We start from the raw sequence: 144,179 nt of genomic DNA, 5'->3' as shown, positions 1-144,179 counted from the left end.
GAATGGAAATTTCAGAAATAAACCCAATCATGTAACAGATGACTGATTTTCAACAAAAATTTAAAAGCAGTTCAGTGGAGAAATAAATATCTTTTTAACCAATGGTTCTGGAATAATTTGACAACTATATGCAAAGAAAACAAAAAAGAAAACAAAAAAGGACAAGAACACAAAACTCTGATCCGTTCCTAATACTACATACAAAAATAAATGGAACATATATCATAAACCTAAATATGAAAAGAAAAACTAAAAATCTACTGGAAGAAAACATGAATCTAATACAGATCTCTTAATGATTACACCAAAGTCTAATCCAAATTTGAATTCATCAAAATTAAAAATCTCTTCTCTTTGAAAGACATTATTGAGATAATAATAACACAGTTAAAGATGGTGAAAATATGGAAGTCAGAACTGTTACTCTTCAAACAAAATGTAAAATGGTACAAACACTTTGAAGAAGGGTTTGGCAAATGTTCATAACCATTTTCTTTTTAGGCATTTTCTCAAAAGAAATGAAAGTATGTGCACAAGACTTCTAGAAAATTAATAGTAGCTTTATTCACTATAGGCCAAATCATGAACAATCCAAGTGTTTGTCAACAGGAGAACAAGTAAATACATTGTGATATTTCCTATTCACTAAATGAAAACTAACCAGCAAGAAAAGCTGTTAGCAACTGATACAAATAAAACAGGAGTGTAAAAGACACAGAGAGTGAAGAGCATCATACACGTAAGAGCTCATATTGTATAATAATTCAATTTAAATGAGCTTCTAAAGGAAACAAAACTAACCAGTAGTGGAAGAAATAGCCATGCCAGGAATGAGAGAGACAAATTATATGCTTGAGAGTAATATAAACTATTTTGATTATTGTTTTAGGTGATATTTCTATGGACATAGGCTACTATAAAAATTCCTCACTATAATGCTTATGAATATTAATTTATGATATGTAAATTATACCTTAATTCCAAAAATATTTTGAGAACAAAAGAGTTTCTGATGAAGTAAAATTATTTCTCATCATCACTTGGTAAAGGATACAATTGAGAAGTGCTCTTTATGCCTCAATAAAACATGAACAATAAATTAACCCTTGTTTTTGGTTACTGAGGCATGAAGGAAGCAAGAAATGATTAATTAGCATATCAAGTTTTACTCGTTCCAGGCAAATCACCTGCTATTTTTGCTAACTAAAAAAAAAAAAATCGTACATTTTTCATGTTTAGATTGATATATTTTATATCAATTCTTTATAATATTTTGGGTTTTTGGGGGGGTGTTTTATTCTTTCTGGGAAGAACATAAAATTCTACACAGCAGAGGCCTTATCGATGAGAGCTATGAAATTGATATTAGAAAATTCTGGTAGTTCGTGACTTGTGCATTTTTAAAATAATAACCTATGGTGATGAGCAGTGGTGCAAATGACAATTATTTTGATACTGGGGAAGGATAAAATCCATTTTTATTTTCTGGAATATTAAGTGTGAAAGAAAGAAAGAAAGCTTTTTCCAATCTCCATCCTGTCTCCAAATATCAGTGATTCCCAGGAAAATATTGAGTATTAAGGTTAAATGAAGGCAGGAGATTTGAAATTAACATATATTGACTGAATATTATGTACTTGGCATTTTTCAAGATGCTTTATTTACAGTGTCGTTTAATCTTCACTAGTCTTCAGTTAACCACAGAAATTATTTATCATTCCCATATTAGAGATGAAGAATCTAGGGCCCCTTATCTAAGTAACTTGCCTATTTTGCGTCATGTTATTAGATTGAAAACCTATGTGAGAAGGGAGGTGAAGAGAGTTTGCCATGCTGCCTGTCTTATTTGCCCCAGGACCATTCCAAAGGACTCCTGTTCCTGAATTAAAATATCTATCTGATCTCCAAACCACAGTCCAAGGAACAGGAAGAAAAAGTGTTATTTGATTTGTGGTAAAGACAACGTATCAGATTTGTTTAATTACTTTTTCATTATTTAGCTCTCAGAAACACCACCTATTAATCACATGAAAAACAGAAGTCATTAGTCAGATAGCCAAGAGCAAAGACAGCATATAGGAGATGCAATCATCACCTTGGACGTGTGCCAACATTTACCCAGCTGCTTGTTGGCTGATGACACAGAATAGAACACATTGGAGGAAGATGGCTGGAAGAACCACAAGTTTTATTTGTTTTCCAAGGAAAACAAAGAATAAAAAGGAAAAATAGCACTTTGATGAAATTCTAAAATATATTCTTTTGGAATCTGTAATCACCACTGAGTTTGTCATGGCCCACTAAAGATTAAAAATGCATCAGATGTAGTTTGCAAGCTATAAACAGATGTGTTATCATGAAGCAGAGACTGAGGAATGAAGACCATGCAACTCTTTAGCTAAAAGTCAACCCAGGTGTCATTTTATTCACAGGCAATATGGAGGCAATAATTATGCTTCTAAGAGAACTTATGTGAATCTTTAAAAAAAAATTTATCAAACACTATATGATACATGAGTCAAACCTACCTTTTTCCCTTCCTTCCACCATCTAAATAATTTGGAAGGAATTGAGTACTTCTTTAGAATGATGTTAATTAGTATATTTAGGCAATTCTGAAATGCAGCCCTGACTGGGCATAGTGGTGTATGGTTGTAAACCCACTATTTGGGAAGTTGAGCAGAAGGATTACCTTGAGTTCAAGACCAGCCTGGGCTACACAGTGAGTTCAAGACCAGCTTGTACTACATAGCAGGATTCTGCCTAAAAAAATAAGTATAAATAAATAAATGAAATGTAGCCCTAAACACAAATTAGCAAATGTCATTCAAGCTTCCTGTATTACCTAGTGACAATCTGTGATATTGTGTGCGGGTATCCAGAACATCTTTTATGTACAGAAATTCATTTCCATAATGTGTACCCAAACCATGAGATTTTGTCACTTCAATAACAAGCTTTATATGTGGGCCACTTTCTTACTGTTACTCCTGAAAAAATATGGAAGGTCCAGGTGTGTCAAAGTACATTGAGACTGAACCCACTGAACCCTAAATTTGGGGAGAATAGAATCAATGGATTTTAAAATTGTTTTGGTGCTTTTCAGCTGCCTTATACTGGGCAATTTAGAAACAGGAGAACTTACTGCTTATCTTTCTGGAGATTGGACAGTCTGATCAAGGTGCCAGCAGATTCAGTGACTGGGAACAGCAATTCTGCCTAAAGAACTCCCTCTGTGGGTGTCTTCTGATACTGCCTCTTACATGAAAACAAACACCATCAGGCCTCAGTAGTAGTAGTAGTAGTAGTATTTATTAGTACATGTTTGCAGTACATGCACTGTACAATTATCTTGGGGAGTTGGTACTTATACATAGAACAGGTTGTTTGTTTTTAAAAATCCCCTTCTCTCTCTCCTCCCTCTCTCCTCATCTAATTTGCCTTTGCCCCTTTTCATTCCTCTTGACATTATTACTCTTAGTTCATGGTATGGCCTATAATGTCTACATTTATTGAGATGATTAGGATCCTGTACATGGTATCTCCTCACTTTACCCATTTACACATCTCTTCCCCTTGGTCCCCTGGACCCTTTCCCATCTGCAAGAGATCTGGCCCCTTGTCTCATTCTACCCTTCATTCTTGTCTTAGCTTGTATTTTGCCTCACTCAAATGTGAGATATTATGCAGTATTCAAGCTTGTGTATCTGATTTATTTCACTCAACATTACATTTTTCAGGTGTATTAATTTTCCTACAAATGTCTCAAATTCTTCCTTGTCTGTAGCTGAGTGGATAAAGGCCTCTTCCATAAGGGCGCTAATTGCTTACGGGTAGAGTTCTCAGGAGCAAATCACTTCCCAGAGGACCTAGCTACTCATTACACTGCCTTGTTGGTTAGGGTTCCACACATGAATTCAGTGGGAACACACTCACACCAAATCAAATGTTTAAAATCAAAGCAAGTTTCACAGATCCTTCACAAGTATGATAATGACAGAAAACTACTTATTTATTTGACATCTTCATTTTTATCAATCTTATTCAGCTTAGCCTATGTGACTTTTTGAAATGCTTTTCTAAAAATTCTCTAAATGATAATTTCAAAAAAATTAAAATCAGACAGAGCCCAGTACAGGGAAAAAGGTAACTGTAAGTCATTTTTATCAATATTTCAACATTTACTATTTATTCCAATGCTTCGTAATGAAAAAAAAAAAAAGGTGTTGTGATTTGAAGTTATACCCAGGTATATAAGGAAAGAGTGTGAAAATTTAGAATGGTAAATGTCTGTTGAATGCTGTGTAATGTGTAAGAAGGTTACACGTTATTTTACTTCATCTTATCCATGATTGTGTATGTCTTCTTTGTCTATCATCTACATCTACACCTAAAAGCTACATCATCTAGGTTACATATTTGACTTAAATTCATAGAGGACTTTAGTTTGGCCTTTTTTGCTTTAAAAAGATTTTGACTCAATTACTAAACCCTCATTTCTTTGTTGGCATAGTTTGTCATTACTTTATAAAGATAAAAGCTTTGCCCCTAAGAAGGTTTTCAGAATAGCTAAACACTGGAAACATCTTCATATATTCCCTTTAACAGATGCGCCAAAGTAAAACTTCCTATCAACTTCCTGGGGCTGGCCATTTAGAATTATGGTGCTGCATCCGGGCGTATGGTGATTCCATATTACAGTAAGACACACAGAGAGAATGGTGAGTAAATGTGGTACAGTTGCCTTGCTTCTTCTCATAAATCCCATGGTTACTTGCCCTTGGGGCATGGAAATCAAGACAGATCAATGTTGGTCCTACTATTCAGAGTTCATTGCTGTTATCTAAAAAAATGAGACTATAATATAACACCTACCAGACATGGTGGCATATACCTATAATCCCAGCACTCTGGAGGCTGAGGCAGGAGGATTCCTGTGAGTTCAAGGCCAGCCTGGGCTGCATAGTGAGTTTAAGGCCAGGATGAACTACATAGTGAGACATTGTCTCACAAAATCAAGAAGAAAAGAATATGAATATATATATATATATATATATATATATATAAAATCTATCTTTCCTACATAGGTGCTGTGTTTGATAATAGCTTCTATGTTGTTTTTCACCATGTACCACTCCTTTCCATTCTTAAGGTTTTCTATTGAAGAATAGATATTTTAATCTTTTTCTGGTCTCATGGAAAAAGCCCTTGACTTTTCTTAAACACCCAAGAGTCTTCATAGAGCCTAACAATATCATCCTTCTATGACAAAACAAAAAGCACTTATGTGTACAAAGATACTTTTGGAGCAAGTTTGTGACTCATTTATAGTTGAATCCATATGCGTAGCATAGTCTGGAATTTAATAAGTGTTATGATATTTTTTCAAACATGCAACAGATTTTTTAATGCCTTCATATCAGGAGCTATGATGGCACAGGGGTCACAGAGATGAATAACACCTTAGGACCAATGGGACAACATGAAATTTAGGTGAGCAGATAAAAGATCAACTGGTAGTCAGGCAATGTGGCACATGCCTAGAATTCTAGCACTCTTGAGAGGCTGAGGCAGGAGGATTGCAAGTTCCAATCCAGACCAGTCAACTTAGTGACTTAGCAAGACCTTGTTTCAAAAAACTAACAAAAGTTTTAACATGACATAAAAAACAAGGACTAGCAATGTAGAATACTGTAAAGATGCTGGGTTCAACCTCCAGTACTAGAAAAATTTTAAACAAATGAAAGAATTGACTTATCAAATGTGAAATGCTCATTATCAGACCCACTTTTTTAGACTCTTCTTTGGAATAGCCTGCACTAGGCAATTAAGAAAAGTCTTGTATCAGGGAAGGCAGAATCTTGAAGATTAACTAGAAGTTTTTTGAGTTGAAAAGGGGACATAAAAAGACTGCTGGAAGCAATTTTCCCTTAATCAGGCAATTGCTCAGATATATTTTCCTTCCTGGCCTTTCAATTCATGAAACATTCATCCTTTACATAGGAAGTACAATCAGACTCTGGCCTTGACTCTGGTCTGGATCTTGACAAACTTTGACAACTCTGGCAGTCACCCCGTCTCTAGCCCAGTTAGCTCAGCTCTGACTTCTTTCTGAGCTCTGGCTGGATAACCCTGAAACTTCAAGTGAAATGTGTTTTCTTTGAGATCTACTCAACATGCTAATGCTGATCTCCTATAAGAGAGATGACAGGACAGTTTGGAAAAGAACAACAAAGAAAGCAAACGGTCACAGGTTTATCCCAAAAGCTAGCTGGAATTAGAGCTAGCTAGGTTTCTCCCTGCTAATGGAGCCCTGAGAGTCATGTATCAGAAAAATCCAGAGAATTGCATCACATCTATGGCCCTGAGGAGTAGAATGCTAAGAACCTGAAGATGGAAGGCAACATGAGCAAGGAAGAAAATAGCTCTTTAGTGTGTTTTTGATGTGGGACCATTTAAAACTATTTTCTTCTATTTTAAAACAAAATTGAGGGGAGGGGGTTTGGGGGGATGGGAAAAAATAAAATAAAATTTATTTTAAAAATTAACTTAAGCTAGTCCTAGTGACATACACTGTATGCAGGAAACTTAAGCTAGTCCCAGTGACTTACACTGTATGCAGGAGGGTTACTTGAGGCCAGGAGTTTAGGACCAGTTTGGTAACATAGTAAGACCCTGTCACAAAAAATTCATACAATAAAGAATAAAAATAAAATGAACTATATATGTATGTCAAGCCACCTTTAAAAACAAGACCCATATAAAGTTCAGAGCGTATTTTCATCAAAAATTTTTCTTAAGTGGGGTTCTCCAAAACAAAACATATTTTCTACCAAATGATTTCAAATAACCTGCAAGCGCATGTGTTTGAAATGATAGCTCCAGGAGAATAATTATGATATAAACTAACTCTTTCCTGCACCTGCATAGTGAAGCCAATCCCCTTACAGACATGTCCCCATCTTCTTGGAGACAGTTGTGCTCAAATTCAGGTAAAGGCAATCTCTCAGAGGTGGAATTTAATTTTGGAGTGCAGGCATGTAATCAATAACTTCACCAAGAATTCAGTAAACAAATGTATGAGTATATCTTTCTCTCATGTTTTCCCCTAGACCTAACATTTTGTTCTCTCAGATGGCAAACTCCTGTTTTCAGCTATATAAAGACAAGGGTACAATTTCACAAGTATGTCAAAGATTATAGCCCCGGTTCTTCTAATTTAAGTTCAGTTTCTGTTGCCTTATCAACTTACAGACATGATCCATCTCTGTTCAAATTTTGTGTTGTGTTTTAAATACCCTCATCTTTGACTCTCACTCCAAGAAGGATTAGAAAAAGTGCCAGAAATGAGCGAGAAGCAATAAAAATAAACATTTTACTTTGATCTGTCCATTTTGAATATTTTGTGGTTCAAACAGAGAGCAGCAGAGGAGGAAGTGGGTTTTCTTCAAAGCACATCTAAATAGTGTATGACAGCCAATTACTGGCCCTAGCTGGGGCTTTCACACTTCCTACTTCAATTGAAAATGAAAAGAAAGCACTGTTCCTCTCCATGGATAACTCCTTTGATAAGAATATTTACAAATCGGGACAGGAAGAATGGAATTATAATAGAATTACACAAAATGCAGTACCTGCCTTTACTGAAACCATTTTCTCTAGGTGTTATTAAGTATTCACACTGTGCCAATGCATGTTAAACCATTTAATTTAAATAAAATGTAAGTCGTTGGTTGGATATATTAAAGATGATGTGAGAAACACCTAAGTGAACACCGGAAGGAATCATTTATTTTGAAGTAGAAGTAAAATAAATACTAGTTGCACCAAAAATCCACATTAAGTCTTTCTTTAAGAAAACACCTGATATCACAAACTGTGCTGCTATGAACATGGGTGCACATATATCACTGTGGTATGATTCTTTTAATTCTTTGGGGAAGATCCCCAAATGCCCATCAACTGGAGACCGGAACAAGAAAATGTGATTTTTTTAATAAAATGGAGTACTACTCAGCCATCAAAAATGAGAAATTAGAGACATTTATTGATAAATGGATGCACATTGAGGCCATACTCTTAAGTGAAATAAATAGGACACACATGTCAATACCGAATAGTTTCTCTAGTGTGAGTAACTGAAAGTGTAAATAAGGACTAAAAGGTATAATAGATAATGTGAAATAGGAAGAAAAGGGGCAAAGAGGAAAGGGAAGTGGGAGGGGTAGGGGAAAGGAAACAAGGGAATGGAATTAATATGAGAAAATGGAAAAAAGGAATGGAGTGGTTGAAGTTAGGGCAGGAGAAGGGGGCAAAATAAGAACCTAGAGAGAGTATGTAAAGGTCCATATCTCCCATAATGAATGTCATTATATTGTACACCTAAAATGTACCGATAAAAGGATATACCAAAAAAAAAAAAAAGAAAACACTTGATAATTACCTTGCAGTAGTAGCTAAAACCTTCAAAACAACAGCCAAAAGAACACAGAAGATGGAAAAGTGTTACTGCCTGATTAAGTAAGTGGACTAAAATGAGAAAAGAAGGAAAAATTCTGAAAGAAGAATAGAGAGACAGTAGCCATCCATATGTTTTGTGGCTTGTGATGAGGTGGAATACAAAAAGGTCTTACAGTGAGGAGAGAAAATCTATCAAGCATTTAGGAAGGTTTTTGGAATCCCCCTTCTACCTTCATTACTTACGACATCTTTAATGAAAGGAACAAAGATAAAAATGTTCCCTGTCCTATGATGGAGTTGCATCTCAACAAACCCATTGCAAGTTCAAAGTGCACTGAGTATGCTTAACCCATCAACATCATACCTGTAAACACAGCAAACTATAGAGTGTCCAGTGTCTCCCCTTGTGATCATTGGCTGACTGGGAGCTGCGGCTGCCACCTCTGCACAACACCATCAGAGAGCAATACACCACACACTGCTACCTGGGAAGATTCTGATTTCAAAATGTTGCTCTTTGATTGTTGCTTACACTGCTATGGAGTCAAAGAGGCATAAGTTGAAGTCTCCTAAGTGGCAGACCATCTGTACAAATGTTTATGTTGAGGTCTTTCTCATAAGTATTAAAGATAAGACTGAATTTCATATCTGTATTTTCTACCACATAATTAAGAAAAGCTAAAGTAAAAGAAAAATACCAACAACAACAAATTCAACAAATAGGCAGAAACCAAATTCTTTTTTTTAAATTAATTTTATTGGTACATTTTAGGTATACAATATAATGACATTCATCATTGGAAATTTGCACCTTTACATAATCTCTCTTGGTTCTTATTTTTTTCCCTTCTCCTGCCCTCCCTTCAACCACTCCATTCCTCCCTATTTACAAAGACTTTGTTTCCATTTTTTTCATTTTCTCATATTAATTCCATTCCCTTGTTTCCTTTCCCCTACCCCTCCCACTACCCTTTTGCCTATTTTCTTCCTATTTCACATTATCTATTATACTTTTTAGTCCTTATTATACTTTTAGTTTCTCACACTAGAGAAACTATTCAGTATTTACACGTGTGTCCTATTTAGAGAGTATGTGGTCTGTTTTGGAAAACGACCCATGAGCAGCTGAAAAAATGTATATTCTGATTTTGTGGGGTGGAACACTCTGTAAACATCTGTTACATTCATTTGTTCATGAGTTTGATTGAGTTCTAGTATTTTGTTGCTTAATTTTTGTCTAGTTGATCTATTTGTGAAAGTGGGGTATTGAGTTCCCCCAGTACTATTGTATTAGTGCTTATTTGATTTTTCATGTCGGTTAGTATTTGTTTTATATGGTTGTGTGCACTAGTATTTGGTGAATATATATTTATGATTGTCATCTCTTCCTCTTGGATTGTTCCCTTTACAAGGATGTAGTGTTTTTCTTTGTCTCTCTTAATCACTGTTGGTTTGAAATCCACTTGATCTGCAAAGAAGATAGCTACTAGCTACTTCTGCTTTTTTTTTTTTTTTTTTTTTTGGATTCCTGTGGCATGGAGTATTGTTTTCTACCCTTTAACTTTCAGTCTACGAGTTTTTTTAATTAAGTGTGTTTCTTGTATGCAGCTTATTGTTGGATTTTGCTTCTTGACCCATTATGCCAGTCTATTTCTTTTGATTGGTGAATTGAGACCATTAACATTGATGGTTATAACTGATATGTATTGAATTATTCTTGTCACAACTTTTTCTTTTTGTTGGATTCTCCCCCTTTCTGTTTGATTTCTTGTCATGCCTGATGGATTCATTCTGCTGGGCTTCCTGGCATTATGATCCTCATTGTCTTTTCCTACAATATTGTCTATAATGTTTTGGAGTGCTGGTTTAGTATTCATGAAGTTCCTTAGGTGCTCTTTTTCATGAAAGTATCTTATTTCTCCATCAATTTTGAAAGATGGTTTTGCAGGGTACATCAATCTGGGTTGGAGGCTGTTTTCCTTTAGGGCTTGAAATACATCACTCCAAGCTCTTCTTGCCTTGAGGGTTTGCACTGAGAAGTCTGCCATGATTCTGATGGGATTTCCTTTGTATGTGATTTGTTTGTTTTCACTAACTGCTTGTAGAATTTTATTCTTCTGTTGGGCTTCTGAAATCTTAACTATTATATGCCTATGTGTAGATTTTTTTTTATCAAGGCTAGTTGGAGTCCTATATGCCTCACTTATCTGTATGTCAAGTTCTTTTCCCCTGCTTGGGAAGTTTTCTCCCATCACTTTTGTGAACAGTTTTTTTATGTTGTCTGCACTCTCTCCTGTTTCTTCATTGACTCTGATCAGTCTTATGTTTTTCTTCTTTGCATCATCTAGCAGCTGCTGCATTGATTTCTTGTGGTCCCTCACTATTTTATAGAAATTTTTCTTTTCCTGTTCACTAATTGCAATCTTATCTTCTATATCTGAAATTCTGTCCTCACATTGACTCATTCTGCTGCATAAACTTTCTATGGAGTTTTTAATCTCCTGGAAATCTGTTTGCATCTGTTTTCTGGATTCCATTTGTTTTCTATGTTGGGATTCCATCATATTCTTCAGCTCCTCTATTTTTTTGTCTGTGTCCTCTCTAGATTTATTAATCATGTCTTGCAGTATGGGCACAATCTCTACTGTTATGTGAGAAATTATTTCTGATTTCATTTTCTCCAGATCCTCTTTTGTTGCCAGTTCAGGGAGTCCAGGTGGTTGAGTATCAGATTGCTGTATTTCATTTCTCTTTGGGGTTGCTTTAGGTGATGTGGAAGTCTGGTTTTGAGACTTGTTTACATGCCTTCTCATTTTAATTGGGGGGGCAGGGATGTGTGCTGCTGGCGCCAGTGTGGCTCACCTCACCTCCTCGGTGCCAGGGGGGCAGTGGTACAGAGGCCCAGAAGGTTCCTTGGCAGAAGCCAAATTCTGACACAAATGATGAAAACATATGAGTGTGTCTCTTCATTCCATCATTCTCCAAACGCTTCTGTGACTAGTGAACATTATCAACTAAGCAAACAAAACACAAGAAGATAACCATTGGATATTGAATGTCAAAATATGTTGTTGTTATTCTTTAGGGTGGGGAAGTTCCAATTAATTTCTGGGTTATACTGTGTTGAAGTTTAACCAGGAAAGTAAAATTTCAACTGTTTCTGTACTAAAAGCATTGGATTTAGGGAGCTAAGGTTCCTGCCAGGTCCTCATATATTAAGAAGAAACATCTAGAATGGATCAACTTATGTCTTATCTGGTAAGATATTTGACTTGACATAAGCCTTAAATGATTTCTCAAATGAAAAGATATTTGTTGGCCCTAAATATATCACACATAATCTTGACTTTGAGGTAAATATGGTGAAGATTGATAAAAATACACATATTATGTTTATAGATATAAAATTAATTTCCTCAGGGAAGCATTTGTTCCATGTTTGTTTATTTCTACCCATCCAACAATGAGTCCGGTTCATGAATTTGTATGTTTTAAAGACCATGATTGTTTTAAATGAATAGCAATTTAATGAAAAAGTGGAATTAGTGTTATCTCTTTTTTAAAAAGTGTTTAAATTATATGCCCAGAATTTGAGTGTTAAAACTCTGGTAATATCTCTCCAATCAAAAACAAAAATAACAAAAACAAAAAAACTATCTTTTAAATGATTCTATGTTTGCCAATTTTCACACCTGCAGTAGTGCATATGGTATGTTCAATGATTGGTCAATAATCTAATTTCTGTCTCAAGTCAAACTGTGATGTGTGTCTGTAATCTATGCTAATCCATAAAATGACTCATATGAAATAATTTTTATTTTATTGCAGAATAAGGCAATGGATGCTTTAATGTTTTAAGAGACCACATGACAAATGATAAAAATGTGGTCTTTCAATTCTGTCAGACTTAGATTTGTTTATATTCTGCTACTTCATGAGGGCTTGTTGTGCTCAAAAATGTCACTGGAATTCTCTGCATCCCAGTGTCCTCTTATCTTATGAGATTTAAATGTTTATTCTTCACTGTAAGTAGACACTTGCAATGAATATATAATAATTTGTTACCAACACTGTGACAGAGCTGTTTTGATAGGAAAAAGTTTAATGCAGCTGAAACAAACAAATCCATTTTTAAAAATGGAACAAAGTACCGGTTGCTTTTGGCCATTTTCTCAGTTCTCAGCTTGGTCGTGTCCTTTAACTTCTGGCTCACTAGATTATAACTGTATCTTTTTCTTTCTTCCTGCCTCCTCCTGATGCCTTTGTCAGTATAAACCTGAAGTAGCAGCTAGATTTCTCCTGCTATTCTCTATCTCTTGGTCTTGCTGCTTCCTATTCTCCCACAGGACATCATTTGTGGTCCAACCACATTCAGGCTACCTAGGATTTCTTGAAGCTGAATTATAATGCAAGTTAACTTACATCTACTTAGACTTTATTTTTCAGAAACATTTCCAAAGTATTGAAATTCAAAATCTTGCCCCATTTCATGTATGTGGAAAAATCAATTTTATGTTCATTAATTAATAGCCCCATACTTCATCTCACGGATATTTCCATGTGTAAAAATAAGAAAATAATAGTCAGTTCAGAAATGACATCTACTCATTTATGTGTCAATCACTCTGGCCAATTATCCTCTGGGAATATTTATTCTATGTTTCCATATTTTCTTTAAAAAAGCTTTTCAACAAGCAAAGTTCTAATATAGTCTCTAATCATTGGTTAATTCATTCTCGCCAATCAACTATATTAGAAATGTTATTTTATTTATGGAAGAATTTAAATATTCTTGATTAACATCTGACATGTAAAGATTTTTTTGGTCTAACACAGTATCAAACATCTGGAGGAAAATGTAACATTTAAGTAATTCAGCTATATGTTTTCCATTATCCTTATGTTTGACGTCTTATGAACCAGACATTCAGATCTATCATGGAAGCTTTCACTTTCTAATCAGATGTTTTAGCATCTTCTAGACATTTTTCAAGGGACAAAAAGATTATTTTTTATTTTTCTTAATAAAGCAACATTTTTACAGCCTTTTAGTTTGAAACTACTGGATAGAAAATTCAATTTCTTTGAGGCCAAATTTTTAAAAACTCATCCTTTTCTGTCTGTAGCTCTTCATTTCTGATCATGATAAAGATTGTTACCAACTGATATGATAGGATAACCCCTCTTTTGCATGTTACAAAGAAACTGCCCTAGAGAAGGGGCAGCTGCGTAAAACTGTGGCCTATATCATTTCATAACACATTTCCCTTCAATATTAAAGACTCAAATCAAATACTTATTGATAATCTACTCAGTTCAAGTTCTATAACAAAGATGGAATTATGTGGCACATTTTCCCACTCTTCCTGAATTTAAATGACAGCTATATTTAATTGACCAACAAAAAAATAGGACCTTCTCTTTGCGTCCAAAACTGATTCAGACTGACCTAAATATAAGGCATCATTGAAGAGACTCACTAAAGTCCAATAGAACAAAGAATGGATTTTTCAGCACATCTTTACCTCTTGGTCATGATATATTCCTTGTTAATGTGTATTCAACCTTTCTCTGAAGATAGAAGATTCCTTTTGACTTGCACATCTCTTGGCAAATCTCCAAATTCAATTATTCAGAAAGACTCTTCATTCATCTCTAAACTATCTTCCCATAACCTTTGATTTCACTCATGTTTCTTCTGACTATATTTCATTTATTTGTATATGATAATGTAACCCGATGAATAAATCCCACTTAAGTTTTCTAGAAAGTTTGTCAGAAAGGGTCAGTCCCTGGAATGAGTTTCTTCCACTCTTTGTCAGGTTTCCATCCTAAGACAATCAGTCATGAACAGAAGCTGGTGTTTATGTGGTACAAATGGAACAGGTCTCCAAAAAATATGTGAGGTGGAAGAAATTTCTGAAAAAGGGGATGGTTAAACAGTCAAATATAGATAGTTGTCACCTCCTCAAAGGCAGATTCCCAAAATATTTTTAACCAAAAGTCACAAATTTTAAAGTAATCCTAGACACAAAATTGCTCATAAAACCCTTTTATGTGTAGGAAAAAAAAGGATCCATGGGAGCAAATAACTGATACAAAGTCATAAGGATATCATATATGTCATACTAAATCCCCAGCCTATTCAAATTAGGAGGATTTATTCCATTTCTATTAATTTAGGAAGTGTTTATTCTGTGGCTCAAATTATGTAAAGGAAACAGATTTTACAAACAGATTTTATGGCTACTTTTACATATTATGTATGACTTAAAGATTAAATAACGCACCAGATGTATTAAATGTAATACATGTTAAAATATTGTGTAGGATATGATATAATTTTAGACATTACTGTACTTATACACTTTGTTTTCTGACTTGTTGTAATATTCTATTTTGGAAAGATAACTTTTCTTTTTATCTAATGGAAAGAACTAGACCACTCAATGAAAAACAATATTCTCTAAAATTTTGTGCTATTTTTTGACAAAACCAGCAGTAATCGTGCCTTAGCTCAAGAGATAGGAAATATGAGCTTGGCAGACCAAGAGTTTGACCTCACATCTGGCTGACTAGTGGGTAACCTTGAGCAAGTCCAGGACCTCTCAAAGAAGTTTCACTTTCTCATTCATCAAGGATAATCTTTAATGGCTTGTTTATTTCACCTACATTAAAATGTCTCCCATCCATTCAGTGCATTCAAAATGGTGATAACAGTTTGGAGAATGTTAAAGTCTTGTTCTTTGGTTTCTTTGATTATTTTGTGTGTAGTCACATGTGCAAATCCTGATGACCCATTAACTTTCTCAGACTTACTATCTGAAAACCACATAAAGTCAACCTCCATATTTGGCTTATGAAGGCAAGCTGTGAACTTTAATAGGGTCTTCCTGTGCCAAGGATGTGTACACAAAGTAAAGCCTCACAAAGCTAAATAAAAAAACAAACAAAAAACAAAACAAAACAAAACAAAATGGTGATAACAAAACATGACATAACCCTTATAAGTATGTTTTCAATCATACATTTGAAAGTATGTTCCAAATGATTCCATATCTTATAAACGCTTTAGAATGGTCACTTAGCAATCAATGTCTTTTGAAGGTAGTTATCATTACCCTTATTTGAATAACAGGAAACTGAGACTTAGAGATCCAGTAACGTGTTCAAGAAGAGTACTCAATAATGAAGTGATAAGATAGGAACCCAAATGCAGATTTGACAATTTCAAGGAGCATAATATTTCACCAGCCTTGCTACCTCTTAGAAAATCTTAAGAATGTCTTATCTGCATTAATCCACATCAAGACAGTCGTTACCCAGTCTTAGCTATGAGACAATACACCAACTATTTGCTAGGTCAGTGGGTAAAAGTAATCCTAAAGAAATGAATGAAGTAGTGGTTTTTTTGCAAGTATTGATTAGATTCATTTCAATGGTTAATATAAGAAATCTTCCTTGTGCCAAAGGAATCACATTATGCTTTAATTAAATGCCTTTTTAAAATTTATAAGATTTTTCTAAAAAAATAAAAAAGTAAATTCAGGCATAAAATAATGTTCTCTTCAGTAGGCCAAACTGAAAAAGCAATAATCAAAGGATACACTCAAGAGTTATCCAAGTCTAATCATTTTGATTTGGAATTTCAACCATAAATGACTGATTAGGTGATGAATTGCTCTATGCATGCTGATGCTCATTCCTAAAAAAATAACTGAAAAAGAGAAAGAAATGTAGAAAAGTCACTTATATTAAAGATAACAGGATAACCATTTCTAAATCTGAGAAATAAATAGCATTGCCAAGCAAATCTGTTTTTCTAATTCTTCTCTTATGGTTTAATTATGATACAAATGAATGTATTTACTGTTCATCCCATTAATCTTGGAAGATTTATGTTGACTCCTATGTTTACATGTTCAGGATTCATGTGGGAAGCTTCCCAGCATAATCACAAAGTAATAAAAAGTAGTAAGCAAACTTTTCAGTGTAGGTGCTGAGCTTATAATATTTTCTTGACAATGTATATTAACGATTTGGTACATGTAAATATACAGAAAAATATTTAGAAACATTTACTTCTGGAAAGCCTGAACAGGACTGACAGATTGCCTTGTTGTAAAGAATTGAATGTTTGACCTAAGTCAGACTAAGATTGCCAAAAAATACGTATGATGAGTATAGAAAAGTAATGGTTTATGCTGGAAATCAGTGCCAACAATGGAGGTAAGCCAAGGTCTGAAATTTGAGAATCACTAATGATTGGATAAATTGGATGCAGTAGCACTATAGAAGGGGGGTGTGAGGTGTTGAGACATACAGTGCAGATCAGTAACTGTAAATGGAAAGGTAGGAGTACAGGTTTTCTTTAACATCACATAAATTGTGTGGCATCTTTGGGCAAGGTTACCTTACAGGAACACTATAAACTATGTAATTTACTAAACAAATACATGTCATGAATGTTGGGAAATAAACAAAATCCCATTTCATTGCTCATGTGGATCCTTAAAGCTTGGAGGTATGGGGAGTAACATTTACTGATTGCTGTTACTAGCATTGGATTCCAGTACTTTTCAGCATTTTTGTATTATTATTCCCTTTGCCAAAGAAAAAAATTAGATTCAGACAATAATTGATTTAATGTTAAAACTTCAATTATTATACTACAAGCATAAAATATTGTATTAGCCCTGATAAACACCTTTAATTACTTTATGTTAAAACCTTCATTTATCTCTGAGTAGTAGGTTCCTCTCTCAAAATTTCATCCTGCATTCATAAAGTTCAGACTTTTCTGATTACTGTAAGAGCTGTTGCTTCTCACTGTTACCTACTTACAAGCTCCAACTTTGTTTCTAGCTCAAAATTCCCAGACAAGACAAGCCTTGCGAGTAGCTTGGCATGGAAGAGAGGCAGGGTCTGTTTTTCTGCACTTCCCTTTCCCCTTCAAATATCCCTAGTGTGGGGCAGAAACATGGAAACAGGACAGATCCTTGTCTCATGGACCATAGAAAGATGAACTATTTCCCTTTTTGAATTAGCACTGACCACCTCCTGGGACAAATGTGTTTGTGTTTATCATCCTTTCCACACATAGTCTCTTACCAAAGAAGATACAGTTCTGAGTCAATTCCTCTCTGTGCAAGCCTCTCTTCTACTGCTAGTATCACATAGTAACTGATACTACAGACACCAACAAAAGAGTGCAGCTTCAAGCCTCTCTCTTCCCCATAGGTTCCAAAGACCATATCAAGTAAAAGGAGACCCAAGTTGCCTTCTGAGTCTCCAGATTCTGTCTCACAGCCTCACCTGCTCTCCGCATTTCAGACCCAGGTGATTTAATGGTTCAGTGATTCAGATTATTCCAATAAGACACTAACTAGTGACCGTAACAATGACAATCGTGTCATATGTCCACTTTTGGGTGCTAATTTCAAGAATCACTAAGAAGGTTCATCAAAGAAGAAATCAGCAGCAATTAAATATCTGTGTTCTTAAAATGGTTGTTTACAAATGATTTTCTCTAAGTATAAGGCAATCATGTGTGAAAATGTTAACTTACATATAAAATATGACATTGAAGTGTATGAAAGCAGTGTGGGATGAAAGTAGCATTACTGAACGTAGGAAAAGGGACTGTATGCTAACCCAGAAAAACAAGGTGATAAATAGGCAGTGACAGTAAAGGAGAAAGGATCTGGTTTTTAGGAGCTGAGCATCATGGCAAAGATAGCAGAATAAATGTTCACTGTGAGCTTATTGATGAAAAAATAGACAATGCTAACCAGAGAATATTTTGGAATTTACTTTTAAGTCCAGGTCTTTATTTAAGAACTTATGAAAAAGATAAAATTAATTAATACATTTCAAGAATTTGTTCCCATTTTTTTCCATTAAAGACTTTAAAACTGTCAGGTATTTAAGTGTAGCATTTGACCTGACCAAGGACAATTGTTAGCTATTACTTCAGAAGAGTTAATTAAAAAATAAAATTGACCTATTTTCCATTTTCATTTTAATGACATGCTATTGGTTAGAATTAACTTGAAATGCACTTTCCATGAATTATTTATTTCTAGGATCCTTTTACCATGACTTTTAAAATTAAAGTACAGCCAAAGTCAACGTGGACATAATTCTAGTTGATATGATACAGTGATTTGGTTTTTAGTAGGACATATAAAAAAATAAACAGTATTTTATTTTAGTAGTGGCAATGATTTCATAAATCTCAATATTACACTATAGGAAGAGAGATCTCCAGATTTCCCGCATGTATCTCCAACTGCACTTATTGAAGATGCCTTTCCAGAACCAAATCAAAACTATGGGAATTGTTCATATTCTCCCCCCATCTAACCATCATAAATCTCATCATCTTCACCTTCAAAATATATCCAGAGCCTCCTACCTTCTCACCACCATGGACCAAGTTTTCAGCAGTCCATGCAGGGCATATGATAAAAATGTTACTTGGCCTGCTCACTTCCACTTGTGTCTCTGTGCATTTACCTTCAGTACAAACATCAATTACATTGTTTCCACTTAAGTCAAATCACATCCCTCTTCTGCTCAGAGCACAGACTGAGATCTTCATAGTGTCCTACAATTATCTCCTCCAGCCCCCTGATAAACTTCTGCTTCCCCAGTAGATCTGCACTTGATCTCTACTTCACCTGGTCAGACACCGCTCCAGCTGCACTGCCTCTCAAGGAAACTCCTACCCCAGGTAGTGTGTGTGTGTGTGTGTGTGTGTGTGTGTGTGTGTGTTATTCTCCTTCCAAGTTTTTACCCAGTTCACTGCCTCAAAGTCACTAGTCCTATGACCTCTGTTGTTAGGTAAGTGTTTCTCAAACCACTGTGGACAAAATGCTCTGCTACTTCACCTGACTCCTTGTCATCCTTCCTCTGTGCACCTGATTGCATTGTGGTCTTCAGTTCTTTTCTTCTTCCTTTCATGAGATAGTACCTATGTGCGTTTGCCACATGATATTTCAGTGCCATCTACTGTGGACTTTCCAGGCTGCCTCAATGATGGCTCTCCTTGGAAAGGCCTGCCTTCAGGGTCTACCAGCTTCCCCAACAGAACACACCTGTGACATCCCTTTTCTATGCTTCCTTAGGCCAGATTCCCCAGCTCTCAACCTAATCACTCAGCCAATATCCAGTACGCGTTACCTCCCAGCTGATCTTGGGTTTGTTCACTTGGCTTAATTTGTCCAAAAGACCATATGTTCAAGCTAGAATATGGGATTTCCTTGTTGAAGCCTTAAGAAGCATCATGAATGTCCATCTTGTGCACTTAATCATTCTCCATGAAGAAAGTATGTTCTGGTGGTTGTTAATACAAGATGAGTGCTCACAGTAGGAGCATATCTGAGCCTAAAAGCAGCCTGAAATGACACATTCCATCCAATCTAGGCCTATAAGCAAGAAAAATCAGTATTTGTTGTTGTAAGCAACTGAAATATGATATTTTACAGCATTATCATAGCAGGAATAGCTTTTGCCTTGGTTTATTTTTTCCAGAATACTTAATCACCTGTGATGTGATATAGTTACATCATTTTTGTTTATTTTCTTTTTCAACTGCTTATTTCTTGCTTTATTTCCAACTACTAAATAACTACTCAATTATAATAGACAAAAAAATATTTTTTTTGGATAGATTAACAATTAAATGGATAGATGGAGAATAAGAATGGGCCCTTTTGAAGGAATTCAGGGAAATTTCAACAAACTCACCACTTTGGAACTCTGAAAACTGTTATTACACATTTGACTATTTGTCAAATCATATGTGCAGCCAGCATCCTAACTACCATGTCCCTGAGTTATTTCCATTCCTCATGGCCACCTCCGTCAAGGGAAAATCTAATTGTCCTACAATCTAGGGACTAAATCCTTGGAAACACTTTTTTTCTCCTGTTTACTGTATCCAAAACACAATCTCTTGAAATCTTTGAAATTCATGTGGGCTAAGAGTACAACACAGCTCCAGTGGGGATGGAGATGATGGGGGGTCAGATGTGATAGTGACTGGGGATGGGAGGCAGACAAATAAAACAGAGCTGGTAAGTTTTCCAGACCATAGATTCAACAGTAGATAGGCAATTTTTGTTTAAATTAATCAGATGAAAATTTTACTAGTTCAGAATAGCCCAAAAACAAATAACCTTGGTCTAGGAGAAATTGAGGAAGCCCAGAGGAAAAAAGTAGCAAATCAGTGGCCTCACACACACACAGACTCCCAGTAGCAAATCAAAGCTGAAATCTCTCCTCCTGGTATCTGTTGCAGTCTTCTCACATGAAAGAATTATCATTTGGAGCCACTGTCTACTGGATTCCCATTTCTCCCAGCCATGAAATAGCTGCTTTAGGGTCCTCCCAGGGTTGTGGCTGTAACCCTCCATGATCATTTTTATTGCTGCCATGGTAGATCAATAACATCATTTGAATATGCTCAATGTGGCAGGAGTTATGCATATATTATTCTTTATACTTGTGACAGTCCTGGAACACTACATATCATCACTCCATTTTGCAAATGAAGAAAGAATACTGGTCAGGTAGGTTAAGTAAATTGGCTACAGTAATATAGGCAATGAATGCAGAATCTGAAATCAATCCCAATATGCTCTAGATCTTATCTCATGATTATTTTACTTATCCAGACTGCCACTCTGATGGTACCACTTGGAACACCCTGCCTTGGGTGTCCACTGGCGTTTCCCATAGAATGTCCACTGGCATTCCTGTCCTGTGCCCAATGCAGGACTCTCTCTCCAGCTCTTAACCTGAACACTCAGCCAAACTCTAGTTAAATTAGCCCCAGAGCCTGTGTGAGGAGGATTTTCAGTTATCCTCACTCCCTCTGGGCCATTTATAAGTACCCCTTCTGCTTACTTTTTCCTATCAAAGTGGATGCCTCAGCTTCTGGACCATAGAGCACCTCAGATATTTTCAATTCCATACTATATTCAGTCGCAGATTCTTTTCAATATTGTGGAGGACTGCCCTACTAATTACACCCAAAGCAGGCTATGAGCAGTGCAGGCTGTAAAGAGTTAACCGTGCAATTAGGTTGCTCATTGAAGTGAGTCTGGCCAAACCCTATGTGCTAAGGTCAAAGTGACTAGCATTCAAATTCTGTTCCCAGAGTAAAAACTAAAAACCTTCTTTACTAAAAAGACAAGGTTAATTATTAACCACAACCTATATTTTGTCTGTTCTGTTCCTAATTCAAGAATGTTTTGTGTTTTCCTTTACAAGCCTTGCCTGCATCAGTAATGTGTCCATAGCAGCTACATGTTCTCTCACGTAGCCCCTTTACTTCAATTTAACTATGACACCACCAATAAATATCAACAGCTCTGGGCATTCAGGGCCTTTGCTTGTTCATCCTTGCTTGCATAAGGATTGTTCATCCTGGATCCCCATTTCTCTGTCTCTTTAATTCTGCCCTTGAGTTTTTATTTTAACCTTGTGTAGTAGCACTGAGCAGGAGATCTGAACTTGCTGAAGGGGTCTCAGATAACATACAGTCTTCTAGATTTTCCAAGGAAGCTTAGGTTTGATTTTTGGTCAACTTAAACATGTGCCATGTGCACTTAGCATCTTTGCTTAATTTCTTCCAAGGCATTTTATAGGAAAATGTCTTTTATCCAACATCTTCTAGATTGGGGCAACAGAACAGTAGCAGTAGACTACAGGGTAAAATGGTTGCAGGGAATAATGGTGAAGTATCTGTATGGTATTATAAACAACAATAATGCTGACTTAAATTTAGCTTGCTTCTTATTGTTGTCATGTTTCACCAATTATACTCAATGTCATAAATAGAATAAACCTTCTGAAAAAGAAGTCCTTTTTGGTCTAAATTCCAAGCATTTGTTACAGTTGCTGTTGAATTTTTATATCAAAAAATTTTTATTAATTATCTTTTACAAAACTATGGTATTCTTCACAGAAATTAAGAACTCTTAATCAGTCTATTGGCCCTTGAGAGACATGAATTCAGCTATAGGGATTTGTTAAGAGTAATTGGGTAAGAGTTTGGAATCTTTTCAGTTCATTTAGAGAGCAATTCATTAGAGTGTGATTTCTATCCCCAGAACTTGTAGGAATGTATATTGTGTTTAAACAGAAGAATCAAAATAAACTCAACAGTGGACTGGGGGTGTAGCACAGTGGTAGAGTGGTTGCCTAGCATGCATGAAATGTGGGGTTCAATCCCCAGCACAATAAACAAATAAACAAACATACTCAATAGTAAAGAAATTTTAAAGGGAAATAAAGAGAACAAGAATGACTTTCACTCTATTATTCCTCTTGACCATTTCCATTTAACTTTCTGTGTAAAGGTCCCTATAAGATGTAATACATTAGCTATGTATGTGGAAACTTTAATTATTCCTGAATTACTTTTATTTATCTTTAAATGAATACTTATTAGTTAATTGTTTTTTAAATGAAATAATGAATTTTTAAAAAATGATTCTTACTATGCTGGCCGTGATGGTCCGTGCTTATAATCCCAGTACTCTGGAAGGCTTAGGTAGAAGGATCATAAATTCAAGCCCAGCCCAGACAATCTACTGATTTAGCAAAACCATAGCTCAAAATCAAATTAATTAAATATAAAAGACTGTGAGTGTAACTTAATGCAAAGGCCCTGGGTTCAGTCCCCAGTAATAAGTCATCAAAAATAAGGAAAGAATGACAAGAAGGAAGAAAGAAAGGTGAAAGAAAGAAAGAAGAAAGAAAGAAGAAGGAAAGAAAGAAAGAAAGAAAGAAAGAAAGAAAGAAAGAAAGAAAGAAAGAAAGAAAGAAAGAAAGAAAGAAAGAGAGAGAGAGAGAAAGGAAGAAAAGAGCATTACTGGTAACTTAATGATTATTACTGAAAGAATAATGTTATGATAGGAAAGTTTTTAAAAGTGATCTTCATTGGCATCAAATACATTAGATATCCATCCAGCCAAAGGCACAACATTTTCCAGTGTGGCTTTTCTCACAGAGAGACCTACATTGGCCAGTGCTTTCCCTCTCCTCTGCCAAGCAGTACTCATTTTACTTTCATCCATTCTACCTCAAAGAGCCCAACTTTGTTCAACAAGGAAGCATTTCCCATCAAGGTCCTCTGGAAAGAAGCCAAAGTGCACATAAATCCAATGAGCACCATCGCTGTGGCAGGCTGGAGGGAAAAAGGTAAAAAGCAAAAAGAGACTGTGAGACATAAACGCCTGCTGGTGATTATGGTGATTTCATCCATAGCATCTTTGCCAATGTTAATTAAGCCATAATATTCTTGGGAAGGGAGTAGAAATAATTATTATCTATTTCATACAGAAGCAATGTGATCCTCTGAGGTCAGAGATACATTCTCATTGCTTATGGCTATGTCATCACGGTCCCTTTGGCAGGGTGGGTAGTAGAAAGAATGATGTGAGGGCCACGTGCTCTGACCGAAACCAAGATTCAAACCAGACTCAAGTTGTACCCATTCAGCCAATACAAGTCTGAACTTCAGCTTACTGATTTCAATATCTTCATTTTAAAATAGAAATATCTGCAAAATTCATATACTACTTAAAAGGGATTAAATTTCAGAAGGTAGCATGCCTATTATATGATACACGAACCCATCAGATATTGCTTTACTTTAAAATTTCCTGAAAAATTGTCTCTTTGGAGGAGTTTTCCCTATTATTGATATGTCTGAAGATAAGATCAGAAGGAAATGAAGTTTTTAATCCATATTTGGAAATCTACAGGGTACTTTACTTTTTACCTTATTAATTTAGCCTGGCATATTTCTTCTGTGTTTGCTCAGTGAAAACAGACACATATCTAGAAAATTGCTCACAAAGGCCTGGAGTTATTTGGGAGAACTATATTCATGCACAAGAAAAGGAAAAGAAAAAGTAAGTCTAAACTACTATGTTTGCATCAATCCTTTGCCATTGGGTGGCAGAATTTTGTGATATAACACAAAGATTTAGACAGATGTGCTCATGATTCATTTATTTGGAAACTAATTAACTGTAACTCCAAATACAATTCTCACTGTATTGTGCAAGGCTAGAGAGGATGCTTCTATGGGCATTTAAAGAGGCCCTGTTGTCTGCATAGCATGCTCATTCTAGACTTATTTATTGGACCATCTATTAGAGTCATATTTCCATCACTATAACAAATACCCAAGATAAATCTATTTAAAAAGAGGAGAGCTGTAAATTGATGCACGGTTTTGGAGGTTTCAGTCCAGAACTGATTGATCCCACTGGTTTGGGCCTGTGGCAGTACATCATTGCAGCAATGTGTAGCTTAGAGGGTTCCCAAAGCCTGCTCTGAGTGGATGCCCTGACCACCTCCCAGCTTACCTCTTGCTGTTGCCATCACCTCAAAGTAATGTCTCCCTGGGGATCAAACCTGTCACATACAGACCATGGGACATGTTTAAAATGCAGACTACAGCATCTGTTACATTTACAGAAAATATTGAAAACTTTGTCAAATTTCTGGCCTACTAGAATTATGAGCTCTGGTCCTTGGATACAAATATTATGTTTGTATTCTCAAAGTACACAAGTTCTAGTACTATTAGCCTAATCAGAGAAACACGGATGGTAATGAGATAACACCACACCTTCTTCCTCCCATTTTAAATTTTACATATGCCTTACTTCACTCCAACATAGTCTGAGACAACGTTAAAAAAACATGCAAAAATGAAACAGAAGTTCAATATATAATTACTGTTAAATGAGAAACTTTTTCAGGGCTTCCTAGAACTTACATAAAATATTTCTGAAATTGATTTGTAAGTATAATCTGTAGCTCAAGCTGCTGTTGAACTCTCAGCGATCCTCTTGCCTTCAGCTGGGATTACAATGCTGTGCCCCAGCACTCTCCTGGACAAGAAATTTGAACACATACCTTACAGGTGAAAATGTCTAAATGGCCAAAAAACATACAAACAGATAATCAGCTTCACTAGCAACTAGAAAAATTTAAATTGAAACTACACACACCCAATCAAAAGGGCACAAAAATTTAAGGTGTGAAACATCATATGTTGGAGAGTATGTAAAATATAAAGAACTTCAGCATGCTAATCCTGGAACTGCAAAATAATACAATCATTTTGGGAAACTTTTCATATTATCTCATATCATTGAAGGTGTATGTTTCAAAATTGCAATTCCTGATGCATATGTTCATTTATGGAGGCATATAGGTGTCTGATCCAAGAAAATCATGGATACCTGTGCATAAAGCATTACTTGAAGTAGCAAAATTAATACTAAATTGAATCTCTATTAATAGATAAAATATTGAAATGTAGTCATATAATAAAGAAGCCACAGACTGTAAAGGATAGATAATAAACACTTTCAGCTTTCTGCTTCATCCCTATCACAAGTATTTAACTCCAGTTTTAGCACAAAATCAACTCTAAGGAATTTATGTGAGGAATTATTGTTCTCCAACAAAAAGCTATCTACAAAAGCGAATGATGAGCTAGACTTGACCCACCAGCCATAGTTTGCCAATGCTTAACATAATAGAATATTTTATAGCAAAAAAATAAAATTATAACTTCTCATAAAAACAAATGGGACATGAAAAGAACTTTTTAGTGTTGTCAGTGATTTACCTCTTGATTCTGTTAATTTGCTGTTTATATAACAATAATAAATATATACCAATAAGAACAAAGAATATCAAAGGTACCAAAACAAGGCAAGGACAGAAAAACTGTAACATTTCTTACATAAAAGACAGTCTAATTATCAGTGAATGACATCAGTGAATTACAATGTCTTACCATCAAGACAATTAGATTATGATTAGGGTAAAGAAATGATAAATCCAAATAAAGGTCAGCAGAAATGCAAAAAATAGAATCAAAGTACTTAGGAAAATTAACTATCAACCTATAATTCTCTGTCAAGGCAATCATTCAATTGAAAGGCCAGAATAAAAACAATTTTAGATATAAAACACTAAGTTAAATCTATAGACACTTTTGCTGAATTAATAATTATCAAATGAACACTAGGAAGAAGTACATTTAGTCCAGTTAATGGGTTATTTAAAAAGAGAGAGAATTTACATAAACAAAAAGAATTATAAGAAAGTACAATGAATAATTATACAGAAACTAATTGGATAATCTAGATGAATCAATTTCCTACAAAAACACAGCCTTCCATGTTAGAATCATAAGAAATAGAAAATCTGAATACATCTTAATTAATAAAATTTATGATTAATCATGAACTTAGCAAAGAAAAGCCCTAGACTTGATGACTTTGCAAAAACACAAAAAAATTCTGCCACTTATTTAAAGAATTAATGCCAGTTATTTTGAAAGTGTTCTAAAAATCTTTAAAAAAGGAACACTTTCTAACTCATTCTATGCATCAAATAGTACCCTGTTTACCAAACCAAAGATACTACAAGATAAAAAAGCAACAGACCAATATCCCTTATGCATATTGGTGCAGAAATCTCATAAAATACAACCAAACCATACTTAACAATATATTAAAAGTTAAATATAGCATGATCCAGTGGAATTTATTCCTGAAATGTCAAGATTGTTTAAAATATGCAAATCAACTAATGTGATATGCTGCATTAACATATGTCTAATAAGGACACGAGAAGAAACACAATATGACCAATCATTACTGAAATGAAGTAAAAATCACATAAAGGGTGTTAGATTTTGTCAAAAGCTCTTTTGGCATCTATTGAGCAGAACATGTGATTTTTATTCTTGATCCTATTTATGAAATCTATTACATTTATCAGTTCATGTATGTTCTAACATCCTTGCATCCCTGGGATGAAGTAGACTTGGTCATGATTTGTGATTTTTTTAACGATTTATTGAATTATCTTTGCAAGTATCATATTAAGGATTTTTTCATCTATGTTCACCAAGAATATTTGCCCACAGTTTTCTTTTTTATTGACTCTTTTTCCAGTTTGGGTATCAAGGTAATGCTGGCTTCATAAAAAATTCCATTTGACCCATTTATATGTCTCCTATGCATATTTCTGAGATTTGAAAACATCAAACTATAGTGGTATATGCATATCTATGCTTATAACAGCACAATTAACATTAGATAAGCTCTGGAAATAGGCTAGAAACTCATCAACAGATGAATGAGTAAAGAAAATGTGGTCTAATGTGCAATAGGATATTATTCAGGTCTAAAGAAGAATGAAATCATGTCATTTGCAGGAAAAATGAATGACTTTTGAGATTGTAATGTTAAGCAAAATAAGTTAGATGCAGAAAGTTAAATATTTCATGGTTTCTTTTATATCAGAAACCCAAAATATAAATAAACAAAAGAGTAATCCAAAACAATTGATAGAAGTGGTTTAAACAGATATTTGTATAATAATTGTCATAGCAATCTTATTCAGAACAAAATAAAATGTAGAAACAAACCAAACTCCATTGATGAAAATATGAATAAACAAATGTGTGGTACACATATTTTACTTATGTACATAATATAAATATATTTAATATTTATATATGTTACATATGAACATGGTATATGCAATGTTATAGTCAGCCTTAAAAGGAGCTGAAGCACTGACACATACTACAGCTGGATAAACCTTGAAGAAACTATGCTCAATAAAATAAGCCAGGCACACAAGAAAAAAATAATGTTATAAATTTGTCTATATAAAGTATATGGTTTATGTATTTTAGTTCAGAGAAACAGGAAAGAGAATGGTAATTGGCATATGGAGAGAATGGAGAATAATTTACTCATTTGGTGATCCTATTTTTAATATCTTAAAATGTTTCCTATATGGATATTCCATAGTCTGCCTTTAGTAATACCAGTCTCTGATATTTTGAGGACTTATCTATAAAGTTTGTTTCTTCTAGTAACTCTTATTCCTAGTAGAAACTGTGAGGCTATAAATGATTGATCTTGATCTGTGTTACCCTTGCTGTAACTGAGGATTCTATTACCCAGAAAGAAATGTTCTTGTTTATGCCAGGATCTGTATTTAGTGGGAAGGAGAGAGCATTAGTTCCTTTTAAGGATCTTGGCTAACATTCTCAGTAGAGGTTTTGTTCCTCAACATAGAGAGCCTGTTTCTCATTTCTTGATCCATGTAGCAGTGTCATTATTTGCCCATTAGGACAACCTCAGGTATACAATTAACTTTCTGCTTATTGCTTTCTAGTAAAATTTCAATGCTAGGGTTTTAAAAAATGTAATAGGTAATAGCTCTTCCTGAAGGCCGGTGATGTTCTTTAAGATTATGTTTTATCAAAGATCTTGTTGTTCTCTTGCCAAGCAAATTCTTCACTGTATTCAGGTAGACAAAGCAATAAAGGGAAAATTTTAATTTTTTTAATTAAAAAATTTTCCTTGAATATAGACTTTTATCTCCAAAGGGCATTTATAACAATTGGACATCATGGGTACTAGTATTCAAACTATAATGAATACTACTTATACTATGACATATATATGTACAACACTTTTATTACTGGCATCATCAACAACTGCGTTTCATCTTATCTTCCCATTGAGCACAACATTAATACATCAATGGCCTAATCACCACTTTCACTTGGGAGTCTTATAACTCAATTTTAATCTTTTTTTTTTTTTTTTTTTTTTGGTACTGGGGATCGAACTTGGGTCCTTGCGCTTGCGCAGCAGGCGACGAAACCACTGAGCTAAATCCCCGACCCAACTCAATTTTAATCTTAATGTAGCCATAAAAGAATACCAGGCTTCCTTGCTCATATGTACTTCATATACTTTATCATCTCAATTGATGATAAAAACATTCAGTAGATTCGACTGGATAAACCTTCAGTTTCATCTCTGATGCTTTTTTTTCCATAACTCTCATTCATATCTGTAAGTGTGAACATTCACTTTATAGATGAATCTCATTAATTTTATTTCCAAAATATGTTTTCATTTTCTCAATTACTAACCATTTCTGGGGCTAAAACCTTAATTTCAGCCATCAATGTCTCTTATCTAAACCACAGGAATTGGTTATAAATGAGCTGAACTTCCTGGCAGGGTGTTGAGAAACCCATGTGACTGTTTTTGAAGAGTGAGTTTGGAGATTAGAGGTCTTCTTTGCTTATTATTCATCTGGACATCTTAGAATCCAGTAGTGACAGATAAGTTTTCACACTTTGTTTAAAAGGTGTGGCACATTGCTTCAAAATAATAAAAGACAGGGAGAATCTCCCAGGAGAGCACTAAACTGATTTGCCACTGATGAGGAAAAGTCTGAAATGGAAGCACTACAAAAAATGGGAATACAATTTTGAGCCATCCCCTGGGGAGCTTGGCTGCAATTGCACAGCTTGCCTTGTCTAGATCCCAAACTTATTCAAAGTCTATCACTTTTCAAATCTAGCAAAGTTCTTCAAGTTTAGGATGGAAGAAAATAGCCAGTCAAGACCAAAAAAAGGCTCACAGATGATAACCAATAATGAAATGGCACAAGCAAGGACTCCACTCAGAGTACATTAAAAATAAATTCTGGAGAAAAACACAGAACTATATGTCCCTCTTGAATGTGCTTGGTCATGACAAAGCAATATTATAGAAGGCCACGTAAGCCAAATGACAGAGAACACACTGGCTTGCACAAATGGTTTAAAAGAAGGGGCTGTGGTTTTGAATTCAAGACACTCTGATTCTAATCTTGACTCTACCACTGATTAGCTGCATTGGCTTGAGAAGCTTATGAAATCTCTTTGAACCTCAGCTATATTATCTGTAAAATTAAAAAGTAATGGAAATTTTATTATATAATTGCTAGCTTTGCTGTAACAAATAAATGAAAAAAACAAAATTAAAGTATATTCCACATCATCTGGCATTGTAAGTACAGTACCATATAAATATGTATTCTCTATCCCCCTCTTCCTCTGAATGTAGCTCGTGGTACACACACACACATACACACACACACATACACACACGTATGTCTCTATACATCTGAGGATTGGTGATTTGTCATATTTAGAAAATAGATAAAAAGAAAGAACTGTGTCACAGAAAGATGTGTTTTTGTTGTCTACTTTTAGAAATGTAAATGGTACTAGTTTTATCTTTCAAACTTTCTACTTCCTGAACTTGATTTGTAGGTGAATTTCCTCCAGGCTATATGCATGATTATTAGACTCCTAAAATTTCTGAAGAGTTTGTTAATAAGAAGGAAGAAAAAATGTCTCAGAGTTACAACAAAATGTTACTAAATTTAATACCTAGCAAGCCCCACCCTCTTTTTAACTTTACAAGATTTATGGATGACACTAAATTAGCTTAAAAATTGGAAGTCTCTTACACTGGCTCTTCTGAAGGCATCTGACCTTGACACTCAGCTTCCTGTGATTAAATGTCTGGTCTGAATAATGAACCTTCCAAGAATCTGGCCTCCTTAAGGATGGGACAAGAATATCGCACCATTCTTTCTTTCCAGGCCCCTCTGACTCTCAAGGTGACATTTTCAGAGCAGCATAACTCATTGATACTAAAGAGTTACCAAAAGGTATCCCTATAAAACCTGTTGCCTGATCTCAGAGTAGAGTCAGGAAGACTGTACCATTCTCAGCATAGTCGTGATGTAGTTAGAGACCACTATGGGAACAAAGAAAAGATGCCTGTGCCCTTAACCTATTACTCATAGAAAGTATGGTTTGTGTTTTCTTCTAAGATAAAAAAGAACTTAAAATCAGTTTTTGCTAAAGCCTGTTATTCTTCCCTTGAGCCTACAAATGCCCAATAAGTAACTAAAAATAGAAAAACTTGATCTTAATTTATTTATCCTTCATTATATTAAAACTTTGGATATAGGTATTTTAATCATTTAGGAAAAGTTGGCAAAACAAGTTTGTTAGCCCTAAATTTACCTAACCTATCCTATCCACTTTCAAGAGTGTGTAAGCCAAGAGACTTACAGGGACACTCAGTTGTACCCCAGATCCTCCACTGCCCTAAATTTAGGGTCACTGAGGATTCCAGCAGCCCCTCACATAGACGAAAGTGCTTTAAGCAGAAGAAATAATATTAGGGAACTGAATTTTCCCTCATGCCAAAAGGATACTCCAGAGCTTCGGAAACCAGACCTGAGCTAATGGTAGACCAGGCCCTTGCCCACGTCAACATTAATCCTTGAAAGTTGGCTTGTTCTTTTGGGAGAAGCTGGTCTAATCCTCTCCATCAGAGTGAGAATCATTCTGCTGAGTGTCTGACCTATTTTTCCATGTTGTCTGATGGGGGCGTGGTTCGGTCAGTGGCTGCTGTATCCCTCCCCTTGGCTCCCCCCACACACAATGTCCTGGAACAACTTGCCTCCTGCCCTCCCTGCTTGTTTAGCAGCCACTGTCCTCCAGGCTGCTCCAACAGGAGTGAAGCTCAACCATCATCTATGTTGCTTCTCTGCTGCTCCCCACTTCAGTGGTTGCTGAAGTTTCTTGGGGGGCAATCTATGGGATTAAAATCAGGAAGGAAAGGCTCTGCATCCATTATCATTATTAACGTCCTCAAACTCCCAAAAGCCCAATTATCTGTAATGATCATATGTAGTCTTCCCAAACATTTCCTAGTTTACCCTCACTGTTTGTCCCAGAGATACAACATCCATCAAAGTTTTCAAGGCCTGCCCCCTCACTGAATTGTCTGCTAGGACAGCTGTGACTGATGTGGAGCCCTGGCCTCACAGGGCTGCAATTTCGATATAGGCAGCACTCTCCTTACTCTTCTGGGGTAAGTGTAGGAGGGCTCCATCTGGTGTACTGACTCCCCTGTGCTGCAGCACTGGTTCTGTTAAATTAAAGACTCACTTTGGTGGTCCATGAATCTGCTTGTGATTTATTTCTCAAATAATGTGAGCTCTGAAGTTTCTATAAACTTTCTCAGTATTCTTATTCTGAATAGTGAGAACAGAGAGATAATTTCAAAATAAAGAACAATGAATACTAGAGGCTGATAGCCCTGAAGACCTCTATAGATCAGTAGTCAATGATGATCAGCATCAGAGACCAGTACCCAGCAGAGTGGACCTACAGAGCCAGATACAAGCCAATACTGGATGGCTGCATCCAGCAATTAGTGACCAGCAGTTGGTTGCATCAACTGTTGGGATCCAGCATTATCCAGTATTATCTGGTGGCATCAGGGCTGGTAGCAGAGCTGCTCTTCGCTGATTCAGGATTTCTATCTGAACTGAGCGGAGGACCCCTCCACACCTATTGGCAACACAGCTACTCAAGATGGTACACTTTCACTATTTTTTTTTACTTTCTTTGTTAAGGGATCAGCTTGATCTTTGTCAGAATTTTGCATTCTTCTACTTTCTCTTACTTTTAATAGAAGCTTTTTCTTGGAAGTTTGTGCTTTAGTTTTAATTTACATGATCAGTAAAGCAAGAACCCCAGTTGACCAGTGACATTCTCAGTACTCAACAGCCTAGCAGCTTTGCTGTTGCTGCCTGTTTTTCACTGAAGGCTTCTTACCCAGCATAAGAAATATATATTTATTTTACTAAAACTCGGTTTCTAGTTCACTCTGGCCAGGCTCAGCCAATTTAATATCTCTTTGGGATGTGCTTCATTGGCTGTGACCCTAAGAAAGAGAGACAATGTAGTCAACAGATTTGGAAGCCAGATGCAAGGGGCTATGTCTTTGAGTGTCAGGGTCTGATGTCCAGGGTTGGGAGCAGCACAATTCTCTTCTCAGCTGTGGTGTTTCTCTGCTGGGTCTGTGGCATTAACTGGCCATTGTTCTTTTTTTTCTGCTTTGTCTCTAAGCTTGGTTCCTTATCTATTATTTGATGAACTATGTTATAATTTCTCAGTAATATGTTTGCTGTTCAAACAAACTAAAGTCAGTTTCTGTTGTTGCTTCCAATTTCTGCTATTTCTTGCTATTAAAAACTCTATCAAAAAAATCCTCTCTCTGGTCATGGTGGTCATTGCTTTAATGCTAGCACTCTGGCAAGCTGATGCAGGAGCATCACAACTTCAAGCACATCTTGAGTAATTTAGCAAATTGAAAGACTCCATTTCAAAATACAAAGGGCTAGTGATATAGCTCAATGTGAAGACCTTGGGTTCTGTCCCCAGTACCACACACACGAAACAAGAGTCCTATCTAATGGAAACAGGGTGTGTGTATGCATGTGTGCATGCATATGTACATATGTAGGTCCCAAACTCCACATAAAATGGTAAAATTATAAAAATGCCAAAATGGAGAATCTACTTAAAATAGAAAATTCTTGAAAGCAAGGACTGCATGGATTGATTTTTTTCTATTGTACCAGGCATTCAATAAATATATTCACAGTAGACAAATGAATGAGTGGGTGTTGGTTATTTGAATATCTAGATGTATAGAGCTTATGTTAAACTTTTCACCAATTTTTGGTGAATTTTTTTTCATATAATTTTTTACTCATATTTTAAATAAACCCATGGCTATTTTCTTGTAAATCTCTCCCAAATATTCAAATAATTGACATTACTAAGTCTTAGTTGCAGAGTAGTAATGATGGTTTATAAGGCCTGTAGGAAATGCTAATTCTCTCTAGCCTGGCTCACCCCAGTCTTCTAAGAAATGTGTGGCAAATTTGAACCTCCAGGCAAAATCTTAAAGATGTCTCCTGCATTCTGAGACAGGGTGCTGTGAATTTAACAGCAAGGGAGAAAGGAACAGGTCTTTTCTTAATAATTTGTCATGCCCTTAATGTAGTCGTTTTGTTCCTTACATATCTAATGTGGGGTTCAGGAACACCCAGCCTGGACACTGATTCAGCAGTTGCTTTTGTTTTGTACATATTATGCTGGAAAGGCAGGTAAACAGAAGCTAAACTGGCTCTGCAGTGTGCTTGCATACAGGATGACAGCATCCATCAAGGCTGTCACAATTCCAAGCACCAGATGTTAAGTGAGCCTTGCCGACATCCCCACCAATAAGAAGACATCTATCAACTCACTTCCTGGTTGGTTGGCATCAGCCAAGGAGGACTTTATGCCTCTCCTGAATACTAACATTAGGACAAGCTGACAAACCTGAACTTTCAAGAGAAAGTCAATAGATTTCTTTAAAAAGAAAGCTGGCCTATTATTTTAGTAAAAATAACAATAATAGTACAACTGGAGATGATACTTTGGTACAAACCCATTCTATTGATAAAACAACTGAAATACATCTCTCTTTCTGATTGCTCATTTCTTTAGCACTGGGAAATGTCCTTTCATTTCTATATTTTCACCTAAAGTTGAATACATTTGAGGAAGAACTCTTCAATAGTAAGTAGAGAAACTCATTCTGCAGAAATAATTTCCTAAAGTCTTTTATCCTAAAAAGGGTAATTTAGATACACATATACATATACACACTCTGCCCTATTTATTTCACCCTGTAATTATATTTGTAGATGATTGCTTGTGTATTTTCTCACTTTAAAATGGAAATTAAAGGTCTAATGACTTGGGTTGATTTAATTTGCCAAGAAGAAACTCCCACCCAGAGCTGTGACAGGGAGTTTGCTGCTGTTTTATTACTCAATTCATGGAATTATGGGATGCTAGGATAATCTGTGTTTGCTCATGGTTTATTTCAGCTTTAAAGCACCCACTAGGTAGTTATTTAAATCATCACAGTAATAAATGATATCCCGAGTTACTACTTTGGCCAGGTCATGCACTTTCTTTAATGTATTTTAGCAAATGTGAATAAAAGGCAGAAACAAACTTATGACTACTCAGTGCCAGAAGACGTTGAGATATCATGAAGCCCAATATTGTGGTTGTTTGTTTGTTTTAGTATGGGGATCCAACTCAAAACCTTGAGCTTTCCAGGCAGACACAGTGCCACTAAGCTAAATCCTTGGCCCTCAATATTGTTTTTAACATATGGAGAAGTTGAGAGTCAGAAGAGAAGCAAACCGTCCGAATCACACATCATTCAACCGTGGAAAAATCCAGTTGGTGCCAGAGTTTGCTACTTGGTCCAGGAATCTTCCTACTTAGTAACTTTCAGTTCTATGGGGAGTGTTATATTATGATCTTTATGAATGAAACAGATAATTAGTGTAAATAAATCAATTGCATCTACTGCTCCTCTCACTTGGTAATGAAGTACTAATATCTCACCAGCAGAATCTTCTCTATTCTCCCACACAGGGGTCCTAACATTTTAAAAGATATATCTATTGATTTCTGATATAAATGTCTATCCCTGAATTTTTCAATATCTAGATTCCTCTCCTATACTTATTACATCTTTCAAGATAAAATTATATTCATCTTTCAAGCTAAAATTAATTCCTTTTCAATGGTATCCTATTTTGTCTTCTCTTCTTCTCTAAATATTCATAGTCTAGTTAAAATTATACAGCATTTATCTTACCTCTTAGCCCTCAAGGCATCTAGCATTTATTTAGCAAACCTATATTGAGTACCAGCACAGTTCGCTTACTATAATCACAAATTAATAAACATGCAACAGTGTTTCATTAATGAATGAATAAATGGATGGCATCTATAAGCCCATGCAGAGCCATTCAATGGAAAGCAAATTCTACAATTTTGACTTTTGTCAATTTTGACTTTTTGTGGACTGCTATGTTTGGTGTCCTGCCCTGGTTCCCAAGTCATCTGGAGCAGTGGAGGCAACGTCTGCCTTAGGTTAACACCATGTAAACATTTGCCTCTGGAACCTTCAGATCATTCTGTCTCCAAACTGAACTATATAGCCCAGTTTGCCTTATGTTTAATTTTTTACATGTTTTTAATTTCTTTGATTTTCAATATTGCTTCTGTATTATCCCATTTATGTCCTTTTCTCTATCTTTAGACTTAATATTTAATTTTCTGTGCTCAATCATGCATACAATCTCCCTTCCTGGACTGAATTGTGACTTTGATTTTTTTATATCTCTCCCAGACACCAAATATCTCTTGACATGAATCATGTGATTACATAGACTCAACTTCCTCTCAGAAAAATTACCATTCTTTCTACTTCCACTTTTTGATCAGCTCTTATGCAAGTGATAATATCATTTTCTACACAAAGTCACTAACAACACTTGCTATCAAAAGCATGATTCTTCCCATACTTTAAGCCAACACACATTGATGTTGATTTTTCTTCCGTTGTAGAAGCACTGCACTACTTTTCCAGGAGTACTGAAATGAGTGAGTCTTTAGTGTCTGCCTCAAATACTTCATGGTTTAAACTAGATGATATATGTGTAAAGGTACCATTATAACAATGTGAACAGAACTTGACTTTGTAAACAACCAACATGGAGCCTGAGCCTCAGTCCCAAAGTGGCATGGTGTGGTGGTGCATGCCTATAATCCCAGTGGGAGGATGAGGCAAAAGGATCACATATTTGATCCCAGCCTATGCAACTTAGCAACTTGGAAATAGCTTGTCTCAAAATAAAAATATAAAAAGGACTGGATGATCACCAGATTAGTACGAAGGCCCTGGGTTCAATTTGCAGTACTATAACAAAATAACATGGTATGGAGAAGCCAGTAAGTCATGGCTGCATCAATCTTATACAAAAGTTGCAACTAGTTGTGAAAAGTGTGATGGTTTGAGAAAGCAGAAGTTTTCTGAGGAACTTTTGTATCTTCTCAAAACATCCAATAAAAATATGCAATCAAAATATAATGACTTGAATAAAGAATTCACATGTACTCTTAATCTCTACTTCTAAATTATTAGTTCAGATGTGAAGTGAGACTTCACATTCCTATAATATTTCTAGAATAGTGCTTCTGTACTATTTCTGAACTACTCTAACCTCTGTTAGATTGGACTTGCAGATGCCCAATGGGTAACTAAATCATGACCGAGGTTGGTATCACTGTCTTCATTTTTTTATATGTTATCTTATTGTTACCTGTATTGTTTATTTTCTTAGTGCTGAGACAAAATAACCAACATCTAAAATTAAAGAAATAAAGGTCTATTTCAGCTCACAGTTTGTAGAAGTTTAGTCCATAGTTGGCTAACTCTAAGGCAAGGTCACAGGGCAGAGGGGCATGGCAGAGCAATCAGAAGGCAACCATCAAACAGGATGGGAGAAAGCCTCCATTTACCTTGCATTCTACCCATGCTCTAAGCCCTTTGAGTGGTGCCACCCATCCTTGGGTTGGACTTTCTCATTATCCATACACAGAACTATGCCAAACACATTATTGGACTAATTTAGTACCACATAACCCTAATCCCAGTATCACACACCCTAGATCCAGCCAGCTCTGTAAAAGCTCTACCTATTAGTGCACAATGCTTCTGGAGAATATCTAGATACCTGAAAAGTTTGAATCATATCTCTGCTCAGCTCTGCATGCAGGTATACTAATCACATGAAAAATATTTGTAATACAACTTTATTAGCCTTAAATTTGCATAAAATATATCATCCTTCTTCAAGACTGAGGACACCAAGCTAAGAGAAAGCCGAAGTAATTTTCAAGATTTGAAGGGACATCCAACTGCCAACTTCTTTTTTTTTTTTAATGGATCCAGAGGGTCTCTAGTCCATATATATATATATATATATTTTTTTTTTTTTTTTTAAACCGGGGATCGTACTCGGGACCTTGTACTTGTAAGGCAGGCACCAGAACCACTGAGCTAAATCATCTCAGGTCCCCAATTGCCAACTTCTATTATCTCCAGTTCCAGATGCCCTGGAGCAATGTCTAGAAGTCTTCAGCGATTGTTTTAAACCAGCTGTCACCTCAGATTTCAGGAAAAGCAAAACCTAGCTTACCTCCCCATGATATCATCCCCTACGTGGGAGAAATCACCCCAACATAGTAATAGAGGATCCCCTCCTAAGCAAGATCCACCAATTCATGATAGAAACCAAACAAAATTACCCCCCCCATAGTGGTTATGGCTCTCCTAGGACCTTGCAGAACCAATCTTGAAATAAAGATCAATCAAACCACGATCTGACAAGGATTACCTGTGCTGCCAGCTAGGCAACTCTTTTTCCTCCAGCCATTCATACTTCCAACTCTTGCTTTGTTAAAAAAACCTAAAGCTTCTGTCAGCCCTTAGAAGACAGGTCTTGAATCTCTATCTGTGCTTCCCAGCATGACCATCGTGATTAAAGCTCCTTTCCTGCCCTTCACCACTGCCATCTTCTTGGTTGGTGTTTTGGGATGAGTGGCCAAGCCTGGTTTCTTGAGGTATCAAGACCCTGGGCCTTCACCCTAAAACTTCAGTAACAGCATTATATAATATTTCTGTAATGTATATTTTTGTAATACTTTGTCTTCAGCATTTTCTCCTATTCCCATCCAACATTTGTCCTTTATTTTACATTTAATTAATCTCAACAAAGCATTGCCTTTTCCATATAGAGCCCTAACATATCTTCAATAAGCTCTGAACTCCCCACCCAAACATTTCTGGCTTTTATACTGAGACCCCAATCTACATCTCCAAACATCTTAAACTGCAGCTTTTGATTTAGTCTACACCTCTCCCCTGAGGTCACCATCAGTCCTTCAGAGAGTTCAAAGCTCCCTGAAGAAGTTGATAAGGCAGAGTAATTGAATACTAATAAGAAGAAGCACTGAATTCCGGGGAAGACCAGCAAGGAATGCAAGGAGAAGGGTGTGACTGGAACCAAACAGTGAAAGAGGAACTACAAATGCCCGGAGAAAGGTGCTGTTTACTCAAATTATGGGGAATGATTGAGTTTGCAAAAACTAATCAAGGACACAATTTTTATAAAATTTTCAGAAATTGTCACTTCTTAGTTTTTTTTTTCCCAAAATACAGCAAAAAGGCATTTTTCCTTTATATATTTGTAGCTCTACTCCCTACATCTGAAAGAGAAAAAGCAGCATAAAAACACAAATGTAATAGTGGAACAATATATCAACTACTTTCAACCATGGCAGAAATCATTGGAATTGAAAGTACAGTCTTCAAGTGTTATCATCTTTGACGATTCCTTCTTAGCTTCTGCTTTGCTGCCTTGTTCCTAAAAATATCTCCATTTCATTTCCTGTGTGTTCACCTTCATGGCCATTGGTATCTGAAAAGTCTTAATTTTTCTGCAGGTTGCACCAACTCATTTGCAGATGGAGAACTTCAAACTTCAATAATTCCGTTCTTTTCTGTCACCCTATAATTCTTATACCATAGTCTGCAATCTATCTCTTCATTCTCTGACTTTCAGTATATGTAATCATATTAAAATCACTGGGTAAGAGTTGATTAGATATTTTATAGATAAGTGAACTCAGTAAAGGCTTAAAAAATGCATATGCATGTTCATACACACACACACACACACACACACACACACACACACAAGCACGCACACAAAGCAAATCTTCCTAGCAAAATTTTGCAGCTGTTATGGAGTACTGGGTTTCTGGATATGCAGCATCAAAATTTAAAGGTAGGAGAATAGAATTTGTGACTAGCCAAATACACCTCTTTAGAATTAGGAATATTTTGGGCTAATTCTTATGGGAAACAGCAGCCATGGGAGTAGCTCTAAAGATGGAATAGGCTATACTTTTGCAAGAGAAAATTGCACCATAAAGGAAATCTCCATTTGGAAGATGTTTCAATCTCACCACCAGGAAGAGTGGTGACTAAATCGCCAGAGACTGTTGTCAATGGTGATGCCTTACAAAATCAGACCAAATTTTGCCCTCGCTTTCATTCCTGGATCACCTTCCTATTACTTTCCCCTCCACACCCATATTCTTCTTTCTTTGCTTACTTTGAGAAAAAGGTATGTAAGCCTAAACTCAGACAACTTTTAGATTTTTTTATTTTACCTTCATGGCTTCCACATACACATTAGAAATATATGTTATCTGTTTCCTTTTTTCTTGTGAATCTCTACTTACAACTAAGAATAATAAAAGGCAGAGGGTAAATATTTTTCTTTCCTGTAGGAGAAAATAATCCAGGAATACACCCTTAAAACTCCCCTAACCTGGGTCCTTATTGATCTCAAAATTTACAGAATTCAGGCACTGCATTATACTTATCTCTACTTGGCATCACTTATTCCTCCTGACACTGAACTCCTAGAAGGTAGGAGATATCACTGTTATTTCTTTACTATCATATCGGTCTAGTTGTGGGTTGTCTCAGGAGGGGTGAAAGGAACTTCTCCTTTGCCCTCTGAAATTTCTATAATTGAGTTTGCTAAAATAAGTGGACAATAGACTGATTAACTGGGACATAACCCTAACTTAACCCTAACCCTTAATGGATATAACCTGAGCCCTGAAACTTAATGGACATTAAAAACTAATACAATTATAATGGGGGACCCCAATACCCCACTGCCACAAATAGATTAACTAAAACAAGCAAAAAAATAAAAGCCAAAATAAAGAAATATCAGAACTGAACCAAATCTGAGAACAAATGGACTTAGTAGATATTTACAGAACGTTCCACCACACAATAGCAGAATACACATTCTTCTCAACTGTGCATGGGATGTTCTCCCAAATAAACTACATACTAGCTCATAGAACATGCTTAAGTAAATGTAAAGAAATTGAAAGTATCACATGCATATTACCAGACCTAAGTGCAATGAAATTGGAAATCAATGGCAAAAGAAACCATAAACACATAGAAATTAAATAACACACTCCTGAACAGCCAATGAGTCACAGATTAAATTAAAGAAGAAATTAAACAGTTTCTACAATTAAATGACAGTGCAAATACAATATTCAGGCACATGTGGGATGCAATTAAAGTAGTCCTATGAGGAAAAGTGAATTCCCACATCAGAAAAACAGAACGGCTCAAATAAACAACTTAATGTTGAACCTCAAGCCTCTAGAAAAAGGTCAAGTCAAACTCAAAGTTCTCAAAAACGAAGAAATTATAAAGATAAGAGCAGAAATTAATCCAATGGACACTAAGAAAACAATACAAAAATCAATGAATCAAAAAGTTGGTTCTTTGAAAGATTAAATAAAATTGACACAACTATCCAAACTTATCAAAAGCAATGAAAGAAATGATTCAAATCCATACAATTAAGAATAAACAGGATAGGGCCGGGGATTTAGCTCAGTGATTTCACAGCCTGCTGTGCAGGAGCAAGGACCCAAGTTCGATACCCGGTACCAAAAAAAAAAAAAGAAGAAGAAACAGGATAAAATCACAACAGATCCTGCAGAAATCCAGGTGATCATAAATATCTACCTCCAGGTCCTCTATTCTAATGAGCTAGAAAACATAGAAGATATGGAAAGATTCCTAGATACATTACCAAAGTTGAATCAAGAAGACATAAAAATTTTAAATAACCCAGAATCCGTTAATGAAATTGAAGAAGTAATTAAAAACCTACCAACAAAAAAAGCACAGGTCCTGATGGAGTCACTGCTGAATATTACAGGAAATTTAGAGATCTAATGCCACTACTCCTCAAACTCTTCAATAAAATTGAAAGGGAAGCAATACTCCCAAACTCATTCCTAGAAGCAAGTATTACCCTGATACCAAAACCAGAGAAACATCCAACCAAAAAAGAGAACTACAGACTGATCTCCCTAGTGAACATAAATGAAAAAATCCTCAATGAGATACTGGCAAACAAAATGCAGCAAATCATCAAGAAGATTATACACCATGACAAAGTAGGATTCATCTCAGGGATGCAGGGATAGTTCAATATACTCAAATCAATGAATGCAATAAACCACATCAACAGAACCAAGGACAAAAATCACATGATCATTTCAATGACAAAGTCCAAAACCTATTCAGGGTAAAAACTCTACAGAAAATGGGAATACATGGTCTTTAGCTCAATATAATAAAAGCCATCTATGGCAAATAACCAGCCAACATCATACTAAATGGACAAAAATTGAAAGCATTCCCTGTAAAATCAGGAACAAGACAAGAATGTCCACCCTCACCACTTCTATTCAATATAGCTCTGGAAATATTAGAGCAATTACACAAGAAAAATAAATAACTAAAAGGAATAAGGAGAGGAAGGCAACAAATTAAATCATCACTATTTGTAGATGACACGATACTCTATGTAGAAGACCCCATAAAACTTCAACAAAAGACTTGTAGATTAAGTAATCAAATTCAGTAGTGTAGCTGGACACAAAGTCAGTCCTCAAAGATCAATAGCATTTCTGTACACAAATAACAAACTCACAGAGAGAAATTAATGAAACTATACTTTTCACCATAGCATCAAAAAATGAAATACTTAGGAAATAAAAGACCTTCACATTGAAAACTACAATAATCTGAAAAAATAGATTAAAGAGGATATCAGAAAATGGAAAGATACTCTTTGTTCTTGTATAGAAGCAATCAATATAGTGAAAATGGCCATGCTTCCAAAATTGCTACACAGATTTAATGCAATACCAATCAAAATACCAATAGTATACCTCACACAATTAGAGAAAACAATCCTAAAATTCATTTGGAACCAGAAGAGACCTAGAATAGCAAAAGCAATTCTGGACAAGAAAGGCAAAGCATAGGGCATCACAATGCCTGACTTGAAACTGTACTACAAAGCTACAGTGATAAAAACAGCATGATACTGGCAATAAAGCAGACCTAAAGATCAATGGAACAGATTAGAAGATACAGAAACAATTCCAAATACACTCAGCCACCTTATCTTTGACAAAAAAGCTGAATACCTTCACTGGAAGAAAGATAGTCTCTTTAACAAATGGTGCTGGAAAAATTGGCTTTCTACATACCGAATATTAAACCTAGACCATACCTCTGACCATGTATTAAACTGAAATCAAAATAGACTAAAGACCTAAATATTAAAACAGATGTCTTAAATCTTCTCAGGTGTTGGCAAAAACTTTTTGAAAAAGCCCCGATGACACAGGAAAAATACAAAGAATCAACAAATGGGATCTCATCATATTAAAGAGCTTTTGCACAACAAGAGAACCACCAATAGAGTGAAAAGACCATCCATAAAGTGGGAAAATATTTTTTCCACCTGTTTCTCATACAAAAGGGTAACATCTAAAATATATAAAGAATGCAAACAAATCAGACCCCTCAATTTTAAAGATCCAATCCAAAAATGAGCATCTGAAATGAATAGACACTTCTCAGATGAAGAAGTGGAAACACCAAATGAATATATGAAACAATGTTCAACATCAGTGGTCATCTGAGAGATGCAAATTAAAACAACACTGAGATTTCATTTCACTCCAGAAAGAATGGCTATTATCAAAAACCCCAGCAAAAAGTAATGCTGGAAGGGCAGTGGGGAAAAAGAAACCCTTCTCCACTGTTAATGGGAGTGTAGACTGGTGCAACCACTGTAGAAGTCAGTGTGAAAATTTCTCAAAAAACTAAAAATAGATGTTCCATTTGACCCAACTATAACACTTCTTTGTATCTTCCTGAAAGAATTAAAACCATCATACCACAAGGATATATGCACACCCATGTTTATAGTAGCACAATTTGTAAGAGCTAAATCTTGGAATCAGTCCATATGCCCATCAACAGATTAATGGATAAAGAAGATGTGGTATTTTTATACAATGGAGTACTACTCTGATATGAGAAGGATAAACTTGAGGCATTTCTAGTTAAATGGATGCACCTTGATGCCATACTCTTACATGAAATAAATTGCATACATATATTTAAATATCACATTGTTTCTCTGGTGTGAGAAACTGAAAGTATAAATAAGGACCAAAATGTATAATAAATATTGAGAAATGGGAAGAAAATGTTTAAATGGGAAAAGCAACAAAGGAGGCCAGAAGAGGAAAAGAAGAAAGTGAAAAGAAAAAAAGAGAACAGAAGGAAAAATGTAAACAAAGCTTTTGTAAATAAGGAGTAGAAGAGGGATTGAAGAGAGGGGAGAGGATTGAGGGAAAAAAGAAAAATCAAGATGTATTGTATACAGACACAAATTCCTTATAATGAATGATCACTATGTATATCTGAGACGTACCAATAAAATTATTTTAATTTAAAAAATAATATGAGATATCATTTTGACTTTTTAGACTGAGAATTTTAAAAAACAAAACCCAGAGCTGATAAGATGAGAGTACACTGGCACTTTTGATGTAGGATATTATGGCCATGGCAGCAGGCTGGCTGGAAGACAGGGTGTAACTTGTCAATTACAAAGATCCCAACTGGAGGCTAGGAACAAGATGTGCCTATGTAATCTGGTCCAGAACAGATGTGATCCGTCAATTATGGCCATGAAATGTGGCTAGAACAACCTCCTACATACCAGATATGAACAGATATAAAGGCAGCAACCATTGACTTCACCTCCACTGCTCCAATCTTGCTGCTCTGCAGTCTGCATATTTCTGCAGTGACCCATCCTGTTTGTAGAATATAGCTCTTCCTTTCTTCTCTTTTCCTTTGCTCTTTCCTTTTATTTTATACTTCACTTCTCTTCACTCTTTCCTTTTCTTTCTTTACATTGAGTCTTCTTTTGCTTTGAAGAAAAATGGGTTTAACTGCTCACTGGTTGTTCCAGTCAGTTCTTTAGGTGGGACAGAAAGAATCCGGAATCTTCAGACACATGACATCCAGCAACACTTTCACATACTCTGTGTGGGAATGTGTGTTGGGAGATAATTTGTACACACCTTTTAACTAGCAATCACTTTTAGCATTCTTTCTCACACAATGATGCAAATGCGTAAAAATGTATCTACCTGAAGATCAATTGCAGTATAGACAGACTTGGCCAAAATAACAAACAACAATGAATTTAAATGTGCATCAGTAAAATCAAGTTTAAATAATTCATAATGCATCTGTCTTAATCTGCTTTGTGTTGTTTTAACAAAATTCCACAACCGTGGGAATTTATAAAGAGCAGAAATTTATTTTTGAGCAGTCCTAAAAGTTGGGAAGACCAAGACTTAGGCACTGGCATCCAGTTTTTGGTGAGGGTCTTCTTGCTTTTCTCTTATGTGGCAGAGGGCAGAAAGGTAAAGGAAAGGAAGAAGCAAAAGACAGACAGACAATTCCCACAGTCCTTTTGGTAAGGACATCAATCCTCCCAATAGTGGTACACTGGGAATCTGGTTTCCAAAAAATGAATTTTGGGGAACACATTGAAACTACAGTAGCATCCACTATAAAGAATAAAGGAAATGACCTGTATCATTAAGAATGCTAAGTAATTTATCAATATTTCTAAACTCTCTCATTTTCTTTCTTTTTCTATTTCTTTCTTTTGTTCATTTTTCTTTCTTTTTTTGTGATACTGGAAATTGAACCCAGAGCCTTCACACTAATTCCCCAGCCCTACCACCCTTTTGAAAATTTTTCTTTTATTTTTGAAACACATTCTTGTTAAGATGCTAAATAGTTGCTCAGACTGGATTCAAACTTGAAATCATCCTGCTTCAGTGTTTTGAGCCATTAGAGTTACAGACAACCACCACCACACTCAGTTTGCTCATATTCTTTATCTGAAATGTGAGGGAAAAGAAGTGTTTCATATTTAGAATTTATGTTCATATTGTGGAATATTCACAGATACATAATGAGATATCTTTGGGATAGCACCCAAGTCTAAACATGAAATTCATTTAGGTTTCATATATATTTTATAAACATAGCTTGAAGATAGTTTTATACAAGATTTTAAATGTGCCTGAATTTTTATTGTATCCTGTCACATGAAATCAGGTGTGGACTTTTAATTTGTGTTATGTGCTTTATGCTTTTAAAGTTTTGGATTATGAATTTTTTGCATTAGGGATGCACAACTTGTATATATTATTTCTGCATACAAATATCTGGAAGGGTACACATCCCACTTTTTACAATTATTAATTGTAGGTATTATTGCAATCTAGATTTGAAATAGAGGAAGATGATGCAGTTACTTGTATGTATTTGCTTATATGCTTTAAACCAATGAAAATGTGGAGGAAAACATATGGCAATTTATATATGCATAACTATATTGCTTTCTGAATGAAAAATTCATAGTAAATTGAGGTGCTTCAACTTTAGTAAATGTATTCAAATAACAATTGTTTAGGGCTTTGGCAAATTGTGTGCACATTTCTTAGTCCACATAGGGTTTAAAGCAGTTCTCCAGGGCCACCTTCTTCTGGAGCAGAATAGTGAAAACCTGTGCTGGGCTGCAGGTGTCTCTTCTCAGTTTGTCAGGCTGCTGGGTGCTTTTCTGGTTTTATGTTTCTATACCTGCGATTTAGGCTCCCTTATAACTTCAAAGCATGAAGAAATCATACCTGTTCAGGATTCTCCCCATGGGCTGATTAGCTGATTCTAAGTGCAACAGGATGGAGATATATACACCTCTTCATCTCTTAGTCCTAACAACTACCATGGTTAATGCAAGCCACACTTGGGTTGTACATGACTCCTCTAAATAAATTGTATTTAGTTTAGTGTGAAGTTCAATTGACTATAATCTCAAATGTTGATAAATCTGTAAGTTTAACTAAGAGTTTGGATAGAGTGTGCAAGTAAAAAAAGAAAGAGTTTAGAGACAAAAATCTATGGTCTAGTTACTTCCCATTTATTATTTTCATTCCTTAGCTCAATTTCAGAAATTGGGTTTCTATCTGATTTTATATAGAGGAAAGTTGAAGCTGAAAAGTGTCAAGTAGTTGTCCCAGAATCATAAATATTTGTATCCAGGCTGGAATCTATGCTTATCTGACTCCAAAACTTGTTTAGTTTCCCCTGGAACATGTATCTTTCTAAATCACTCAGCTCCAATGAAGAAGATCGTCAGCTTACTTGTATTTTCACTCTACAGTCATTTCTGTTAGACCCACCAGCTTTAATCTCAGTCATTTTGTGTATAAGTAGTAACACCTATAAATGCCTCAGTGATAGTAACCTGGACTTGTTACCAGAGTTTTAGAACAAAGACTCCAGCTCCAGGGATCCTAACAGAGCAGGTCTGACCACCTGTCCCAAGAGGCCAATTGAAGAGAAAAACAGTGATAGAAGCAAGAAAGGAACTTAGTTAAGAAGGCCACACTGGGAAGGAGATTGAAGATCAATCTTTTTTTCTTTTGTATTAAATTCTTTTATTGGTACATTGTAGGTATACAACACAATTACATTTCTCATTGGGAATTGTACCTTTATATAATGCATCTTGGTTCTTATTTTTTCCCCATTCCTAGCCCTCCCTTCACGTCCTCCACCCTTCCTTATTTACAAAGACTTTATTTCCATTTTTTCCATTTCTCATCATTTTTTCCTTTCCCTTCTTTCCTTTCCCCTGTGCCTCCCACTACCCCTAGCCCTTTGGACCTTTTATTCCTATTTTACATTATTGACTATTCATTCTAATCATTGGTACATTTTAGGATCAATCTTGAAGGGTCTGACAAGGACTTTGAGATTTTATAGAAAGGAGAATGAAGGCAAAAGGTGAGGTCTTGCATAGCTGGGGATTTAGACAACTGGCAAAGAAGGTAATCCAAGTCAAGCTGTGGTCTGGTCAATCATTACTTCAGGAGCAGCCGGGGAGGAGGGATTTGTAATAAGAAAGTTGCTATTGTCTTGGCATAGTTTGAAATCTTGTGTACAGATGTTTATCCATCAGGTCTGCTCTTCTTAGAATCCTAGGTAACCGGAAGAGCATAGTTCAGGACAGCTTAGAAAGAAAAAGAGGAAGGAACTGGAGGAGCAGACATGGAAAGAGAAGAGGAGAAGGAGGGTAAGGTACAAGAGGAAGAAAGTGAGGAAGAAGAAAGAAGGAGGAGGAGGGAAGGAGGAAGTGAGAGGGAAGGGGAGAATAAGCAGAAGTGAGGAGGAGGGGTGGAAAAGGGGATGAGGAAGACAAGGAGGAGGAGTAAGATGAGAAGGAGAAGAGGAAGGAAAGAAGAGAAAGAGAAAGAAGGAGGATGAAAGGAAGGAAAAAAGGAAGAGGAAGAAGAAGGAGAAAGAAGAACAGAGAAAGGAGACAAGGAAGAAGAAAATGGAAGAAGAGGGAAGTAGGAAGAGGCAGAGGACATGGAGGAGAGTAAGAAGAAAATGCACATCAAAGAGGAAAGGCAGATGGAGTCTGAGAGACAAAATGGAGTTAGTGGCATCAGTGACTGGGCCTTCCTTCTGACTGACCCACAAAGTTAATGTCACCATGTAAGTCCTAATGTAAAGCATCTACAGAATCCTAATGTCAAGAGTTTTTATTGTAGAAGAAACACTAATTAATGAGAGTGAAATTAATTATACCCTCAACTCACCAAAAATATCTCTCAAAAATGTTTAGAAACACACAAAGAAGTATAGTTTAGACACACACACACCTTTCAGAGACTGATCCTACCCCATGGAATCCCTTCTACCCTCTGGAGTTCCCTACAATTCAGGCCATCAGCTTATATGGCAACTTTCCTCTGTAGTACACTTGGAGCACTAGAAACAAATTGGTTGAGACCTTGACACCTGGCTTGGAACTCAGTATCCTCATTTTATGTTTGGGCTTTGAAGACTAGATGACTTAGAGTCCTCAAGTCTCAGTTGCTCTCCTATAAAATGGGATGATAGTAAAGACATACTAAAATAACGGGGGTCTCAAACCTGTGGGTAAGCCTGTCAGACATGGTTGTGGGACCCCAGTCATGTTATTCTAGGTCTCAAAGTTTCATGCTGTGGTTACTTTAACAGCTAAACCTACTGATTTAGATCCTTACTGATGTACTAATGCCCCAGAGTAATAACATGGAGAATGCTTCATTCCTGCTTATTTCATTTCTTACTTGGAATGTATAAGTGAACAATGACCAATCAATATATTATGCTATTATTTTTGACCAATATAATTGTACAACTATTTCACTGTAACCTATTTCTCCTTCCTTCCTTTCATCCTTCTTTTCTTCCTTTTTATTTTCTTCTTTTCTTGCTCTCTCTCATTCCTTCTCACCTTCCCTTCCATTCTCTCTCTCTCTCTCTCTTTGTTTCTCTCTCTCTGCCCCCCTCTACAAAACCAAACTCCTCAAATGCCATTTAGGAACACTTGCTCAACTAGAATTCTTTTGTATCCTTGGTCATATCCTTAATTTGACTCATATAAACTCCATGTTCACAGACTTACTACACTAACCCTGCCTTTCAGGTTGAAAAAAATCCTGCCACAGAATATGAAGATGACTAGAGATATCTGTTATAAAAAATTTATGCAATCTATTCATTCACAAACTCACAGAATTCATTTAAACCAGTTCATAGTGTCACCTAGTTGCTTCACATATGCCTGGAGAAGTTCATTCCTGGTTAACTATTTAAAGAGTGAAGGGAAAAAGTATTAAGGAGGGACACAAGAAAGAAGGCAACTGCAGGTATGTTTAGCCTATACTAACCATGACACCCTTAGACAATAACTTTCATCATGATTTCCTTTATATCACACAAAATCTCTAGTGTGACAAATAATCTAATTATAATGTTATAATTAGTATAATTATAGTGTTACATTTACATGTGAGGTTGGAGCAGGAACAATAAGGACTTGACTCAAACATTTTAATAACATTTTCAAAGCAGACTTTTTTTCTGAAAACTTTACCTAAGAAATTTAGCTGACTTTTATTCATATTCACCAAGATAGGACCAGAGTACTTTTTTCTAATTTTGGTTAAAAGATAACTGAAGAAAAATTGATCTCAATAAAGCAAGCAAGGCCACTATTCTTGAGTGAAAATTAAATCCAATATCTATCCTACACAAAATACATGCAATGTTTGCAATATTCTTTTATCTATGGTGAATTTATATAAAAAGTAAACAAGATATTTTACAATCTATACTTAATGATGTGCTTATACAATTAGGGACTTTTATGAATCATCTTCATTATGCATTTACACAGTTCATAAAAGTTATGAGTCCAATGCGTTTACTCCCTTTCCTTGTTGTAAACTTTTAAGTACAATGGCAGCGAGAACAAAGAAACCAAAATGTGCATATTCTGGAGGCTTCACACCAACCCTGCTTCAATTATGCATGAATTAACAGAAATGAATTTGCAGCACTTTATTTCTTTGTGTAATGGAGCTCAAGTATTTCATAAAGTGGAACCATACAGCAAATTCCAAGCTCATTTTAGAATAATTAGCACATTGGTGTTACTTGTGTAGTTAAAGGGAAATGTTAAAATTCCCCCATTGTAAGCACTTTTTGAAGCCTCACTGTGTTCTCTAAACTATGCAATCGTTCACTCCAAAGAAAGCTGGAAGCTCTGTCTTCCCTTCATTTCATCTTCCTCCTCGTATACCTCGATTAAAATACTAGTGCTTATTCAGACAAGTCTTAATTACAGGCCCGGAGCAAGCAAAAGAGCCTCTGTAGATTAAGCAGGTAATTTTTTAAAATGATGCATTTACCTCAAGTTACTCTTGCTCACTCTTTTGAATAATTAAGGCCCTGCTAAGGGAGACCTAAAATCCGTACTTTCAAATGTCTTCATTTAACATTCTCACCAAAATTTGACATTCTCGTATCTCCTCCAACCCATTGAATAAAAGGAAAGCCCCATTCCCCCCACCACCACTGCCTTGGGAGAAGGAAGGAACTAACATTTACAAAGTTAGTTCCTGTATGTCAGCCAGACTGCTCTGTGAGGTATTTTACATTCCTATTTCTTCATACACATAATTCTGAGGTCATCAGTAGTCATTCTTGTTTTGTGGATGCTGAGAGTGATTCTAAATTTAGGCAAGTTCCCCAAAGTCACACAATCCATCCAGCACAAAGGGAGGAGTTAATTCAAATTTGTCACTCAGGATTCTGTGCCCAGGCCAAGGTTATAGGCAACTTACAGTGAAGAGCCTTCTTGGTTATGCTTAAAAAACTCTACATTAAATTCATTTACTGTTATTCCATTTACTAAATTATACATAGTGTGGAAAGGTGATGGAAAAACTAACAAAGCTGCAATATCCTGACTGTAGGAAATACTGTATTAGTCTTGTGATTTGGAGGATTTTGCTGCCAAAATTCAGAGCTGGGCAAGGGCAATTTGGCAAATCCCCAGGGGTGGTTCTCTTTGTTCCTGATATCCAACAAAGAGATTTGCACAATAAATTATTTTGACCTGTTAGATACAGTTTCACAAGGAGTATTTAGCCATATGAATCTATAGCAAACAAACAATGAATATGAAATTATGTGATTGTTTTTAATTTCCATCAACAAGCACCTGCTGAATGACTATAGCATGCCTAAAACTATCTGGGGCCTTGGGAATAAAACACCGAAATAATGGGATGGATCCTATTTTAACAGATCTGGAGTAAATGAGAGCTAGAAAGAAAAGTAGGTAATGCCTTGACCACCTTATGGGACTCATGTAACACTGTAGCAAGGCAGATGCTAAGGCCAGAAATTCTGCTGTGCTCACTGCTGTAGCCCAGAATCTGAAACAAAATGGGTGCTCGGTGACCACTACATATTGAACATAAGAGTAGGGGAACATCTAGGAAGAAGACCTCATTCAGACTTGGCGGGGGAGTGGAGTGTGTGACATTTCCAGGAGACAGTGATGTCTAAAGAAAACCAGGAAGAGGAGCAGGCTGATGATGACTAGAAGACAGTGTATGCAAAGCAGGCAGGAGATAAGAGGTTTGGATATTTTCTTTTCTGGAAAGAAAAGGCACTGTTGATCTGTAGCATGCAGGCACCAAGTTCATGGCTAGACAGAGGTAGAAACTGCTGTGAACCCTGTTTGTTTTACAAGATGGAACCCTCCTGGGTCAGATTGCTGGCTCTCTGATGCCCAGGTCAGTCTACTGAATCAAAGCATGATTGTCATATTACATAGCGAGGATTTCTTTCTTAGGTAAATTTAGAAAATTCTGGATTTAATATTGTGATATGATAAGAAATATGTATTTGTATTTGTCCCCATTTCCTAGTACAGAGCTTCTAAAATATTTAGAATTCTATGAGAACCCAAGGAGTGGGTGCTGGGAACCCCCAATTTATAGCCAGTTGGTTAAAATTATGGGAGAACCAGGGCTTTAAATTGGCATCTGAAATGAAAGCAGTCTTGTAGGAATGAGCCCTTAACCTTTGGGGTCTAAAACTAATTTGGGGTAAGTAATATCAGAATTAAATTGTTGGATACTCACTGTCTGGACTGTTGGTGAATTGGTTGTTAGGGTCCAAACACCCACACATTTGGTGTCAGAAATGTTCTATGAGGAAAAAAAAAATAGCTAGTGTGGGAGATAAGCAAAATTTTTAAATTTATGCAGGATATGATTTATAAGTACATACATGTGTTAATATTACCTGCACCATTTTTAAGCTTATTTGACCAAGGGAAGTAACAGGAAACCAATTTGGGAAACTGAACTGATGACGTTGGACAAGATCAGCTACAACTCTCAGATACAGTTATATGTGTATGGTTCAGCCCCAAAATTTGCTAGATGGCTATGGAGAAGACTGAGTGTCTGTAAAGGTTGGCTACACTCTGGACATGTGTATTTCACCTACATTATAGTCTTTTCATTATATTACTTTGCTCCATTGGCCAACTCTGTATATACCTTGCTTTAAGCTTTAGACTTGCATTTATCCACTTACATTGGTTTCAGATTCTTACTGGGGATGGACATTTAGCCAATCCTACCTTATATGACTAAAATATCGTCACTGTACTTAAGCCTAAGAAAGTACCCTTTGTTGTTTCCATATGGTCTTAGAAATTACTTATCACCAGAAATCCCACCCCTGACTTACATGAAATATTGCTCTAGTAGTATTAAATTTGTACTGGGTCTCCTACAGAATGGAAGCTCTTACATATTAAATATTTGAAAATCACAACTAAACTTACCACTTTCATTTGAGTGATACTATTCATGAAACCACTCATGGAAGTTGGCACATTAGTTAAATCCGAAACTTCAGCACTGAATTTCCTGTTCTGAGCATATTCTTTTCCACCCTCATTTCCCACCATGTTGTCATAAGTTACCATATTTTTAAACTAAAATGTACTGAACAATGGAAGTGAAAAATCAGAAACAAATAGTTGCTAACACAGTGTCTACCTTTGCACATTTATCCTTCCATATCATTCCTTCTAGGTGGCTAACTTTTATATAAGGCAATGAAAACCCATTGTTTTGGTATGCAAGTTGCCTTTCTCAGTATCTGACTTTGCTTTCTTGGATCACAGATGATGATCTTCATCTCTTATCTTTTCAATTGAAAGCTCTTTATACTCCTTATTCATCAGATTTTTTTTAGCAAGTTTAAATAAGCCTCAAGGCCATATTCTGGGCATCTGATAAAACTGTCATCAATGGCTGTTGCTGTTTGTTAAATTCTCATTAAGTGTCATAAATATTGAGGTTGCTTCTGATGTTGATTTCTGTAGCCAAATTTTTAAAATTCACAGAGACATACTCATCATACACATATTCACCTAATTCCTCATTATTAAGATTCTCAGTGTTGGTCAAGACTATTTGTTTTTGTTTTCAAACTTTCTGAGGCCAAAATTGGTAACAGCAACTTGTAGAATATTCCAACTATAAATCAAAAACCCCTCTATTAGTGCAACATTGCTGTGGTGGTACATTCACAAAACCAATTTCCTCCAATCAACCTATAAACTATCTATATATTCTTCTTAAAGTTTGGAGAAAGTTTTTAAATGAAATAATATCAAATCATTCAGTAAAATATTAATATTTGTAGAGCACTATGTAGAATACCAAAACACTGAAATGGTGTGCTTATATTCAAGGCCAAAAAGTACTGTTACTCTCTCTTTGTGTTTTCCAGAGAAACCCAACTAGTCCAAAGCCATGTTAGGTGACAATTCAAAGAAATCCTGCTCTTCATTTGCTAATTTTTCCATGTGAATATAAAATGAGCCAGAGAGTTTATATTGCTTAGTCATTAAAATTCAGGGATCTCTCCCACTCTTAATTATTTACTCTTTCTTTTTTTTTTTTTTTTTTTTTTTGGTACTGGGGATCAAACTCAGGTCCTTGTGCTTGCAAGGCAGGTGGTATAACCACTGAGCTAAATCCCCGGCCCTAATTACTCTCAATCTCTTAAAATATCAATCAGATTAACAATGCCTACTTTGAGATAGGCTGTAGAAGTAGGAATACAGTGACATAGGTGCAAGCCAGTGTGTACTAAATATCTCACAGGGTAGAAAACTGTGTAGATATCAATCAAGTTACCATGGCTATTTTGAAAGATATTACTTTGGTAGTTTGAGTTATCTGGCCATAAGTAGTGTTAGTATCAAAGAGAATTGGCCTGGAGATAAGAAAAGTTCTATTTATGACATTAAATAAAGCAAGCTGTAACTCATTCTTAGTTTAAATAGAAAATTTGAGGAGAGATAAAAGAAATTCTTTTTGATACTAAAACTTCCAAAATCAGCCTTTCATCTCTTACAGAGTTCTACATAAAGAAGTCAAAGCTGGAGTTCAGCAAAAAAAGGCAGTGGTATTATATCTTAAGCTTTTTAAGGCAGAAACTTAGAAAAGGGATATCTGGGTCATGTGGAATTTCTAATTTTAGTTCTCTGAGAAATCTCCATACTGATTTCTATAGTGGTTGTACTGATTTACATTCCTACCAAAATTGTAGGACAGTTCCTTTTTACCACAGCCTTGCCAGCATTTGTTATTACTATATTTGATCTCTCGATGATGGCCATTCTTTTTGGTGAAATCCAGAATCTTAGTATTGTTTTAATTTGCATTTATCTAATGGCCAGAGATTTTGAACATTTTTTCATATATTTGTTGGCCATTTGTACTTCTTCCTCTGTGAAGTGACTACTCGTTTCACTTGCTCATTTGCTGCTCTTTTTTTTTTTAGTTCCTTATATAGTCTAGATATTACTGCTCTGTCTGAGGAATGGCTGGCAAAAATTGTTTCCCATTCTGTAGGTAGTCTCTTCACTCTACTGATTCTTTCGCTATATAGAGCTTTTTAATTTGATGTAATCTCATTTGTCGATTCTTGCTGTTACTTCTTGTGCAATTGTGGTTCTGCTTAGAAAATTCTTTCCTACACTTATGACTTCAAGTGTTTTTCTATTTTTCTTTCAGTAGATTCAATGTTTCTGTTTTAATATTTAGATCTTTGATCATTTCAATTTTAATTTAGTACATGGTGAGAGATGTGGGTCCAGTTTCAGTCTTCTGTAAACAGGTATCCAGTTTTCCCAGAACTACTTGTTGAATAGGATATTGTAGGGAAAGTTAGAGGGAAATAGAGGTAGGGATAATATAGGACATGACCTGGCTGGCTGATGGTTGTGTATTTACCACAAGCTTGTCATACACTTTGTACTTGAGGAGGTTGGCTCTTTTGAAATTATTATATGTATTTACTGTGTGCCCCTGTCCCCTGTGACCTCTATCTCACCCAAGAAGCAAAGGATAAGACTCTTAATTGGCTTAGATTACAAGAATCAATGAAACAATTATTTTTAGAAACCAGTTTACCTTTATAAGTATGAGTAGATTTTGGGCCCCACCTGGGGAAATTTGGTCAAGTTCCTCCCGCCTTAACCTTGCTTTGCATTAGTTTCATTCTGACTTTCTCTTTCTGCACAGGACCTGAGTTCCTCATTCTCTGCTGGGAGCCCTCAACTCAGCCAGCCTTGCCTCACTTCCCTATTCTTCACTAGAGTAGAGGTGAGGGACCCAGAGACACAGGGTGAGGAGGCAGGAGGTCATTGAAGAGCCCTGCCTGAAGTAACAGTATCTTTCCTCCAACATATGGTTTTGGCCCCTTTGTCAAAGACCAAGTAGCTGAATGTCTCTGTGGATGTTTCTGTAACCCGTATTCTGTTCCATTTGATTGGTGGACTTTTGGTCATTTCCACTTTTCAATTATTGTGAATAGTGCTTCTACAAACATATGTGCATTTCTACTTGAGCACCTTTTTCAATTCTTTTTAGTATGTACGCAAGTGGGGATTCAAATTTTGAATTGTGTTGTCATGTGAAAGCTCTATATTAACTTTTTGAGGAACTGCTACTGTTTTCCACAATGACTATAAAAGTTTGTATTCTGACCAGCAATGAGCAAGGGCTCTAATTTTAGTCATGACAATATGTATTATTTTCCACTGTTTTGATTCTGACCAACTTAGTGGGTGAGAAGTTGTAGGGAACAGGGAAAGGGGACAATACTAGAACCTCTGCAGTAAGTCCTAGTCTCCTGCGAGCCACAGCAGCACAAAACGAATTAACTTATACAAGAAAGGTAGAAAAATGAGACTTTGAGAAGAAGCTGAGCTTTGCGTCTGATCAGTGCTGCTCTGGGCAGCAAAGAGGAAAGACCCGGAGCTTCCCACACCTTTTATTCAGTACATCGGGAGAAACAAATGTAACAGATGACTGAGGACAGAGAGTTCAGAACATCCATCAGGAGAAACAAATGTTAACAGATGACTGGAGAGCAAGCAGAATTCCTAGATCAATGAGGAGCTTCGCAGATGAAGATTTTGTTCTTCCCAGGATGTCTTCAGCTGCTGTAATCTTGTCCTGGAGCATCACAGCATCACCATATCATTGAGGTCTCAGTTGAGACCGAAGGCCAAAATGGAATTATGTCAAGAAATGCCATAGCTGGCCTGTAGGTAAGAGAGTTAGGCCTAATCAAATGACTTTTCCCCAAAATTATGTAGAATTGCTCCCAACAAGAAGTTGTATTTCATTTTTATTTAGATTTGTCTTCCCCTAAAAACCAAGAATGCTGAATATTTGTTGGACATTAACACATCTTTGTTGGTAAAATATCTATCCTAGATCATTGTCAATTTAAAAATTTGACTATTTGTCTTTTTTGCTGAATAGTAAGAGATTTTTATATATTCTAAACACTAATCCTTTACCAAATAAATTATTTATATGGTCTCATATGTTTGAATTATCTTTATGCTGTAATTTTAATAACTTTGAATGCACAAAAATTCCAAATCTTTGTGGTAGTTTATCTGTTTTTTTGTTCCTTGTATTTTAGATATTGTATTTAAGAAAATGTTCAAATTTAAATTATAAAATATTTTATCTTCTTCTAAGGCTTTTGTAGCTTTAAATTTTATATAGAGACTTTTTAGTCAATTTTGTTTATTTTTGTATATTAAATGAGGTAAAGATCCAACTTTGTTCCTTTGTAGGTAGTTATCCAGTTGTCCAAGCATCATTTGCTGGAAAAACTATCTTGTCCTCATTGAAAGATTTTAGCACCTTTGTGAAAAATCAATTAGCAATTGATAAGTAAATTGGCACCTTAATGCCTTTTTTGTACCAACATTCTCTTTATTATAGGGAAGAGGTCAGCAGCACCCACCAGAAGCACCGTTAGTGATAGCTACTGTGGCCAGCACCAGCTGTTAGTAAGGCATATCATCCCTATGACTGAGCATCAGTATAATCTCCTACACATTTGTAAATATTATTTTAGCAGAAGACAGACTTTGCTGATTTCATTGCTATTAGTGAACTGATATTTTCAGTAAACTGTTTTGGGGCAGCAAGAAATGAGGATGCTTTTCAGAAACCTTAGAACTGGATATAAAGGATATCAGTAGATACAATCAATAAATATTATACACTTATCCATATGAATGAACTCCTTTTATAAAGATATTTAAACACCCTGGTCTAAGGGATATCTCCACCATAAATTCCTCATTTTAGTTTGTTGGCCTACCTCGTACACCAGTACTATGCTGTTTTTTTGGGGGGGGGGGGCTTGGTACCTGGGATCAAACTCAGGACCTTGAGCTTGCAAGGCGAAACCACTGAGTTAAATCCCCAGCCCTATGCTGTTTTGATTACTATATCTTTGTAATTTTTGAATTTTGATAGTGTTATTCTTTGAACTCTGTTCCTTTTCAAGATTAATTCTACAATTCAGAGTCCTGTGAAATTCCACATAAATGCTAGGACTGACTTTTGCAGTTTTGAAAATAATCACTGGAATTTTGATAGAATTTGCATTAAATCTTTTTATTGTCATATATTTGTGATACACGATAATTATATTTGTTTTGGGGAAGTGATCAATTTTGTATATTGATCATTTTATATTCCCTCCCCCCACTTAGATCATTCTGAAAAGTATTCCCTCACAACAATGTTACATCTATCATCCTCCAAAATGTGTATTAGATAATGAGAAATTGGAAGAAAAGGTCCAAAGTGGAAAGGGATGGGAATGTGGTGGGGGGCAAAGAGAGGAAAGAAAAAAATATGAGAAAAAGAAAAAACAGAAACAAAGTCTTTATAAGTAGAAATGGGTGGAGGGGTTGAAGGGAGATCAGGGGAATGGGGAAAAAGTAAGAACCAAGATATATACAGGTACAAATTTCTAATGATGAACCTCATCATACTGTGATACCTAAAATGTACCATTAAACTTAATCATTTAAAAAAATATTCATCTTCCCATATATGATTGTGTGATGTCTTTTTACTTAGGTATTCATCAATTTCTTTAGGCAATGTCTGTAGTGTTTAGCATGTAATTCTTACATATTTTACTTGAATTTATTGCTATTTTATTATTCATGATTCTATACCTAGAATTGTTTTGCTTTGTTAATTTTTTGTTGGAATATTTACTTCTAGTATATAGAAAGATAACTGATTTTTGACTGCTGATCATGTACTTTAAAACTTTATTGAATTAACCTATTGGAGCAAATGTTTTTTATCATCTCTATTATTTTCCATATAAAAGACTATATCTTCTTCAGATAGATACTTTTTCTTCATTTATAACATACACGAATTTTATTTCTTTTCATATCTACTTTTTCTAACTAGAATTTACAGTATAGTGTTAAATAGAATAGCCAGAACAGGGGTACTTGTCCTGTTCCAGACCTTAGAGGGAACACTTTCAGTCTCTCACAGCTAAGCATTATGTTAGCTCAGTTATTCAAAATTCCTATTATCACCTTGAGAAACATACGCACCCATCATAGTGATGGGTTCCTGAAGTGGTTTTTTTGTCATGAAAAAGTGAGGACTTGTGTCAAATACATTGTTTTCATTAGATGATTATCCATTAGGTTTTTCATTCTATTTAGTATATTATATTAATTTATTCCTGTATATCAAAGCATGCTTGTATTCCTGGAATAAATTCACCTGAATTGTGGGATATTTTCAATATGCTGCTGGATTCTGTTTTCTAGTACAATGTCTTGATAAGTACTTCTACATTTACCTACTTAAGAAACATTGGTCTGTAGTTTTCTTTTCTTGTGATATATCTGTCTAGTTATGGTATCAGGATTATGTTGAAGAATTAAGTGGTACCACCTATTTTGTTCTATATTTTAGAGAATTGATTAATTCTTAAAGGTTCAATAAATGGTCCTTGTCTTTCTTTGTTGGAAATTCTTGATCACTAATTCAATCTTTTAGCTTTAGGTTGATTTTCTTATGTGGCATAAAGAACCAAACCTTTTTTTTTTGCATGTAGATATCCTGTTGTCCCATAAACAATTATAGAAGATACATATTCTTTCAAATTGAAATTCCTTTGCAGTCTTGTTGAATAACTGTCAATCATAAACATATAGATTATTTCTGGAAGCTCAATTCTGTATTATTTATCTGTGTGTCCTTTCTTATACCAAGTGCTACATGGAATCAACTACTACTATAGATTTGAAGTAAATTTTGAAATTTGGAAATTCATTCTTAACTTTTAATACTGTTCTGGCTTTTGTGTCTTGTACAATTTTCTGTGAACTGCAGTTTGCACTTATTAATTTCTGCCAGGGGCTGGATGGCAATAGTTTATAATTTATCTGAAAATCAACAGAGAGTGACTCACCTTAACACATTAAGTCTTCTAATGCAGGAATGTAAGAATTCCTTCCATATTTTAGATCACAACAAGCTTCTCTCATAAGAAGTTAATGGACAGCCTCCAACCCAGAGTGATGTACCCTGCAAAACTATCTTTCAAAATTGATGGAGAAATAAGATAGTTTCGTGACAAAGAGCACCCGAGGAACTTCATAAATACCAAACCAGCACTGCAAAACATTACAGACAATATGCTAGGAAAAGAAAACAAGGATCATAATGCCAGAAAGCCCAACAGAATGAATCCATCAGGCACGATAAGAAATCAAAGCAAATGGGGAGAATCCAACAAAAAGACAAAGTCATGACAAGGATAGGTCAATACATATCAGTTATAACCATCACTGTTAATGGTCTCACTTCAACAATCAAAAGAAATAGACTGGCAGAATGGGTCAAGAAGAAGGATCCAACAGTATGCTGCATGCAAGAAACACACTTAATTCAAAAAGAAACTCATAGACTGAAAGTTAAAGGATGGAAAACAATACTCCATGCCACAGAAACCCCCCAAAAAAGCAGGAGTAGCTATTCTCTCTTCACATTAAGTGGATTTTAAACCAACACTGATAAAGAGAGACAAAGAATGACACTATATCCTTGTAAAGGAAACAATCCAAGAGGAAGAGATGACAATCATGAATGTATATGTACCAAATACTAGTGCACCCAACTATATAAAACAAATACTAACATACATGAAAAATCAAATAAGCACTAATACAATAGAAGTGGGGGACCTCAATACCCCGCTGTCACAAATAGATAGATCACTTAGACAAAAAACAGCAACAAAATACTAAAACTCTTGAAGAAATGAATTTAACAGAGGTTTACAGAGTGTTCCATGGCACAAAATCAGAATATACATTATTTTCAACTGCACACAGGTCGTTCTCCAAAATAGACCAGATAGTCACTCACAGAACATGTTTAAGTAAGTACAGAAGAATTGAAGTTATCCCCTGTATATTATCAGACCATAATGCATTGAAATTGGAGATTAATAACAAAAGAAACTGCAAGAATTTCAGAAACACACGTAAATTGAACAACACACTTCTGAATAACCAGGGTCACAGGAGAAATTAAAGAAGAAATCAGACAGTTCCTAAAATTAAATGACAATGACAATACAACATATCAGAATCTATGGGTCACAATGAAAGCAGTCTTATGAGGGAAATTCATAGCAGTGAATACTCACATTAGGAAAACAGAGTGAGTCTAATTAAACAACCTGATGCTGAACCTCAAGCTTCTAGAAAAAGAACAGGACAAACTGAAAACTCATACAAGGGAGGAAATTATAAAGATCAGAGCAGAAATCAATGCAATGGAGACTAAGAGAATGATACAAAAAAATTAATAAAGCCAAGAGTTTGTTCTTCGAAAGAATCAACAAAATCAACAAACCCTTAGCCAAACTTATCAGAAAAAGGAAAGAAAAGGCAGAAATCCATTCAATTAGAAAGGAAAAGGGTGAAATTAAAACAGACCCAACAGAAATCCAGAGGATCATCAAAACCTACTTCCAGAACCTATATGCCAATAAGATGGAAAACACAGAAGTGGACAGATTCCAAGATAATTATGAATTACCAAAGTTGAATGAAGAAGACATAAAAATTCTAAACAGCCCAATATCAATGAAATTTAAAACATAATTAAAAACTTGCCAACTAAGAAAAGCCCTGGTCCTGATAGCTTCACTGCCAAATTCTACAAGACATTTAGAAGCCAACTATTGCCACTGCTGTTTAAACTCTTCAATGAAATTGAAAGGCAAGCGAGACTCCCAAATTCTTTCCTGTAAGCAAGCATCACCTTGATCCCCAAAGCAGAGAAAGACCCAACCGAAAAGGAGAATCATAGGCCAATCTCGCTAATGAAAATAGATGCAGAAATCCTTAATAAGATACTGGCAAATAGAATGCAGAAGATCATCAAGAAGATCATACACCCTGACCAAGTGGGATTCATCCCAGGGATGTAGGGATGGTCCAACATATACAAATAAATAAATGTAATACACTATATAAATAGAGGCAAGGACAAAGCTGTATCATCTCAATAGATGCAGAAAAAGCATTTGACAAAATCCAGCATGCTTTTATGATAAAATCCCTTCAAAAAATTGGAATAGATGGTCTCTACCTCAATCTGATAAGAACCATCTATGAAAAACCAACAGCCAATATCATACTAAATGGTCAAAAACTGAAATCCTTCACAGATCAGGAACAAAATGAGGATTTCCACTATCACCACTCCTGTTCAATAAAGTTAGGGAAACATTAGCTACAGCAACTAGACAAGAGAAAGAAATAAAAGGAATAAAAATAGGAAATGAAGAAGTCAAATTCTCATTATTGGTAGATGACATGATAGTCTATATAGAAGACCCCAAGAACTCCACTAAAAGTCTTCTAGACTTAATAAACAAATTCAGTAAAGTAGCTGGATACAAGGTCAACACACAAAAATCAATAGCTGTCCCGTACACGAAGAACAGACTCACTGAGAGAGAAATAGGGCAAATAATTCCTTTCACAATAGCATCCAAAAAACTGAAATAGCTAGGAATCAACCTAACAAAGGGAATCAAAGACCTCTTCTCTGAAAACTATAGGACTCTGAAAAGAGAGATTGAAGATGATATCAGAAAATGCAAAGACATTTCTTGCTTCTGAGTAGGAAGAATCAACAGTTAAAATGGCCATACTTCCAAAACTGCTATATAGATTCAATGTAATCCCAATTGAAATCTCAGCAGCATACTTCACAGAAATTGAGAAAATAATCCAAAAATTCATTTTGCACAAGAAGAGACCTAGAATAGCAAAAGCAATTCTAGGTAACAGAGACATGGCAGGGGGTATCACAACCCCCAACTTGAAACCATACTACAAAGCTACTGTGATAAAAACAGCATGGTACTGGCAAAGAAATAGACATGAGGACCTGTGGAACAGATTAGAAGATACAAAAACAACTCCACAGACACTCAGCCACCTCATCTTTGACAAAGGAGACAAACACCCTCACTGGAGAAAAGATAACCTCTTTAATAAATGGTACTAGAAAAATTGGGATTCAACTTGCCAAAAATTAAAACTAGACCTAGATCCCTCACCATGAACTAAACTAAAATTGAAATGGATTATAGATCTAAATACTAAAACAGAAACACTGAACCGGATTAAACAGAGGTTAGGTAGAACTCTTGAAGACATTGGTGTAGGAAAAGACTTTATTCACACAACTTCAGTTGCTTGTGCACTAGCACAAACAATCAACAAGTGGGATCTGTTTTTATTAAAAAGCTTCTGCACAGCAAGAGAAATCACCAACAATAGGAAGAGACAACCTACAATGAGGGAAAAAATTTTCACCTGTTATTCCTCAGACAAAGATCTACTATCTAGAGTTTATAAAGAACTTTAAAATATTAGACCTCCCAAATTTAAAGAGCCAATCCAAAAATGGACATTTGACATGGACAGACATTTCTCAGACAAAGAAGTAGAAATAGCAAATAAATATATGAAAAAATATTCAACATCACTGTTTTTTGGAGAGATGCAAATGAAAACTATGCTGAGATTTCATCTCACCCCAGAAAGAATGGCTGCTATCATGAAATCAACCAGTAAAGAATGCTGGTGGGGCTTTAGGGAAAGAGGAACACTGCTCCACTGATGGTGGGAGTGTAGACTGGTGCCACCATTGTGGAAGTCAGTATGGAGGTACCTCAAGGAACTAGGACTGGAAGTCCCATTTGACCCAGCTATTCCCTTGCTGGGTATCTTCCCTAAAGAATTAAAAGAATCATACCACAGTGATATATGTGCACCCATGTTCATAGCAGCACAATTTGTAATAGCTAAAACTTGGAATCAGCCTGATTGTCCATCAACTGGAGGCTGGATAAAGAAAGTGTGGGTTTTTTTTAATATGAAATGGAGCACTACTCACCCATCAAAATGAAAAATTAGAGACATTTGTAGCTAAATGGATGCACATTGAGGCGATACTCTTAAGTGAAATAAATAGGACACACGTGTAAATACCGAATAGTTCTCTGGTGTGAGAAACTGAAAGTGTAAATAAGGACTAAAAGGTATAATAGATAATGTGAAATAGGAAGAAAAGGGCCAAGGGGAAGTTGAATTGTGAGGGGAAGGGGAAAGGAAAGAAGGGAATCAAATTAATATGAGAAAATGAAAAAATTGAAACAAAATCTTTGTAAATGGGGAGGATGTAGTGGTTGAAAGGAGATCAGGGGAAGGGGGAAAAAATAAGAACCAAGAGAGATTACATAAAGGTGCCAATTTCTGATGATGAATGTCATTAGTTTGTATACCTAAAATGTACCAATAAAATTCATTTTAAAAAAAGTTAATGGACAAGACTTAAACCTTTTTATTATTTTTTCTAAGAATGTTATTCTTTTATTTCTACTGCAAATGCAGTTTTGTAATTATTTGCTTAAATCTTCAAGTATTCTATGATAGTGTTGAAAAAACACAATTGAGACTTTATGTTGATATTCTATTTTCAACCTGGCTAAATTAATTTATTAAACATTATGGACTTTTGTGGATTATTTCATGTTTTTTTATACTAATCATATCGACTACAATTAGATTGCTTCAAGTCTTCCTTTTAGCTGAATGCTCTTTTTTTCCTTTTCTAATTGCTATGGTCTGAACACATTGTACAATGTTGAATAGAAAGGCCAGGAACAGACATGTTTTCCTTCATTTTGCTATTAAGAGGGATAACTTTCTTTTATCCCTATACCTCATTTCCCTCTCTCCTATCCCCTCCCTTTCAATTTGAAGGAAACAGTAGAAACAATGTTTTGTAAAGGGAGAGGGGAAGAAAGATTGAAAGGAAAGAAAAACTTAAGATATAATATGTACAGGTACAATTTCTGTATGAAAAATATGATCATTATGAATGTCAAAATTAATTTTAAAATAAACAAACAAATATATAAACAATGAAGGATAACTTTCAGTTAAGATGAAATCTGAAGTTTGGCATGGGTTTTTATTACAAATACCCTTTAATGTGTTAGAAAATGTTCCTTCTACCCTTTATCATAAAAGAGTGCTTTAATTTGTTGGACAGTTTTTTTTTTCATTAATAAAATAATCATTTTCCCTTAATCTAGTCATATGGAATGAAAGATTTGTCTATCTGTTAAACCATACTTGCTTTTCTAGGGTAAATTCTGCTTGTTCAAAGTGTATAACCCTTTTATATTTTGCTGGATTCAATTTGCCAGGTCAGACATTCCTCTTTAATGACTGAGTTAAGTTCTTGTGATTAGGTTGTTAAGTGAATTGGTCACTAAATGAGGAATTGTATATTGTATTAACATTACAATATTCAGAACAAAGGAAAGGAAATTCCAACTTAGTGACTTTGCTTTTATTTGTTTAACTCTTACATGCAGTACTGTAATAGATAACAAAAAATAAAAGTGCAGTACTGTAATGTCCTGTGCAGTACAATCAGCAAACATTACAGTACTGTAGTGTAGAAGAAGCCACCATAAGGCTGTACTGCTGCACACGTTCCTGAGCCTTAAGTCTAAATGCGATTGTAAGTCCAAAGAGCACTGCTCCATCATTAACTCCCAGCTATCATTAACCATGTACATCATGAAATGAGGAACACCTATACTCTGTCAGTATTCTGTTGAGTATGATTGTGTCTGTGTCACAGAGAATATTGGTATGTTGTGGGGTTTTTTGTGGTGATTTTGCTCGGTTTTGGTGTCAAGGTAGTACTCGCCTGATGGAATAAACTGAAAATACTTTCTTTTCTATATTTTAATGGAGTTTAAGAATGATTGGTGTTTATTATTTAGATAACTGATCCCTTGAGAAGTCCATGTGAACTGGGCTTTGTTGGAAATTTTTGATTACTGTTTCAATATAATTTCTTATTAAAGATCTATTTGGATTTTTTCACTTCTTCAGTTAATTATGATAGATACTTTCCTTTGAATTTGTGCAGCTCATTCACATTATCTAATTAGTAGAAACAGTTGTTTATAGTATGTCGTATTAGTAATTTTTCCTTAATTAGTAGTAATATCTCTTCTTTCATTCCTGATTTTAATAACTTCAATCTTTTCTCTTTTCCTCCCTTGGCTTCCATAGACAAATATTGATCAATTGTCTTCATACTTTCAAAAAACAACTAGTTAAAATGATTTATCTCTATTCCTTTTCTAGTCTGTATTTCATTTATTTTTTATCTAATACTTATTATTTCCTTCCTTTACTGGTGTTACATTGCCCTTCCATTTCAGCTTTTTGAACTGGATGATTATGCTATTCAGTTATTTTTAAATATAAATATTTAGAGTTAAATTTTCTCTATGTATTTCATTATCTGTTTCATGAGGACTGTGTTGTAATGTTTCTATAAATGATTTTAATTTCCACATATTTATGAATTTAGCAGTTTTATATCTATTATTAATTTTTAATTTGTTCTATTGTGGTTGTTGAAGATATTTTGTGCAGTATAAATGTTTTAAAATTCATTATGATGTTTTTGTGCCCTAACATGTTATTATGAAGAATACACAATGTGCACATGAGAATAAATCATATTCTGTTATTGTTGGTTAGAAGGTTTAGCAGTTGTCTGTTCGATTCAGTCACTTTGAGGTGTTTATTAAATGTTCTCTTTCCTTGTTGATCTTCTATCTTATTGTCTAGCCATTATGGAAAGTGAGGATTAACATGTGAAAGTATTAGTTTTGAATGTCTATTTCTTCCTTCAATGATTTAGCTAATGTATTCAGAATCTGCTATTATGAACATATTTATAATTGTTCTTATCTTATTGTTGGACTGACCATTTTATATAATGTTTATATTTGGCAAAATTCTTGTTCTAAAATTTATTTTATTTGAGATTTATACAGCCTTTCCAGGCCCAGCTTTACTACTTACTACTTTAGCTGGTATATGTTTTTCTATATTTTTACTTTCAAATTATTTGTATCTTTGAATCTAACATAAATTTCTTATATATGGCATATTGTAGGTCATGGCTTTAATTTTGATTTTGTCATAATATTATACTTATTTGACTGTCTTTTAGTTGGAGTTTTTAGTCCCTGATATTTAATGTAATTATTAGTTAATTTTCATTTGTTTTCCACTTTGCTATTCATTTTTCAAACACTTCATGTCATTTTCATTCATCTATTCCTTCATTATATCCTTTTTTGTGTTAAATGTATATTGTACTTTACGTTATTTAAGTACCTTTGTAATTGTTTTTAGTATTTATTTTTATTACTTTTTCTGAATGGTTTCTCTAGGGATTCCAATTGGCATATTTGTAACAGTTTAGTTTACATCAATACTGACTTGATTTCAATAGTATGGGAAAATTTTGTCTTTATGTAATTCTAGTTCATTTTCTTCTTTGTGCTTTGTGATGCAAGTTATATCTATCATTATATGCTTATAAACACAATGTCTAGCAATAGCTTTATCTGATTTTCTTTACAATAGTAGGAAAATTAGTTGTAAACATATACACTCTTAATATTGTCTTTTAAATTTACTGATGTACTTACCTACATTGGTGTTATTTATTCTGTAATGTGGATTCAAGTCACTGTTCAATGTTCTTTTATTTCACTCCTAAGGACTTCCTTTAAGTGTTTTCTAGAACACATTTTCTAACAATTTATCTCAAGTTTTGCTTCTCTGAGATTGCATTACTTTCTTTTCTTTTTTTGAAAGTTTTGCTGGATTACAGAACACTGGATTGACATTAATTTTCTTTTAGCTCCATGAACATGTCATTTTAATCTTTTATTGCCTCTGAGAATTTTAAGAAGTAATCCATTAATATTATTGATGATTCCTTATGTGTAATTAAAAGCTTTCGCTTTTAAAAATTGTTTCTATTAGTGCATGGGTATTCTATATTTGATGAGTTATTATTCTTAAACTTTCCTTGACTCACTTGAGAATGGTTTCTTTTAGTTTTCTGAACATATTGAAAGCACCTAATTTAAAACCCTTATCTAATATGTCTAATTTCTGAGCTTCCTCTGGGATAATTTCTATTGGTTGTTTTTGTCTTTTTATGGACCATAATTTCATATAAATATCTCTCTCTCTCTCTATATATATATAGATATATTTCTCTTTTTGAAAACTGGACACTTTAAATAATGTAATATGAAAACTCTGACAGCCAGATTCTATTCCTCACACAATTTAGTGTTGCTGATAGGTGTTATTATTTGGTTGTTGTGAAAGAATTATTCATAAAATTCTATAAAGTCCATTTGTTGTATGGCTAGTGGAGTCTCTCTACAACTATCTGAATGGTCTGATAATGACTAGGCAGAAATTTCTTTAAATTCTTGAAATTAATCAGCCTCCTTAATTTGATATAAATTCTATGTCTGCTTGGTGGTGTGCCTGAAGTACTGAAACACGCATTTACAACCATATCTTACAAGGGTATTCATTTTACAGGCTTCTGAGTTAGTTCAATTGGGCTAATGTAACAAAATAAAATAAAAATACAATACAATGGACAGTTTAAGCAGACGTTTATTTTGTCCTCACTTTGGAGACTGGAAGCACAAGATGAAGTTATCAAGGTTGGTGTCTGCTAAGTCCTTTCTACTTGTCTTGTAGGTGACTTCTCTGCTGATTCCTCAGATAATACTTTCCTCTGTGTGCACAGCTTACTAGGGAATATTTTTATAATGTGATATGATAAAATGGACAATTATGCCTAGCTGACTTACGTAAATTGAGACTCTAGGGACCATAAGATTGAATAAACTTTGGCTTCAGAATGAGACTGTCATTACTGCATTTCTAATTTAACCATTCTGATGACTGTGACTATAAAATTCAGTGAGGTAATATATCAAAATCTGTTCTTTTCTCTTCTATCAATGAATTAGCAACTCAATTGGGAGGAAAAATTATTCAATGATATTATCTCATTTAATTCATGCAACAATACCTTGAAATGGTAACAGAATTCTCAGTATCTGAAGTTCAGGTAATTTAAATGATTTCTCCAAGGTTGAATAACTAGTAAGTGTCCAGGAATCAAAGCTCCATTGATGTGTCCTTTCTGGGAAAATCATACTGCCACCCATAAATTTTGTTGAGTAGTGTGGAAAGGATTAGCATACTGCTAAATCCTCACCTTCACCTTTGTTCAGATCTGCCTGTGTCTTCTCTCCCTGAGAGGAGGGAGCTAAATGGAAGTATAGGTAATTGACATGGGAGGGCCTGATATCCTCTGGGCCCTGGGAAGTAGAAGTGTGCACAGGATTTCTGTGTAAGGAATGTATTACTCCACCTCTTCTCTTGCTTGTCACATGGATAAGTGGAATTGCATGGAACTCCTCAGCAACTGGCCTATGAATATGCATAGTGAGGGACCTGTGCTTTCCAGCCCTGCTTTATCACTGCCTCCTCTTGGGACCTGATTTTCTCAATAGAGAGGGATTAGTAGCAGTGTGAACCTCAATTCAGGACCTAGGTTCTGCAGTCATTTTTACCTCAGTAAAGCAGTTGATATTACTCTCCTTCAGCCAACAGATTTTTTTCAGGTATCCTCTAATTCTTTGTACCCTGGAGCAAAAAATAGGTGTGTCTTGGGATCCCAAATTCTAACAGATCAGAGATGTATCCCAGAACCTCAAAATGCTTCTGCTTGTATACTGTCTGTAACTTTAAAATTCTAAGTACAAATCTGCCTATACTTGTGATGGAAATATTTAGATTGCTGGAATTCCAAATTCCCTTCAATTCCTCATTCTTGAAGCACTAAGACCAGTCTCTGGCACATAATAGACACAAAAAAATATATCCACAAAGTGAAAGAATGAAGAAGCAATCTGAAAAGCAGACCAAGAGTTATGCATAAAAATGCTTACCAGAACATTCTATACTGATCTAAAAATGATTAAAAATAAATGTCTTAAAAATAGAGCTTTAGTCATGTAAGATTATGATCAATATTGGTCTGTACAATAAAATATGCAGCCAAAACTTTGCATTTATTGAAATTTCATGACAAGAGAAAATAGAATTGTTACAATACAACCAAAGAAAGTAGATAGACTACAAAATTACTTTATTTGCATGTTAATCCTTTATAAATTAGTTATCTATTAAAATATAAATATACTGGAGACAGTTGTGAAAAGATGGAAATTTGAATTCACATCTATTCTGGCTCTTTCTCAACTACCTCTTGACAAAAGCACAATAGTCAGAGGAGCCAGAAGTTGGGAGCCAGCTGCAGCCAATGGTCAGATAGGTGTTCACTATGATTAATGAGCCAAGCCCATCGTAGGCTCTTTGCACCCTGAACAATGCTACATACACACAGAACATTTTTACTATTGGATGCAAAGATGCTCTGTGTGCCAGCCTTATCCTACAGCTCCTCAGGTGGACTAAAAAGACCACATTTGTAAGTTCTTCATTTTTCACATCACCCATGGAGGGCTGATGGACCATGATGGAGGAGATTTGCTTCTCCTAAGATATGTGGGTCAAACGAGAAACCATAATTTGTCTCTCCTTGATGGAAAAGGACTTGATTGCCTGGAAAAATAAAGATATATCAGGAAGGAATATGTTCCTTTTCCATCACTTGAGGTAGAATTTGCTTCAATAGCCATTAGTAGGATCCATTTTGCACTTCTATTTGGAGTAAAGTTGAGGGAGTGAAGCAGCATTGCTTGAGGTTCCAAAGGTTCTTGGCCTCTATTAGAAAACCTCCAGTGCCTAAATAGCTCTCAGTACATTAGCTAATTTATATGTTTTAGTCATTTTAGCATGTGACATGATGCCAATTAGTTTGCTGAAAAGACTCTCATACTTGTCCTTTGGTCAACTCAATAGTCAGTAGGACTCTGATCCAAGAATATTTTTATTGTTAATTTTTCAGTTCTGGGGATTGATCCCAGGTGTTTACCACGTGTGCTAGGCAAGTCCTATACCACTGAGGTACATCTCCAGGCCCCCCACCCTTTTACCAGCTCCCTGAGTGTGTTTGAAGGCAAAGCATTGCTTTGGTACTTATGCATTCTTTTTTTTTTTTTTTTTTTTTTTGGTACTGGGGATCAAACTCAGGTCTTTGTGCTTGCACAGCAAGCGGTGAAACCACTGAGCTAAATCTTCGGCCCATGGTACTTATGCATTCTTGCAGAATATCATACATATGCATATGACTTGTATGTAGCAAATATTCATCGATACAGTCATGTAGCAAACTCCTATCCCTTATTTTTTTGTACCAGGAAAACAAAGATCAGCAATTATGAACAGTGAAAGAACTTTAGAGGATGCTGTGAATTGAGGAGCTCTACCCAAAAGACAGGAATAGACCAAGGATGACAGAGAACACAGCACCCTTTTCATGTGCAGAATGTGACTTGTCACTTGCCAGGCTCTAAATGATGATCTAGAAGCCAAGAAGCAGGCAATCTGATGAATACATAAAATACAATATCTGTCCTACCTGGCACTTAAAGAACACACTTAGTTTTGAGAGCATTAGGGCAGTAGCTCATACATTTTAAGATGTGCATACCTTACAGCCCAGTATCACAGCTACTAGGTAGCTACCTTAGAGAAAGTCTCAAACACTTGGACAAGAAGACAAGTTCTTTTAAGAATTTTGTAATAGAAATAATCACCAAAATTGTATTCTAATGAAAGAAAAAAATAAGTTGCTGTTATTTTTTCAATCCTCCAGTTTAAATAGTAAATTAAATTTAAAAGCAGAAGTGAATTAATTATATCTATATGTAATTATATCATATATATCTATATGTATCTATATGTATATCTATACTGATATATCACAGTCAACACTGAAAATTCCCAAAGGATGTATTATATGATATCAATTATAAATATTTAGAGAACACAAAAAAATAGTATTACATATTTTTTAGATACATAAACATGTGTTCTAAAGAATAAAGTAGTAACAGGAGCTACACACACAGCAACTTTAGCAAAATGGTTATTTCTGGGAGAAAAGGACCAGGAACAAAATGAGACAATGCTTCAATCATACCAGAAACTTCTAATCCTATAGACAAAAATAATATCAAGCAAACATAACAAAATACTGTCTTCTGATAAGTCATGGTGGTGAATAGTTGGATTATGTATATGTTATTGTATATCTTTATATAATTAAAATGATTCACAATTAAAATAACTCTGAATGTCATAAAAGTTAGCCCACTGTACATTTATCTTCAATAAGGTACCACTGGTCTCTCAACATTGGAGCCATACAAAATACTTGCTTTGATACTTTTGTATTCCTCAAAATGTAGATGTATTCAATTCGTGCATTGCTCAACATCTTGGAAGTTAGTGTGATGGAGGTAATATGTGTTTCAGTGCCAGAGAGACTTCATGGCTCTAATTCTGTAGATTATTTTAAATTATGAAAAAACAAATGTTGCACAAGATATGAGGTCTTTCTCCTATAGGGTGTTAATTTCTAATGTGTTCTAACATGTACTTTCTTGACAGGGCAAAAGTATCTTGGTTGAGAGCATTTCTTTTATCTGTGGTTCAACCATTTGAATGGTGTCTTATATTTTTCTCAGTTATGAAAATCTAAATGCTATGAAATATTCAATAGCCTTTAAACAATTCAAATCCATTCCATTTCTGCCTTTTTACTAGTGTTACCTACAGCACTTATTTTTACTACACCATTTATTTAATTCCTTACTCCCCCATTATTACTATGTAAATATTTCGTACTATGCCTCATTATGTGACCTAGAGAAGTCAACATTCCTCTATAACCTTTAGTTTCATGTTCTTTGCATTGAAGTGTGGTAAAAGATCATTCAGTTCCTAAAGGATTTTTGACACATATTTTTCAACTCTGAGATCTTGTGAGAATATGACTTGTTCTCTGAAATATATCACAAAGAAAGCTTACAATGTTTCTCTCATATTCTAGGAACTTAAGGCTTATCAGTAGTGGCCAGAGGAAGAATAGTGAGGTACCAGCCCAGTCCTTTAAGAAAACTCATCAAAATTTGTGTGATGGAGAAGGTTGTTTTCAGTTGACAAAAGCCTATTCTATATTGCAATGCAGATTTGTTTGGGAATAGCCAAAATATGCTTCTGTAAAATATAAACATCACTTGAAGAACAAATATCATAAAGATGTGCTTGATAGTAAAGAAAATGAAAAAATAAGTAGGGACTCGTTCCAGGCAAGACCTACTATTTCTACCTTAATGGGGGGCCCAACATGTTCACTAACTCTAGCAATGGATTTCGTGCATTACGGTTGAATATAAGAACATTCCTCTCATATATTATAAATGTAAATAAGTTTTCCATTTTCAATTGTGACTAAGTTTAAAAACAAAATGTTTTGTGTATTGGATTTAGAAGCTATATTAGACTTCAAGTAAAGGAGGTTATTTTTATTACAACTTCCATCTTTTAAATTACCTTCTTGAAATCTCTGGCCTACAATATATGATTTTATCAGATTAAGAACATTTTTATCTGCCTTTGGACACCTTGAAATTGAGTAAAGAGTTAGATGACAGATCCAGGTTGTAAAATGTGAAAAAATGTTTGATTCTTGGCCCATACACATGAGAACTGCAGATAGCCAAGTCACTTCTCCAAAAGATAAATTAAACAAACTCATTAGTACTCCTCATATTTACATTTTATACAATGAATGCCTATTTTGACCAGATGTCAAAAAAGCTTAGCTTTCCAAACTAGCAGAATGCTGAGACTAACACTGATCATCACTGTTATAGAATTAGCTTCTGAGATCACAAATAAATATCCAGCAGTGAAGTCAGCAAACCAGTGAGGGAGGCTCCTCCATATGCTCCTCCCTCAACAGAAACACCCAAAATCAAGCAGACTTGGTACACTTAGCTGTCAGAGCCCCGGAAAACAGTGAAAAGTTTATAGCAACTAAGTGTATCCTGGATAAAGGGAAAGGAAACAAAAATGGAAGGGAAACTTTGTGGTATTTTTAATTTGGCATTGACCAACTTTCCCTGTTCCACAGCAGTCCTTCCTTTTCAATTAATTTTATTGGTGCATTTTAGATATACATGATGATAATATTCATCATCAGGAATTTCTACCTCTACATGATACACATCAATTCTTCTTTTGTTCCCATTCCCCTCCCCTCCCATCAACCCCTCTTCCCCTCCTTATTTACAAAACTTTGTTTTCATTTTTCCCTTTTATTCTTTTTTCTTTTCTCTCCTTTCCTTTCTTCCTACCCCCTTCATAGTTCCCCTTCCCATTTCAACATCTTCTTCCTATTTCACAATATCTATTATATATTTTGGTCATAATTTACTCTTTCAGTTTCTCTCATCAAAGAAACAAGGTAATATTTAAATATGTGTGCCTGTTTTACTACACTTAAGAGTATGGTCTCAAGGTGCATACATTTACCTAAAACTGCCTCAAGATTATCCTTCTTTAGGACAGAGTAGTATTCTATTGTATTAAAAAAACATGCATTTTTTTCTCCATTCATGTATTGATGGGCATGTGGGCTGTTTCCAAGTGCTGTTATAAATATGGTTGTGCATATATTGTTGTGGTATGATGCTTTTAATTCTTTCAGGAAGATACCAAGAAGAGGAATAGCTAGGTTAAATGAAACCTCTAGTTTTAGTATGATGAGGAATTTCCATACTGATATCCATATTAGTTGCACCAGTCTACACTCCCACCAACAGTAGAGAAGGGTTCCTTTTCTAACACAGTCCCTCCAGCATTTGTTTTTGCTTGATTTCTTGATAATAGCCATTATTTCTGGAATAAGATGAAAACTCAGTGTTGTTTTAATTTGCATCTCTTGGATGACCAGTGATGTTGAACACTTTTTCATATATTTATTTGCTCTTTCTACATCTTCATCTGAGAAGCATCTATTCATTTTAGATGTCCGTTTTTAGATTGGGTCTTTAATTGGGGGGGTCTGATTTTTTTGAGTTCTTTACATATTCTAGATATTAATTCTCTGTCTGAGGATCAGCTGGCAAAAAATTTTCCCACTTTGTAAGTTGTCTCTTCATTCTGTTGTTGGTTTCCTTTTCTATGCAGAAGCTTTTTTAAAAAAGATGAGGTCATAGTTGATTCTTTGTGCTATTTCCTTTGTAATCAAGGTTTTGCTTATAGTCTCTGCCTACATCTATGTTTTCAAGAGTTCTATTTGTTCTATCTTCCAGCAGATGTAGTGTTTCTGTTTTAATATTTATATTTTTGATCCATTTTGATTTTAGTTTAGTGTATGGTGAGAGATATGGGTCTACCTTTGAGCTTTGGCATGTAGAATGTTAGTTTTTCCAGCAACATTTATTAAAGAGGCTATCTTTCTTCCAGTAAAGATGTTTGGCCCCTTTGTCAAAAGTAAGGTGGCTGAGTGTGTTTTGAGTTGTTTCTGTCTCTTATAAGATGTTCCATTGATCCTCAGGTCTGGGTGTTGTTTTTTTTTTATTACATTTATTGATATATCAAAAGAAATTCTAGACAACAACAACACTGTAGGGGTATCACAATCCCCAACTTGAAACTATACTGCAAAGCTATTGATAGAAACAGCTTGGTACTGGCAAAGAAACAGACCTGAGGATCAGTGGAACAGATTAGAAGATGCAGAAACAACTCCAGACACACTGAGCCACCTCATCTTTGAGAAAGGAGCTAAAAATCCTCACTGGAGAAAAGATAGCTTCTTTAACAAATGGTGCTAGAAAAAATGGGTTTCAATTTGCCAAAGATTAAAACTAGAACTATTTATCTCTCACCATAGGTGTTTGTTTGTTTGTTTTTGCCTGTATCACATTGCTTTTATCACAATAGTTTTGTAGTATAATTTCAAGTCAAGGATTGTGATGCCCCCTGTCTTATTTTTGTTGCCCAGAATTGCTTTTGGCATTCTAGGTATCTTCTGGTTCCAAATGAACTTGCAGAATGTTTTCTCTAATTCTGTGAAATACACTATGAGTGTTTTGAATGACAGTGCATTAAATTTGTATAGCAACTTTGGAAGTATGGCCATTTTCACTATATTGGTTCTTCCTACCCAAGAACAATGGATGTCTTTCCATTTTCTGATATCCTCTTCAATATCCTTTATCAGAGCATTATAGTTTTCAATGTAAAGTTCTTTTACTTACTTTTTAGATTGATTCATAAGTATTTTATTTTTTATGCTATTGTGAAAGATGTGGTCTCCCTAATTTCTTTGTCAGTGAACTTGTTAGTTGTATACAGGAATCCCATTTATTTTTGAGTGACGACTATATCCAGCTACAATTCTGAATTTGATTATTAAATCTAAAAGTCTTTTGGTAGAATTTTTGGGGTCTTCTATGTAGAGTATCATGTCATCTTCAAACAATGATACTTTAACTTCTTCCTTTCCTTTCCTTTTTCCTTTTGCCTATTTCTCTTGTCTAATTGCTCTGGCTAATGCTTCCAGAACTATGTTGAATGAGAGTAGTAATAATGGACATCCTTGTCTCATTCCTGATTTTAGAGTGAAAGCTTTCAGGGTTTTTTTAACATTTAGTGTGACATTTGCTGTTGGTTTGTCATAAATGGCTTTTATCAGATTGAGATAAAGACCATCTATTCTAGTTTTCTGTAGGGTTTATACCATGAATGGATGTTGGACTTTGTCAAATGCTTCTTCTGCATCAATTAAGATGATAATGGGTTTTTTGTCCTTGGTTCTGTTGATATGGTGTATGACATTTATTGATTTGTGTATATTGAAACATTCCTACATCCCTAGGATGAATCATTCTTCATGATGGCATATGATCTTCTTGATGATTTGCTCATTTTGTTTCCCAGTATCTTATTGAAGATTTGTGAAGCTATGTTCACTAGGGAGATTGGCTTGTAGTTCTCTTTTTTGGTTGGATCTTTCTTTGGTTTTTGTATCATATCAGAGTAATGCTTGCTTCCAGGAATCAATTTGGGAATATTGCTTCTCTTTCAATTTTGTTAAAGAGTTTGAGGAGTAGTGGCATTAGATCTCCTCACATTTTTTTTGTAGAATTCAACAATGAATCCATCATAGATAGGGCATTTATTTGTTGATAGTTTTTAAATTATATCTTCAGTGTCATTTACTGACATTGGGTGATGTAGAATTTTTCTCTCTCCTTTACTCAGCTTTGGTAATTCATATATATCTAGGAATCTGTAAATTTCTTCTGTTTTTTTTTAATCTCATTAGAATACAGGTTCTCAAAGTAGGTTTGATGATCCTCTAGATTTCTGCAGGATCTGTTGTAATTTCACCACTTTCATTCGTAATTGCATGGATTTGAGTAATTTCTTTCCTTTTTGAATAAAGTTGGCCAAGGATTTACCAAATTTATTTAATTTTTCAAGAACCAACTCTTCAGTTCATTGATTCTTTGTATTGTATTCTTAATCTCCATTGCATTAATTTCTGCCTTGATCTTATAGTTTTCTCCCTTGTATGAGCTTTGAGTTTGACTTGTTCTTTTTCTAGAACTTTGAGCTTCAACATTAGGTTATTTGATCTCGCTCTCTTTTTCTGATATGAGGATTTACTGCTATAAATTTCCTTTATAGAACTACTCTCATTGCATCTCATCATTTCTGGTATGTACTGTTAGCCTTATCAGTTAATTGTGGAACCTGTCTAATTTCTTTTTTAATTTCACCTGTGACCCATTGCTTGTTCAGGAGGATGTTATTTAAATTTCATGTGTTAATGTGGTTTTTGTGGCTTCTTTTGGCATTGATTTCCAATTTCATTGCAGTATGGTCTGATAATATGCATGTGATAACTTCTATTCATTTGCATTTACTTAAGCATGTTCTATGAACTGGTATATCTTCTATTTTAGGGAATGTACCATGTGCAGCTGAGAAGAATGTGTGTTCTGATATTGTGTAGTGGAACACTCAGAAGACAGCTACTAAGTCCATTTATTCAAAAGTATGGTTAACCCTAACATTTCATATTGATTTTTTTGTCTAATTGAATTATTTGTGACAGTAAGGTATTGAGGTCCCCTATTACAATTACATTACTGTTTATTAAATTTTACAAGTCTGTTAATTTTTGTTTGTTTGTTTTGTTGATATTTGGTGTATATATATTGATGATTGTTATCTCTTCCTCTTGGATTATTCCCTTAATGGGAATGTAGTGACCTTCTTTGTCTCTCTTGATCAGTCTTGGCTTGAAATCCACTTTGTCTACAAATAGAATAGCTACCTCTGTTTATTTCTGAGTTTCTGTCACACAGAGTGTTGCTTTTCATCCTTTGACTTTCAATCTATGAAATTTTTTTGAGTTCAATATATTTCTTGTATGCTGTATATTGTTGCATCTTGATTCTTAATCCATTCTGCCAGTCTGTTTCTTTAGATTGGTGAATTGAGGCTATATACCTTGATTGTGATAACTGATATGCATTAACTTATCCTTGTAATGTTATTTTCCTGTTGTTGGTTCCCTTTCTTCCCCATTTATTTAATTACTTGCCTTGCCTAGTAGACCCATTCTGTTGGGGTTCATGGAGTTGTAGTCCTCATTATCTCTTTCTAAAATGTCCTTCAGAACATTCGGGGGTGCTGGTTTGGTGGATGAATTTCTTCAGGTGTTCTTTGTTGTAGAGTATCTTATTTTTCCATAAAATTTGAAAGATAGTTTTGCAGGGTACAACAATCTGGGCTAGAATTTGTTTTCTTTTAGGGCTTGAAATGCTTTCCTCCAAGTTCTCCTTGACTTAATGGTTTGTGATGAGAAGTCTGCTGAGATTCTGATGAGGTTTTTTTTTTTTTTTTTTTCCCCAGAGGTGATTTGTTTCTTTTCTCGAACAGCTTTTCAATTTTCTTTTCCTGTGTTGAATTTCTAGAATCTTGACTATTTTATTCCTTTGTGTAGAGGTTTTTTCTGATCATGGCTAATTGGAGTTCTATATGCCACACTTATCTTATGTCATATTTTTTGTCTCTGCTTGGAAAGTTTTCTGTAACTACTTCTGTGAACAGGTTTTTTATGTAGTTTGTGTTATCTCCATCTTTTTCATTGACTCTGATCAATCTTATGTTATTCTTCTTTACACCATCTAGAAGCTGTTGGATTGATTTTTTGTGGTGCCTTGGTATTTTTAAGAATTCTTTCTTTTTATGATCAAAACAAACAATCCTATCTTCTAGATCTGATATTCTATTCTCACATTGGTTTATTGTGCTGTGTATACTTTCAGTAGAATTTTTATTTTTCTGAATATCTGTCTGAAACTGTTTCACGGATTCCATTTCTTTCCAATGTTGAGGAAAATTGAAATCACACAAATATCTATTTTCAATATCTATGAAATGCAACTAGAAATGAATAACAGAAAGAAAACAGACAAAATCTCTAGCATGTGAAAATTTAACAACATACCTTTGAAGAACCAAGAATCAACATATTTTGTAGAATCTACTTGGACAATGGCTCAAGGAAGCAATCAAAATGGAATTTAGAAAATACCTCATGACAAATGAAAATGAAAACATACATACCCAAATTATAGTCTGCATTAAAAGCTATGCAAGGAAGAACATTTTAAGTGATGATCACCTCCATTAGAAATTTTAAAATCTCAAATAATCAAATTAACTTTAAACCTGATAAACTAGAGCAATAATAAAATATGCATAAATTTAACATTAGAAAAGAGATAATAAAAATAGGACCAGAAACAAGTCAAGTAAAGAACAGACAAACATTACAAAACAATTCATGAATATGGGTTAATTTTTTAAAAGAAAAACAAGATGGATGAACTATTTGATTAAGAGAAATGTCTCTGTTGCAGTTCATTGAAGTATCAATTTGACCAGCTTTGGCTCACCTAGGAGATTAGTGGAGCACACTTCTAAATGTGACTGGCTAGGTCATGGAGGAGTGAACTTGTAACCTATGTTTGATCCCTTGCATTTTTTTCTCTAGCACTGTTTTTGTGCTCTGCTTCCCCCTGTTGTCATGAACAAAGCATCTTGACTCTACCACACCCTTCCACCATGATGCTTTTGCCTTGGAGTCAGCCAACTATGGACTAACCTCCCCTCCAATTTGTGACTCAAGTCAAAACTCTCCTCCTTTAAATTGTGGGTATAGCATTATGTCTAAGCAATGAGAAAGCTGATTAATACAAAAAATTGATACCATATAATGGCTCTGTTGCTGTGACCATACCTGAACATGTGATTTAGAAGACTTTGAAATTGATTTTCAGAAGAACTTTGGAAAAGTTTGGAGATGTGGGTCAAAGCCTTGAAATGCTGTGAGCAGAGCCTAATGTGTAATTCAAATAAGAGCTCCAGAGACCAGATTCCTAATAGAAATGTGGACATAAAGCAAACCAACCCCAGGAGGTTACATTGGTATGGAAAACTCCATTGGCATTTGTACTACCCTCTTTCCCCAAAAATAAGACCTAGCTGGAGAATAATCAGCCTTTAAAATTAGAAATCAAAAATCTCAGCCTCAATCAGCTTATCCCTGCCTTACCTGTCATTGCTATTCTGTTGCCCTGTGGCTACTCTGTAGCCAAAAGGAAAAGCCAAATACCAGATTATGGTCAAATATCAAGGCCAATGCCAAGCTTTAGTGCATTCATAGTTTGTATTTATTTATACACAATATAAAGAATTGTGTAGGAATTTTCCATGTGCTATAGATCTTAAGCATGAGCCGTCCTTTCTTAAAAATTATATGAGTTAAAAATTTTATAGGTTACATTTTGTATTATACTTATGTATTTGTTCAAACAGATATGTTTTGTTTCCTTGATTGGTTTTTAGCTTGGTTTTCTACAAAGCATTTTCCCCTATGTATAAAACTAAACAATCTTGAAATAAAGGGTCTGAGGAATCTATAGAGACAAATTTTGTATTAAATAGGAAATAGGTTTTCAAATTTAAAAGCACATGGAGAACTTTAAAATGTTCAGTCTAACTTGTTTGAAAGAAATTGCTTGAATTACAAATTTTAGAAGAAATTTCAGCTAAGTGTCAAATTGATAATGCAGTCAAAAAGATAAACAGTTTTTCAAATATATAGTTATTGGTCTCATTTTAGTTTAAAACCTCCTGTGATAACAGTCACTGTGCTCAAATATGTGCAGAATTAATGCTTTCTGTAGTCTAGGATGCCACTACTAAAAACAAACCAACAAACAACTTTTTCTTTTCTTTAAAGCTAAATAAAATGTCCTGGAGTCAATAAATCGAGTTGAACATTAATGCTAAGTGCATATTCTAAATGCAATTTAGCCAGCCTTTTAGTATGGTATTCTGAATTTCCTTTTTCTAAAAAGAAAGAGACAAAAAAAAACCCCACAATAGATATAGCTCATTTAAATACATACTCACAGACGGTTGCACCTCAGTTTTATGAAGTTCCTTATCATTGTCTACCTGGTTGTGACAATGAAACTCTGCCTCAGAATCTACAAGAGGTCTTCGATCTTGCTGTTGTGGCTGTCAATGAATGATGTTAAAGACAGGTATAGTTAAAAACATTGTCTTTCTCTATGCAAATTTGGAGACAAATCACAAAGCTCCTCTACAGTACAGTATATGGTCATTAATAGTCAATGGGAAAGTAGACTATTTTGAACAGACTTTAAGACTATCATTTGCTCCAAATTTCATTGGACAGCTATCTGCAGCTCTTAAAAATACATATTTTGAAGCTTTGAATATATTGAATGTAAAACCTTAAGGACAAATACAAATATCTTTTCTCATTATGATATAGTTGAACAATTTACAGCCAAAATATATCTGTAGATAGTGGGAATTGGTACTAAAACTTCTGTTCAGCTCCTCAAATTCATGAGACCCTTAAGGATAAAGCTCTTGAAAGTGATTTGAAGGAAAGCATCAAATCTCATCTACTCTGTCTACAGGAGATATTTTCCTGACTTTGGAGTAAAAATTTTGGTTGAATGTATGAATAAAACCATCTTCCTCACCACAGAAAGAGATGATATAACAGAGAACTTAGTGTGAGTCAGACATTACTACCTCCCATCAACCATTCTGATCTTCAAAACATCTATGTGTATGATCTCATTGAATTCTCACAGCACTGCTAGGATGAAAAGATTAATCTTATTCTTCTTTGTGTGAGGAAATGAGATATAGCCAGTTTATGTAACTTTACTCAAAATATTTCACCTGAATGTGGTGGAGTCAAGACTTCAACCAAGGTAACCAGACTCAACTATTGTGTGTAGACATTTCTATGTCCATCTGATAACTTCATTAACCATGCTCAGGCTTTGGCAGAAGGGCTTCAATGGGGGTTTCTGAATCCACTGCACTGCAGAACTCCATGGGCATTTATATGGTGTTATTGGTACAAATGATGGGTCTTAGCATTGAAAAAGAAAGGAAGTATCTTAGTTACTTTTTTGTTGATGCAATGAAATACATGACACCCACAAGTTAAAGGAGGAAAGATTTATTTAGCTCATAGTTTGTAGAGATTTCAGTTATAGTCAGCTGGCTCCAAGGCAGGGTGGCATGGCAGAGGGGCATGACACATAAGAAACAGTCCATAGCAGGATAGTCAGGATGTAGTGAAGCAGCAGCAGCCTGCAGCCTGCCTTATATCTTTCCCTTTTATTCCATTCAGGCTACAAGCCTGATGTTTGGTGCTACTCACACCCAGGATGGAGCTTCCCATTATCCACACCCAGAACTATGGTAAACCAATTTAGTTATCACACACACCCTTAATTCCAGTATCACATAGACTAGATCTACATCTAGCCACCTCAAAAAAGCCCCACCTATAAGTGCAGGAGGCTTTGGAGGGACATCTAAATATAAGCGTAACAGGAAGTCTGTAAGTAAATCTCAATCTCTCTCTCTCCCTCTCTCTCTCTCTCTCTCTCTCTCTCTCTCTCTCTCTCTCTCTCTCTCTCTCCTTCTCATCCTGGTCCTGTCCCTCCTTCCCTCTCTACCTTCCTCCCTCCCTCATTCTCTTGCCCAATGATTTTCTGACCATCTTCCACTCTGGCTCAACTCACTCCAGGTTTACCAGGGATATTTGGTATTCCCCAGCTTCCCAGGCCTTTCAGGCCTTAAGGCTTGGCTGTTGGCTGTTGCAATTCCCCTCCCTCAATAGACCCATAGACATTTCTCTGACGTCTTTCAGGATCAGTACTGCAGGCTCAATAAAACCAGGGCTGACCTGTATAAAATTGCAGCTCCACTCCCCACTTCATCTTCCTATATTCTCTAACTTTTTAAAAATCTCCTCATTGTAATTATCACATTATAATATTTCAGATAGTTACTTATTCATTATATGTGTATATATTACCATCTGAATCTCCTGGAACATGACTTGCATTTCAGGGTATATTTATTTCTTGAATTCATTGATGAATCCCAAATATGATCAGTGTTACACTATAATTAATGTTCAAAAATATTGGTTAAATAAAGATATCAATTTAGGATAGAGAGTATTTTAGCAAAGAAGAAATTTCTCTTTTCTCTATCACAATTCTATGGGCCAAGAAAGGCCCTTGAATTTCTCTAGATCAAAATTGTTTGTGTTTACAAATATCCATTGATTTTATTTAAGCTAATTTTGCAATTTCAATTTCTATTAAAGGTGAAGAGGTTGTTTAATGTTTTGTGAAAGAAAATATGGATGAGAAAGGTTGAAAACCACTGCAGTAAGACACCTGGCAAAGTTCCGGACACGTAGCAAGTGCTCAATAAATTCTGGTTAAATGAGTGCTCATTAAATACTATGGGGTGCAGAGCAGATTAGAAGCCACATGTTGAATAGTAATCACTGACAAAAGTTCACATTAAATGCCATGTTGGAATATTGTGTTTATTGGAGCAAGTCATAAATAAAATAAGCACAGGCTTTGAAATGACTAACGACATCCATTTGGCATCCAGATGTGCTGGAGCAGAACTCCAGCATACTACTAGGTTTATAGAAGCTGTTAATAAAGATAATGTTATTTGAAGCTTTTCTGAGAAATATAGAATTGTTAAAAAGTGAGAAAGTCACACTTTTCTGAATAATCTGAAGTGCTACAGTTTGGCCAAAATTTGTTCTCTCCAGCCTCTTCTCTCATTATGTACACCTTCATGTTAATTTTCAGGTATTTATTTGAAATCATCTAATGCAGTTTATTCCCTCAGATCACTGCATTAACCCTTTTTAGATAAGATACCTTACTTACATAGCTTTCTAGATAAAGCCTCCTGAAAGACTGAGCTCATAGTTTATTTGTTCTATGCATTCTATGACCCCTTGCCTAATGTGGGGTACAAATTACTCCTTTTTGTTCTCATAGTATATTATCATATCATTTATCATAAAATAACTCTAGTTGCCTGTTTAAGTTTATGCCTAGTACTACTAGACTATGGATTTCCCAAAGGCACCCAATGTGTTTGGTCTCCATATCCATAATGCCAGGCATGGACCACACACATGGTCTATCCTCTATAAATGAACCTTGATTTTTTTCTATCTGCAAATACAGCATAAACACCATGAGGACAGAACTATATCTCTGCAATGTTTACATCTCTCTTACTATTTTGCATGTGATCTGTTACACAATAAATGGTCAAAACTGTATAGTTACTATTAGCAGATGGCATATGTGAGATTACTTTTAATTAGTATATCTTAATTTGTGAGTCAAAGTCACTTTCAATAGATCTGTCATGGAACAATTGAGGAGAACGAAGACACAAAGTAATTGAGAAACATAACCTAGTATGTTGAGTCCTTGGATACTTTTTCTGAGAAATTTCTACTAGTCATTTAAAACTTGAGGAACTTTGTTTCTCAGATGTTTTGCTCTTTCTCCTATGAATCCTCTGGCATTCTACTGCAAGCTATTCATACCAAGGGTATCAATTCATTGAGAACTGCATTTCTCTTCTTTATTTGATACCCTAAATGAGGTAGATCAATAGCAACCCATGCCCTGTTAGGACCTGAGTCACATAGCAGACAGTGAGCAGTGAGTGACCAAGCAGAACTCTATCTGTATTTACAGCCACTGCCCATCTCTCACATTACTTCCAGATCAATAGAGGCATTAGATTTTTATAGAAGCACAAACCCTCCTGCCAACTGTGCCTGTGGGGGATCTAGGCTCTGAGCTACTTTGAATCATCCCGAGACTATCACTCACACTGCAGCCCCACTCAGTGGAAAAACTGTCTCCCAGGAAACCAGTTCCTGATGCCAAAAAAGTTGGAAGCCACTGCTCTAAACAACTAAAGTCTATGTAAATAGGGAAGGGTGGAGGGGGTGAAGGACGCATAGGTAATGGGGGAAAAAATAAGAACCAAGATATATCATGTACAGGTACACGCACCCAATGATAAATGTAAACATATTGTATACCTAAAATGTACCAATAAAAGAATTTAAGAAAAAAAAAACAAAAAACTAAAGTCTTAAAATTCCATGATGTTTCTTAACATAGGAACTCAGAAAGAAGGCTTAATAAATAAGAAATAAAATTGTTTTATTGATTTTTTTCAAATTTTCTTAATCACAACTTGTTATTTGTATCAAGGAGTTTACATATTCATAAATACATAATACACACACACACACACACACACACACACACACCTCAATTCACCAAAGGTCAGTAAGTTTACCCAGTGCCTCCACATGTTTGGAAGAATACCAAAAGACAATTCAAATTTAATATGCACTTTTTTTTATTAATACACATTAATTGTATGTAATAATGAGGTTCAATGTGATGTTTCCATACATGCATACAGTGTTCACTGATCATCTCAAAGTTTTTGATGGTGCTTTGCTTACCATTTCACAGTGAATATGTCTATACATCTTGCACAAGGAGATACATTTTTCATTTGCTTTGCAACTTTCAAGATTTTGTAAGCCTCTTTGTTATCATTTGATGGAATTTTATCCTTCACTCTTTCACTGGATGAGCTCTTCTGTATTGATAGCTTTAAATACCATAGTTGTAACTTCAATTTCAACCTCCCTGCTGAGCACCAGATTCATTTTCCCATCTGTGCCATGTCTCATCTAAACATCTGACATACAAATGTAAACATCTAAAAACAGAGCTCATTGTTTCTTACCTCTATGAAAACACAATTCTTCTACAGTCAGTCTTATCTCAGTAAGTATCATATACACAGTTGTTCAGCTGAAAGTCAAGGAGTCACCCTTGACTTCTCCCCTCTTTTACATTCCCCCTTTAAAATCTATCAGCACAAATTCCATTTACCCTTCAGTAGATCTTGAGTCAGTGCACTTTCCCGCACTTCCTCATGGTCACTCTTGTTCCAGCTGCCATTATGTTTCCTCTCAAAGCCTGAGGAAGCTCCTAACTGCTCCCCAGCAGCCACTCCTGCTTTCCCAGTCTCTCCTCCACCCTGAAGCCATTCTGGTACTGTACTTTAGAAATATGAATCAGTTTATGAGGCCCTCCTCACTTCTCCACCCTAATTTAAAACAACAGCATAACAGTAAAACCCAGTCCCTCTTTGATCTCATCAAAAACATTGTCTTGACATTCCTGTTTCTATTTATATACTGTACTCCAGGTTTGTTCTAAAAACTTTTCACTTGCTCTTTTCCCTACCTAGAATATTCTCCCACATATGTGCTGCAATGTATGTCTATGCTCTAATACCACTTCCTCAGAATTTATCCTTCATCATCCTGTCCAAAATATTTCATCTGTTCTTTTATTTTCCAGTCTCTTGAAGTGACATTTATGTAATTACATTATAATTTTCTTTCTCATCCACTAGAATATGTTTTATGAAGAATTTTGTTTGGCCCTCAAACCTAAAACAAGGCTTTGCATACATAAAGAGGTCAAATATTGGCCAAATCAAAGTACAATGAATAATGTAACTAACTGCCAGTTACCTATTATGCAAAACTCATAGTAAATATCTGCCAGGTGGTTTCTCAGTGGGAAACCAGAGTTATTCCAGTAGCAAAGATCCATGATGTTCTGTTTTACAGAGTGAAAAACCACAGAACTTCCCCCTTGTCCTGGGGAAAATAGTGGCATCTATATAAAGACAAAAGGACAAAAAGAAAAGGCCCAGGAAAATATTTTCAAAGACTCATTATTTTATCTTCTGCAATGTATTGTTAAGAGCCATCTTACATTACGGCATAAAACCAGATCAAACTGAAACACTTTGGTCCTTGATATCCCAAGGCATGCTGATCTTCCTGATCTCCTGAAGGAGACTGATCACCTTGAGGGAATCATCCTTGGGTTACCTTGTCTACTGAAATGCTTGTCCTGTTCTCTTTTACACATAAATTTTCTCATGCAACTCATTTATTCCAATCACTTTCTTCATTTATTTATTCATGTAAAATCATTTCTAATACCATATTAGAAAAGCACAGAGTTATTACAATTACTATTTTTATATCAACTTGCTAAGCACTCTAGGCTAAGGAGATGCCATGCCATGCTGACCACAGGTATCCTCGAGAGTTGGCCACTTTAAAAGTCGAAGTAGTCATGTGTGTTCATAAGTGATTTCTTCATTTAGGCATCTGTATTAATTTGTTAGTACTGCCATAACAAATTACCACAAATTCCATAAGTTAAAACCACAGAAGTCATGCTCTCACAGATCTAGAGGCTAGAGTGTAAACTCAAGGTGACTGAGACCTTTCTGGATAATCTGGGGAGAATCTTTTCTCTGCCTCTCTCCTAGTTTATGATGGCTGATGGAATTCCCGGGCATTCTTGGGCTTGTAATCCCATAACTCCAACCTCTTCCTTCATCTTCACATGACAGTCTTCTTAAATCCTTTCTCTTTTGGGATTTGATATTGAATTTGGGGCCCATATTAATGATCTCATGTCAAGATCTTTAACTTAATTACATCTGCAAAGACACTTTCTCCAAATAAGTTTACATGTACGGGGATAGTGACAATAGATATAAAATTGGCAGTGGACAAAGAGGAGAAGGTCATTATTCAGTTCAGTACAGCACCTTAAGCCTAAAAGAATAAACGCAAATCTTTCCCTTATGACATCAGCTTGCTGTTCCAGTCACATTTCTTGCTGTTCACAATGTTTAGAGTTGGATTAACCATAAATTCATAGAACTGCACTGTCTCCATACAACACTGCCTGAAATACCACTACTAATAACTTAGGTGACCTTTCCAGTCAGGAAGTTGACATTTGAACTGATGGTCCCCTCTCTTTAAAAAGACATTAGTGCAATGCCTTTTTTCTCTATTACTTAAATGATATATCAAGACTTGTTCTTCCATCTACTTTTCTCTAAATCCTCCAATCTAGCTTTAATCCCTGCCAGACTCTTAAGTAAAATATTCCTAGAATTTAAACACTAGAAGAACAAAATCCCTATGTTATATGTTCACCCACTTCACTGAATATATCTTTTTACCTTGTATTCTACAAACTTGGCTGTCCTCTGAGATCACACTCCCCTGCAGCCCTTTCCCTGTAGTACCTTCCAGGTAATTTCTTATTTAACTGAGATCTGGACACAAGTGTCCAGAGTTACTTAACTGATATCTGTCACAAATGTCCTTATGAGTTTGGATGTGAGTTGCAAAGCTTCTTCCTCCTCTTGAATCATCCCAGCTCCTTTGATTCATATACCCTGAATGATACCATTCTCTACTTTTTTATTTCAGCTTCCTATCCTTTTGAATAATCCTTCTCATTTTTCTTTACAGCCTGCTTTCTCTAAACTCCCCACTCCAACAACTCTTTCAGTAGAATCTTCATTCTGTGAACAATTCTAACGTTGCTTTGCATCATCACTCAACATTCCAGTACTTTTCTTGTCCAGTTCAGAGTCTACGGTCAGCCTATTACTATCATCACTCACTGGCCATTCTTTTCTGCACTAGTAATTCCCTCATCATCACCTGCAAAATCCAAAACTTGGTTAAATCTAACTTTTGCTATTTTCTCTTGTGCTCATGCTATTGAATGAAAAAATTACCTTATTTGCTGACTAAACTTCTTTAAATTTATGATCTACATTCTGTACAGAAACCTATTGTATTAGCTCAGTCAATTCACTCTCCCACTTTCCAAAACAACAATTTCTCACCTTTTCGTTGCTCCTTAAAATAGCAAGTTACCACTTCCTCCTCCTCATTTTCAACTAGTGACCTGCTTCTTATTTTTCTGAGAAAATACATGCAATCAGAAAGTGTCTTCAACCTCATGCCACCAAGTCTATTAACCTCATATACACTCTTCTCTCCTATTATTTTTCCTCAGCTAGTGAGTGGATTCAGACCCCTATTTTAGTAGATCTCTTCACTTTGTAACCTAGATTCCATTTACCCTGATCTCTAAGGTGCTTTGCTCCTACAATTTTTCCCCATTTTTTTTCTATTATGTTTTTACTATTTATACATTCTCAACTTAAAATTATGCTCAATAAATACCTAACAGAAAAGGAAAGGCATTTCTTTTGATTCCATATTCCCTTTACCATCTACCATACTTTAATCTTTCTCTTTCTGGCTAAATTCATAGGGGATGTTTCCTATAGAACCCTTTTTTTTTCATTTTATCTCTTAACACCTAGTCTAATCATACCTTTATCCCCATTCTTATCCTAAACTGCCTTTGTCAATGGATGCAACTAAATGATTAATTCCAAGGTCTGATTTTACCTAAATTTTCATAGCGTTTGATACAACAGATTCTTCCATTTGAAACAACTTCTGCCTTTGCTCTGGAATACCATCATTCTTGTTTTTGCTTCGACATCAAGGGAAGATCTACTTTCTTATCACTAAACATTGGACTTCCACAGGGTTCAGTCTTCAAAGCCATCTAACTTATAACCACTTTTTATGTGACTCACCAGCCATGCCTACTAAAGCTCCCTTCTAAATGGATGAGTAAGTGTACACTCTTACGTTATACCACCTCCGCTCCCCAAAGTTATCTATTCTGCTACCTGAAAAATGGGTAGTTGACCCAATATGCATCCAAAACTTCTCACAACCAAATTTGATTTCTTGGTTTCCTTCTGAAATCTGCCACACTCCAAGTTTCCCCCAACTTAGTAAATGGCACTGCCATCCACCCAGTTTCCCAAAGAATTATTTCTGTTTCTCTTACTCTTTCTAAACTGCCAGCAATATGGTAAGACTGCCTCAAAGCAAATCCAAATCCTGACTACTTCTCACCAGGGCCACCATGCCACCCTGGCCCAATAATCATCACTCTTCATCTATCACATCACAGTAAGTTCCTAAATGTTCACTGTTTCTACCCTGTCCTTGACTGTCCATGGTTCATGAAAGAGCCTAGGAAAAATATAAAGACAAACAAGGAACAACACATAATACTGTTCAAGCTCACTCCAAGTAAAAACCAATTTCAAAGTTTTGTGTAATCTGGACTCAATTTTCTCTCCAACTCCAATTTGTGTCACTCTCCCTAGCTCATTGTGCTTTATCCACACTTGCCTATTTGCTGTTCATTAAACATAGCAAGCACATTTCACCTTGCTTCACTTGTATTTCACATTCTGTGTCACAAAGCACTGGGAATCTGCTATTCTAACTGCTGGCAGGGCTGTTGCCTCTTTACTCAGCCCCTTTACAAATATCACCTGTTCACAATGACCCCTTCACAAAGCCTTCCAAAAAATCTCCTCTATCCTTTGCAACTTTCTAACTCAATTCCTTGATTTATTGTGTTTCATGGCATTTATCACCAGTTTACTTTGTGATATGTGTGTGTGTGTGTATATATATATATATACATTAAAAAAAACAGGGATTTACAGAAAACTTGTGAAGATAGTATATAGTCTATATATTCTCACATTCAGTTTTCCTTGTTATTAACAAATAAAATTAGTATGGTAAATTGTCATGATTAGTGAAATGATATCACTGTATTTCTATTAATTGACATCTATGCTTTAGTCAAATTTCCTTAGTTTTTATTTAATGTTCTCTTTCTCTTCTTGTGTTTCATGCAGGATGCCATATTAAATTCAGTCACTGTGTCTCCTCAGGCTCCTCTTGGCTGTGATAATTTTTTACACATAACTTGTTTTAGATGACCTTTAAAGTTTTCAGGAATACTGGTCGTGTATTTTATAAAATGTCTCACTGTTGTAATTTGTCTGCTAGTTCCCTCACTATGAGACTGAGGTTACACATTTTGAAAAGAAAGACCACAGAGGGGAAGAGCTATTTCTATCACAGAATATGAAAGACTCATACGATCCACATGATTTATGATCATTGATGTTGACCTTGATCAATGGGGGAAGCCACATGTGTCAGGTTTCTCCACTGTGAAACTGTATTTCCTTCTCTGCTTTCCATCCTGTGGTCTTTGAGAGGAAGTCACTATGCCGCACACACTTAAGGGGTGGGAAGATATTCTCTACTTCTTTGAGGACAGAGCAGGGATTCTAAGTTTATTGGTTAATAGATTTCTTTTCTCTCTCCCTCAAACAATATGAGAGCAGGTTAAGAAGCTGATGCTTATTGGATAGAAGAGTTTCCAAGTACAGGTCCTAATACATGTAAGCTTTCACTAAATATTAATGAATGCTATGAATTAACTTCCCACTACTTATTTCTATTTTATGTCTGAGAGCTTACATGACACTTTCATCAACCTAAGAACCTCTTCTTCCCTTTCCCCATATTATTTGGTAAATTCTCACTCCAACTTAAAACTCAGTTCTTTATATCTGCATAAACCTAAAGACACAGTCACATAGGCACTGCATTCTACTTAGTATATAACCACAGTATTGTGCATATTACTCACATTGAAATTGATTCTCCTCATCTGTGCTCACTGCCATCCCAATTGAGCTCCTTGAGGCTCTTCATGTAATTCTCATGCCTCACACTGAACCTGAAATATTCTAAGATACTTCTCAATATTTGCTGGCTAAGAAAGCAAATTGAGAGCATAGCTTGAGACTTACTTTAACAAAGTTGAGCTTGCTCCAGGTAACTGTCAATGAATCCAAATCAATGGACAGCAGTACACGGGTGTGGAAGGGCTTTTTGACTTCCTGAAGTTTATATCAGAACTCACTGTGCCTTAGTCATCGGGGACTCTAGACCCTTTCCTAAGGAACCCTGAAAGGTTGGAGTTGTAAGCTTAGAGCAGGGTAGATAAGAGACCAAAATAAATGAAAGAGAAATGAGTAGAAGTCCAAATCGACAAATCAAATAGTCTATTCAACATTTTAGCTATAGTTAGGTAAAATGAAGGAATCTAAAAGAATATAGGGGAACTTTTTGGCAGGTTAATCAATGCAGTTTCTCTGAGCTCAGCCTAGGAAATTTTATTGTACACAGACCTAAGCTTTCCTGAACACGTCTGTTACACTGGACTCTGAATGAAGACAAAAAGCAAAAAAGAATTATGAGTTAAAATCATGCTTGACACTTTTCATCCCCATTATAGCATGGGCCCCACAGATTTCATAACATTGAAGATGTCCAGAATAACACAAATATAACTATGGCTGTGATTTTTCAAAATAAAATTTGTTTCTCCATTTTAACAGTTTCTCTGGTTATAAAAGCAAACACACTAATTTGACAAAATATGGAAACAAAAATATAGAGGAAAAAATAAGCATTTATCCATAAAGATGTGCTCACTTTGAAAGAATGAGTAGGATTTTAACATATATACTTCTCTTCAAGTACATATAAGCATATGTAAAATAGTTGAAAAATACTTATGGTGCAATTTTGTACTTCACTTTTTTCAGGTAACATAATTTTGAATCTAAAAATTTAATGGATAGAATTATACATGATTGCAAGATATTTCATCACACAAATGGCCTATGATTTTCCAAGCATATTTTTTTTAATTTGGGGATGTTCCAGTGTCTCATCAGGACAAACTATACTGTAATTGTACCTTTTCCCCAAGATTGACTCCAAAATAGAGACAAGCACGAAAGTCTAAGGAAACACAAGAGATCTCACCAGACACAGAGCTCCTAGGAAGGAACCCCAAAGAAGTGAGGTTAGCTAGGTCTAAATATGAACTGGCAAAGTAAAAAAGTAGAACATATATCCCAAATTTAAGGGATACTGTCTGAGGTTAATTCTAGAGACTGAGGTTGCTACCATACAAGGCTACTTCTCTATTTTAAGTAATTTAAATTGCTAGAGGGGCCCTTTTTATATGCTGAGCAATTGTTCTTTCTCAGTTTAACTGTTCAGACTACTGCTTCCTACAGCAGCATAGAAAAAGTCTGTTCCTCTTATATCCATATTTCTTTAAAAATCTACAAATAACTGTCCAGTTTAAACTTAGCTTAAGATCAATATTAAAATGAAAAGAAAAAACTTCAAAGGTTTTCTTTCTCCAACGTTTTATTCTTAAGTCAAAAAAAATCAGATCCAGAGTAGGACAGTCACCAGTCTCACATGGTTACACATTTAACAGCAGGGTGAGGGAATAAATTGAGTCTCTAACTTTCAATCTGCTTTTCTCTCCATCATTGTAATTTCCATCATAGACTTTCCCAGTTTCTCCAAGTACTCCTCATTCAAGAAAACTGCCCACATCTCCTGGATCTTAGTTCCTTCTCCCAAATTGTCCCCAGTAATGTTTGAGTTCACCTGAATGTAATTTCCCAAAAAATGAAACTTCTAGTACTTTCCCTAGGTGTTTTGCATAACACATCAGTAAGTTCTTACAACTTCCTGAAGCATCTCTCTTCTTAGATGAAAAAGCTGAGGCTCTCAGGGGTACAAGACCTTGCCCAACCTTACAAAGATGATAAAAGCTAAATGTGGAATTCAAATGTGTCTCCCATTCCTCTAATTTAACTGTATTTTTTCTACAGTTGTTGTTTTCTTTTAGCACCTTCTAGCTATAGCACAAATAATTTACAGTAGAATAACACTCAGAATTCAGGCAACTTTATATCAGTAATGTTTTTACCTTTCTTAATCACATTATACCACCATGTATAAGTAATCAATCCAATGTGAGATTCAGATAATCATGCATAGTTAGGTTATAGCAATCATTTTAATTCTCCCATCAGCAATTAGCATGGCCATCACACTCTACATGCTTGCATATTAATGCTGAAAGGTCTAGGGGATGTAAATGGGTCTGAATCCCCAGGGAATGCCTTTTAATGCCAAGTTTCCAAATTGTTTTAACAGCGAGAGCAAAAAGGGTTAAGCAGTAGATTTGTTCCATAACCAGATAAATGCTAGGTTTGTTTGACTTTTAAATTAGAAGGTGTTTTCACCCTTAAAAACAAGAGCATTGTGAAATGTTTCATAAAATGGTAATGTATGGCTGATTATTTTAATTCAAAAGAAAGCTAGAGCCTATAATTAAATGTTCTTGGTATGATTTTGACTTACTCCTTAAAAATAAATGAAAAAAACATAGATTGGAGGTTGGAGATTATCTCAGATATTATAAGGCCAGCACTCATGGAATCACTTGGAAATCCCCAAAATATGTGTGCCTTTCTTCCTCCACCCCATGCAGACATTGGCACATTGGATTCATTTTTGAAAAAACCTTATAAAGTCACAGAATAGAAGACATTGATGTTTTGCAAATATAATGCAAATGAAATATGTTTATGTACATTATCAGTCAGCAGAAAGCAAAAATATTACAATTCATTTCTAATCAAAATAAAATTTTAACATCACATTTACTTAATATTCAATCTCCCTCCTTTCGACTCATCTATTTAAGGAAGCAGTTTGGTGCAATGGAGAAACACAAGCCAGAATGAAGACACTGGAGTTGTGATAATGAAATAGTTGCTGATTCTTGTATATTGAAGGTATCAGGACAGGTCACACACCAATTCTGCCTCCAGTTGCTTTTAAGACAGTAAAAGATTAGAACATCCATTCCATTAGTGAAGAATATTTATTCAAACTCTCCCCAATGTCAGCCCCTTCCTTCCCCTGAAGATTGTAAGCAAGACAGTCACACTTCTGCCTTCAAGGACTGAACATTCTGAAGATAGAAGAGAGGGAAGAAATGACAGACAATTAAAGAAGCTATTTTACAATAGTGTTGATTATCCTGAGGACCGTACAACAGGGTCTTGTGATAAAAAATGATTTAGGGCACAAGTTATAGAAAATAATAAAAAAAAAGAGACAAGATTGACGATAGGTTATGTATAAATGGGAATATATGAGGAAATTTCACGGAAAAGTTAGAATTTTAGAAGTTTTCTGATTTTCACATAGAAAATGGACAATATCATCTGAGGTAGAAGCAACAGCAAAGCTTCACGGGATACCTGGAGGGAGCTGTTCTGCTTGGAAGATCATGGGCATTTGCGTATCAAGCTCAAATCTGTAAAATTGAGAGGAGTTGTGGTGGCTTCAAGAAATGATGTTCCTTCTCATTTTCCTGAAGAGCCCATCTCTTGTCTCTTTGATCACATGATTAAAACAATAAAAGAATAGTCTCTTAACTAGCCTCCCTGTTCTTTCAGCTGCTCCCAAGAGCTTTCCAAAATACTTCTCAAATTATGTTGACCACAATCCTCAGAAAGAAAAATGCATTTTGTGACACACATTTTACAAAAAAAAAATCATTACTCACACTACTTGTAATACATTTAAACATTGCTTTTTCTAGTTCATTAATAAAGCATACTGATCTGGACTTTTAATTTAATTGCATGCCTCTAATGGATTTGAAGCCACCATGTGCAGTTCCCAGCTCTAACATAAAGATATTCATGGAATTTTCCTGCTTAGGCTTCAATGGCTCCTTGCTGTCTTCAGAATAAAATTAAAAGTCCTTAGCAAGCACTTACAAAGCCCTGATGATCTAACCCCACCTTTCTCCTACAGGTTCACCTCTCACTAGCTCCAGCCTTAAGATTTCTATTCCTGCCATCTTGAATTGCTTGTGACTTCCCAATCCAGAAACATGATGTCTCTGTATAGTCTGCTCCTTCTCTCTTCATGCATCTCAACCCACCCCCACTACTAACCCTCAGACATCTATTGCTGGTATTTTGGTTTATTCATACTCATATTTCAAACTCAAGGTCATATGGAAATCTTAAAAAAGAAAAAGAAAACCTTCTTCTATATCTGCTAGATTGGGTTTGATTTCCAGGTTGTATCTTCAGATATTTCTACCTGTATCCTTTATATTCTTTGAGTGCCTTCTAAACATAGCTTCATCTTATTGCACTATAGATTTATTTCTTTTCTCCATTATCCAAGAGAGGCCCTGCATTTTTTAATCTCAGTATTCTTAATTCCTGGAAACCAACAGACTTTTAAGAAATGCTTGATTATTGAATAAATACATGCTTCAATTAATGGGCAAACATTATAAACTTCTTTTAAGGTACTTATTATTGCTATATATTCATATAATTATTTTTATTTAGTTGTGAATCTTTTAAAGAATTGATTTCCCTTAGGTTTTTGTTTTTGTTTTTGATTCCTGTAAACTGATATGTTTGTCAATCATTGAATCTCAGCTGGGTATCTTCTTTAATCCTGTGATTGGGTAATGAGGTTCTGGAATCCCTTATCATCTAATAATCTCAGAGTTTGGAGAATCCATTTTGCATTTTATGGTGTTAAATACTGGAATAAAGTTAACCTGAATATCTTTGTTTTAAAATGTCTTGGAGAATTTAGTGTCAATGATAACTGCAAGAAGAGCAAGGAATTATTCCTGCATATTCAGTAAGTAGTAAGAGACATCCTGTAGTATATGTCAATGGATACTTTTCAGACAAGGAAAATAGCATAATGGTAGGGCACATGGGTTTATCAGATTTTTCATGTTTTGAAAACATGCATGTTGTATATTCCTAAGCATTCATTACATTAAAGTCAGTGTTTATGTCACTGCTTTCTCAGTAAAGTATACAAATACTACCTTTATTTTTAGATATGCACACTCATACTAGTATGATACCTAACAGATGAAATTGTTGTTTTATTCTGTTATAAACCAAGTAGAGATCTCACTATGATCTTTCCTAGGTTATGAGATGGATAAAATGCTGGTAAGACACATTTTAAATTCTATGCTGACAAACTGTGGAAAGCAGAGGAATTTCACTCTTTGTGCTTTGAGACTGGCTTACCTGGGAGCATTAAAAATAAGCTCATATAACAAAAATGATTGTCATTCTTTTTAGGAAGAAAATAAGGAAAGAAAAATCTGAGAATGAAAATGATTTTTAGCTGAACTCCTTTTTTTTGCTCATCAAATCTGACAGGCTCAACAATACCAACTCACCATTGCTCACTTGTCAGCAGCACTTCAGCGCCAGTGAGATAATGCCCTGTGATGCAGGAACACTTGTTCTTCCAGCAGCTAGCAACTGAGTAGACCCTCAGCAACAATGAAAAAGGAAGAAGTGTAAGTGAGAATGAATGGGAAGAAAAATGTGGGGAAAAGTGATACATTTCCTTATCCCATCTCTTTTCTGCTAAATTTCTTTGAACACACATGGGTGTGCACAATCATACAAACACAGGCAACACTGTATCCAATTTCACAAGTCTAAAAAAGAATAATTTGTGAATCATTTTAGATATTTAAATGTAACAGCAGCATAACAGTAAACACCTTATTAGCTTAAATTTATAGATACATGCCAAATGTATCTCTGCACACAAACATATTAGAAATTTCAGAGGATTTGCTTCTTTTTCCATAAAATGAAGCTATTTTTCCAACATCAGCAAGACCACACTTGAGGTCTGCTTTATTTTCCTTGTAGTGCCAGGGTAGCACATGTTATCAGGGTTGGTATCTTGAATATGTTGCCTCATGCTGGATGCTGTAAGGTGCTGGGAACCAGATGTGCCTTCAGAGGCTCACACTGATACAGGAGAATCCAGTCCCACTGAGATCCACTGGGACACTGGAGCTTCCAGAGTAATCAGCCAAGGACCTGTGTCAAGCTCCCCTTCTCCTCTGCTCTCTGTCTTCTCTTCCCTTCCTTTCACAGCAGTTAATTCCAAAGCCTTTCTGAAAAGCCAGCCTGCACCATGTAAACATAACACATATTTGTTGGATGGGGTAAAATGGTCAAATGATGACTGGACAGATTTCCTCAGTTCAGTAAAAATGTGCTTTCTAATGGCTGAAAAAATGTTATAACTTCTCAGTAGTTGTTTAGTCCATTTAGGCTGCTACTATATACAATGATAAAAATATCATTGACTGGTTGATTAAAAATAATAGCTACTTACTTCTCACAGTTCCAGGGCTTGAAATTCCACTGAGGTTTTACTTTCTGTATCATAGACACTTATCTTCTTACTGAGTCCTCACATATTAGAAGGGAAGAGGAGGAAAGGGGTCTCTTTTAGGTCTTTCTTTCTCAATATTTTTGCAGTATTGGGAATTGAATCCATGACCTTCCACAAGCTAGGTCAGTGCTCCACCTCAGAGTGTTTCATCTCCAGACACTTATTTTTAAATTTTGAGACAAGGTCTCACCAAGTTTCTCAAACTGGCCTCAAACTTGTTATTCTCCTCCTTCAGCCTCCTGAGTAGCTGGGATCACTGGTGTGTGTCACTGAATTCTGTTTAGGCCTCCTTTATAAGGGCACTAATCTCATTCATGAGGGCTCTGTCTCATGACCTAATCACTGCCCAAAGGCTCCAGCTCATAACACCGTCACTTTGGGGATGAGAATTCCAACCTATGAGTCTGGGAGGAACATAAGGATGGAGGCCACAGTACCAGCGATGCTTTGGCTCAGCAGCGAAGATTTGAACTGTGTGCCTGCAACATTTCAGATAGTTGGATGCTTCAACATCAAATAGGAGCCATTCAACTGGTCCTCAGGATAGTTGTGGTTAAATACACAGAATATGACAGCCTAAACAGTTTTGGAAATTTATTACCTGGGTGACCTTTAAATTTCCTAAAACTAAGTGTGCCTATTGCTGAAATAAACTTATTAACAACACTATCTTAAACATAGATTTTTAAAAAGAGGACTATCTGAGAAAACACAGATGAGCACTGCATGGCACGCATGAGCTTTTGGAGGGAATTCACTTTCCCATCCACTCTGCTGTGCAGCGTAAAACCCCGAGTCCTCAGTGCCTGTGAGATCTGACCTAGCTTGGCCACTCACTGCCCTCCAATGTCTTCTCCTCCACACCCCTCCCTTGTGCTTTCTGCGACACTGGGCTCAGTGCTTCCCACACTAGCACATCCTCCTGTGGGATTTTTGTGTTGCTTGTTTCTTCATTTAGCATGGCTACTCCTGAAGCTTTTTCAGGTATTTGTTCAATTATCCTTTGCACCCTGTTCACAATTACAACCTTGTCTTTATGTCTTACCCCAACAATCCTGATACCCTTTACCAAGATCTGTACTTTCTTTTTTTCATTGTATAAATTTCCTTCTGAGATTATATGATGTTTATGCAGATGAACAGATTTTTAGGTGTCTATACACATACATATGAAAATATATACACATATATGCATATAAAAATTATTGTTTTGCTCACCTATGAGGAGGTCAAGAATCTTTACCTGTTGTGTATACCATCTCACTCAAACTACTTAAATCTGGATATATAATAAATGATTGGTAACTGTTAAAAAAATCCTAGTGACAAGGATTATAAAACAAATGCTGCTACTGTATATTGTACCTACTATTAAGGAAGTAGAGCTGTTTCCCCCTGGTGAGTTTAAAAAGCACATGTTACAATCTCCGTACCTGGCACTGTGTCAGCCAGAGCATAGAGAAATAAAGAAGGCAGGGTTCCTGCCTTCTAGAGGGCCTCTGTGCTATACCACCAGAACATCTCAGTCGTCCTACACTGTCTCTCCAGAGTAAGAATAGCCTTTAGTTGAAGAACATTAGGTTGCCTAAGGCCAAGTCCCTTTCCTGCTGGTGGTCTGCCTCCACCGACTGGCCACAGAGGGAATACAAAATCTAAGTCTCAGTGATCCAACTCCAGGCAGCTCTGAAGGACCACACCAGTTTCAGAGCTCCTGAGGTCATAGCTGCGACTGCAGCATTGATACACATCTACCCCACCCTTCTTCCTTCCACAGTATCATGGCTGACAGGTCTCCAATAAATTTCTCAGGTACTAATCTCCATTTCACAATCTGAGGGATGGAGGGAGCCTCGAGAGAAGAGGAAGTAAAAAGACCTAGATGTGATATGTTTAAGTACCAATTCTCTATAACAAATGTATTTATTGGGTATCAAAAACATATACTAATAAAAATACAATCTTAGAAAGAAATTTGAAATACAATTTCAAAAAGAATTACAAACTGCACCTTTCATAACATCCATCTTTCTATTGGAGCGTCACAAGTCACAACACACTTAACAGCTTGGAACAAAACAAATTTTACCTCAGGGCCCAAGAAGATCAGGAGGAAATGATGATGTGGTCCTGCATCTGGGGCCTTGGAGGCCACCTTCCCGTTGTGGGCCTACTGCTCCAGCACTGACCCTGTGCCTTCCCCGGAGTCATTTCCCTGAGGATACAGGAGTGGGAGACCACCAGCCAGCTGTCATGAGGACTTTTTAGTGCCTAGGGGCTGCTCTAAGTCCTCTCCCCTCAGCTCCTCTTGTCACACTCTCACAGGCTCCACTTTCAAATCTCCATCTTCAGGAAGGACTCAGTCCTTTCAAAGGACTCACCTGATGAAGTCAGGCCCACTTGGACAATCTCTTAATTAACTGAAAGCCGGTGTTTTAGTATGCTACTCATGGAAATGATGCAAAGCCCACACATTCTCATGAAGTGAAGATTACCCACCAGGAAGTGAGGGTCATGGTAGCCATGTAAGAGTTTTCCCTACCATACATCTATTACTGGAGAAAAAGACTGGAAAAAAAAAGACAGTGAAATGTTAATAAATTATAGTATGGTTGTTCTGTATTAGAGGAAAATAAATGGGTAACATAAAGTAGCACAGAGATTAACTGAATGTCAAGCATTATCATCTACAAGGAAAGGGAGTTTTGTGACAGTTAAGGCAGGAATGGGTTCTGAGCAAAGGAAATGGCATGCACCATAATCCAGAGGCAGATCATAGAATGGTGTTTCTAGAGAACAATAAAGAATTTAGAATTTATTGAACACCTTCTTTGCCCATGGCTTAGAGATATTTCTCATCAAACACACAAGAAAGTGTAAGGCCTCAGGAGGGTTTGCATTGCTGAAAAAAAATGGCCAAACCTATAATCAATAAATATGGTCCAATCAATATGAATTCATAGAAATTAATTGCTTGAGGATCCAAAAGGTCAAAGAAAACTTTATTATTTTAACCTCAGAAATTGAATATTTGTATAACCTTGGGCATAAAGGGAGAGTGCATTTCTGGCTGAGGAAATAACATGATCAAATTCAGATAGAGGGATAAAAAGCAGTAGTTAGCAAGTGGTGGGAGAGAAAATAGGATACCAGCCTAATTATAATTGAGGATTCATACTGAGAAGAAAAGGGTAACATAATTGAATGAAGCTTGGATCACATCCTAGAAGGCTCTAAATGTCAGGCAGAGAAGCTAATAGTTAGGAGAGCAATGCAATAGAGAGCTACTGTAAATTCTTGAAAAAGGAAATTTTAGATACAAATTACATTTGTGCATTTTGATTAGTCAGGCAAGGTCAATCAGCAACTTCAGTAGGTTTTGTGGTCATCAAATGTCATATGTTTCTAAGATTTCTAGAGTTTTTATACTACTTTGGTATACAGGAGGCTCCATTCTGGCTTTATACCACTGCTGGTATAAAAAATACCCATTGTTTGTGATTTAATGCTATTATTATATTCCTTCTGTCATCCTGATAGGATTTTTGGATGAAGGCGAGATAAACACATATGTTTAGTCAGAGTCCTTGAACCATAAACTCTGTATCTTTTATAGTTAATGTTATTCTCTATATTTACTATTTTAGCTTTCAAATTTTAGCATACCATTTAATATTATTTTTAAAAATTTCTATAAGTGCAGTTTTGAAGGTTGTGTGCTGTTTTATAGTACAATAACTTAACTTCTCATGGAATATATAAGATGTTTACTCAGTCATTTGTACCTATCAGCAACTTACTTATTTGCTTTTATTTATAAAGCTGGAACCAATGCATAAATACTTTAGAATGAAACTATCCCAAAATAAAATCAATTTTATAAAAACTTCATGGACAAAAATTAACTAGGAAAAGGTCTACCATATCATTTTTAAAATTTTTAAATTTTTCAAAGTAAAGAGCCATAAGATGAGAATGTGGCTTAAGAGCACCTCCACTGCTAGAAGATGTGCTATGGGGAAGCTGAGCTGGTCCCAGCACCTGCAAGCTCCCCCTCTGCCATCCCAGGCTCCTATGGCACAGAAGCTCAGCCAGTCCCAGCACCCGGAAGGAAGCTCCCCACCTCCATCCCAGGCTCCTAGGGCAGAGAAGCTCAGCCAGTCCCATCACCCAGAAGGAAGCTCCCCCACTGCCATCCCAGGCTCCTGGGGCCAAGAAGGTGAGCCTGTCCCAGCACCTGGAAGGAAGTTCCCCTGCCTCCATCCCAGGCTCCTAGGGCAGAGAAGCTCAGCCAGTCCCAGCACCCAGAAGGAAGCTCCCCCACTGCCATCCCAGGCTCCTAGGGCCAAGAAGATGAGCTGGTCCCAGCACCCAGAAGGAAGCTCCCCACCTTCATTCCAGGCTCCTAGGGCAGAGAAGTTCAGCCAGTCCCAGCACCCAGAAGGAAGCTCCCCCACTGCCATCCCAGGCTCCTGGGGCCAAGGAGGTGAGCCTGTCCCAGCACCTGGAAGGAAGTTCCCCTGCCTCCATCCCAGGCTCCTAGGGCAGAGAAGCTCAGCCAGTCCCATCACCCAGAAGGAAGCTCCCCCACTGCCATCCCAGGCTCCTAGGGCCAAGAAGATGAGCTGGTCCCAGCACCCAGAAGGAAGCTCCCCACCTTCATTCCAGGCTCCTAGGGCAGTGAAGCTCAGCCAGTCCCAGCACCCAGAAGGAAGCTCCCTGCCTCTATCCCAGGCTCCTAGGGAAGAGAAGCTCATCTGGTCCCAGCACATGGAAGGAAGCTCCCCCCACTGCCATCCCATGCTACTAGGACAGAGAAGGTGAGACACATGGGCGCCAGAAGCACCCCCCCTCCATGGAAATGAGAAGACACATAAACAAGCCTCAAAAACAGACTTCCAGATCACCTACAGCAACCCCAAAGGGAAACAAGATGGGACAATCTGATACTCAACCACCTGGACACTCTGAACTGGCAACAAAAGAGGATCTGGGAAAAATGAAATCAGAAATAATTACTCAGATAACAGCAAAGATTTTGCTCATGGTGCAAGACATGATTAATAAATCTAGAGAGGACACAGATAAAAAAATAGAGGATCTGAGGAACATGATGGAATCCCAACATAGGAAACAAATGGAATCCATAAAACAGATACAAACAGATTTCCAAGAGATTAAAAACTCCATCGAAAGTCTGTGCAGCAGAATGAACCAATGTGAGGATAGAATTTCACATATAGAAGATAAGATTGCAATTAGTGAGGAAGAAAAGAAAAATTGCTCTAAAATTGTAAGGGAACATGAGAAATCAATCCAGCAGCTGCTAGACGATGCAAAGAAGAATAACATAAGACTGATCAGAGTCAAGGAAGAAACTGCAGATGACATAAAAAAATCTGTTCACAGAAGTGATGACAGAAAACTTCCCAAGGAGGGGAAAAGAACTTGACATACAGATAAGTGAGGCATATAGGACTCCAGCTAGCCTTAATCAAAAAAACCTACACAAAGGCATATAATAGTTAGGATTCCAGAAATCCAACAGAAGAATAAAATTCTACAAGCAGTGAGAGAAAAGAAACAAATCACATACAAAGGAAAGCCCATCAGAATCACAGCAGACTTCTCAATGCAAACCCTCAAGGCAAGAAGAGCTTAGAGTGATGTATTTCAAGCCCTAAAGGAAAACAGCCTTCCAACCCAGATTGATGTACCCTGCAAAACTATCTTTCAAAAATTGATGGAGAAATAAAATACTTTCATGATAAAGAGCACCTCAGGAACTTCATGAATACCAAACCAGAACTCCAAAAAATTGTAGACAATACCCTAGGAAAAGACAATGAGGATCACAACCCCAGGAAACCCAGAAGAACGAATCCATTGAGTGTGACAAATTAAACGCAAAGGGGGAGAATCCAAAAAAAGAAAGTCATGACAAGGCTTTTAAAACTTTTGACTTCATCTCCCTAATGAGTGTATAATTCAATCTTATTATTGTACTGATTAGTATTTTTCTGATTCTAGAATTGCACACCATTCCTTGTGCTATACTGGCTATTTATCATCTTCTTATGTCTACATTTTCATTGCACTGTCTATTAATGAGCTCTAAGAATTCTTTATATATTCTGGTCATAGGTTATATGCATTGTAAATATGGTCTGTTTAAGAACTACTTTTCATTTTAATGATGTCATTTAAAGTTCTAAATTTTGATGGAATCTCATTATCAATTTTTTTCTTTTATACATGTTTTTTATATCCTAAGTAATTCTTGCCTACCCTGAATTCATAAATATTTTCCCTTATAATTTCTTCTTAAAGTTTTATACTTTTAGGCTTTCATATTTAGGTTCATAGATCCCTTCAAGTTATTTTCGTGTATGGAAATAAAGGGTTGAGATTAATTTTTTATAGACAGATACCAGGCATTCTAATGCCATTTGCTGCAAACACTATCTCTTCCACGGCTCTGGAATTGAGTTTATATTCTATAAAATGCTAATGTTAAATAATCTTTCAAAACTCAGTGGACCATATATGTGTGGTTCTTTTTCTAGATTCTCTGTTTTATTCCAATGATCTATATGTCTTTCCTTACACCAACACTGCCTTGATTACTGTAGCTTTAGAAGAAGTCTTAAAATTGGGTGCCAAATGTCTTCCAACATTGTTTTTGTTTTTGGATTTTCTAGGTCCTTTGTAATCCTACATAACTTTAAAATTTCAATATCCAGTTCTTCATTTATAGCAAGTATACACAGACCTGAATTTTTATATATACCTTGTGTTTTCTAATCCTGCTAAATTCAAGTACAAGTTCTAGGGGCTCCTAGAGATTTCTCTGCAGATGATCATTTCATATACATATAAATATTTTACTTCTACCTTGCCAATCCTATCCTAGTTGTGTCATTTTATTGCCAGACTATTTTGGTTGGGCATAGGTTTCAAAGTTTAATGTACAGATAAAGAGTAAGCATATCTACCTTTGTTCCCCACCTTAAGGAGAAAGCATTGTGTCTTCTCCGTTCATATAAGGAATTCTTACTGGAAGTACGGAGTACATGTCTTTAATCTGTTGAGAAGGTTCTGTTCTACTTCTAGTCTCCTGATAGCTTTTACCATGAAGAGCTATAGAATTTAGTCCAATACTTTTTCTCCAACTAGTGACAGGATCATATGGCTTTTTCCTTTCCTCTGTTAAAATGATGACTTTTGGGGGTGGATCTTCCAATGCTGAACAAACACTGCCATCCCTATAACAAAACCACTTTCTATATACTGCCAGATCTGACTTCTAAGAGTTTGTTTTGTTAAAAAAATTTCTATCTATGTTCATACGTTTTTCTTCTATTATCTTTATCCAGTTTTAGGATTAGCACAATGTTCATTTCCTAAAATGAGAGAAGTGTTTCTTCTTTTTTCTGCTTTAATTGTTTGATTTAATTTATCAGTTAAAATGTATATGAGCCTGCTGTTGTCATATAGGTAGGTTTTCAAGCTAGGAATATACTTTCTTTAATAGGTGCTATTCAAATTTCATATTTCCTCCAGAGTCAGTTTCATTAATTTGTCTTCCAAGGTACTTCTTAGAAGTTGTCCAATTTATTTCAAAAAAGATTTTTGTAATATGATCTCTATATCTTTTTAAATTCTGCAAAATCTGTGGTAATGTCTTCTAGATCTTGATATTGTAATTTTAAAAATGTATAATTGATATTGTGTAATAGGAAGAAAGGTCTAAAGGAGCAGGGCAAGTGGGAGGAGTAGGGGAAAGGAAAAGAGGGAAAAGAAAAAAATATGAGAAAAGGAAAAAAATGGAAACAAAGTCTTTGCAAATAAGGAAGGGTGGAGAGGTTGTAAGGAGGGCAGGGGAATGGGAAAAGAATGAGAACCAAGATACTCATGTAAAGGTACAAGATCCCAATGATGAATGTAACTGTATTTTATACCTAAAATGTACCAATAAACTTAATGGGAAAAAAAAAGTACACACACACAACACTGCTGCACAATACATGACATGTAAAATATATGTTTTTTAACCTTCAGGTTATAATACATATCTGCACCTCATTTCCTGTTAAGGCTGAATAGTGTTCTATTGTATGAATATATCACATTTTTTGTCCATTTATCATTTCATAAAAATTTGGGTAGTTTTCCCCTTTGTCTTTCTTGAATAGTGCTATAATGAACATTTTTGTATTTAAAAGTGTGCTCAAGCTTGTTTGAGAAGTTGTTTTCAATTGTTTTATGTATACACCTAGGAATGTCATTAAATTATATACTTTAAAATGGTTAAAATGATAAATTTTACACTATATTTTACCACAATCCCAAAAATAGAGATATGTTATATATATATATATATATATATATTTTTTTTTTTTGGTACCCGGGATTGAACTCAGGTCCTTGCACTTGCACAGCAGGCAGTGAAGCACTTGTACAGCAGGCAGTGAAACCACTGAGCTAAATCCCTGGCCCTGTAATATATATTTTGATATAAAGTGCATTATATATATACAATAAAATGTCTAATGTTTTATATAGTAAAATGATGTAAAGCTATATATTATATATAATGTATGTACACACTAAAACAACCCCCAAATCCACTGTAACCCCAACTCATGTCTATGAAATGTAATAATTTGATGAAATCTGGATGAAATTAGGAAAGGAGAACACTGAAAGCACCTGTACTGATTGTACTTTTGGAAGAAAGTAAGAGGACATTAATTTGTTGATTAGCTTATTCCTCATACCAAAGACTCAGTGGCAACTGTTGAATACTGAGACTCAGGGTATAGAAGTTAGAGTATATCACGTGCAGATAACATATACAACATTAAGGTCAAGCCACATGCCCAGGTACTTCCAAAGAGGCACAAGGTAGAAGGTAAGAATTGGAGTGGGTTCCCCAAGGAGGTACAAAAGAAGCAGGTCAAAGATCAGAGATCAAAGAAGAAAAAGGCAGTGAAAGGAAATACATATGCTCTGATTATTTCTCCTGGCATGAAAATTAATGTAGCAGAGTGTAATAGTTTCAAAGTCTAATGGACAGATGAAGAGTAGGCATATATGCCCTTGTTCCCCACTTTAGGGAGAAAGCATTGTATTGTCTCCATTCATACAAGGAGTTTTTGTTGGAAGTATGGAGTACATGTCTTTGATCTGTTGAGAAGGTTCTGTTCTACTTCTAGTCTCCTGATAGCTTTTACCATGAAGAGCTGTAGAATTTAGTCCGATACTCTTTCTCCAACTAGTGACAGGATCATATGGCTTTCTCCTTTCCTCTGTTAAAATGATGACTTTTGGGGGTGGATCTTCCAATGCTGAACCAACACTGCCATCCCTATAACAAAACCACTTTTTACATACTGCCAGATCTGACTTCTAATAGTTTGTTTTGTTAAACAAATTTCTATCTATGTTCTTACTTTTTTCTTCTATTATCTTTATCCAGTTTTAGGAATAGCACAATGTTGAGTTCCTAAAATGAGGGGAGAAGTGTTCCTTCTTTTTTCTGCTTTAATTGTTTGATATAATTTATCAGTTAAAATGTTTATGAGCCTACTGTTGTCATATAGGTAGGTTTTCAAGCTAGGAATATACTTTCTTTAATAGGTGCTATTCAAATTTTATATTTTCTCCAGAGTTAGTTTCATTAATTTGTCTTCCAAGTTACTTCTTAGAAGTTGTCAAATTTATTTCAAAAAAGATTTTTGTAATATGCTTTCTATACTCTTTTAAATTCTGTAAAATCTGTGGTAATGTCTCCTAGATCTTAATATTGTAATTTTAAAAATGTATAGCTGATATTGTGTAGCAGGAAGAAAAGGTCTAAAAGAGCAGGAGAATTGGGAGGGGTAGGGGAAGGGAAAAAAGGGAAATTAAAAAATATGAGAAGAGGAAAAAAATGGACACAAAATCTTTGCAAATAGGGAAGAGTGGTGGGGTGAAGGGAGGGCAAGGGAAGGGGAAAAAAATGAGAACCAAGAGACTCATGTAATGGTACAAGATCCCAATGATGAATGTAACTGTATTTTATACCTAAAATGTACCAATAAAGTTAATGGGAAAAAAAAAAGAAGATGTGCTATGGGAAGATGAGATACCTGGCATCTGACAAAGCTGGATAATTTTTAGAGGTAACTAACTAATTAGGCATATGAAGACATAAGACAATGACTCAGAAAATTTGATTGTTTTAATCTGGTAAAATCCTCCTACTTAGTTCAGTGTTTCATCAAAAGTGGAGAAAATTGCATTTGCATTTTTGTTATTTTTCAGATCTACATGATGAACTGAGGGTAGCAAGCAATATATATAACATAGATTACACCTTTAATACACACATTCATACACACACAAAACACACACACACACACACACATAGTTACCTGGGGAAAGCAAGGCATGGTTCAGACATTTTAAAAAATTTAGAAAATAAGAGCCCAAATTCTCTGCTATGCTTACAATGCATCTTGTCCCCTCAAAAATCACATGTTGAAATCTGGTCCCCAATATAAGAGTGTTGAGATGTAGCAGTACTCTCAAGAGGACTTAATTATCATGAAACTGGGTTAGTTGGTATGAAAGAGGGCTGTTGTAAAAGGGAGATCAGCTTCCTTGCTTTATCTTGTTCACACAAACTTACTTGTCCCTCTTCTTTCCGCCATGAGTTGAAGCGCCAGGGGTGCCTCATTGGAAGCCAAGCAGATGCCAGCACCATGCTCTTGAACTTCTGGCCTCCCTAAGAGTGAACCAACATAAATCCACATCCTTTATAAATCTCTCAAACAAGACAATCTCCAACAAATATTAACCAGTGAAGCCGGATTCTCCCTACTACACTCCAGCCAACAGATCTGTTTGTAATAAAACATGCATGAAATGAAGTATGAACTGTGGTTCAGAATGAAAGATAAATGGGTAAAATTATCAGAACATTTAGAAGGTAAAGATGCTTATATAAACATTAATAAAATAAAAAAACTAACTTTAAAATTAATGCACAAAAAATTTGCAAAGAGAAGAAGAAAAGAAATTTCAAATACAAAACAAAATGAGAAACTCAATCTAGAAAGAAGCAGTGTGATTGACTAAAGAAAATTCTTTAGAGCTTTAAGCTATACATAAATTATTTGTAAAAATAATTAAGTGGAATAAGATATGCAATACTAAATGATCAGTAATTAGGTCTACTATGATTTTGTATGGTGTTATACTAATCTCATTATACACAGTAAACTATTCATAAGCTGAGAACAAAAGAACTGAACTCAGTACATAGTAAAAAAAAAAAAGAAATGATCTTCTTAAACCATCTCAAAAGTTCTTTTTCTATTTAAAAAAAAAATAAACCTTTAACCATCAGTGTACGGAAGTGATTTTTAGGATCAGAAATCATGATTGTAAAGCATCTACTACAATGCCTAGCAAATGTAGGTGTTGAATAAATGGTAAAAGCTAGTTTTATATTACATATTTCTATAAATAAGCATAGCATCTTACTGTAACATGATTATATTGTCTTGTTTCTTACATGATGTTTTTTATGGTCTTTTTTCTTGGATGGGGTGATCCCAGGCTGAAGTGTTCTTTTCATCACTTTGATTTCATAAAACATGACTTATGAACCCCTCTTTACCTTACAAGACTGAACCAAAAGCACTAGAGACCATGAAATTATAATTCAGCTCCTTCATCCCTTCCCATACTTCCCTAAATTATTTTAGAATTTATAAAACATTTTTAAAAAATATTTCACTGCCAGAACTTTTTCGAACTACGTGTATTATAAAACAAAATAATTTCTTAGATATATACTATATATTATTTTTAATTCAAAAGTTTACATCTTTAAAAATAAAATATTTTCAACTACAAAAAAAAATCCCCCAAATTCTAAGTAGAGATACTACTGATTAAAATGCATCCTAATTATTATCAAATAAAACTCTCAGCTTAAAATGTCTACATTTCGGTTAATAGTGACTTTTGAGCTTCCTTTCAGTATTTTAAGTGCTATTTCAAGTATTATTTGCTTTTCATTTCTAAAGGGTCCTTTCTTTGACTCTTCTACACCAAATAAACATATATTTTGAAACTTTCACCTCTGTGGAAATGAAGCTGCTTGGACTTGCAAGTGATGTTTTTTTTTTTGCACCTCTATTCACTAAAGAATCATGATTCATGGGATCAGTTTTGTCAACAGTTCCCCTTTACAGTTCTATTATACAATTTAATACCAACATTATAAATAGAGATTAATACTCCATATTAACCTTGTTAAAAGTGAAATACACAAAGGTTAAATAACTTGCCCAAGATAAACAGCAAAGGACAAATTTAGCACCTGAAACCAGGTCTGTCTGATTCTTAAGTCCACATTTTTTGTAACCAATGAAATCAACTTTTATCTTTCTCACCTGGTCTTCTGACAACACAAAGATGGATTTTAGGGTAGCATTCCTGGGAGAGATGATTGCTTACAGGCACCTCTTACCTGTTCTACAGGTGAGAAGAGGGCGTTGTGTGTAACTCTCTGTCCATCAAATGGGAAAGTGCACCACATGCCCAAATCACGTAGAACAAGATTAGAGAAACACGAAAAGGTGGTCTCGTAGGTATTCCTGGCACTGGCCTTCTGGTGCTTGGCTTGCAATTTTTGCTCTCGTTTCATTGCAGGGGGCTCTGGATAAATAAATGAACAGATATGTCATTTGCTGGGATCCATTCTGCTCTAACTTCACATTTATTGACAGATTCTAGTCAGACTTCCCAGCTTCACAGCCTTAAAGGAAGTGGTGGATTAGACATCAGGAGTAGAAGGTTTCAAACTACCAGATTTGAAAATGCAGCTTGCTGATTTCCACTAATTGTATTTATATCTAAAATTTGTTTTGGTGGTTGTTATGGTTTAGATCTAAAAGCCCCCACCCTCCCGCAATTCTCATGTGTATGGAAGGTGATTAAATCCTGGGTGCCCTGTACTTATCAGCAGGTCCACTCATGGAGATCAGCAGTGGGATGTGCTGTTAGGAGGTGGGCTTGCTGCAGGTAGGTCACAGAAACATGACCTAGACCGGTGTGTTCTTGTCCCCACCTCCTCCCTTGGCTCTGCTTCCTGGCTGTCTTGTGTGGAACACCATTTTCTATGCCATGCCCCTCTGCCATTCTGTTCCTACCTTAGAACCAGCCAAACATGGACTGAAACTATAAGTAGAAATTAATTTCTATTCCTTTAAATTGTGAGTACTGGGTATTTTGTTCCAATGATGGGAAAGTAACAAATACAATGGTCTTAAAATCCTGGGGTTTCAGTTCAGTGATTTTAATGGACTGAACTGTGCATTATACCAAGATAATAAAAAGCAAATATTTCATCCAGATATGCATTATGGGTGTTCCAATATTTGCTGTGAAAGTGAGTCTCCTTCTGTATAAAAGTAGGAGGTGTGTCTCCATAATTACATTCCTTAATACATTACACAACTCTGAATGTTCATTTTCCTTTCCTTTGTTCTCTCATGGCAGAATTCCTACAAGAGCTCTAGAGGTGCTAAAAAATGAATCAATAACAGCCTGGTGCTTCCTAGTACTCATCCTGCATTTAAGAATCATTGTCTAATTTTTTTATATTTCTAAGCTTTTTTGCCTACTACTTAAGGTTTTGAGCAAGATATAAACAACAAAGTCACCCAAATTGAGTTGCTGGGGATGGTGGCACACACCTGTAATCCCAGCACTTGAGAGGCTCTGAAAGGAGAATCACTGTGAATTTGAGTCCAGCCTGGGCTACATAGTGAGTTCAAGGCCAGTCTGGAATACATAGCGAGACCCTGTCTCAAGAAACAAACAAACAAAACAAAACACTGTAGGAAATGTTCTACACTATACACTTTCTATATATTCTTAAATATTTAAAATGTCTAGCAACCTAGTGGTATAGCAAACAATTACAGACTTATTTGTAGGAGAAAATAAGACTCTTTCTGGAAATGAACTAAAATGGGAAGCATATTTGGATAAACAGACAATGGTGAGTCTGACTCAATGGAGAAACATGATGTATAAAATGTCTGTTGACCAAATGATTTAAATTTCCATCTTCTACAGACAGAATGAGTACAGTGAGGGGTACATAGCAAAACTATGTGGAAATTGAAAAAGCCCTTCTTTTAAAAATGCTATAAAGCTCTGAGAACACATGACCACATGGCCTATGAAACAAAATTGTACCTAAGAACTTTGAATCACATATAAGGGATTCTGTACCATATAGATGCCAAGAATAAGATAATAAGTCTGAATCATGGAATCATGGAAGAGGACAGTAATATTTCAGACATGAAAGAGGGATAGATTGGAGAATATGAGTAGCAGAGAGAACAAGAGAAATAAAATATGAAGAATGAGATGCCTAAAAACACCAGCACTATCTCTTGAGGATTTCTGAAACAATAGGGGCTTGAAATCCTGTAACATAAATAAAGAATGAGACCATGTTCTGTCTTGTTACCATTACTACGTTCCTGTTTGACCCCACATAAAGGCAGCCTAAGAAATACACATTTCATAAGTTTTTGCTCTCCATTTTCTATGTTTATGACCTCAACCTTTGAAACTAAATAGACCTTTTAATTTAAAAAATTGTAGACATTATTCCTTAAATCCTAAAGATTTAATTAACCTGGAGCATGAGGGTTGTTTGGCCTTCTGAAGAAGTCATTCATTTAAGCTCTTTCTCTATGAAAGAGATTGCAAAAGAAAAATCAACCCTTTCATCTGCTTCATTGTGAAGTGATAGGAAATATGACCCAAGCACAAATATTCCCCGAGATTTTCTACACCTAAAATAGCTATCATCTATGATAACTCAATCTTCCCAATGCAGCCACATTGTTCTGGAAGAAATTCCATGTGGTCAACATCTCCTTCCTTGGAGCACATGGTATAAAGCAACAGTTTGTTTTCATTCCTGAGCTACAGAGACATTGAGGGAAAATGGGCTAGGATTGTTACAAAACGGAGAGACATTTACCCATCCACTCATTTTCCTGTCTTTGCCTTTTGCAGATGAACCCAACACAAGTCTGGATCTCACAGCAATCTAACAACACTTCATTTGCTTCAGTTATCATCCTGGTTACATTAGAGCATGCATGAATTTATGTCCAAAGTTGTTCTTTTTATTTGACTAATAGTTCTGGCATCTTTCTTGTTCTCCAAATTCCCTTGCTCAAGACTCGATGGTCATTTATCATTTATTAAAGTAAGTATGGGTTTCAGCCTTCATGTAAATATAGAAATGATCAAAGTCCTAATTATAGACTGTAAAAAGGCTTTTGAAGACACAGATTTGAGCCAGCTACTCCTTCATAGTTCTAACCACCGCACTGATTTTGAGAAGCTGGTTAATCCAGCTCTTTAATTCTAACATGTATGAGGCTTGTGGTCCAAATCTGTTTAATTACTGCTCTGAATCCTTCAGCCTTCCACTTAACATTCAACAGTGAGGTGGGGAGTAGGAAAACCCCTGTGCCAGCTTCTCTCACATTTTCTTCAGTTTTCAGCATTCACTACTGTAGAGAACCTAGAGCTATTCCTATTAATATGTCAACCACATCAAATAAAGAGCTTCCTAAGTAGGCACTTAAGGGAATTTCCAGTGATGGGAAAATTGCCATAATGTTGGTAAGTGAGTGAGCTGCCACCCTGGAAAGGAGAGAATTATGGGTGAGAGGACATGCTTAGCTAAACGCAAAATCCACTATGGTACATTGCAATTAAAGACTGTTTTAAAAGACTCCCCCTCTTCAAAAATGAGCATCTGGAGTTTGAATACAAGCACCCCATCTTGTCCCTAGTTGGCTATGAAGGACCAGTATAGAATATGATGACAAGGGAGGAATGCAGAAATATGTTAACACGTAACATACACCATGTGTGGACATCAAGTTGTAGGGCATACCTTTACCTGTTAACTGTGGATTTCTCTGCTTACTAGTGAGGAGGGACAGGTGATGGTTTAGGAAAGCAGTATGGGAGGTCTCTTTGTGTATTTTTTTATCTGAAAGTATCACTCTTCTGTAAACTCTCCTAGGTCAGCCATTTACTTCATAGGTCTCCACCTTGTCCACCTTTCTCCCAATTCTGCGTGGGACATGCCTGGCATCTCTGAATACATTGTGAACTTCATTTGGATGTTTTGTGAGACATCAAAGGAGGCTCAAATACAGACAGTGGGTGGGATTCCTCAACCTTGAAAAAATGGTATCTATGAGGGTCCCAATCCCATCCTCTGAAGAAATTCTTCCTGGGCATCTCTTTCACATGGAGGCACATGGATGCCCAGGTTCAAGGAGCTTCAAGGAGGTTCAAGGAGATCCTTTGGTGGTTTCTCCCTCCTTAATGGCTGCCATGGCTACTGTCCTGCCGGGCTGAAAGGCAGAATGGAATTTTCCAGGCTCTGGGCCCTGAAGAGAGGAAACACCATTTCAGGTCTTGGTGTTGGTTTAGTGTTTTTATTTGAAATATAACATCACCCTTCTCCACTTTCTTTGCAATAGGCATCAATTAGATTTTCAATCAACAACAATATATCAAACAACTGCTAGATCTTATTGGATTAGGTGCTGTGGATATTAGAAATAATTAAATTTAGTACTTGCCACCCAGGGGGCAACAGAGATGTGTAATCAAGTAAAAGACAACACAGCATAGTGGGTGAAATGAAAAAATCAAAAGCAGATGTAGGATTTGTAAAGCCTGAAGCTTAACAATTTGGATGCACTCTCTATGGGCAAGAAAAAATGAGAATGCAAAGTTAGCTTGAATATTAATGATAAAAAGTCTAAATGCAATACAAATTATTAAAAATTTACAAATATCATAAAGTAAAATCCAGAAAAATAACATACTATTTTGCTTAATTAACTTACTAAAATCTCTAATACTTTTTCTCTACATTTTCAGCTATAACTTCTTTGCCTTTTTGCATAGCATGAAGTTTGTAGCATTGTTTAAAAAATAATTGAATATTGTGTCTAGCAACTTGATACCAGTTATATTTTTTCTTATTTTTTGATCTTATAGGAAAATTTCACATAGCTGTATAAGTCATTATTGACATAACTGTGAAAACTTTTAAGATTACTTTCAAGTTGGGGGGATAAATATATCAAGCTTATTTTTTGTGTTTTGAAGATTTTTCTCTAAATTAGCTTCTGATTCCTTACATAGCTACTTACACACATCTGTTTTGTTTTGTTTTGTTTTGTTTTTGTATTGGGGATCTATCTCAGGACCTTGCACTTGTGAGGCAGGCAGGGGCAAGACTAAGCTAAATCCCCAGCCCAACACACTTCTTTTCTGATTCTCATTCATTTTGTGATACACCTTGACGCCTGTGCCTTTTCATCATGTTGCTGCTTAATTTGGCATGGTGAGCGGTTGGACCATGTCTGGAAGTCTTACTACACTATATACTGAAACAATAGCTGAATAATAAATATACTAGGTAATCAATACACTACAGTAAGTGTGTTCCTGACTCAACTTCCCCTTGATTGGATCCAAAAATTATCTGTGTTCTTCTGGCATTACTCAATAAGTGGGCAACAGTGACAGAATTAGACAGGGAAAGAGAGCCAAGGCTTAAAACATCCCATTTATGTTAGCTAAATAAGTATTCCTAGTTGAACGTGGAGCCACATGATTGTAATTTCAACACTCTGATTGGCGGGGGCAGGAGGATCACAATTTTGAGCCTTACCTGGGTGACTTAGTGACTTACCAAACCCTGTCTTAAAATAAAATTTTTTTAAAAATGTAAAAGTTGTGGGAGTGGATAGCCCAATGTAAAGGCCCTGGATTCATTCTCTAGTATCATAGAAGATAAAAACATATTCATCACTACAGTAATCATTTCACCATGCACACGCATGATAAAAACTTCATGTTGTTCACCTTAAATATCTATATGAGATATAGAGATATATATGAGATATAGAGATTAATATATATATATTCATCTCTCTGTAGCTGCAAGGACTTGGCTCCAGGATATTTCTGTAAATCCATGAATGTTCAAACCCCTTATATAAATGGTAGAGTACAGGATGCAACAAATACATGTTATCCTAAACTTTAAATCATCTCTAGTTACTCATCAATCCTTAGTACAGCACAAATGCTACCTAAACCATTGTGCTGTATTGTTTAGAGAATAATAACAATTCAGGAAAAAATATCTGTGCAAACATTGTAGATCCAGCTACATAACACATGTAAGCTTTCCTTTTATTCAGTCTGCAGTTGGTTGACTCTGGTTAGAGGGCCCCAAAATAAAGAGGGTCAACCATACAATAATAAGAAAAATGTAAATATATAAATAAGTAAATAAGTGTTCTTAACCATATATGGTGCTGGGTTCTGACTTCTCAGAGCAGCTGTCCTGTATGACTAGGGTACGGAATACCCCCCCCACACACACACACACACACTACTGCATGTGTAGTGCAGCTACTGCAAAAGTAGCAGGCTGTCAGCTGCTGTCTGTGAGGTTAAAGCTAGACGCAGCCCCAAGAGCCTCTGTTGTTCATCTCAGCCTTCTCTTCTTCTTCTCAACCAATTGTTCTGCAGGCTGTAATTTCTTGTTTGATCTCTTGGGGAGTTTTCAAAGTACACACTCCTGGCTTATGTGTCCAAGAAAGAGAAACACACAGAGTCCCTCAGCCCCTTTCTGCTGTCTTGCTATGTTTCCTTCTCATTATTGTAGCATTTTTCAATATTGCTCTTTGATTTGTGGCTCTGTTCTGGCTTCCCTCTGCGGATTACAGTTTCTTTGCCAGTTTTCTAAGTTAGAGCTTTAATTCCTCCCGTACTGGGAAGAGTTACTCTAAGGATAGTTTTTGGAGCCAGTTTGAAGACTTGTCCCTTCTTGCAGCTTTTATTCTTTCGTGATGTTAACAAGAAGCCCAGGAATGTTTGTGGCTCTGTCTCCCTACCTACCCAGGCAGCCCCACTGATTGTATTCTAGGAACACTCCTCTCCTTCCCCAAGAATCCAGCTCCTCTGAGTATAAAAGACTGTTTCTCATGGGAAATGCAAACTCAAATTTATCACTATAATGAAAAGAAGACTTGAGAAAATAAAGGAATGAGATGACCATTATGAAATCAATGAATGTAATAAAAAATGTCACAAACTTAAAATTCAGCTCATGGGTCACCTCTTCTTTGCTCTCTTGATTCCTCGGGAAGCTTTTCTTGCTCCTCACCCAAGGACTGTCTCCTATCATTTTCCAGTAAAGAGGTGATGCTGTGATATATCTGGACTCTGTCAAATTCCCAGCTGATGCAGTTATCGAAACAAGGGTAAGAATTCTTATTTTTAGTTCTGCCGTATATGGAAGGAGGAAGTCACTGTACCTGTTCAGACGCAGAGGACAAGATCAAGATTAACCATCAGACTAGCAAAAAATGCTCTGAGCTGTCTTCAGTGGCAGTCTTGATCACTAAAAGTGATCTAGCAGAGGCTGGAGGCCACATGTCAAGAATACCATGAAGAGGTTCTGTGGGTAAGAAGTCTGGATTAGATGATACATAAAGTCTCTTTTATGCAGAGGTTATGATCTTCAGGTGATGTGAAATCAAATAGACTCTAATTTGATCCTAGTAACCTGACACAAGGGAACTTCTGTCTCAGTAACAGTAGAAATTAAAACTTAGGCAAAAAGCATGAACTCATAGGCAATAGCTTTCATTGAGAAAGAAGAAAAAAAAGAGGAAGGACTTACCTTGCAGGGAAGAGCTAAAAGGGGGCACCTCTCTGATGGAGAACATCAGGCTAACCTGCTAACAAAGAAAGGGCTGAGCTTTTTATTCATATGCAGGGTTTTCACAGGTGTGCTAAAGACTGGTAATTTTGTACTTGTCCTGGGAAAAGCTTTAAAAAGTGTTTCATTTTCTTTTGCCACCATTGTGATTTTGAAGAAAAGACAGCCAGCTTATCCCAGGGATTATGACATTCATTGTATCTGTGCCCCACCCTGCACAGACACCATGGCCTTGTGATAAGGATGAACCAGCACAGCAGCTAAGAGTAACAGGTTAAGGCTGGGAGTTTGTCTTCTTGCTCTCTGTGGTGATCCACAATATTTTTATTCTCTCATCTAGTTTATTCTTAGAGACTTTCTGGTGAAGGCATCTCAGCTTTAATGATGCACCTGGTTTTTGAGGTAATTAAGAGCGTTTGGAAGATCCAGGGTGGCAGTGGAAAGGAGGAGGGCATACCATAGTTTTAATGGATAACAGGTCCTGAGTGAAGACCTTGACTACACCTGCCTTTCCTCTCCATGGTAATCTCTGGCTGTCTCACAAAAAATGTACATTTTATTCAATTAGGAATAAATCTCATGTTAAGCACACATATGGATAAACTAGATAAGTAAGGATTAAAATTAAAACATAATTCTTTCATAAGTGATTAAATTGTACCAAATATGAAAGGATTTACTAAACTAAAAATTAAACCAATGTACTTATTAGTTTGATCTTGTTTTCTTTTCCTTTAAAAAAGATACTAAGATCTATGTGACATTTTTCTATGCTTATCAAGTGTGATAAAGTTTGCAATGATTCTAACAAAAAGCCAGACATAAGAAAAAGTGCACAAAATAAAGTTTAAAATAAATTTTTAAATAAAGTTTTATTTAATTCCCCTTCCTTGATTGGTTTCTTAGGATATGAGGTCTTTGGAAATGACCTCAGTGAATGGATATTTCTCTAGAGGATAGTGGATATTTCTCTAGTGGATATTTCTCTAATGGACAGGATATTTCTCTAGTTCAGTTTGTCTACCTGGTCTACATTGAAATAGTATTTTTCCTATTTACAGAAAATGATTCCTCAGAGATTTGAACTCTTTAGGCATAAAAATATTCTAAGAATGCTGGATATTATTTGGAAGAAACACTTTCTATATTCATCCTACACATTTTCTGAATGTAGTGACATATTTGTCTACATTTTGTGTGTCTCACATACATGAAAGTCTGCTGAGACCGAGTTGAAAGAGAGTTATCTGGAAGAAATGAGTGAGTTATAAAATATAAATTGTTGGACAAAAGAGAAAACAAATCTTTGTATAGACAAGCCTAGAACAACTACAGACAGGCAGCATGCAAGACGTTTTACAGAAGCCTAGCTTCCCTTTAATTCACCCTGCAGCACTTGTGCCCAGACGCTGGCTCCACGAGTCCTGCCATGGCTGATGAGGACTACACTTAATCAGTGTGGTTCCTTGTGAAGTCCTCCAGCTCAGCCCTGATGAATACCCACAGAGACTGGGGTTACAGAGGATAGAAGATGTCCTAGGTATCTCCTCCTCATTCAGGAAACTTGGCAGAGCTTTTGCTGTGTGTGAGGTTAGAGTAAGGGTTATGGTTGATATGTGCTGGGTGCAGCACTCAGCACCTTACATAGACCATATTCTTCCAGTGCAGTCATACCTGACCCCATTGCTGTCTCATTTACAGATGAGTTCCCTGAGTCTCAGACACTTTGGGGAATTGGCCTAAAGATATCCATAAATGGCAGAACGATACATCAAATTCCTGTCTCTGTGGCTCAAAATGTGTGCTCTGTTATTAGAGCATGTTTCCTGTGTGAAAAGAAAGCAAAAGAGTCATCCTGTCCCAACACTAAGGGTCCTTTATTGGCTTTCTACCATGTTTTACTCCCAGTTAACTTTTCCCCACCCTGAACTACATTTCTTGTGTATGTCACAAACTATCCTAAAATTGCATTTAGAAAGATTACCTGTGATTGATATTCCTTTAAGAGAAGACAGTCCTCAGTATCTGTTTTTCTCTGAACAATAAGAGTTAGGTAATTTGCTTATACACATGTAGCTACTAGAAAACTCTCTTAACTCTTTGTCATTTTCTCTCAAATATTCTGTGAAGTAAAGGACTAGAAGAGCCACAAAGATAATCTGGAAATATTTTCTCAAATTACAGGTCAGTAAATAATTATAACAATACTAATAGAGAGTATTAGCTCACTGAATGCCAACTAAATGGAAATCGATCACGGAATTAGCATTACTTGCATTGGACTATAACAATGTCATTTTATTAAATATACTTTTTTAAGGTCTTTGTTTTAGTAAATGGAAACTGCTGTAATGTCTAGGGTTTTCATGAATTGATTTCCCTTTTTTTTCTCTTATCCTTGTTTTGCCAACCATGAATTTCTACCACAAATATCCACAAGCACATGTGTACTCATAAAACTCAAGGGAGGGCAGGAAATATGGGCTATCTTTTGATTCTACTACTCACTTAGACATAAATTATTTGGCTTCATTGTGCCATAGTCTTTTGCACAATGAAGATATATTCCCTGCCCTCATGCCAAAAGCATTACTATGAGGATCAGTTCAAGGAGATTTTACAATTGAAAGGAATTATGCCAATATGAGGTGTTGTTCTTAAACTAAATAAATGAACAAAGACAAAAGATATGATCACGTTTCTAACCTTTGCTCTCTGGCTATATATGATGGTTATTAATAATTCAATAAACCCTGAATTGCTATATTCTTTACTTTAATTACAATAGAGTGCAGAATAAGAATAAGAATAAGGTAATCTTTCATTTGTTCTTATAAATAAATAAAGTTCATTTTTCCAGTCAATTATTTGAAAGGAATGCTCTATTAAAGGTCTATACTCACAAATCCATTCAGATATTGAAGCAGTATGGCAGATTTATAATTTAAAAACAATCTCATTTTCATAACTAGAAATTTTATGGAAAGTTAAATGAAACTTCAAAGCTTGAATATTTCTTTCCTACCAGTGGGGCCACTAGTCACTTAAGAGCATTTAATAATCATCTCGCTTTAGTGCACATATTAAGAGAGAAAATGATGAACAAGAATTTCCTCTGACCTTCAGGAGCTTATGGTATAGTGGACAAGGTAGACATCAAGCATGTACTCTTACAAATTAAGGTAAAAACTACAACAGACAATTTACTGCAGCAAGAAGTGCATAGTATTCTTACAAAGTTCTCTTAATTGGAATATGTGGCTTTGCTGGGAAGAGCCAAGCCTTCATCTCTAAATAAATAATAAATGATTCAAGCTCTGAAGAAAGTGTCAGGGTGAACTAGTTATAAAGGAAGGATGCAGCATATGCAAGGCTGAGCTACTGGTAAAGGGCCTGGAGTCTTAAGAATTACCAGAAACTGGCCCTACCGGGGTCCTGAGTCCCACAGAACATGCCTAATCAGCCCACTGCAGAAAGGCAGGTCTGCCCACGCCTTACTGAGGTCCCCAGTTGCACGGAATACGCTGAATCAGCCCGCTGCACACAGGAAGGTCTGTGCACGGCCTACAGAGGTCCTGAGTCACACGGAAGACACCGAATTACCCTGCTGCAGACAGGCAGCCACCTGGTTCCACACTACAAAGATGCAGAGGACACCACACCACCAGACCAAGGTACTGAGTCCCCCTGTTCCCGACCCAGAGGTAGCGGCTTCTGAGCCATCATCCCACTGCTCCTGGTCCAGAGGAAGGGACTTCCTGGTCATCATCCCTCCTGCTGCTACCAGCCCAGAGGAAACTGCTTTGGAGCCACCTTCTGTCCCACTACTCTTGGCCCAGAGGAAGGGGCTTGCGGGCCACCATCCCTCCCGCTGCTATCAGCCCAAAGGAAAGGGCTTTCGGGTCAACATCCCTACTGCTGCTCCCGGCCTCTGTCCCACCTCTCCCAGCTCAGAGGAGGTAAACCGTGCAGGCGCTAACAGCACCCCGCACCAGTCAAAATGAGAAAACATGTAAATAAGTCTCAAAACCAGACTTCCAGATCGCCTACAGCAACCCCAAAGGGAAATGAGATGGAACACTCTGATACTCAACCACCTGGACCCACTGAACTGGCAACAAAAGGGGATCGGGAAAAAATGAAATCAGAAATAATTTCTCAGATAACAGGAGAAATTGTGCCTCTAGTGCAAGACTTGATTAATAAATCTAGAGAGGAGCTCAGGAACATGAGGGAATCCCAACATAAGAAACAAATGGAATCCATAAAACAGATGCAAATAGATTTCAAGGAAATAAAAAACTCCATTGAAAGTCTACACAGCAGAATGAGCGAATGTGAGGACAGAATTTAAGATATAGAAGATAAGATTGCAATTAGTGACCAGGAAAAGAAAAATTGTTTCAAAATTATAAAGGAACATGAGAAATCAATCCAGCAGCTGCTAGATGATGCAAAGAAGAAAAACATAAGAATGATTTGGCTCAATGAAGAAACAGGAGAGAGTGGATATGACATAAAAAAATCTCTTCACAGAAATAACGGCAGAAAACTTCCCAAACAGGGGAAAAGAGCTTGACATACAGGTAAGTGAGGCATATGGGACTCCAACTAGCCTTGATCAAAAAAAATCTACACAAAGGCATATAATTGTTAAGATTCCAGAAAGACAACAGAAGAACAAAGTTCTCCAAGCAGTCAGAGAAAAGAAACAAATCACATACAAAGGAAAGCCCATCAGAATCACAGCAGACTTCTCAACTCAAACCATCAAGGCAAGAAGAACTTGGAGTGACATATTCCAAGCCCTAAAAGAAAACAGCCTCCAACCCAGATTGATGTACCGTGCAAAATTATCTTTCAAACTTGATGGAGAAATAAGACACTTTCATGACAAAGAGCACCTTAGGAACTTTGTGAATACCAAACCAGCACTCCAAAGAATTTTACACAATATCCTAGGAACAGACATTGAGGATCACACCCCCAGGAAGCAAAGCAGACTTAACCCATCTGGCACAACAAGAAATTAAATGTAAAGGGGAAGAACCCAACAAAAGGAAAAAGTCATGGCAATGACAAGTCAATACATTTCAGTTATAACCATCAACGTTAATGGCCTCAATTCACCAATCAAAAGAAATAGACTGGCAGAATGGGTCAAGAAGCAACATCTAACAATATGCTGCATACAAGAAACACACTTAATTCAAAAGGAAACTCATAGACTGAAAGTTAAAGGGTGGAAAACAATACTGCATGCGACACAAACCCGAAAAAAAGCAGGAGTAGCTATCCTCTTTGCAGACCAAGTAGATTTCAAACCAACACTGATTAAGAGAGATGAAGAAGGACACTACATCCTTGTAAAGGGAAGAATACAAGAGGAAGAGATGACAATCATAAATATCTAGGCACCAAACACTAGTGCACCCAACTATATAAAACAAATACTAATGGACATGAAAAGGCATATATGCACTAATACAATTGTAGTGGGGGACCTAAACACACCACTGTCACAAATAGATAGATCAACTAGACTAAAAATAAGTAATGAAATACTAGAACTCAATCAAACTCTTGAACAAATGAACTTACCAAATGTTTACAGAGTCTTCCACCCCACAAAATCAGAATACACACTCTTCTCAGCTGCACATGGGTTATTCTCCAAAACAGACCACATACTCACACATAGAACATGTTTAAGTAAGTGCAAAGGAATTGAAGTTATACCCTGTATATTATCAGACCATAGTGCAATGAAATTGGAGATCCATAGCAAAAGAAACTCAAAAAATTTCATAAACATGTGGAAATTGAACAACACACTTCTGAATAACCAGTGGGTTACAGAGGAAATTAAAGAAGAAATCAGACAGTTTCTTCAATTAAATGACAATGACAATACAACATGTTGGAATCTATGGGACACAATGAAAGCAGTCTTATGAGGGACATACATAGCAGTGAATATGCATGTTAGGAAAACAGAATGAGCCCAGTTAAACAACTTGATGCTGAACCTCAAGATTCTAGAAAAAAAAAGAGCAGGACAACCCCAAAGCCCATACAAGGGAGGAAATTATAACGATCAGAGGAGAAATCAATGCAATGGAGACTAAGACAACAATATAAAAAATCAATGAAGCCAAGAGTTGGTTCTTCAAAAGAATCAACAAAATTGACAAACCTTTAGCCAACCTTGTCAGAAAAAGGAAAGAAAAGGCCCAAATCCATGAAATTAGGAATGAAAAGGGTGAAACTACAACAGACCTAGCAGAAATCCAGAGGATCATCAATACCTACTTCCAGAACCTATACACCAAAAAGATGGACAACACAGAAGAAATGGACAGATTCCTAGATACATATGAATTATCAAAGTTGAACGAAGAAGACCTAAAAATTCTGAACAACCCAGTATCAACCAATGAGATTGAAAATGTAATTAAAACTTATCAACTAAGAAAAGCCTGGGCCCTGATGGCTTCACTGCTGAATTCTACAAGACATTTAGAGAGGAACTGCTGCCACTACTGTTGAAGCTCTGCAATGAAATTGAAAGGGAAGCAATACTCCCAAATTCATTCCTGGAAGCAAGCATCACCTTGATCCCCAAAGCAGGGAAAGACCCAACTGAAAAAGAGAACTATAGGCCAATCTCACTAATGAACATAGATGCAAAAATCCTTAATAAGATAATGGCAAACAGAATGCAGAAGATCATCAAGAAGATCATACACCCTGATCAAGTGGGATTCATGCCAGGGATGCAGGGATAGTTCAATATATGGAAATCAATCAATGTAATACACTGTATCAATAGAGCCAAGGACAAAAATCATATGATTATCTCCATAGATGCAGAAAAAGCATATGACAAAATCCAACATGCATTTATGATAAAAACCCTACAAAAAATTGGAATAGATGGTCTCTACCTCAAACTGATAAAAGCCATCTATGAAAAACCAACAGCCAATATCATACTAAATGGTCAAAAACTGAAGTCCTTCACACTAAAATCAGGAACAAGACAAGGATGTCCACTATCACCACTCTTGTTCAATATAGTTCTGGAAACATTAGCCACAGCAATTAGACAAGAGAAAGAAATAAAAGGCATAAAGATAGGAAATGAAGAAGTCAAATTGTCATTATTTCAGAGGACCCAATACTCTATATAGAAGACCCTAAGAACTCCACCAAAAGTTTTCTAGACTCAATAACCAAATTCAGTCAAGTAGCTGGTTACAAGGTCAACACACAAAAATCAATAGTTTTCCTCTACACCAATGAAAGACTCACTGAGAGAGAAATAGGGCAAATAATTCCTTTCACAATAACATCCAAAAAACTGAAATACCTAGGAATCAACCTAACGAAAGAAATCAAAGACCTCTTCTCTGAAAACTATGGCACTCTGAAAAGAGAGATTGAAGATGATATCAGAAAATGGACAGACATCCCCTGCTCCTGGGTAGGAAGGATTAATATAGTGAAAATGGCCATACTTCCAAAACTGCTATATAGATTTAATGCAATTCCAATTGAGATCCCAGCAGCATACTTCGTAGACCTCGAGAAAACAATTCAAAAATTCATTTGGAACAAGATGAGACCCAGAATAGCAAAAGCAATTCTAGATTAACAGAGACATGGAAGGGTGTATCACAATCCCCAAAATGCAACTATACTACAAAGCTACTGTGATAAAAACAGCATGGTACTGAAAAAGAAACAGACCACCTGAAGACCAGTGGAACAGGTTAGAAGATGCAGAAACAATGACAGACACACTCAGCCATCTCATCTTCGATAAAGGAGCCAAACACCCTCACGGGAGGAAAGATAGCCTCTGTAATAAATGATGCTGGAAAAATTGGGTTTCAACTTGTCAAAGATTAAAACTAGACCTGTATCTCTCACCATGCACTAAACTAAAATCAAAATGGATTAAAGAGCTAAATATTAAAATAGAAACTCTGGACCAGTTGGAACAGAGGTTAGGTAGAACCCTTGAAGACATCGGTGTGGGAAAAGATTTCATGAACAAAACCTCAGTTGCCCGTGAACTAGCACAAATAATCAACAAATGGGATCTCTTCTTATTACAAGGCTTCTGCACAGCAAGAGAAACCACCAGCAGTGTGAAGAGACAATCCACAATGTGGGAAAAAATCTTCACCTGCTCTTCCTCATACAAAGGTCTACTATCTCGAATCTATAAAGAACTTAAAAAGATCAGACCTCCCAAATTTAAAGACACAATCCAAAAATGGGCATCTGAAATGAACAGACATTTCTCAGACGAAGTAGAAATAGCAAATCAATACTTGAAAAAATGTTCAACATCACTGGTCATTCAAGAGATGCAAATGAAAACAATGCTGAGATTTCACCTCACTCCAGAAAGAATGGCTACTATCATGAAATCAACCAATAACAAATGCTGGCAGGGCTGTGGGGAAGAGGAACCCTGCTGCACTGCTGGTAGAAGCGTAGACTGGTGCAAACACTGTGGAAATCAGTATGGAGATACCTCAAAGAACTAGGACTGGAAGTCCCATTTGACCCTGCTATTCCACTGCTGGGGATCTTCCCCAAAGAATTAAAAGAATCATACCACAGTGATATATGTGCACCCATGTTCATAGCAGCACAGTTTGTAATAGCTAAAACTTGGAAACAGCCCAAATGCCCATCAACTGGAGACTGGATCAAGAAAATGTGGGTTTTTTAATAAAATGGAGTAGTACTCAGCCATAAAAAATGAGAATTTAGAGACATTTATAGCTAAGTGAATGCACATTGAGGCAATACTCTTAAGTGAAATAAATAGGACACACATGTGTAAATACCGAATAGTTTCTCTGGTGTGAGAAACTGAAAGTGTAAATAAGGACTAAATGTATAATAGGTCATGTGAAATAGGAAGAAAAGGGGCAAAGGGGAAGGAAGTGGGAAGGTTAGGGGAAAGGATAGAAGGGAACAGGATTAATATGAGAAAATGGAAAACTAAGAACAAAATCTTTGTAAATAGGGAGGACTGGAGTGGTTGAAGGGAGGGCTGGACAAGGGTGAAAAATAAGAACCAAGAGAAATTATGTAAAGGTGCAAATTTCCAATGATGAATGTCATTATATTGTATACCTAAAATGTACCAATGATTAGAATGAATAATCGATAATGTAAAATAGGAAGAAAAGGTCCAAAGGGGTAGGGGTAGTGGCAGGGGCAGGGGAAAGGAAAGAAGGGAAAAGAAAAATGATGAGAAATGGAAAAAATGGAAATAAAGTCTTTGTAAATAGGGAAGGATGGAGGGCATGAAGGGAGGGCTAGGAATGGGGAAAAAATAAGAACCAAGATGCATCATGTAAAGGTACAATTCCCAATGAGAAATGTAATTGTGTTGTATACCTACAATGTACCAATAAAAGAATTTAATACAAAAAAAAATAAAGAATTACCAGAAATTGAAAATCAGCACATTGAAGATAAGAAAATTGAGAGGGACTAATGCATAAAATGAGTTTGAAGACAAATCAGGAAATCTGATATTTCAGGGCTTTGTAGGTTATAATAACAATTTGGAATTAATATTAAACATATTGGAAAAGTTTTGAAGTCAGCAAGAGAGGATAAACTAAGTAATGATGTGATCATAATTGCACTTTTTAAAACAACTTATCTGGCAGATACCTGCTGCTTTGGGGGAGGACGTGTGTGTCTCGATGACCAATTAAGAGACAATCTTAGCTGTCTGAACAAGAGATGGTGGTACTTTGGAGTAGTATATTGCAGTAGTTAGGATTGGTTTATGACGAAAGAGCAAATAATCATCAAGTTTCAAAAACATAAAAAACAAATGTGCATAGGACATTTTCAGTGTTTAATGGGGGCCCAGGTAATCATCCAAACTAGCTGTCCTTTCAGCAAAGTATTTTAGGAGGCTTTGAATTATGGCCACTGTGTATTTACAAGCAGTCCTAAATGCCAGGCAGAAGAGGCAGGTTAAAGAATTATTCACCAACTCTAATTATTTCTCAAAGAAGTGACCACATAATCTTTGCTCTAATTTTATGGAATAAATTCATCACCTATGTCCTGCTTTACTTCAAAGTGTTAGGGAATGGAACTAAGCTGCAAGCAACCATCTTGTACCCATAATCTTTGTTCTACCTTAATGTTTCTCAGCTGAGTGCAAGTTTGTCCAAAGGACTATTTACAGTGTCTGGGAAAAGTTCTGGTTGTTAGAACAAAGTGATTTCCACTGGTATCTAGAAAGTAGAGGCCAAAGTTAGTGCTCAACATTCTACAATGCACAAGTCAGCCTCCCACAACAAATAATTATTTGACCCAAAGAAAGGTTGAAAATTTCTGCTGTAGCTTCATGGGTATCTGAAGCTTTAATACATAATTCCTTGCAATTCTGACTCAAGGAACACATAGCTATATGGAGTATTTTTGTGAGCTTGCTAAGTACTAAGACAAAGAGCTCTAAGATGATGCGTTAACCCCCAATTGATGAGATGCAATTGTACTATATCATGACTGCTAGTCACTTATCCCCAGTAGAAATATAGTAGTATAGTAATCCTCCCTTATTGTAGTTTTTGCTGTCCATGATTGTAGTTATCTGTGGTCAACTATGATCCAAAAGTATCAAATATGAAATTCCAAAAATAAAAAAATTAAAAGATTTTAAATTGGACGCTATCCTAAATTCTGTGATGGAATTTCATGCTATTCTACAGTGTCTTATTCAGAACATGATTCATCCCTTTGTCCAGAGTAGCCACACTGTATATACTACACACCAATTAGTCACATAATAGCCAATTTGAGTATCAGATTGACTCTAATGCTATCACAACACTTGTGTTTAAGTAACCCTTACATAGCAGTCAAATACTATGTCAGTGTCTATGTATGTCTTTCACCTCACAGATAGGCAAGGGTATCATCTCACATCATCATCATAAGAAGTTGGGTGAATAGAGTATAATACATTGTGGGACAGTGAATGAACATGACCAAGAGAGAAACAGTGAGAGAGAGAGACAGAGAGAGAGACAAAGAGCACATTTATACAACTTTTATTACTGTGTATCATTATAATTGCTCTATTTTATTTTAATTACTGTTGTTAATCCCTTACTGTGCCAATTTATGAGTTAAACTTTATCATATCTAAGTATAGAAAAAAATGTATGTTCATATAGGATTTGGCACCATGTATGGTTTCAAGCAACTCATGAGGTTCTTGGAACAGATGTACCATGGATGAGGGGAGACTGCTCTACATGCTTTGCAAAAAATAAAAGGTTGAAAATATCACAGTTGGTGGCTTCTCTGAATGAGGATGTTTAACCCTCTTGTCATCATGTCTCATGAAATATGAATACCAACAGTAGAGCAATGTGGAAAAATGACCTTGCCCCAGAGTTCATGACCCTTAAGGAAACATTTTTGCCTGTCTTATATCCTTTCTTCATGTTACATAACTTGTGAGCAAAGTGAAGCCTGCTGTAACTTGTGAGGGCAGTTATCAAGGTGATTGCTCTTAATCAAAGAGGACCCACTGCAAGAGAACTCCAAATATTAATAATCAGCAGTAATGTACATAATACTTGGAATTAAGATAAAAAGAATGAGCAGTTTTGAAATATACTTAGGAAATAATGCATTGTTCTGTCTCAACATCTACTTTGCAACATCTTTTTGTCAATAAAGACCGGAGTTTGTTCAGGTACCCACCCTCTTCTATCTTTCAGGGTGAGCTAGTTCCAGTTCCCTTGCCAGTAAATTGACTTAGGCATGAGCCTGTAATACAAATCAGGCAAAAACCATGTAAATGAGAGGCCACTGGAAGGCTTCTGGGAAAATGTTCCTGCATTCATTAAAGGGATACTTAAGAAGAAATGCTCTCTTCTTCCACTGGGCATTGTTGAATTTGTATGTGAAATTGAGATGTGCTAAAGCAATAGTGCAACTATGGTAGAAATAATCTTCAGGGAAAGACAAACGTGTTAATGTTAACAGAAAAAAATGTAGAGAAGAACATTAGTTCTGACTTAGCTAACTCTGGGATCTCTCATACTAGGGTCTCTTATTATTTTGCATTCAAATTGATTTAGGTAAATTTACATAATGCTTCTGTTACATGCAAATAACAGAATTACATATATTTATATGGTATAAAATTTGGGCTCTACCAGGTCATGATGGAGAAAATAAGAGAATGAAGAATAGGATAGTTACACTTCTAAGTTGGTAACAGAAGTGACTTACCAGGGCCTTAATATATATAAAGATTTATCTATATATACAGATTTATACAAGATTTATTTATGATCATCATGACCTACTTTATTAGGTATCATGGAAAACTCACAAAGATTTCAAGTGGGCAGTTGGCAGTTTATGACAACAATTTAGAGAAAAATTCTGGAATAGAAGCACCCAGCTGAGGCAAAAGTGATGCATTTTGGGTAAGGATGGGCTGTCTTTTAGAAAATTCACAGTCACAACTTCAATACTAAATATTAATTTCCACATAGACAAGAAAAAGTCTATGTGAATGTTCCAAAAAGGAAAAATCTAAGAAGCAGAATAAAACAAGGAGCACATTGCATCAAAGAAATCTAGAGGAGAGTTTCAATGAGGGTTTGGTAAAGTTGAATAAAATGAGAAAATAAAAAGATTAAATATCAAGTGTCTCTTTTTAAAATCATTGATAATTATCATTAAGTTTATGAATATTATACTTATATACCATAAACTTTTCTCACATGTACTGTCTCCCTTTTTGTAGTTTTTATGGTTTTATTTAAACACAAAATGTGCACATAGGTTGTCTATCCATTTTCTTCTCTTACAACCTAGAATTGGGATTGGTGACTCTGATGGTCCAGTGCTCTGCTCTTTCTATCACAGCTTTACCTTTCTCAGAAGAAATGTTGTAAGAAATCCCAGCACAGTAAGATTTGTTACACATCAACGCTTCCAGTTCCTTGGCATTGTGGAGGAGAAACTTCCAGAAGCCATGGGAAGTACGCCTTTTTGTTGTTGCTTTTGTTATTGTTGTTGTTCCCATAGCCCATGTTGGGCATTAAGATCTGATTTTTGAATCTTCTCTGCACCCTAATGTTAGTACCTCTGGGTTTCTATCAGTCATGTTTAATTTTCACATATCCAGAATGGATAGTGCTGGATGAAATTCTTACTTCAGTTCTTGACAATCTTGGGGTTCATGAGAGCCGAGGGCAGTCATGATTCTAAGGAGGAGATGGCTGCCACCTCTCTAGACAGCATTAAGGAAGAACACATTGTCACTTTGCAGTCTCTGCATGACTGTTAGAAATGGATAAACAGTTATAGAGATATCAGGATTGCACAGGTACAATGAGACTTAAATATGCTAAGCGCATTACTGATGTAATAACAGAGTAGCCGAACTGGAGTTCAAACTCATGTCTTACTCCCTGTGGAGAGATTTTTTTTTCCACACTTCCATAAAATTCTTTAGTTTACTATCTTGCCAGCAATCCCAAATTAATTGTGAGTCTCCTAGCAGGAAAAGAGAGAAAGAAACAGACGGACAGAAAGACAGACCAAGTAGACATACATTAAGCACATAATAGTCTAAGTTTTATGTGAGGAATGGTCCCACAAAGGCTTCTTCCAACCATACACCTGCTATATATTCAGCCAGAGAAACCTCCTGACAGGCGAAGACTTACAGTGACTGAGGATGGAGGACAGAAGCAGAGAGAATGAGTGATGGCCATCGTTCGGCGGGGGAAGGAAACATGTTAATTCTGTAGCCAGCTTCATTATCCATTTTGAAAACAAGTACTACATACGTTCAAAATAACTATGTAAGAAGGTATTCTTAAATGTATTTATTTGATATCAAAGCCATAACAAAGTACCATAAACTGGGTGGCATAAACAACAAAAAAGTATTTCCTCACAGGTCTGGAGTCCAGCTTTGACTCTTTCCACATTCTGTCTTAGAGACAGTTGTGGTGGCAGTCTTTGACCTTCCTTGGCTTGTAGAAGGACAACTCTTATCTGTATTTTCATTTTTCCATGGTATTCTCCCTATGTGTCTTTGTGTACAAATTTTCCCTTTTCATAAGGACACCAGTCACATTGAATTAAAGCTCTTCCTAATGACCTCATCTTAACTAGTTAGATCTACAATAACTCTCTTTCCAAGTTAGACCACATTCTGAGGTGCTAAGACTTCAAAATATGACTTTTGGAGAATAAACAATTTAATTTATAATGATAAATTTCTCTTACAGTGAGTAAAACAAAATATATGGTTGGCTGATAATGTAAACATAGACTATATACATAGGATGGCACACATTTGTGGATGTGTGTAAGACCTCAAGATTGCTGGGCTAGAAAATCACAAAAGTATAAGTTTTGTTATTGGTAGAAAAACAGCAGCTGGAGCAGCCTCTTTCCTGGGTCCTCCACGTCCTCATCCCCACAAGGGGACACAATGAGCAACAATGCAAGCTGCACATGTGGCTACAAATGGCTCAGAATAAGAAGCACAGGATTAGAAAAATGAACTGTGATGGTTCAGTTACACACCTGCCCATCCTATGAGAGAGAGATCAAAAACCCTGATATGTCAGTAATTCTCCTCTAAGAAAAAAGGAAGGAAGAGGCATATCTCCTATGTAACTATAAACAATTAATACTAGAGATAAGCAGAAGAAGCCTTTATTTTTACTAGGCAGGGACTTTTTAAAGAGTCTCTTTGTCTTTATGGAAGGATACATTATCTTTAGCTTCCAAGGATGTTTACTATTTTGACTTGCCTTTTGTTCAGGAAGGCTGGACTAGACAGTCACATTAGAAATTCAGTGAGCATTGAGTCCCACAGTGATCATATGGACTCAGTTGTGAAGCTAAGACATTGATAACTAGGATAATGTTTCCATTAAATTTCACACACTTTTTAAGGATTTAGCATATTACATTTTAATAGCATATTTTCTTACTTGTCTCTTCACTAGATGATAAACTTCAGGAGATCCTAGAGCAGAGAATTCTATTTTAATATTGTCGTTGTCCAGAAGAGCTCTTGTAGATGTATAAGCATTCAATAATGCATTGCTCAATTAACATACAAAGCAAAAGTCTTCATATATTTTGCTCCATAACTTATGTGTTCTTATTGCTACCCTTTGACCTTTCTAATTTGGAAGTTTAATATATAATAATTTGTCCATCATTTGTCTTCTTTCAAAGGCTTTATTGTTGCATTGATTCAAATATCCTTAAGGCTTTTAAATCTTCAAATTTCTTTCTATATTTACTTACATTGGCTCTGTCTCTTTGTCTTTTTTTATTTCTCTTTAATCTCCTAGACCAAACATTCACATTATTATTACAAATGTTCCAAGTACTTAAAATTCAGTGAATTATTTTTTATTGGAGAAATGGTATTTCTCAAAATCCAATTAACCTGCTCACTTAAATAGCTCCTGCATATAGAGATATGTTTCATTTTCAAATTTAAAAAAAAGAATTGCACTTTTATTTCAGCTATATTAAAAGTTTAAGTAACACCTAAGATGATCTCATTTTTATCCATATTTTGGCCATTTCTAAAGTATTCATGAGTTACAATCCCAATATATATCTCATACATATGGAGAGCTATGTGGCGGTGGCTGTCACTTCATAATATAAGTATCAGCTGGACACAGCTAACCCGACTGAATCCCCTCACTAGCCAATTTACAGATGCAGCTGTCCCTGTGCCCTTTCTTTGAACTGCCATGGTGTATGGTGTGGAACAAAGATAAGAGGAATGGAGAGATGGTATTTCAATCCTTTAGGTAACTGAGAAGTTCTATGGTGCTAATTTCTGTTTTTTAATGGTTTAAATCTTTATTAGTACATATTTGCAGTACAAAATGATCACATTCATTGTGAGGAGTTGGTACACATGTATAACATATCCTAAGTTTTTTTGGTCACCTCCCCTTCCTCTCCCTCCCTCCCTCCCATCATTCCTTCCCATTGGCAAAAGATCTATCTCCTTGTTTCCTATTATCTTTCATTTTGCTCTTTAAATTATTTATACTTTGTGTTATATAGGAGGAACCATGTGATATTTGTGTGTCCTATTTATTTCACTTAACATTATTGTCTCAAGGTGCATTCATTTCTTTACATGATTTATATGATTTATTCTCTCTCTCTCTCTCTCCCTCCCTCCTTCCCTCCCTCCTTCCCTCCCTCCTTCTCTGCTTGTTTAGATTTGAGATTTATAAAAACCTAAATATAGCTCATTTCAATGTAATGTCACTGTCTATCACAAACTTCAGACCAAAACAGACAACTATGCAGCAGGACTTACAAACCACCAATAGAGAAATGAAAACTAGCATTGAGTATAAGAAGGTTTATAAGAGGTCATGGACTTTTAAGCAATTATCATAAAATCAAGCAGTATATATGATAGAAGAAAAATACAAAAATATGCATATATAATTGTTTGGGATTTGATTTTTAGTTACTTTTTTAGTTTGACTTAAAATGTTATATTAGTGCATGTGTGAGACAGATTTTATTTGCCGACTATAGCAGAAGGAAAAAGTAGACCTTCTCCTACATAGACTTGGCTAATTTAGCTTTGAGGCAGGGTTACAGAGCAGATCGGATTCAACTCTCTTATCTTCCTGGGAGAGGGATCCAGGTACTGCACTACTGCACTTTACATTTTTCAGAGTCAAATATGCTTCATTCAAATTTGGATGAAGATTCCTGCCATGAAGGTTTATTGAGAATATGTAGATCAGTAATAGTGAACCTTTTAGAGCTTTCAGTGACAACAAATAGCCAACTGTAGCATACATGGCATAGGTTTTCCACCACTTGTCTAGATAATGTATTTGGTGTACTACCTAATCCTCTGTAGTAACATATACTTGACAGTTACTACTGGATGACCTGGAAGGGGAGTTCACCAGAGGTCAGTACCAATCCCTTGTGCCTTGTCTTTCAAAGTATATGAGTAAGAACACTCTGTTATTTCATGTCCAGACAGATTGAGTAGCACATGGGTGGTAGTATTTTATGAGCTTTGTGAAGTAACTCTTCAGTCTGAAATGTCTACTTCTGCTTATTGAATTCTTAAAGAAAAAGGCCTTAGATTTCGTTCTATAGAAATAAAGTTACAAAACACCCTCCCTGGGAAAACAATAGTTCAAGGACACATAGAAAAGCTTGAAACTGGATGAAATAAAGTTTAGCTGACAGGGAAAGCCTCCAGCTATTTTACACTGTAAGTTTTACCAGTTTCTACACCTGGAGATCTGACATGTATATGTGGCCTGATTGAAAGATACAGTGAATGTTTAATTTCAAAAACTATTGTTAGAGTAAGAGAGACATTGCTCTTACCCTCCCCCAAAGACTTTCTCTCAATTCACACATACTTATCCCATCATTCTTCCCCCTTTCTGAAGCTGTTCTGGAAGTTCTCTTTCATGGGTATCTTTATTTTCTCTGTTCTGGCTCCCTTAATGTCCTGAATGGATGTAAAACATTTACTTTTCATGGTTACTTTGATGTTGGGGAAGAGCCAGAAATCACACCATGCCAGAACCAGTGAATAAGGCAGATGAAAACACACTGTAATATTTTTAAGAGTCTTCCTTTTCACTGGATAGCACTTGGCAGCAGTGTTCACTGTGTTTTTTATCACACCTTGTAAAGATAAAAAGAGGACTCCCAGAACTGCTTTAGAAAATAGCAAGAACAATGTAATAAATGTTTTCAAGACAAGGGGGGTATTCTGAGGGATGTTAATGGCAGTATGTCTTGTACTACAACGTTATTTACATTTCAACATTCACCATATATTAGAACATGTCATACATTCCTATATAAGCTACGTATACATATAATTTATGTCTCTTATATGTATGTACCTATAAGTGGAAAGTGATCTTAAAATGTATTCCTTCTGTAGATGTATATGTCATAAGTTTGAAAGACACTATTCTACAGGGCTTACACTAACTCAGAATAGAAGTTTTGAATAATATGAAATTAGATTTTGTATTATTGTTTGTTTATTTTGTTTTAAAAGGTAGAATTTCAGAAACAGGAGCCACTTTGAAGTATGATCCTAAAATTCCAGGTAAATGTGTAACCAGATGATTAACTCTTCTAGAAGAATTCGTATTTCTCCATTGGGAACCCTGGTCCATTGAAAAAAGACCTTTGGGTGCTTCAGAAGACAGGTAACATCCTTTTACCTCGTTTGCAAGATATATCATGTGACATGTGGTCATCGATGAGAAATCCCCAGTGATTGGCTATGGAGTGAGGGAAGCTTGCATGAGCATGCACAGGTGGAGAGCCCTGTGATTGCCATGGTCCACCCCAGTGAACTCTGGGTTACACGAAACACAGCTGGAAATATTTCTCTCACCTTTCTTGACACTTAAACAAAATTCAATTCTCTATGTAGTCCATAGACTTCACCTTACCTGATGGGCTCCTTTTGTTATGGGGAAGCAACTCCAACCTGTTAAACATGCTGAGTTTGTACCTCTGAAGAATGGACTCCAGGACAACGGAAGTGAAGGGTAGGGAAGTTTTATTAAGGGAAGACTCCTGAGAGGCAGGAAGGGTCCCCGAAAATAGGTTGCAGCTGCAGTTGTCTAGGAATTTTTTTGTACAGAAAAATCACATCACAGGCTACCTTGGGTCAAATTATAATCAACTTATAAGATTACAAGTACAGCCACTTAACTAATATTGAGGCAATAGAAAAACAAGGTACGTAGCAAGGATGCATAGTAGAAGAACAAAGGCATTTCCGGAAGGGTAGGCATGCAGGTCAGAAAGTTCTACTGATCTATCTACATGTTTGTTATACTTGTTTTAGACTTATTGGACCATATACTGTTAATTACTGTACAGCTGTGGACTGCTGTTTATCTCTGGGGAGGCCTGCAGGTCTAGCCATCCTATATCCATCTTGAGGCCTACTTTCTATCAACTACAGGCCTGATTTGCCTCATCTCTGTTCTCACTCTGATTAGGTCTAATTCCTTTCTAACTGTCTATCAATCTCTGCCTAACTTAGCTATCTGCAACACTTTCAAGACCCTGAACCTAATTTTGTGTTTAAAATTTTTATATCATTCCTGTCAAAAAACAGGTCTCAATTTTGAACAATTTCAGCTCTCACAAAATTGGGGTCCACTCTGGCATTCATCATAGACTTGTTTGAAATCCCAACATTTATAGTATTAGGGGTTTCATAATTGTGTAGAGCAGATATTTAGAAACACATGGATCTTTTTGATCTTGAAAGTCATTGGTTTCTTGAAATAATTACTGATGGGATAATTTTAAGGAGTTACCCGTAATCTCTCACTAACACGTTAAAATTTTCCTCCTAACCTCAGGTCCATGATAACATAAGTTGACTTGCTCCTCCTAGTCCTTCTCTGCCAAAGGTTTCAGTTCTCATAAAAGGAAGAACTGAGGGGGTAGGAGGAATTAAAGAAAAAAATAGAGAAGAGCAAAAGAAAATAAATTACATTTCTCCCTCTCAGTTCCTAAACATGAAGTTCTTAATGCAGTGAATTATGGTAATTCTGATTCAAGGTATGTAAAAGCATTGGGTTATTTGAAAATTAAAATACTCCATTGGCTAGGTCCTGCTGCACCAACACACCATTTTAATCAACCCAGAAGAGAAAGCAGACAATATATGATAACTTTATACAACATGGATAGTTGGTATGATAAGACTAAAATACTGTGTAAGTGATTCAGGTTGATTCTTGTCACACGTTTGTTTTGCCATTAGGCTGAGTATTAACCTCAAGTTCCTTCCTGTATATAAACAAAATCAGAATCAAAGCATTGCTTTTTGCAAAGGTGGTGTTTTAGAACACTAAAAAAATAGAAAATGAGAAGAAAATGAGCGTGATCATGGTAGGCTCTGGGAAGCAAGCTTTCTTCTCTCCCATAACCCTAAATTTATTTCAAAAAGCATAAAATGATATCAGTTAAGGAATGCAAGTTAAAGATGGCCACATCATTACTGATGAAGGGATGCTAAATGTTTAGACAGCAATCATCAATGTACCCACATTGGCAGTTGCCTTCCCTGAGAGCCAGCTGGTGAATTCTCCAATGCACTGCAGCCTGGAGGAGCTATGCCTGGCCTTCAGCAGCCCAGCCCCTTGCTAAGGCTCAGGGAATTTGCATGACAAAAGAATAATTGAACTGGTAATGCAATAGTACTCATAAAGTTCACTATTTTACACCAGGAATGCTTAAATCATGAATAATGAAAAGAGTTCCTCTGGAGAAATTTATGACACAGGTATATTGGCAGAGCAAGCTCCCTTGGGTATGCAAATATACCACACCTCTAACCCAGAAGAGCTTGGTGAGGTCTCAGCTCACTTAAATCCCTCTCTTTGTGATTATCAATTAAGGTGAGTAGAAAGGTGTCAGGTATAAGGAAGGGGGGATGCTTTTGTTTCATTATGTTTCATTTTTCTCATGCATTATGACATCTAGCCACAAGAGTAAGAGAGTTAACAAAAGCAGCTTAATATATGCTGGCAAGGAATAGTAATCTCTGATCATTTCTGACCTCTACTGAATTTGAGTCATAGTTTGTGGTCGTATTGCAGAATGCACACCATCTAACAGCTGGTGCTGCCAACAAGTTGGGGGAAGGTGATGTGAAGAAAAATAGACTCCACTCCACCTTTGGCTATCGAGAAGGTTGTTTGCTCATCTACAGAATGTAAATCTTTAAACAATTTATGGAACAATTTAATTTGAGGAACAAGAAGAATTTTGCACTTAGTAACACATGGCAGGAGGATTGCCATGAATTCAAGGCCAGCCTAAACCTCAAAGCAAGACACTGTTTCTAAATAAATAAATAAATAAATAGATAGATAGATAAATAAATTGAATTCTTAAATATTATGAAAAAAGTCTCAAAGAAAGTCTCAGAGAAGCTGTCTTAGAGGAATGCGACAACCATATAGAAAAAAAGAAAAGGGGTGGATGACAGCATCGTTTTCAAATAAAAAGATAATAATAAGATACAATCAAGAAAGTCTCAGAGAATTTCCATTAAATTCTCTTGCTAACTCAGCTGTATTGGTGTTAATGATTACAGACAATAGAAGTGTATTAAAATAATCATGGTCATTATGACAAAAGTAGTAACAATAGCTACTGTTTTTCCAGTTGTTACTATGTGTTAGATACTATGCTAAGCATTTTCTAGCCTTTGTCTTGTTTCACCTTACCAATAGCTTTATCTAGTAGGTAATAGGTTTGTCCCTATTTTCTAGATAAAGAGTCAGAGGATCAGAAATATTAAATAATTGGATGAAAGTCAGCAAGTGACTCAGCTGGAAAGCAAGCCCAGCTTGGTTTTAAACCCAAAGGATGAAAACATTACTTTTGACCAGTCAGGTGAAAATCAGATGAAATAAACTGAGAAAATAATTTCTTTTAGCAAGCCGAGACTGAGGTTCTTTCAGCACCAAGTGCTATGTTAGTCACCCACAATACAAAAATGAGGAAGACACAGTAGTTCATGACTTCAAGCTCCTCACGGTAATAAACAATTAATCAAAAGTATGTTTTGATTTTGGTGTACAACAGATGGTCTATCAGTGTAAGTCCTTCAGATGTAAGCAAAAGGAGTTGGCTCTATGTGACCAAAGCAAGAACTGATTTGACCAGAAGAATAGGAGTTGCATTGGTCAGAGTAATTAACACCAGATACTGCACGAATGCTGAATCACAGTGGCTGAACATGTAATTGGCTAAACCTAAACACTTGTGGACATAAATTGTGGAAGGATGTTCTTACCTGTCAGGGAAAGTCTCCAGACCTTTAACTAATGATTCTTATGGTTTGGAACTGGCCTTTCAAGAATACACACGAGCAGGAGAAGCCAGGACATCCACTCAATGACATCACAAGTTCAGAAGTGCCAGTGCAGAACAGCTTTCCCTGGAATGAAACAAGCAGCCTGTGAAGAGGCATGCTGTCCAATCAGCAAGCTACTTCTTCCCTCTGCCTTCCTATAAATCCCCCACTATCAACTGATCAGAGAGGCAGAAGAGCACATAACTCCTGGTCTCCTTGCCAGTCAGCTGAGACATAAGGATTTTTCTCTTTCCAAACAACTGGAGCCATGGTATTAACCTCTAAACACACGGCAGTGAGCTCTTGCTCTCAAAAACAAACTCAACTGAGGTTTAACTATTGCTTGTATCAAAACCTAATGTAGTGGGATATTTTGCCAAACAATAACTCAGAAAAGTAAGTTGTTTCCATTGTGTAGTTTTTCTCCAAGATGCCCTTGAAGGAAAAGGACAGAAGAGGCATGTGGATTCTTAACTGCTTGGCCCATGAACTATTCATCCCACATCTTCTCATAGTCCATCGCCCAAAATCAGTCACATGAGTCAGTTTCCCCATTATTATCACTATGGGGACACTATTACCTTTTATCTTTCTTCTGAGTTCCAAATGAGATTATATGAAAATGATTTGAAAAAAAGTGCATTCTATAGGAGTTCACATATCACATGGAAACCCTCACCCATTTGTGCTGAGATCTAAAATAACTTTGTTCCTATCCTCTAATAGACATGGCTAAGGGACAGGACATGGAGAGAAGGCACAGCAACTCCTCCGTACCCACCTGTTGAGTTAAGAAGACAGAGTTCCCACCTCTGCCCCGGGCTGCATTGGGTTACCACCTAGTACAGATCACAGAAGATGCCAGTAATGAGCATTCTCTTCTCAGCCTATTCAGTAATAATTCACTGAAACTAGAACAAATCAATCTGTGGGCATTTAGTTTTTGAAATGAAATTTCAAAGTGCAGTAATAGTCCTCACTAATGTCAAAGGCATAGTTAATTGAAACTAGTGTCAACCAGATATCATGTGCAGGAAAAGAAAAATAAAGCAACCTGCTTAGCTCAAGGAAAATAGTACAAAGTATCAGTTAAAATAACTATCATATAGTAAAGAACCAATTTCTATGGTGAGAGAACATTAAAAATGCAGATTTGCTTTTCTAAAAAATATTCAAGTTAGACATAAGGAGAAAATCGAATCAACTATTAATTAGAATAAAGTACCAAGGAGAAAAAGGTATAAAATGATAAATATTGTGAACTAGAAGAAAGAAGGGTATGTTGTCTTAATGGTGAAAATTGTACTTTTGGATAAGTCATTTATTTGGTTGTTTTGATATCAAAGTCCTAATAATCAAATATATAATTTATATAAGTATCTTACATCTTCTCAAAACTTATCCTTTATTCCACATTTCTGGTTTTTATTAACTGCACATCATTCTCCTGGAAAATGAGAGTCAGAGTACAGAGTATCTTCACTTCCTGTCTTGTGCTCTCTCTGGCCCTCTGGTTGACCCATCTCTGTCACTCTCTCTGTTCCTGCACCCTCACCTTCACTCAGAGAATTTATATCCTCCTCTTTGAGCTCTGTGCAGTGCTTTCTACTGTGCTCCCTGCTTTCTGTGGTTCCACAGTTCAGTCCAATCTGCTTTCGGGCAGGTTGAACTTCCAATCCAGAGCTGTGGCCATGATTTCTCATGCAAAAAGAGCGTTGGCTGGATTTACCAAAGAATCCATGAAAGTCCTATTTTGTGTTAATTTTAGGTTTATCAAGAACCTTCTTCCAAAATACCTATCTAAGGTATTTATATCTGAACTCAGCTACCTTTTGTTTCATTCTCTATCGTTCAACCAAACTGACTTACTGATTTATTCTAAATACTCCTTTTACACATCCAATTCTGAGAAAATGAACTATCAGGGATTGTTATTGTATTGTCACTAAAGCCTAAGATATTACTTACAATATGTGAAAACAAGCAAAGATGTTAGAGGCAATGAATGGCAGGAAAAGGGAGAAGTAATTTCTAGGAAACAAATGAGGTGAGCCAACATGTGAATTGATTTCTAGCTGGAAAGAAGTTTAAACTCATAAGGCTGCAAAAGGGAATCTAGGTGAGGATAGATGGGCCCCTGAATTAGGGAGATGAAGCCAGGAGGCTGCAGCTGCTCAATATTCAAGTTCCTGAAGCACAGTTCCAGAAGGAAGTGAGTTGCACTCAGAGAGTTTCCAAAAATGTACATGCTCAAGTCCTCAACCATACACTGAGCAGGTGATATGGATGGAGAGACTATAGGGACTGAGGAAATAGCAACTCTGCAGACTACAGGAAACAATTTCAGGACCTCACAGAGGATTGGGAATAATTCCTCTTCCCATGAGGGTGAGTAAAAGAGTTTATACTTCAAACAGCAGTGGCTAAAGGGCTTAGAAAGATTTTGTCTCACTCATGGGCAAGTTTTGTTCTAGACTAAACATTAGTCTGATCTCAGCCAACAAAGCTTGAAAATAAGACACAAATGGGTAAACTGTCTCAAAGTAACAAAAGTGCATTCCTAGAAGAGAGCTAAAATGGTTATGAAAATACAAAATATTTAGCACCAAACAAGGTAAACTTTACAATGTCAGGTATTCAATTAAAAAAAAATATCACCAGGCAGGCTCAGACCAGGAAACTATGTATGACACACAATTATAAGACAAACCAATCAAAACAAACCTAGAAATGATATAGATGATAGAATTAGCAGACAAGGCCAAAAAAAATAGTATAACTGTACTGCATATGCTGAAAAAGCTACAGAAATATTGAATATGTGAAGAAAGACAAGAAAGATTTCTAAAGATTAAAATTAAACTTTTACAGGTGCAAACTACATCATCTTTGGTGAAAAATACACTAAGATTCCATCTTATTCCAGAAAGAATGACTATCATCAAGAAATCCAATAATAACAAATACTAGAGAGGCCACAGGGAAAAAAGAACACTTCTATATTATTATTGTTGAACCACTATGAAAATCAGGATGAAGATTGCTCAAAGTCTGAAACTAGAAATTCCATTTGACCCAGCTATTCCCTTTCTAGGTACTTTCTCGAAAGACTTAAAGACATCATATTACAGTGATACATGCATACCAATATTTAGAATAGCACAATTCATAATAGGTAAATCTTGAAAGTGATCTATATGTCCATCTACAGATGAATGGATAAAGAAATGTGATATTTATACACAATGGAGTACCACTGTGCAATAAAGAAGGGTAGATTTTAGTCGCTTGTAGAAAAATGGATGCACCTTGAAACCATAATGTTCAGCTAATTAAATTAGACACTCAAGCTTCAATTCTCTTAAATGAGAAACCCAAAATATAAACAAAGAGCAATAAAAAATAGGTAATAGGAAGTAGAGAAGAGAGATAGATCTTTCTCAAATGGGAAGGGGGTCAAGAGATGGAGG

The sequence above is a fragment of the Heterocephalus glaber genome, unplaced genomic scaffold (assembly GCF_053883595.1).
Source record: "Heterocephalus glaber isolate CG9 unplaced genomic scaffold, H.glaber_assembly_v1.0 deba00000347, whole genome shotgun sequence".
Classification (NCBI taxonomy): Eukaryota; Metazoa; Chordata; class Mammalia; order Rodentia; family Bathyergidae; genus Heterocephalus; species Heterocephalus glaber.
The sequence above is the reverse complement of the archived record's forward strand: the minus strand, read 5'-3'. Positions refer to the sequence as shown.